The sequence below is a fragment of the Chenopodium album genome, chromosome 10 (genome assembly GCF_948465745.1).
Source record: "Chenopodium album chromosome 10, dcCheAlbu1.1, whole genome shotgun sequence".
Taxonomy (NCBI): Eukaryota; Viridiplantae; Streptophyta; class Magnoliopsida; order Caryophyllales; family Amaranthaceae; genus Chenopodium; species Chenopodium album.
In genome coordinates, this window is record NC_137843.1 from 14,646,522 (window position 1) to 14,790,700 (window position 144,179).

Genomic DNA, 144,179 nt, shown 5'->3' on the forward strand with positions numbered 1-144,179 from the left:
GTGAATGATAGAATGTTGGAAAGCATTTTGATGTTAAGAAAAATTGCTAAAATTATTGATGGTTGTATATGAAAATCAAATGAATGTTTTTCTTTTAAAATAACTTTAAGAGCATATTGTGAAAACTTGGATTTAATTGATACAAATATACACTAGTTAGTGATCACTTATAATAATTAAAATGGATAGATTCAATTCATTTAATAATAATTATGTTTATCACAAGGAAATATAAGATTATGGGAATCGAAAAAAGAGGAAAAAATCAAGAATATTTATCCCAAAAGATCCTCAAGCCAATTATGTGGAGACAAGTAAGAAGCTAATTAAAGCAAAGAAAATAATGGTGGATATTATTGTATAGCTTAACTTATTTTTGTTGAATTGTAAGTGTTTGGAGTGAAACAATGTGGTTCTGTCTGTATGAGACTAGGCCGAAGGTCACCTACACAAGAGACCACGTTAACTGACCTCAGAAGTGTGTCCGAGGAAACTCATCTGATGCCTAAGTCAGTACGTGTGATTGAAGCTCAAGGAGAGAATTCAATGCATGCAAGTGTAATAAATGTGAGATTGTTTTGTAATCCCTTTGTGTTTTAATATGTGTTACATTCTGATCTGACCTGTACATAATTTTAGGCAATTTAATTGATTTAAATAATATAAGAGGCTAGTGGGGTAATTAGAGTATTAAAAAATTGTAAAACAAAGATAGTGGGGTTATTAGTTTATTAAAAAGTAATGAATGTGAGAGGAAATAAATTATAAAAAATAGTAGTAGTGGGCTTGGGTGAGACCATGGAAGGAGATAGATATACTACCTCCATTTCATATTTTTTTGCAAGTTTGAGGTATTATTTGTGAGATAAAATAATCCAAAGTTGCCAAAAATATGAAACAGATGTTGTAATGTTAAAACGTAGGTTTTTGCCAAAATAAAAGGAAATATAACGCTTATTAAAACACGATCGTATTAGTATAACACTTATTAAAACTAAGGGAGTAAATAGCTTATTTGGTATAAATTAGGTTAATTATACCTTATAGATGGGTAGGCTCTGGCCATGGGCTGATTTGGACCAAGTGGCAGTGGACTGCCTTTTGAACTTAGGCACGGAATTTGACTTTAGGCAAGGAAAGATCCTTTTGTGGACTTTTGGGCCAAAAATTTACTAGCTCAAATAAGGTTATTTGGACCCCAAACAATGAATATAATTCTTTTTTTTTTTAATTGACATGTTTATTTTATTACGCTTATTAATACAAAACTTTAACGATTAATAATTTCAATTCTTTATAGGTAAAAATTATAAAAGTTATATACTACCTCCGTTTTAAGTTAGTTGCAACTTTCACCTTAACACAATAGCACAGATTTTAAGACAAAATTTCATAATAGGTGATTAATGAATTAAAGGATAGATAATTAAGGGTAGGAGAGAGAAAGTGTAGGTACTCCCTCCGTCCCAAATCACTTGCAACGTCTTGACTTTTTACATTATTCACACACCTCACTTTGACCATCTTTTTTAGCTATTATGTGAAAGTCAATGTAATTATGTAAAATGTTGTTGGGTCTATTTTAATGTATAATTTCTCAATATAAACTTTTTATACCTTATATAAATATATAATAAAATATATAAACGGTCAAACATGTGCATTAAAATGCGTGAACAGTCAAAAGGTTGCAAGTAAAATGGGATAAAGGGAGTAATTAATAAATTGAATACCACCACGCTAGCACCACTAACAGCAGCCACCCTGCGACCGTTGCCCAACATCAGCCTTAAACCACCCTCTCTCTCAGCCCGAACCACCCATATCATTCTCACCCCGAACCAGCCAAAAATCACCCACACGTACCTCGAACAACCCCAAAACCAGCCTCTTAGCCCGAACAACCCCGAAATCTCAAACCACACCGAAACCACCTCCTCTCAACTCGAACCACACAGAAACCAAACCCCTCTCAGCCAAACCACCTCAAAACAAAACACCCCATAGACCACCCTAAAACAACCACCCTTACTCAGCCCCAAAACCACCCACACTCAACCAACCCAAAACTACCCTTTTTCACCTTAAACCACCCCAAACTAGTCCATTCACCCCTCAAACCATCAAATCTAAACAACTAAAATAAAAATAATAAAAAAGAGAAGAGAGAGAGAAAGGAACACTGAGGCAACGACTTTGAATATGGTGATGAGCAGCAAAGACATTGATGGTGGTGGTAGATGCAGCGACGATGTTGACGGTGGTGGTTAGTGCGACGGCGACGACGACGTTGGGAAAGCGGTGTTGGGTGTTCTTACAATTTCGTGGGATTGAAGGAATCTTTGAATTGAATTGTTTTAATTAGATGAGTTAAATTAGGTGAAATAATAAGTTAGATTAGGACTTTGATGAAATCTATCTGATTTAGGTAGTTATTTGTGTTTATGAGTTTTTTAGTAAGGATATTTTTGTTCATTTTAAAAAACTTACTAAAATAGGAAAGGAAAAAAAAAAGGAAAATATCAACTAATATGTAGCACCCCGTTTTGGCAAAAGTTGCAACTAATATGTAACAGAGGTAATATTATAATAGTACTTAAAGAGACGAATCCAAAAAGATTTAATATGAATATGTTATTCCTTACATATTATTCATAAAAGACGGTCAAAGGAGGGGTAGTGAATAGTGTAAAAGTCAAAGCGGGTCAAGTAAAAATAAACGGAGCAAGTATGTTTATTTTTCCTGTCAAAAATGCCTCTATGTAACAATATTGAAAAAAAAAAATAATGAAGTAATTAATAACTGAAATCATTGCATATGTATACGGCTAATTCATACTAAACAAGGCAATCAAACATGATGTCACGTTGAGAGTGAGGGATAGTTCAAGTGGTTAGAGCTTTCCTCCCGATTCCGGGAGATATTGGGATCGACTCTCACCTCGCTCTTTGTGGCTCTCTAAACACCAAAAAAAAAAAAAAAAAAAAAAAATTGACGTCACATTAAAATTTAGTTATGTTTAGCTAGGTTGATATATTACACATTCAATGTTCACCATAAAAAAATATTACATGTACTCTCTTCTCTTTCCTCTCTCTTAAACCCACTCCCATTATTGAGTTTTGAAGGGTTTTTTTTTATCGATTTTTACTAGTGAAAAACTCCAATATGTTTTACAACAAAGGATTTCAAAGAGATCAAAAGAAAGCTTTTAGATACTCCGATAATTGTTGTGTATATCTCCTTCAGATTATGCGGGGATTTATAGTACCCTTGCATGAACAGTGTTTACTCGCTATATTAAACATTCAGTGAAATGTCTAATCGAGCATGAGGTTTTGAACGGCAATATTTACTTTTGCATGGGAAGCTAAACGGTGATGTTTGGCGGTATCCTTAATCCATTCATATTACGCAATACGATGCGTATTACAACACTCCCCCTTGAACGGATTTCTATAGGATGACTCCTATCTAAAATTTACATTTATGTAAAAATAATAATAATAATAATAATAATAATAAATAATAAATAATAATAATAATAAATAAATAAATAAATAAATATTACAGCTATTGTACCTATATGTTTATCTGCCTCATTAAAACCTTGCCAAGAAAAACCCTGTGGGATAAAAACTTAGCCGAAGGGAAAAGAGTACAGCACATATAGGGCTCCTCCTAAGTTAGCACAGATCACAAAGACGACGCATGCCGGTCATATGCACGAGTTCTTGAAATTTGCTAGGTGGTAATGCCTTTGTGAATAGATCAGCTCAGTTGTTGCATGACTGGATCTGCTTGACATCGATCTTGCCTTCTTTTTCCAAATCATGAGTATAAAAGAACTTGGGGTCGATGTGTTTTGTTCTATCACCCTTGATGTAGCCTCCTTTAATTTGTGAGATGCAAGCAGTGTTGTCTTCAAAAATTATAGTTGGGTCTTCTTCGACTGTTTTGATTCCGCTTTCTTTTAGTATATGTTGGGTCACAGATCGCAACCATATACATTCCCTACCAGCTTCATAAAGGGCAATCAATTCAGCTTGGTTTGATGAAGTTGCTGTTAGTGTCTACTTGGTTGACTTCCAAGAGATCGTTGTATTTCCATAGTTGAAAAGATAACCAGTTTGTGATTTTGATTTTACTAGATCTGATAGGTAACCTGCATCAGCATATCCCATGAGAGTAGGATTTCCATTTCTTGGATAGAAGAGCCCTAAATCGATTGTTCCACGTATATAGCGAAGTAGGTGCTTCACTCCATTCCAGTGTCTGCTTGTAGGTTCAGAGCTATACCTTGCTAATAAGTTCACCGAAAATGCAATGTCTGGCCTAGTGTTGATGGCCAGGTACATCAAATCTTCTATTGCACTTAGGTATGGCACCTCTGGACCAAGTACTACTTCACCTTCTTCTCGGGGTCGAAAAGGATCATCTTTGATGTTTAGAGCACGAACAACCATTGGTGAATTTAATGGGTGTGCTTTGTCCATATAGAACCTTTTTAATACTTTCTCGGCATAATTGGATTGATGAATTAAGATACCATCTCTTAGATGTTCAATTTGTAATCCGAGACAAAATTTTGTTCTTCCAAGGTCTTTCATTTCAAATTCTTTCATCACACATTTTGCGGTTTCTTCGATTTTGTTATGTGTTTTGATGATGTTTAAATCATCAACATACACCGCTATTATGACAAAACCATTTTCGGACCTTTTGATGAATACACATGGACAAATTTGGTCGTTCTTATACCCTCCTTTGAGTAGGTACTCACTTAAACGGTTAAACCACATCCTCCCAGATTGCTTTAAACCGTAGAGTGATTTTTTCAATTTAATGGAATTTAGCTTTCGAGGTTGTGACCTCAAAGGTTCAGGTAGTTTAAGTCCTTCGGGGACTCTCATATAGATGTCGGTATCAAGTGACCCATAAAGGTATGTATTCACAACATCCATCAAACGCATTTGTAGTCCTTTGCATGCTGATACACTTATGAGGAACCTTAGTGTCGTGGCATCTACCACAGGTGAATATGTTTCCTCATAATCGATTCTCGGTCTTTGAGAGAAATCTTGGGCTACAAGTCTAGCCTTGTACCTTACAATTTCGTCCTTTTCATTTCTTTTTCGTATGAACACCTATCTATACCCGACGGGTTTCACTCCTTTTGGAGTCTGGACTGCAGGACTGAAAACTTTGCGTTTTGCGAGAGATTTTAATTCAATTTGAATGGCTTCTTTCCATTTTGGCCAATCACTCCTTCGTCGAAATTCATCTACAGATGATGGCTCGATGTCCTCAACATCAGTGATGATTTCTGTGGCAATTGAGTATGCGAATACATCATTGGCATAGGTTTTGACTCTATCCCACTGTTTTCTAGTGTGGACGTAATTTATTGAAATTTCATGATTGTCGACGATTTCGTTTTCGCGCTCCCCCTCAGATGTACCATCTGACTCTTTAGATTCATCTTGGGGGTTGATTATATTTTCATCATTTTGGATTTGATCCACTCTATTTGAGGAGTTTTCACTCTTTTTATTCCTCATTTCCACTCTTTTGGATTTTCTCGGCTTTAGATATTTAGCTTCGAGGGGTCTGCCACGTCTTTTGCGTGCTGCAATTTTATCTGAAAGTGGATTATCCATTTTCTTTGCTGGGATTTCAACCCTTGCAAGGCATTCACTGAAGGTATATGTGACTTTATCACTCCTTTTGTATCAGTGAATGCGTCTGGCAATTGATTTGCGATGTTTTGCAAATGTATTATCTTTTGCACTTCTTGTTCGCACGCATTTGTCCTTGGATCAAGGTATGATAGATTTTGGGCATTCCATGATATTTCTTTCCAGCATGGGCCCTCTTTATCTCCCCCTAAGGTTGGGAAGAATGTCTCATTAAAGTGACAATCTGCGAACCGAGTTGTGAAAAGATCACCAGTCAATGGTTCGAGATATCTTGTGATGGAAGGTGATTCATAGCCAACATAGATTCCCAACCTTCTTTGTGGGCCCATTTTAGTACGTTGGGGCGGTGCTATGGGAACATAGGCTACACATCCGAATGTTTTTAGATGTGCCAAGCTAGGTTCCTTTCCAACTACTAGTTGCATTGGAGATAACTTATGTGTCACGCTCGGTCTTCATCGTAGCAGGGCAGCGGCATGTATTATTGCATGTCCCCATGCAGAAGATGGGAGTCTTGAATTCATGAGCAATGGCCTAGCGACTAATTGTAATCGCTTTATTAATGATTCTGCAAGGCCATTTTGTGTATGAACATGGGCTACTGGGTGTTCCACGTCTATCCCAATTGACATACAATAGTCATTAAATGTTCGGGATGTAAGTTCTTCGGCATTATCTAGCCTAATCCTTTTGATTGGATAATCCGGGAATTGAGCCCTTAGACATGTGATTTGCGCAAGAAGTTTTGCAAATGCAACATTCCTGGTGGAGAGAAGACCAACATGTGACCAACGTGTTGAGGCATCAATTAACACGAGGAAATATCTTAACGGTCCACATGTCAGGTGTATTGTCCCGCAAATGTCTCCTTGTATTCTTTCTAGGAATGCAAGATTTTCACCTTCAAGTTTACCTTTTGAAGGTCAAATGATCAGTTTGCCAAGTGAACAAGCTTTACAATGAAGTTCATTTGATTGCGGGATCCGTATATTATTTAACGGATGTCCATTTGAAATTTTAATGATTTTTATAATCATGCTTGTTCCAGGATGACCTAAGCGGTCATGCCATATATTAAACATTTCCTGGTTGTCTACCTTGTGGTTAGACACCAAATATGTTTCAATTGGGCTGATATAAGTAAAGTACAATCCTGAGGAGTATGCTTCTAATTTTTCAAGAGTCTCGTTATTGCCAGATTTTCTTTTGACGAGGTACATATACTCCCTTTTATTTTCATTAACGGTTTCCATGTGATAACCATTCAGACGTAAATCTTTGAAGCTCAATAGATTACGTCGTGTTTTGCTAGAATATAATGCGTTTTTATTGTTACTTTTGTACCTTTTGGTAATATTACGCAAGCTTTTCCTGAGCCCTCAACCATATTGACGGTGCCGGAAATTGTGTTGAGATTGGTATTTATTGGCTTGATATGAGTAAAGTATGACTTGTTGCTCAAAATGTTGTGTGTGGTTGCGCTATCAATCAGGCATTTTTCAGCATTTGTGTTGTTATTTTCCATTGTCTTCACATGAATAAAGAAAGGATTAGTAAAACTATCATCTATAAAAACACGTATGAGAAAAACACATCTTTATTATAGCATATTTTAAAATATTAAAACACACTTGATACTAGGAAAAACATGCTTAAAGAAAACTTAGGATTCTGGATGAAAAGGAAAAACAAATACAACGGACAAACAACTCAAAAAATATATGACAATGTCGATGAAGCAAACACCACAGGACAAGCACATGATTAATGTAGTCTAGATATTTTCTATGTCATCAACAAGATAATCGGCTACATCGAGTTCTGGGTTAGGGGAACTTTGTGTGACAAAATTAGTTTCTGCTTGTTTCCCTTGGCCTCCTCTTGAGGCAACATATAGGTCCACAAGGTGTTTTGCCGTACGGCAATCCTTAGCCCAATGGCCTTGTATTCCGCATTTAAAACACTTTTCTTGTGGGCCTTCCTTGGTTTTGAAAATTTCCCCTTCCTCTACTGCCTCTTCCTCTACCTCTACCTCTTAGGGTGGGAGTATTGGAAGTATTTTGACGCCAGTTTTGACGTCCTCTACCCCTATTGTGGTACTGACCTCTCCTCGTACAATATTGTTGTTCCAGCGCCTGCCTGTTTTTGTGGCATTTATTTCTGGTATTGCACTGGTACCTGCTGGTCTCTGATTATGATTAGACAGCAGGATTTGAGTGTTTTGTTCTGCGACTAACAGTATGGAAATTAAGTCACAAAACCTTTCACAACTCCGTTCTCGGTACTGTTCTTGTTGTACCATATTATGTGCGTGCATTGTAGTGAGAGTTTTCTCGATTATGGCTCTTTCAGAGATTGTTTCTCCACATAATCTCAATTGTGAAGTTATGCGGAGTACAGCAGAGTTATATTCACGTACTGAGCTGAAATCTTGAAGTCTCAAGGTAGACCATTCATGCTGAGCCCTTGGCCCAATTATTCTCTGTAAGTGTTCGAATCTATCTTGGAGGCAAACCCAAAGTTCTCTGGGATCCTCAATGAGAATATACTCAGTTTTTAATTCGTCATGAATGTGGTGTTTGATATACACCAAAGTTTTAGCTTGTTCTAGAGGAGTAGGGTTTCCCTCTTCAACGATAGCGTGTTCTAGGCTTTGTGCCCTTAGGTAGGCTTTTGCGTCCACCCGCCATTTCAGGTATCTTCCTCTGGAAATGTCTAAAATTTCAAAGTCCCGGTTTGCAATTCGAGCCATTTCTGATTACACGAAAATTTTTAGAGATTAGTAAAAGGGAAGTCAAATATTTTTGTATTTCATATATAAGGTTTTAAAGATTAGAAAATATCACTATGGAATGCAAGCCGTGGTGGTCCGAGTACCCAACTTACAAATAAGAGGTTGGGGGTTCGAAACTTGGTAAAAGCATAAACCCCGCAAAATTAATAAAGGTTGCATATTTTTTATTAACTTTAATAAATGTGGTACTTATTATTTTTATACAAAATCAGTTATCCGAACAATGAACAAGAATAATACTCGAAACATAAAATGACTAAAATAAATTTCAAAACCCAAATAACTAAAGTTTAATTAATATTTTACTTATCAAATCATTCCCCATAAACCTGATTACTACTTTTATTAAAAACAAAAACCCCAATAACTAAGATAACTGTTGGCATGCAGCCAACCAAATTCTCCAACATCAAAAACTTGATAATCCCATTTACATGCATTTCAATAGTTCTTTATTGGTCTTTGGTTTTTTTTTTTTTGTCAGATTTGCATGTACATGCAAAATCCGAAAGGCTTGTAACATGTATCAGCTATTTATTTCTTGTCTTCTAATATATTTGCCACATGTAGATGAGTATGCATGTAAATTCATCCTTATCTCTTAACTGTGAACTCTAAAGGTAGGTATCATTCATTCATGCGTCTATAGTCATCCTATTCTTTTTCTTCCTTCTTACTAATATCTTAATTCTCTTTCTTCCTCCTTAAAAAAAAATATTCATACAAAATAATTAGGAGAAGAAAATTGCATATAGTCAAAAATAAATTTGCTTCATGAAATAATAGGCAAAATTAAATTCATGTAATAAACAGAAATTTGTCTTCGTACTTCCGGCCATAAATTGCCTACCATTTTAGGTGGCCTTGTTCTCAAAATAAAACGTAAGCCGACCATCAAGGCGACATTTTGAGAGTTTGGCCCGTCCATATAGGCGGCTTAAAATGCAAATCTTGCCCTCCATAAAGGTGGCTAATTTGCTTAAAGTGGCTAATTAGTCGCCTTGGCGACGTTTACTACGAGTAGTAGCGGTGGTGGCGGTATCTGTTTCATCTCTTCCTCTTTTATTAGTATTTGGAGGAGGGGGTTCGGTTTCGGTTGGTGGTACTGGGGGATTTTCATTGAGGTTAGGGACAACTTGTGGAATTTCGACGGCTTCGGCGGCGTTAGTGTTTCGGGCTTGATTTGTACTTCCTCGGGCTGGTGGTATTGTACCGCCAAGGTATGGCATTACGCTCTACTACGAAATATATATGTGAAAGTGATATATTATTCAAAAATGTATTAACGCCATTATATTGGTGTTCCATTTTTGAGTAATGAATAATTTTGGTAGTTAAATTTAAAATTTGAAAAAGCAAAACTACCTTTTAAGTAATTTGAGCAAATTGGTGCTGATAACGTGTTTTACAACAAAGGATTTCAAAGAGATCAAAAGAAAGCTTTTATATACTCCGATAATTGTTGTGTATATTTCCTTCATATTATGCGGGGATTTATAGTACCCTTGCATGAACAGTGTTTACTCGATATATTAAACATTCAGTGAAATGTCTAATCGAGCATGAGGTTTTGAGCGGCAATATTTACTTTTGCATGGGAAGCTGAACGGTGATGTTTGGCGGTGTCCTTAATCCGTTCATATTACGCAATACGATGCGTATTACAACACAATATTTGTTTCTAAAGAGTTTTTTGGGGATTTCTTTTTGCTTTTCTAGGTGAATAATAATAGTTCTTAAAGAAAATTTTCTACCTCAAAAGAAAGGGTTTTCAATCTATTTTGAAAAACAATTTGTCTCCACCTCTTTTCGAGGAAAACTTTTCTTACTTTGAAATCCGGGATAATAGTTGTAATGGATTGCTATGAAATTGATGCGTTGGTGAAAAATTATGCGGAGTTAAAAAAGTTATCAATTTTATGAATACAATAATTAAGATGAATGATTAGATTAGATAAAAATCATCACGACTACAAACAATCGTTGGATTGTCTCTCCAACCAACAAGGATGCATTATATTACGATAAAGTCATTGATAATATAATCAGATGTTTATTTTTCAAAGCTTGGTTCGTGGAGGCGGATGCACGATCCGCATGGTGCATCCGCTCCAAAGTACAAAAAGGCGGAATGAACATGCAGGTATATACTAATGTACATGGGCATATAAAAGAACATAGTGTTCATTTATAATGTACATGGGCATATACATAAAAAGAACATAGTGTTCATTTATAATGTACATCAGATTTTTGTGCAACTATTTTGTATATTATTTTTGTATAATAATATAATTATTTTTTTTTTGTATAATGAAATAGATAAATAGTACTATAATTATTTTTTTTACTATACGTTAATTACAAATCATTTCAAATTTTTTTACCAAAAGTTCACTTTCTCTCTCCAAACAAAACTTCAAACCCGTTTAAAATTCCTCAAACCTCAAGCAAAATTTCAAGAAATTCGAAATTTTGTTCAAGATGACAAATAAAAACGAAAGGTAAGACCAAATTCGACTTGTTTATTTGACATTCATACTTGTTTATTTTAAGTTTGAGTGTTTGTTTTTTATAAATTTGATTGAAAATTGTAATATTTGATTTTATTGGGAATTAGTTGCGATTTTGATGTTATTTTGTTGTTGCAATGAGAAATAAAATGAAGTTCTTGAAGAAGATCGACCGATTAGTACATTTTGGAAGAAGAAAGCAAGCAAATAGACAATTTTAGAAAAAGTTGTAGATTCAAATAATACAGTGTACATTAAAATACAGTAAATTCTCTTTTTTCATATACTCACATGATGCAAATAATACAATGTACATTAAACATGTAACCAACATTATAACATATATGTTCATTAGAATATAATACAATGTACATTATAATACAGTAAAATGTACTTTTTTATATACATACATGATCATTTATACCAAATGTACATTTACTATATGAATAATGTTCTTTAATATTATCATGTTCTTTACTAATATTACAAATGTTCTTTAGATTTACAAAAAAAAACATATAAAACTAGATGTTCTTTATAAAATAGTTATATGTTCTTTACAAAACAACAATATGTTCTTTACTGAACAACTAAATGTTCATTCCGCCTTTTTTTTAAAGAAAACCGGATGCACCAAGCATGGTGCATCCGCCTCCACAGAAAAGTTTCATTTATTTTTGCAGTGACAGTGCAACATCCACCCAACAATAGTATTTTTTTAATGAAGATATTTTTTATTTTATTCGATATGTTATGTATCTACTCGTACATTTTTTTCATATTTTTTTATGGATGTGATATGTCTTTTTACTAATGACTTAATTTTATCATAATGATAATTTTTCAGAATTGAGCCAAAACACTCAAGTATTATTAACAAACCAAAGTATATATTGTTGATTTGTTGTTGCCCATTGTTCTCCATATATAATTTACCCTCCTCAATCTCATCAAAACCATTCTGAAATTCGAGTCCAGTTATAGGCTTCCCTTCAAAGAATACAAATCTAATTACTAATGTCATAACAAATTTCGAATTGCTTGAACTTGGTTGGAAGACCATGTAACTGCACCATCTTATTCTTCATGGCAACGTAAGCTTCCGAGGTTAAGTAAATTATGGTGCTACCTAAATTTTTCTGATGGGTATGAAGACACTAAGCACATATTATGAAACCTAATAGTGTATCCACAGTGATGCCGCACACGTCAAGGTAATAATATTCAGTGTGGGAGCTGTGGCGACTGGCGAATCCAAGAAATTTTTATTATGGGTTTGGAGACATTAAGCTTATATAATGAAACCGAATAGTATACTTTGAAACATTGTTACAACTAATAATTTAGGTGTACACATTCAAAATTACAATTAAACTTGATAAATTTCAAAAATTATTAAAAGTACTCCCTTCGTATCTTTAAATGTTACCCTTTGACCAAAACATAGCTCTAGGGGTGGTTTCATGCATTTTGCAGGGGTAGTTTTTGTGGGCTTCTGGGTTTATGGCAATGGTTTTAATTTTGCGGGTTTCTGAGTGTGAATTTCGTCGTGGAATCTGGGTTCGTGGTGGTGGGATGGGTGTTGGAGGCGAGTAAGGCGGTTGTAATGGTGGGTGGGTCGCAAATGGCTTGTAAATCATTGAAAAATAATGAAGAATAATATTTTAATTTAAATTTTTTTTAATTTATTATTTTTCTACCTTATTAAAAAGTGACTTTGTGGGGGATTTCTTGGGTTATGTGGGTTTGTGAGGGTTGTGTTCATGGCAGGATCTGACTTTCTGGGTTTATAGGGTGGGTGTCGGTGCATCGAAACAGTTTTTGAAGAGCGTTGGGGTGGTTTCATGGGTTTAGCGCGGGTACTTTTTGTGGGTTTCTAGGTATATGGCGATGGTTTTAATTTTGTGGGTTTCTAAGATTGAATTTTTTTCGTGGAATACGGGTTTGTGGTGGTGGGATGGCCGTTGGAGGTGAGTACGGCGGTGGTGATGGTGGGTGGATTGCAGATGGTTTTAAATCATTGAAGAATAATGAAGAACAATATTTTGATTTTAAATTTCAATTCTTTATATTTGGAATGGGAGATTTTCGGTTCAATTCTAAACAAACTTAATTTTAATAATGTTTATCAATACGATAAAATTAAGTTATTAGTGAGAAGTCATACGACATCTACAAAAAAAAATTGAATAAAATTATAGATACATGACATATCAAATAAAAAAAAAATCTTCATTAAAAAAAATTGTTGTTTGTTGGATATTGCATCATCACTACAAAATAAACATCTAATTATCAATGACTTTATTGTAGCATAATGCATCCTTATTGTTGGTAGGAGAGACAATCCAACGATTCTTAATAGTTGTGATGATCTTACTTGTCTCCACATAAATGGCTTGATGATTTTTTGAAATAAATATTCTTGATTTCTTTCCTCTTTTTTCGATTCCCATAATTTCATATATTCTTGTGAGAGAAACATAATTATTAAATGAATTGAATCTATCCATTTTAATTATTACTATAAGTGGGTAAAGGGTAGGGGTACACATGGTGTACAAAATGCTTTTGTACACCACCAATCAAAAATCGCCAAGTCAGCATTGAAGTTAGGAAAACTAAAAAAAGAAGAGGGAAAAGAAAAAAAGAAGAGGGAAAAACGAGTGGCTATATTTTCAGGTTGGGCGCCATTGTGATGTAGTTGAGCGGCAAAAATTTCAATGGGCGGCAACAATTAATGCAGCAATACACAATTAATTTCCCAATTAAGGTTCGAATATACCATATTCTCCCCCAAAATTCCATCTTTTTCCCCCAAAATTCCTTGACGAAGAACATACCAATTTGAATAAGGAATGAATTGTGACAAAATTATTCAAGTGGATGTTAATTTCATCAATCATTTACAAGTATTCGGAGGTAATCTTGTTTGTTGAATTATTTCGATTCAATTTCCTAATTTGATGACTTTGATAATTTAGGGTTTTCATTGTTTGATTTTGAAGAAATTGATTTTGGGTCAAAATTAGAATTGTTATAAAGATTGATTTGAAAGGGTAAATCGTGTAGATTAATAGATTGAATTGTATGTTGGGTTTGGGATTTGTTTATGGTATAATTGTTTATTGTTGAAATGTTATGTAAGTGTAGGAGTATTTCTGGGTTCCGTTGCACTGGTATCAATTGTTAAATTGAATCGATGTTTATTTGCTGTCAATAATAAATTATTTTATAGGATTTGTTTGTTGTATGCAGTATCATTTTGTCAGTATTAAATTAAAATATTATTTCATAGTATCTTTTTTTATTTTTTAACATCTAAAATTAAATACAGTACTGTGTTTGACATTTTGGTAGTGAAATGGAAAGCAAAAACCAGTCCTCTCATTTGAACATTGATCTTAATGAAGTGATGAACGATGTGGTTAACTCAATCGGAGATACAGAATCAAACGATGTAACAGAAGAAGCAGCAATGCTATTCGATCTCAATGAAGAGGCTGAGTTTAATAACATTGATAACAAAGAGGTTGAGTTTAATAACAATATAAATGAACATAATTCTCCGAATCGGTCAAACGGAGAAGAACAATGCAGCCGTACTCCAGCTGTGGGTATGTATTTTGCAAGCGGTGAAGAATTTACAAAGTTTTGCCATATGTATGCCTTTGAGAAAGGGTTTCAATTTTTTGTTCGAACAAGTTTAATAATGAACGAGTATCGTGAAAAAGGAGTAAATCGTCTAGGTGTTAGGGAGATGGAGCCTAAAGGTCACATGATGCCCCGTATTAGATTGGTCTGTAAGATGGGTATAAAAGACAGGAGGAAATAGAAATCGGGAAGGAAGATATCATGTCCTCCAACAAACTGCAAGGTGTGTGTTGAGGCATGATTCTCAAATTCTTGGTTTTACATTAAGAATTGTGTGTTGTCCCACGATCATGAACTAATTCCAAATGATAGCCGGCAGATGGTGAATTATCGGGGCATTGATGATGGTGCTTATAAGAATATGGTCTTAAACGACTGGTATACATCCAATGTTTCTGAGTTGAATGACTAAGTAATATGTTAGATATGAATCAGCAATCAAATATTTACACTACTCCTGTAAATACCTTTTTGATGCTATAAATACAATTTTGATGCTGTTGAAACTTGGAAAAACCTTGTTTTATATCAGACTGGTATACATTAGTTTTATTCATAATTACTAACATTATTGGTTTTTAAAAGTTAGACTGGGAATTAGTGTTTATAATAAAACCAAAAAAAAAATGGTGTAATATGGAATCGAACACGGATAACTTACGAATAGTAAGAAAGCATTAACCAACTACACCAGGGGGTATCAGCACATAGTAATGTCATTATTTATTTACTTGTACCGTTTATATTTATATAAAAATAAGTTGGTGATGCTATTAAAGACAATATGACTCCTTAAATGTTAATTGGATGTTTTGTTATTGTAAGTATCATGTCCATAAATTTGGGTAAAATCTTATTTTTGAATATTAAAATATTACATTTTTGTTTTTTTAAAGGTAAATTGAAAACTTATTGATCATAAAATAAATGGAGTTTTATTTCGCATATTTGATGTTGCTGTCATATGAATTTTATTTTGGTAAAGGTGAATATGATATTGTATATATTAAAATGATGCTTAATAATACATAATGATCATTATTGCTTCATATTATTAGGGTTTAGGGGATAGGGTTTAGGGTTTAGGATTTAGGGTTATAAAACTAATAATATGAATGTACTTCATTTTGAAAGTTTGATATGTATTTACAACAATACGTAACCATATTTTTTGTACTTTTCTAGTGTTGTGATGTGCATCACTTTCTAAATAGATTAGTTTACATATGTGTTATTTGCTTTTATAACTTGTAGTGATTTCATCTATTTGATATGTATTTACTAATAATAAACTAGTGTAATGTTTGCATTATGAAAAATAAAATTATTTATATTATGAAACCAAACCTCGAATAGTTGTATTGATAATTACTAACATTAGTATTTATGGCTATTATGTGAATGAAACCTAAAAATAAAACCCAAAAAAAATGGTGTAGTATTGAATCGAACACGAAACACTTATGAATAACAAGGAAGTTTTCACCAACTACACTAGGGGGTATCAGCACATATATTTTAGAATTTTTTATTTATTTGTACCATATATGTTTATGTCAAAATAATTAAAGGATTCTATTAAAGACAATATGATGCCTTAAATGTTAATTGGATGCTTTTTCATTGTAAGTACCATGTCCATAAATTTGGTTAAATTTAGTGTAAGTTATGTCCCTCTTATATTTTAATATTAAAATTTCACGTTTTTCTTTTTCTTTTTCGGAGGTAAATTAAATTGAAAAGTTATTGATCATAAAAGAAATGGAGTTTTATTATGTACATTTTTTTTTATTTATTTATTTTGGTAAAGGAAAATATGATATCAATAACTAATACTAAAACAGACAACGGAAGTGACACGTGTCACATCTTGGTGCTGTTTTTTCCCTCCAAAACTCCCCTTTTTCTTTTGACTTTTTATTTTTTGTTAATATTTGATTCCATAATAATATCATTTTAAATCTTTTATATTATATTTATGACAAATACATTTACCTAAATAATTATTTCAACTTCTTTAAAAAGAAAATATATATATATATATATATATATATATATATATATATATATATATATATATATATATATATATATATATATATATATATATATAGAGGTTAAAGAAATTATTTGGTGTCCATAATCTTTTAAATAGAGTATTATTAGATTTTTCCAAAAAAGTTATAATAAATTGATTCATATAATAGAGGTTAAAGAAATTACTTTAAAATATCACTTAATTTTATTTTTTTTTCAAATACCTTTAGCTAATATTTTATTTCAATTTCAATTCAATATAACTATATATTAAAGTTAATTATAATTTTGTATACGAAATTTTACTACTGTACGTACATATTATCACAAATTGATTTATAGAGTATAGTATAGCTATAAAATAAATGTTGTGTTTAACAAATGATTTTTTAGATATAAAGGTGACATATTATTTGTAATTTTGTGTATGTTTGCACTTTTCCTAATAATTTTTTTGGAGATTTTAGTTTGTTGTTCGATTGATTTTTTATGTTTATTAAAAATGCATTTATAATTAATTATTCACTAATATGGCCGCTAGACCTGATCAAGCCCCGCCTGAAAAATTCTCGAGTGCGGACAGACTAAAAAAATTCAATTTTTAGATAATTTGTTGCTTGCCTATTAATATAGATTATTATGACATTATAATTTCTATATATTTGATTTGTATGCTTTATCAAATTTAATTTGTTGGATATAATTAATTTTCTTAAAAAATTAGACTTACCGTGCACGGCACGGCCCTTAAGCTAGTTGTTTATACTAAAATGATGCTTAGTAATACATAATGATCATTATTGATTCATATTATTAGGGTTTAGAGTTATAAAACTAATAATATGCATGTGCTTCATTTTGAAAGTTTGATATGTATTAAAAACAATACGTAACCATAATCTATGTACATTTCTTGTGTTGTGATGTGCATCACTATGTAAATGGATTAGTTTACAGATGTGTCAGTTGTTTTTATAGCTTGTAATAATTTCATCTATTTGATATGTGTATAGTAGTGTAATGTTTATATTATGAAAAATAAAAATGTTTGTCATTCGTTTTGTAACTTTAAATTGTACGTTTTATGTATTACCACGGGAGTTCAAAATTGTAATTACTTTATTTAAGTTTTATTTGAAATTCAAAACATGTATTATAGTCAATATTAATAATTCCATAATCTTTTGGTTTTTTAAAACATCATATCAATAAACATGGATTACATTTATTGTAAGTAGGGGTACATCGTACTTGTACATGGATAAGTTTAAAAAAATCAAACCTCGAATAGTGTTATTGATAATTACTAACATTAGTATTTATGACTATTGTGTGAATGAAACCTAAAAATAAAACCCCCAAAAAAAAAAAAAAAAAAAAAAAAAAAAAAAAAAAAACGGTGTAGTATGGAATTGAAAACGGAACACTTATGAATAATAAGGAAGTATTCACCAACTATACCAGGGGGTATCAGCACATATGTTATATTATTATTTATTTATTTATTTGTACCATATATGTTTATATCAAAAGAATTTGATGATTCTATCAAAGACAATATGCCTCCTTAAATTTTAATTGAATGCTTTTGCATTGTAAGTATCATGTCCATAAAATTGGTTAAATTTAATGTAATTTGTGTCCCTCTTATTTTCGAATAATAAAATTTCACGTTTTTCTTTTTTGGAGGTAAATTAAATTGGAAACTTATTGATCATAAAAGAAATGGTGTTTTATTTTGTACATTTGATATTGATGTAATTTGAATTTTTTATTTTTGTAAAGGAGAATATGATATTGTATTTATGCAAAAGGATGCCTAATAATACATAATGATCATTATTGCTCCATATCATTTTATTTAGGGTTTAGGGTTTAGGATTTAGGGTTATAAAAATAAAAAATATGCATGTACTTCATTTTTAAAGTTTGATATTTATTAAAAACAATACGTAACTATAATTTGTTTACATTTCTTGTGTTGTGATGTGCATCACTTTCTAAATGGATTAGTTTACAGATGTGTCAGTTGCTTATAGCTAGCTTGTAATGATTCATCTATTTGATATGTATATATTGTTGTAATGTTTATATTTTGAAAAATAAAAATGTTTGTCATTCGTTTTGTAACTTTAAATTATAGGTTTTATGTATTACCACGGGAGTTCAAAATTGTAAGTAGATTTAAGTTTTATTATTTGAAATACAAAACATGTATTATAGTCAATATTAATACTTCCAAAATCTTTTGGTTTTTTAAAATATCATATCAATAAACATGGATTACATTTATTGTACATTGTAAGTGGGGTACATCATACTTGTACATGGATAAGTATAAAATTTTTGTTTTTTTTGAGGGAAATAAGTATTCATGTTTTGTATCTTTTGGTTTTTTATAACTATAGTGTGTACTAGAGTTTAAAACAATGTTTATGCTTATTCAGATAAAAAAAAAAAAAAAAACATTGTTCATGCACATCTGAAAGTATTACTTTTATTAATTTAGATTTTATAAACATAAGAATAATTCTTTAAAATAAATACATTGTTTATGCAGATCTAAAAGTATTACTTTTATTAATTTAGATTTTATAAACAGAAGAATGATTCTTTAAAATAAATAAATGTTTGAAAGGAAATTTATTTTTATTTTTTTTAAAAAAAAGGTTTTTTTAAGGTCGCAAGGTTTGAACACTGAATGACTTTGCATAATACACAATTTCGATAATGTCTAGACCATTGGAGTAAGGGGGTATCAGCACATTCATTGGATTAAATATTAATATATTTTATTAAATCTAGTGGTATTAAATGAAGATGTTCTCTTTTTACATTTCTTAAATTTGAAAAATTTTTACTTAAGAAAATATTTTTTAAATTGGTTTTAGAAAAATAAAATAGTTATTAAACATTAGTTATTAAATATAAAAAAGTATAAATATTTAAAGGTATAAGTTTGTTGCCTTCAAAGAAATAAAAAAAAAAGTATGTTTTTGTTATTTTGATATATTGTTTTTGTTATTTTGATATTTTAAAATTAAATATGATTCTGTAAAAATGAAAAGTTATAAGACAAAAAAAAATAATAAATAAATAAAAATATATGTACTGTCACAGATTTCGAACTGTAGTATCCTGTAGACATTAACACACGAAGCTTGTATTCTAGACCATTGGACTAAGGAGTATCAGCACGTTCATTATGTGAAAAGAAATTTATTTATTAAAATGTATCTATGGCAATTCCAGCAAAACTTTGGTGTCTCCCACCACAATTCCGGCAACAGTTTGATGTCAATTACAATTCCGGAAAAAAATTTTGTGTCCAATTTCAATTTCCGGCAGCAAACATTACACCAATTTCCAGCTACCATTTCTACGAAAATTTTACAACATCAACATTAACCAAATTAATTTACTTACAGCATATAGTTCCAAATCTTTGTTTTTTTTTTTTTTTGTGAAACATCAACCAAACTTTTATTCAAATAAGTTTATTCTTCATAAGTATTATCATTAAAATTCATTTTAATAATTGTAACCCACCGCGAGTACGGCCGGAAACAACAGGAATAAATTACATAATTGTTTAAATTTTCACCGAAGAAATCTGTAGAAATCGCAGCGAGGTCAAATTTTTCCATGAAGAAACTAAGAATGTAAGATTTCTTCAGTATTCTTCATTCGTTATGGAGAGAGTAAAAAATGGACAGAGGAAAAAAATTAGGAGACTATTTTTTTGGGAGAAATCTGTAAAAATTGGACAGAGGAAAAAAATTAGGAGACAAAAAAATTAGGAGAGAGAAAAAAAATGAGGAGAAAAAATTAGAGACTATTTTTTTTGGGGATTATATACTATATTAATGTGGGTAGTTGAAAGGTTAGATAAATTTGAAATTCAAAATTGAAAATTTAAAAAATATGGTTTAAAATTCAAATGAAAATGAGGGTGACTCAGAAATTAAAAAGATTCGTTTTCAACCAATAAGGTGCTTGTGTACAAGATTATTTTGTACACCATGTGTACCCCTACTCCCTCCCCTATAAGTGATCACTAACTAGTGTATATATGTATCAATAAAAGCCAAGTTTTCACAATATGTTCTTAAAGTTTTTTTTTATTTATTTGATTTTCATATGCAACTAGCAATTTTTCTTAACATCAAAATGCTTTCCAACATTCTATCTTTCACCATTTATCAATCATCTATTTAGCTTCCTTTCCCCCTTTTACTAAAGGCTTAATTGCACCATTAATCCCACCCTTATCTCCCGAATCACCACTCTACACTCAAGTACTTGAAGCAAACAACTTCACCATCCCATCAACTAAAACGAACATAACCTTAGATCGAAACCATTACATGACATGGTATCTTTCGAAACTATCATCATCTTCCCCAAACGAAGTGAATGAGGTAGATTATATACAAGAATTACGTGTACATGTGGTACAAATTTTTATGGGTAATCCACTGCAAATTGTGTATGGCTTCTTCGACACAGGAAGTAGTTTGTCATGGTTCAAATGCAATCAACCTATAGAAAAAGCGGGATTCTATTACTTTAACCAAACACAATCAGCTAGCTATCGTATTGTAAGATGTAGTGACCAGCAAAAGTGTAACACTAACAAACGGTATATCAAAGGTTGCGATAAAACAGAAGGGTGTATATTTGATATTACGTATGCAGGTGGAGATTGGGCTATCAGATATCTTTCTATGGATGACACCACATTTAGAATCGGTTATGTTCAGACATTGGTACAATTCAGGTTTGGATGTAGTTATACTGACAGCAACAAATTCCCCGGGATTATAGGTACGTGCTCTCTAATTCTTATTTATGTAAATTGTAAATAATGAACCATAAAGGCATTACAAATGTCAGATTTTTTGTAAGTGTGTCTGGTTTTGAGCCTCAAACCAATTATTAAGTCCTATTTCTGCTCATCTGATCTGGTTTTTTTCGATCAGAACAAATCTGAACTTATTTTTTCTGACATATACTTTGAAATCAGATATATAAGATGGAGTGGAAGCTCAAAGAGTTGCGGTCTTTTTCCTCGTCTTTTGTTCTCTTCTCTGTGGCACTCATCGTAGCTTGTACTATAACTAATCATCTCAAAGTCAAGACCATCTACATTTTCCTTAATCTGAGATTCTGAGTCAATTCTTTGCCATTCATATCCTGAACGTCTAATAAACTATGGAAGCCCAAAACAGAGAAAGATACAACAAACATAAATTTAGTTTACCATATCATATGATCAAAATCATATTCCAAAGTATGCATGCTCCACAATTAGAAAAATTAAGACACCATAAAATCAGTTACTTATAATGTGTATAAATATACAGCTTAATAAAGTCAGGTGAAGAGATAACGTCGTAGAAGTAAGAGTGCAATTAAAATACTAACCTGTGATGTTGCGGCATCAAATTCAGCCAAATAGGAGCACAATGTCTTGGTAGCTCTGAGCGGAACAATTTCTTACTCAAAGCACCCTCATTCAGGCTGTAACAATAATATATAGTATTATCAAAATACTCTCTTTTTGGAACAGGAAAGTAAATGCAATCCCCACGGACACATCCACTGCCCTCACCTGAGTTACTTCCCCAGCACCAGGTGCTACAATCTTGGCCTAAGAAAAAGGTGCGGCCATACAAAGACTTCACCTCCACCCATTTATTTCCCACCAAATCCAACTCATAAATCTTCACCATCCTGATACGACAATCCATACACCGGCAGACAAGATACCAGATATAGTATACATGACCACAAGATTCAACCCAATAGTCCACAAGTTTATCAAACTAACTAAGCCATTTGCTTATTTGTGTAAGTATTCAGCCCGCTAAACACAAGTGACCCTCATCCGAGGTAATTGTTTTTACACAAAGACGCATTTATTAGTTTATTGCAAGGCATGAGAATTTGACAGTGAAGGCAAGAAACAGAATTTTAAGGGAGGACCTCGTTTGCTTTCTCAAGGAGCTTTGTCAAACTAAGTAAAACAGCCAAACAATGGTTACTCTACTAAAAAATAATCAAAAATTTTTTGAAAATGTTATAATAAATACAGCAAGTAGAGAGATAAATCCAGGAATATCAACTGTCAAGACTCAAAACTATAACAAAGGGTTAGAAATTTAGAACTTATTATCACTGTGTTGTTTGAATAGATGGACTTATGCGAGGTATGAACAAGGCACTTATAATCAATGTTTTTTTTCTTTTTTTTTTATTAACAGTAGCATTAACAAGCACAATAAACTCTCAAGTTCTATTCAAGCACAAACATTAAAAGTACTGCAGCATTAACAGTACATAGACATTAGACAGCTGTCTGGCATTCCAAGCTCTACTCTCTGCCATCACTCTACTCTCTTTCCTTTCTTCTTCCTCATGTCTTAGACGATTTTTCCATCATAGGTATTGGGCGTTCAATTTTCTACGCTACTTTTCCCTAGCCTCAGCCGCTTCCTGATACTTTCTCGCAGCCTTTTTAAGGTAAGGAGCTTGTTCTTCCCCAGATTATCTTGTTTGTTTCAGCAATATCAGTCTTCCAATTCAAAGCGTGTTTGGGAGCAATAGGCATCGAAGCCTTGGATCTGGATCTTGTCATCACCATACTTTCAGCAACAGCTATCAGACCTTGACGATGAAGAATTCTAGGGACAAATGCTACTCCTTGTGATCGCTTCGTAGCAGAGAACACCGATCTACAAACCCTTTTCACAAAAATCCGCTCAATAAACCAGGTTTGTGCCTCAAAAACTTAGGGTTTTCTTTTGAAAACAAGAGAGAAAACAAATGAGAGCAATTTTTCTTTGTTCTTTTTTCGTTTTGTTTTTGTTTTAGTTTGTTTATTTTCTTGTTCTGGGTTGGGTCCTCTTTCTCACAAAAAAAAAAAAAAAAAAAAAAAAATGTTAAACTAAATTTCAAAAAATATTAATAAAACAATTATACTTATAATATAATAAAGGTTCAATGTTTATCTTTTAATCTTTGTCAATAAAATAAATAAATTATCTTTTAAACATTTTAAACAAACTAAGCTTAAGGCTAGTTTTAGCTAAGATTGTTTCTAAACTTGATTTTAGTTTTCCTCAAAAAAAAAAAAAACTTGATTTTAGTTCTTTCATGTTAGAATATAAAAGTTTTTAATTGGGTTTGAAAGGTTAGATTATTAAAGGGTCATTTAGAAAAGAGAAAATACAAGTTTCTCAACATGAGAAACTTGTATGTTTCTCAAAAGGACACTTTCGTCATTTTCTGTGAAAAAAGTAGGGGGTTGTTTGTCCATTCACAACTTTGGATTGAAACGGTGAAATTGAGACAGTAGACAGTGTTAAGTCACTGTAGGGAATTCTGTTAGCGCCATCTTTACTAACGAGGAGTACTGTACATGACAGATGTCGCAACAAAATCGGACCTACTTACCCTTAAGAGAAAGAAAGAAAAAAAAAAAAAAAAAACCCGAGCTTCTTCCTAACTTTCTAAATTCAGAGTATACCTTCACCAATGTTTGGGCTTTTCCGGTGAGGGTTTAGGATCGGCTACGACCGAACGACTACTAAGCAAGCAACTGGCTTGTCCTCCGTCGTCCACCGTCGTCAATGAGCTAATAGTCTAGGGTTGCGAACTTGCGATTTGTGAATGAATTGAAGGTAAACCAGTTACTATGGATCCACTCTTCAAATAGATTATAGGGCTTTGGGCTTTAATTGACTTTTGTGCTCCATATTAATACTAATGGCCTAGCTACTTCACTAATAGCCTAGCTATATAATAATACGAATTAATAGGTGTTTAGCATAACTAATACTCCCTCCGTTCCACAATGATGTTCTTGTTTTGACTTTTTGACTTTTTTAAGAAAGAGAGAATCTTCTAAATTTCTCTTAATCTATAAGAATAAATATAGTCATGTGGGATCTAGTTTGATTCGTCTTAGTGAGTAGATTATTAATATCTAACTTTTATAATTTTTGCTAGTGTGAGATTAAAGATATTTGCGGTCAAAGTTGGGTCAAAATTTGCATCGATTTACGAAACAGGAACATCATTATGAAACGGAGGGAGTACAGTAGTAAACTAGAACGTAGTAAATATAATTTATTATTATTTTTTTTAAACTTAGTAAGAATAATTAGTAAATGTTCCCAGGTACTTTCTTTTTTTAAATTTTATTTTTTATAATAAATATGTTCCCAGGTGCCTTATCATAACTAATATTTGACAAAAAGAAAAAAAGGATTTCGTAACTAATAGATTATAACATAGCAAGACTAATTTTTAATTCATATAGGTTTGGGCTTCAGGTACTTGTTTAGCATAACAAGTCAAGTTACAATACATAATAATACTAATTAATCGCAAATTCTAGTGCTGCATTCTATTGCTAATCAATATATGAATGGGCTTTCAATACTTGTTTAGCATAACTTATAAATTAGAGTACATTAAGACTAATTAATACTTCGTATATGTTTGGGCTTGTAGGCCTTAATTACAAAATCACAAAAGGCACTCAGTATCAACACAGAAGGCTCCACCAACTGGTCAAAATTCTTAGCAGGGCGCAATAGCCTACAACGTATCAGGACTCAGGAGGACCCGAACAATAGCCAATGCTGTTCCTAACAAGCAGGTCGTCCTCTTCAACAAAATCCAGACATTCTTCTGCAACGATTGATCTAGCTTCTTCACTAAGACCATCAAGATCACACACATGTTTCCTATTAGCCTGTTTATAGACAATGTAACCACAAAACATTTAACATTCTGAACTGATGTAAATTTGTACATATAACTGAATAAAAACAGTACAGGGATTTACTGGGATTATTAAGCTTGCACAATGTGGCTCCTCTCTCAAATCAACATTCACCTCAGCCTCCTCAACCTGATAATTACCCAAAAAAGAATATGAAATTACCAGCAAATTAAAGCAAGCGATTATAACTTCTAAAACCAAGTACAACATACCTGCTTTTGTTTAGGTTTCTTGAAACCAATCTCTGCTAATGATTTGTTTCTTGAACCTTTAGGTCGACCACGACCCTTCTTCTTTGGTGGCGGGTCTTTTACACATACTTCATAGACATCATTAGGGACCGAAGAAACCAGTAGACTAGGCTTTTTCACTAAAGAGGTAGTAACCGCACCACTATTAGACCCATTAGCATCCTCAGGGAAACTCAATGCAATAGTTTGTTCCAACTTCTGCAGCCTGCGAGTATTCACTTCCGAACGCAAGCTTTTAATGCCATTCAAAACCAACTCAACCGTTTCATCATTCACCATAGCTGCCTCGTCCAAAAGTGGCTCACATGCATCCATTAATATATTAAACCTCTTCACAGTAGCAGATTCTTCGGGATCAACATCCGCTACCCTAATACGCGTGTGCTTGCGCATTATATCCTTCCGCCACCGGCTGACAATGTACATCTCAGGTATGTCGAAAACAAGGTTACGATCCAAAATTCTAATCATGTGTTTGCACAAAATACCATGTGTTTCAAACCTCCGACAATCACAACAAACAGCCTTAGTCTCCGTGTTAAAGGTTATGGAGTACAACCTTCGTCGGTCTGTAATAATCTCTTCACTCCTACCATTGGGAACTATCCAAACACGATCCTCCAAGATGTACTCAATGACGTTGTCAGCAATCATATGCTCACCTCTGTCATAAACATACATCATCCTCGAGCATTCAGTCTGCACTACTTGAAATTTAGTGTCCGTGTACAACTTTTGAAAGATCCTCTCTGCCTTGAAACCGCTTATCAGCCTTCGAATGTACTTAGAACAACGAGCATCTGCATCGGTCTCATCTCATATTCGCCTATCCATGGCCCTGCGATATTTGTCTGGAAATTCAAATAACTTGGTATTACGAGTAAGAAAGCCATCAAAAAAGCTGTTGATGCTCTCGACCCTTTGTGTCGTCTTCATGCCGGCCCAAAAATATTCCTTATTATAAGCCGGTATCCACATATGTCTCTCTTTGTAAAGCCCTTGAAGCCAATCATTAGATTCAAGCTTATACGTGGTCATAAGCGTACACCAGCGATTTTCAAACTCATCTGGTGTAAAACTTTCATAAATAACCTCTTTCAGCTTGTTTTTGAATTTACTGTACCTATGAAATACAAAGTCACAGATAAAACTTTAGATATAATAACCCAACCTTTGTAACTAATGTAATTGCACTACACATAGAATTCATGGCTCACATTTTACTTACAATATCAACAAGCAGTTCATAAGACACTCAATATTTTAATACCAAACATATAGAACATTAGAACCTGCTTAAACATTTTCAGAACTTACAGCATGCAAAATCAGCACTTACAGTATGCAAAATCAGCAATCATGACTTTACAGTAGACACTCAATGTGTTTGTAAAATATGCACTTATAGTATGTAAAATCAGCATTGACAGTAAACACTCAATGTGTTTGTTTTTCAGATACAAAAATACTTCCATTAGTCAACCAAACATGCACAATTAAAAAATTATTAAGACACTCAGTTAAAACGCTAAATTTGAATTTAAAAAAAATCAGCAGGAACTCACTTAGAACATTTGCCAAGTTTCTCGGGAAACTTCCTCATTATATGCCAAATACACCATCGATGGCGGGTGGAAGGCATCACCTCAGCCAACGGCTTGCACATTGCAGCAGCTTGGTCAGTCAAAATGGCCTTAGGTGGCCGATCATTCATAGCTGCCAACCATTGTCTGAATATCCAAGTAAATGTGTCCGAGTCTTCATGAGATACCAACGCACAACCAAGCAAAATTGACTGGCCATGGTGGTTAACACCAACAAAATTCACAAAAGGGAGGTCATACTCATTTGTCAAATACGTGGCATCAAAACAAACAACATCCCCAAAATCTATGTACGCGGCTTGGCTCCTCGCGTCAACCCACAAGACATCTTTCAAGCGACCTTCTACATCCAACCGTTGCGCATGAAAGAAATTTTGGTTTCCGGCTTGCATTTTTGCAAAGTAGTCCATCATTGCTACTGCGTCCCCACCAACCATCTTCAAGCGCCTAGCTTTGTAAACCTCATGTTGAAGATCTTTCATGGTCAACGACATGTTCTCCATACCATTTCTCTCCGTAGCCATGCACCCATGGATTTGCCTAATAGGTACACCCTCCTCAAAGAAGTTCAACAATTTCTTGCGGATCGACTTGGTCAAGTGTTTCATGCGATACTCCTTCACAAGGTTTGATTTGCTTGGACTGGGTTTGTGATTGGCATGTTGCAACTCCACCGATCGCACCACCCACTCTCCATCGTCATTAACACTTGCATATAACATGGCAGTGCATTCACACTTCTTTGATGTTCTCTTTCCACGGCGTAATTCATCCTTACCAACTACTCCATCAATGACTCCACCCGTTCCAGCCACATCCATCAATGGCTTCCCTCCTAGCCCTCATGTCCGGAACACCCCAACACTCACACTTCCAAGTTGTTGCTATTCTCTTTGTTTTGTCCAACTTATGATTCACACCTTGCACCCTGCTAACACCAAAACCTTGCTGCTCAGCATAATCCTTATAATAGGATTCAACGTCTTGCCAAGTCTTAAAAACCATCCCAACTTGCGGAGGCTCAATCAGAGTGACAACAGTAACACTATTGCTAGCAACTATGGTATGTGTGGTCTCAATTGTCTTCATTGGAGATATGTAATTGACAACACTTTGTGCTGGCTCCTCAACTGCTTCACCATTACCACAAGAATTCTCAACAACAATGTCATCAAGTCCACCGTCAAAAATGCCAAGATCATCATCCGTTCGAATACCACCACCTAAGACATTAACCCCACTACCCCCGTCTGCCACACCAATCTGACTAACCCTAATAACAAAGGGTAGTTCATTTTCCGCATCAAAAGTATCCAAAGTATTACCTACAAAAATTGTAAGCAGTACATGTAATCATGAACCAGTCCAACATCACAAAATTCTACCAAACCATCAACAAGTACTTCTATTGATACATGCAACCAAGCCAATAAATTACTTCTACCAAGACAAAGTACAAGCAACCAACCGATACAAGCAACTCAGACATATCAAGGTCCCTACTCCCCTTTGTTCGAGAACTAATAAAGACTTAGCTTTTGCTATTTTAAGTGACAAATACAACAAAATTTCCATAGTCTGATATGTTCAAGGAACACCAACAACAAAATAGATCATAACAAAACAAATTAATCAATCGCAATAGGCCATATCAGAATATTCAAGCAGTTGTTCAAACAAGACTCTAACAATCCATAGCTATTGAAAATTACCCACACTACGATGAAGATTTAAAATAGCAGGAAAACAATCTTACATCACATTAAAGCAAATTCTTATTACATCACATTAAAGCAAATTCTTATTCAAACCCATCAGGCTCAACACCTAACAAGTTCATCTGCCTAAATGTTCAAAACTTCATTTCTAACCAGCATTTTGTCAAACACCTTGTATGCACTATCAGGATAAACCCATTTTGCACAACAACCAAGTTTTAATTGCAACACAATTACATAATTCATAAACAAAAACTAATCAACTAATCAATTGACACAATTATAAGAATCAAATAACTAAAATTACTGTAAATTTAAGATAATTATACAAATACATGAAATTTTTCACATACCTTCCATCATAGATCTACACTCAAGTGACCATGTACTATTTTACAATTTCAGCAAAAACCTTCCACCATAGTCTCCTTGTTGGGAAACACCTTCAAATGTCACGCTCGAGCTCGAACTGGAACACCCACCGTAAGACGACTGTCAGCCTTCGCCAAACACCAGGTCTTAGAGTAAATAGTAGAGTAGAGTGTTTTTTTTTTTTTAAGAGCTAAGTGTCGAATGAATGAAACGTTTACTAACAAGAATTTGCCGTTAGTCACGCCGTTAACACAATAAAAGCTACTTTCTCATCAAGTCAGCAAAGGGGCCCACGCACATGGTAAATTAATTGCCAAAAAGGCATTTGAGACACAACCCGGTATCTCAATTGAGAAACCGGGGCTTCCTCTTTAGAAAAAGCTTAATTTCCGCTTCTTATTGAGATAATACAAATACTCACTTGTTTCCTTAATACGGAGTATTAAAGGTGATTTACTTACTTGCTTCTCCTAGAAATGTGAACTATGAGAGATCCATCAATTTTAGGGAATATGTATTGGATTGTGAAGAGCAGATACAGTCTAGGGGTGAACAACTGTCCAAACCCGGACCGGACCTGAACCGGTTTGGACTTGGACCGGTATGGACCAGATTACATGAACCGGCAATGAACCTGAACCTGCCGGTCCGGTTCCGGTCCGGTTTTGGACCTGTTTGCAAATTTTGAGTTGAATAAACTGATCAGCTGAATTTCTGTATGAATTATGGAGCATCTTTCTTTCACTAACCAGGTCCAAATATTTCTAAAATTCCAGTATTTCATGAGGTAATGTCAAGTCAATCGGGATGAAATGCCTTATAACAAGGATAGTTTGAGTTACCACAAACTTTAAAACTCTCACATGTAAATCAATCACATCTAAAGTTAATATTGATGATTGCCATATATGAATATCTAACAAAGCAAAGTAAACCAGCATCAACACCAAATACAGGACACACCAATTATATAAACATGGTTAAAAAAAAATTAAAAATTATAAATAAAAAAAAATAAAAAAAAGGCAAAAATAACCCAATTAATTATTTAAACATAGACACATAGTAACTGGTAACTTGGTAAGTGCGGAGTATAGCACTATAATGCCATTGACAAATTACACCTTATTAAAGAATTGAAATAATTATCAAACATTAGCCATTCTTGTATTCTAAAATAGGCCTAAATATTGATCATGTGGTGCGGCATCCCAACAGTAGCATCAAACCTTTTGCTAATATGTTCAAACTACCATAACTTCCTGATAATTTATTACCAATACTTACAAAAAAAATCCCAACTTTGTGCTAAAAACAGCGACCCAATCCCAGATTGAAATCAGAGTCAAATCAACAAATAACTTCACAATTACTAACTACCAAATTATTTCAGAGCTTAGTAGAAAATGTGATTATTTCGCCGAACAGGTGGTGGGCATTGAAAAAACAAAAACCCATAATCAAAGTAATTGAAAAATCATAAACCCACAGTTCAAAGAAACCCTAAAATCCATACAAATGCACTCAAAACATGTAAATAATCATCAACAATTCAAAAAATCAACATGCAAACATCAACCAAGTAAATAATCATCAATAATTGAGAAAAAATACACTAACCATGAATGAGGAGTCGCCGCTGAGAGAGAACTGATTCCGGTGATAGAGAATCTCCAGTGTGAGAGAGAATCGCCGGGGAAAGAGAATCGAACTTAGGGCTTTTGACGTGAGAGAATCAGAGAATTGAACTGAACGTTGGTGAGAGTGAGAATGAATTGTTTCCTGATTATACCCTAAAAAAAAAAAACAAACAAACAAATAAATAAATAAATAAAAGAGGTTTTCGGTCTGGACCGGAAAAATCTGGTTTAAACCTGAACCGGACCGAAAATGGATCAGACCATTTTAAAGGACCGGACCAGACCTGAATATTCTGTTCCGGGTCCGGTCTAGTTCAGGTCCGGACATTTTATGTACACCCTAGATACACATACAACCATTGTATGTTGCCCCTACATACAATACCATTAAAAATTGGGCACATCATTTTTGCACCAAAAAAAAAAAAAAAATTAGACACATCATCAAAAGAGGGGAGAAAATTAGGAGTCAAATATAAATTGAATTTAATGAAACTTGACTCCTTATTCTAGCCAATAAAAACATGACAAATTAAAATTGTATGTAGGTACCATATACAACAATTATATGTGTAGCCTTTACCTGGATTGTGAAGTTGCACCCAAAATTTCAACTGACAACAACACCCAACCGTACCCCATGAATCAAGATTGGTTGCAACGATATAGCATATAGGGAAGGATCATCATGGGCCGAGTCATTAGTTTGTTGTATTGGGTCATAATACTTTTCAATCTATATTCTAATTGAGACGAGTATCAGATTGAGTCTGATTGATTGTCGAGTCAAGTCAAACCGGTTGTTGGTTCAATTCAAATGAAATGTAGGTTCAAATCATATATTATCAATTCAAGTTAGTTAATTGTTATTTAACATCCAGTTGAGTTCGATTTGTATTAGAGATCACATATTTTGCCCATTATTCGAGTACATATTGAATATTGTATGATGTATCATCAACTCAAACTAAGTTCACTAGTCAAATCCATTTTTGAGAAATCTATCTATACAAAATTATTTTGCGCATCAAAAATTGATTTTGGCTACTCCCATAGTTCTATGTAAGGGGGGCATTCAAGAGTGAATATTGCGCTTTTTTTTTAAAGAGAAGGGCAAAGCCTTAACAGAGGAAAAGAAAAATAAAAAGCAAAATAAAAAACAACACCTAAGCTAGAAGCAAAAGCAAAACAAAACAATTACTAATGCCACAAGGCTTATTCGAAGCAAGGGAAATAAACTATTAAGGGACCAATCTTGGCCATACAATACCACTTAGGTCTTTCAATAAAACGACATAAAGGTTGTTCGTGACCATTTTATAAGTCAACCTCTTATTCGTAGTCACATCATAAAAATGCTAATTGTCCAATTCCTGACAATAGGTGTGTCAAAGACTTGTATGTGGCTAGCCACACGATGTGGCCACATTAGTTTATAAGTTTAATCTTCATTTTTTAGTATGAGTAACCTCAATTTTTCATAAGAATATTGTCCATAAAAGTAACTCAAATTCATTATACAAGTGAATTCAAGTAATTTAAAAATAAGTAACTCCATTTGTTCATTCGAGTAACCCCTATTCTTTTGATTTAAAAAATGAAATAATAATTCCACTTATTTAAGATAGTAACCCCTATTTCTCATTTAAGTAATCTACATACGCGTTAAGGTAATCCCATTTGCTCATCACCATAATCCTCTATTACTTAATTAATTGTCTTGTATGTGATTATATAAAGTGGCCATACCATGTGACTAGCCACGTATAAGACTTTGCCATCAATTTGTATTATGCTTAAATCACCTTCTTTTCTACTCATAACAACGAAACATAATTTCATTTTCGGATATAGAATAGACACCCTCCCATGTCTCATCCTGGCATCTCCATCCCTAGTAGTAGTCCCTACCACATGTCCACAAGTCTTCCAAAATGCCATCTTCCAATCACAAAACTTTAAACAAAACCATTGCATGATTTGCAATCTTCCTTGTTTAATTCTCCTCGTATATTCTCTTCCACTTCTGCTAGCTGTTGATGCAAATACATCTAACTAATCATCATCATCAATTCATCAACTCCACATTCACAAACAAAATTGGCAGTTAAGCCCAATAAACTAACAGCTCATATTACCCAAATCCATTTCCCAAAAAAATTCCCAAAATTTCCCCCTATTTATAGATGATTATGATGAAATCTAAACCCCCGATTCTTCCTATAACCAATAATCACAATAACAATAATCATATTCACTCATCTTCACCATTTCTGGGTTCTTCAACAATGTTTGTTCAAAGATCTAATTATGAATTACCCACTTCCCATCTTCTAATTTCTCAAATTGATGATGATTATAATTCTAATTCCATTGAAAAAAAACCCCTTCTTTCTAGAGCTTTTAGCTTTGCCGGAGGATCACCCCCTTCAACCACCCGGCAACAGAGCCGCCGCCGAAGCGCTAGCGATGATAATCTGCATTTGATTTCAAATGGGGAGGAGAATGAGGGTGAATCTGTTGCTACCAGTGTTGAACATGCTGCTGCTGAGACTTTTTTGATTACTCGTCTCAGTTTTAAGCTTCTTGGTTATCTGGGGTACTTTCCTTAATTTTTCTATCTTTTCTTCGAATTTTATAATTTCTATATTTGGGTAATGTTGATTTTAGTTGATAGTTTTATGGGTTTCTCTTTGTTGAAGTGATTGTAAGTTCTTAAGGATTAATTATTCAAAATTTTAAGTATCACTTGGATGATTAATATGTTTAGGATTTTTAAAATTTCTTTCAATTGGTTTTGTTTCTAGTTTTGGGTAATGTTGATATTAGTTGATAGTTTTATGTGGTGCTTTTTGTTGAATAGTAAGTTTATTTCATCTATGATTGTTGGTTGGTTATTGAATTATTGAGTGTTTTAGGAATTAATTATTCAAATGTTTTGAGTAGAAGTTGGATGATTTGTTAGTCAAGGAATTTGCTTGAAGTATATGATGTTTTGTTTTGACACTTTGAGATGTATATGATGCTTTGGAATTTGGATTTTACTTGAAGTATATGATGTTTTGGAATTTGGATAGATGGCAATTTTAGAAATGCACATCTATTTGTGTGAGTTGCTTGTACTCGAGTCTAAGTAACATATGGTGTTTAGCGAATACATAGTGTGTAGGATTCTTTGGTCTCTAGAGAGGTGGCCTTTAAGCAACAATAATTAGAAAGCAAAGAGGAATTTTAATGACCTAGCATAATGTACCTTTTGGTTCATGTAGCCAATCCCACTTATGGGATTGAGGCTTTGATTGATTATTGATTGATAGCATAATGTACCTTTTGACACTGTTGAGAGCTTGAATCACACACTGTTAGGTGGTTTAAAGGATGGCAATAAAACACGTCTCTTCTGTGGATTTATTTATATCCAAACTAAGGTGAACTATTAGTGAATCATTTTTTTTTTTTTTTTTTTTTTGCATTTTTGTTCAATTACCTCATCTTCTTTGGAATATAACATATGCCCTTAGTCCTGTTTTAGAGGATATTTTGTCTGTTTTTGCTTGTCCTACATTTTCTGAGCTGTTAGTATAATCCTTTTTTCTTTTAGTTAAATATAGAAAAAAATCTTCTTATTGAGATGGAATTTTCAGTAATCTGTATAATGGGTATAAAGCTTCTTCCTAGTTTCTAACCATAATTAATAGCCTTATCTTTATTATACTTGAAATAGAGATTCATGCAATCCATGAGCAAATCTAACAAAGTCCTCAACTCCCAATGTGCAAGGCACTAATTTTGCCACTGATGTTAATTAGTGGTTGTATGATGAACGAGGATAGCTATGTTTTTTAGGTCCTGTTTGGTAGTAGCGTTTGAGGTAGCGGTTAGCATTTTGACCAATCAAAACACTATCAGAAAGAGTGTTTGGTAAGGTAGCGATTCTAGTAGCGGTTAGCGATAGAGGTAGCGTTTAGGTAGCTTTTCTCAAACGTTAAAAATAGTAGCGTTTAGAAGTAGCGGGTAGCGTTTGACAATTTTTTTATCACTTTAAAACAATAATTAATATCAATTTTGATATATTTTGGTATTGCAACCGCTACTTTTGCCAAACACTCATACTATCGACCGTTACCTTAATAGCTAACCTCTACCAACTACTAATTGACCGCTACTCGCTACCTTAATAGCTACCTGCTACTCGACTGCTAAAAGCCTCTCGCTACCGCTACTTTTGCCAAACAGGACCTTAGATGATATAGCTATGATTGTTTGCATTTTGTTATATGGTACAGCGACGTCCCTTATATAATGCTGTCAATGAATTTATGCAGTGGTGTTGGATGTAAAGATTTGTCGACTTAAGCTACATATATGTGGTTGTCGATAAAACTAGCTTGTTTGTCTCTGAAAAACTTTTCCAGAGCTGCCATGTCACCTGAAACTGAAGCTTTCTTTTTTTTTTTTTCTTGGCTTTGATGGAGGGGTAATTTAATTTCAATGGGAACAGATTGTTACACTTGAAATGCTGTCATAAGGTTTAATGGTATCTGAAATATGAGGTGGCATGCCTTTTGGGCGTGGTGTATTGAACTATTGATTAGATGATTACACCATGGCTTCGAGATGGCCTGTGAACATTAGAGATGATGTATGCATAATAAGCTAATAACCTGTAAATACACTGGAACTTCTAGATTGATGATGCATGTTGGGCTTCTGGGGTTGATGTTTTTTCACTCTCTGTTTGCAAACTGATGCTAAATATGATTGTAATCATTTCTGTTTCTATTCCATGCTTATTTTTACTTTTTCCAGGGTAGGTTACAGATGGATCATAAGATTCTTCGCTCTTGGTTGTTATGCCATTTTCTTGATGCCTGGTTTTATTCAAGGTTTGTCCATGAAAGATAGGGTTTATGTAATTGTTTATACTTATGAAGTATGTTGGATTTATTATATGTGTATTGTTTGCTTTCTGAACCATGGTAATCACCCTCATACAGTTGGCTATAAGTATTTTTGTTCAAGTCGTATCCGCAGAGGTATAGTCTATGGTGATCAACCTAGAAACAGGTATGTAAACATTTATTACTAATTTTGCTTGACTTTCTACTGGTTCAGAACATTTTCTTTATTTGTTGATTTTTGAAATGAAGCTAATGCTGAGAATTTGGCAGTCTTGATCTATACTTGCCCAAGAATAACAATGGGCCAAAGCCAGTTGTTGCATTTGTAACAGGTGGAGCCTGGATAATTGGGTGAGCTTTCTAAGAATCTCTATGATACCCGGCTATACCTTTGCATATGAGATACTCTGTATATAAAAGAGGCTTGCGCTAGTTATTACTGTTTTGTCCCCTGTTTTAAATTCTTGCTCAGTTGTTCTCCCCAAGTTAGCATTTCTAATGTATATAGGGTGACATTTCATTTTTTATATGTGCCGTGGCCTAAAATAAAATTATTTGTAGTACTGCTGTTTCATGTTGGAAGTCAGGATTTTTCACCATGGACAAATGATTATTATTGTCAAACTTTACATAGTTTTAGGCATTGTAAATGTGCACCAGTTTTGTTTTTTTCTTTTTTTTTTTTTTTTTTCTCCTATTACTGTCAGGTTCTTTTTAAAATAAGTATTTACCCTTAAAGTCTTTCCTTGTTTTTAATCACAAAATTTACTGCCTTTGTCCCAAATAGTTTGTGTCCTTTCCTTTCTCCATCCCATATCTGTAATGACCTCAAATCCACTAGACCTTTTAGGGGTAGGGACTCCCTTATCTTTCTCCCACTCTTAAGGGATCAGGGGGATGAGAGGAACTGTGGACTAAATGTAACCACATTCAATTTTTAGCACAAAACAACCCCATTAATACCAGTACAGTAATTCTTCGAGTATGAATTTTGAAGTAGAAGACTTAAGATAGTAAGATGCTAATGGTGAAAGATAAGCTGTGATTTAGACTCTGTTGTTGATTTAAATGCCTAAGTTTTTTTTGTGTTTTGAAGTTAATTTCACTGTTAATGCAGTTACAAAGCATGGGGTTCTCTTCTGGGGCAACAATTATCTGATAGAGACATCATTGTTGCATGCATTGATTATAGGTATGTGATTTCAAGAATACTTATTGCTCCTTGAATTGATGCTGCTGGAAATGGTTTTTCATACACTTGCTGCAATTTGTTTATGTAATTTATAGATTTAAATTATTTTCTGTTGCATAATTTGCTTCACACATTCATTCATCTGGATGTACTATTTATAGAAGAAAAATAGAAAGGAAATAAAAATTAAAAAATCATATGAACCATAGTAATAAAAGGTCATCATTACTAAGAGAAACAAAAAAAAAAAATAATAATAATAAAATAAAGGATATCAAAGTGGAAAAGGAATTTATGCATTGTGGTAGTAAAACTTGGCGATAATGTTTTGAATTTTCTGTGTTTACTGAGTATTGCTTGAATTTCATAATGATTGTGCTGCTGTAAACACATGCATCCAGGAATTTTCCTCAGGGTACAATGAGTGATATGATAGAAGATGCTTCCCGTGGAATATCATTCGTCTGCAACAATATCGAAGAATATGGAGGTGATCCTAACAGGTAATATGGTCAACATAAATCATTGTAGTAGGCAGTAGACTGCTGGTTAAATTTTCAAATTTCCTCTTTTTTTTAACCCTGAAAGATTTCTACTTTATTTGGACTTGTGATTTACTGATTTATTTTTCTCCTCCACATTGCAGGATATATTTGATGGGGCAGTCAGCTGGTGCTCATATTTCTGCTTGCACTCTTGTTGAGCAAGCTATCAAAGAGGCAGGTGGTGAAGGAGAAAGTGTTTCTTGGAGTGTTTCACAGATAAGAGCTTATTTTGGATTATCAGGAGGGTATGTATGCGCTTGCATTTGATTGTGCAGATTAATAACCGAATTCGTTGAACTTTATACTAATGTAAAATAATTGATAACTGGTATAGAATCATAAATCCTTCCATTTATTTGATAAACTTATATTCAAGTAATTGACTGATGTTTTCCTCATAATTTTTTGATTGGTTTGGCATCTTTCTATGATAATTAAAATCCTTTCGTTTCCCCAGTCAAAATCCAATGCATAAATTCAAACATGATTCATGAGCTAATGAATGCCTGTCTGTGCTGCAAATTGGATTGCAAGTAAAGTTGCCTGGCTGACATGCCTTTATTAGAGTGTATGGCAGAGGCCTGATGTCAATATTGATCACTTATATATCACTTAGGGCCTGAAACAAAGTAACTAATCTTCCAACGTCAAGTGTTATCCCTAAAACATTAGCTGGGAACTACTTGAGATCTGAAAGACATTTCAAAATTTTATTGTCATTTTTAACTTCAAAGGATATGTATTTGATCTAAATCAAACTTATTCTTGTTTTATGCAGTATACTGATTACCGTCATGTATAACCAGTAAAGGAAGTTCAGTTAAATCTTTCTGTTGCATCAGCTGTTAATTTTTCTCCTGTCTAATATTTAAAATTAGTCTATCCTATGGAAGCATATGCACACATAATTTAAAAAGCTAAAAGTTAGTGCCCCCATTGTTTTTCCTTCAAAATCTTCAAAATGAATTGATGATCTTTGTTGATGGTCATTAGTCTCATTACATTGCATGTTCTTAATTTTTTCTGTCACAGCTTCATGGTTATATAATGTTTATTCCATTCTTTTTGGCCCTGAGTTACAAGACTCTAATTGTGCCTTCAGATACTGTATTTTGTGAATGCTTCTTTCTAGATCCATCGGGTGAAACATTCTTTGTTTAAACTGTGTTTTGGAGCAAACTCATTATTCATTTTGTTTGGAAGAAAGCTTGTCTGATTTTGATTGTATCAACCTACTTTATTCGATTCTTATGATTTCAATCACTATTCAGGTATAATTTGCTAAACCTAGTTGATCACTTCCACAGTAGGGGTTTATACCGTTCCATATTTTTGAGGTTAGGCGCATGTCTCTCCTTAAATTTGTTATAATGCTTACATGGAGCCTTATCTAACCTCTGGTTTAGTATTATGGGTGGGGAGCATTCGTTGCGGCATTACTCGCCTGAAGTCGTGGTGCAGGATCCAAATGTTAGAAGTGCAGTTTCAATATTACCTCCAATGACCCTATTCCATGGGACTGGTGACTATTCCATTCCATCAGACACTAGGTATCTCTCTCCCTCATCTCACCACTCACCTAATTTTTCAAAATTGTGTATACAGTAAAGTGCTGGCTTTTCGTGGCTATTATGCTAACTCTAACTCTTGCACAGTCATTTTTAACTAACTTCAAAAGATGAGATTAGCGATTAGGATAATAATAATAACACTATTGTTACTTTCAATTCAAACTACCTTCCCATCAACCTCCATATGTACTCATTATCGCTCCTCTAATAAATAATTTTCCAGTCAGTCTACCATTTTCAATGTAACAATCTGTTCATAATTTTTCTTATTAAAAAGCTACCGGTCCATCTCTTTTGCTTTATTTGTACTATTTATTTCCCTGGTTCTCTGGGTTGATAATCTCAACTTGGCATATTTCAGCGTAAAATTTGCTGAAACACTGCAAGGACTTGGTGTAGAAGCTCAAGCGATATTGTATGAAGGAAAGACTCATACTGATGTTTTTCTCCAGGTAAATTTTGACTGTTAGCAGTCTTCTTAGTTCTTAGTGATAGTATCCTACCCTGGTGCTAAATTGTAAGTCCCTTCGCATTTTCTGTACATATTTCCATCATCCGTTTTATTTTAGGTCTCAATATTAGGATCTTTTACTGAATTAGCTACTTTAGCAAACTAGCCATACTAATATTGACATGGAAAGGTTTTTTATTATTTATTTTTTGGGTTAAATTTTTAAGTCATAATTTTCATTTATAGCTGCCCTACACTAACAGTAGGCCTATTGAACCATTCCCATCACTCCCATTACACCTTTGCATCTAATCTTCTATGATTCCATTCAATTTTATATTTTTTGTTTGTATTGTTTAGATCATTGAATGATTATAGGTTTGTTTTCATCTTAACCCCAATTTTTATTAGAATTGTTCTATCCAAGCAACATCGAAATTATACGACAATAACAGAATCATAGTTTTTCTTTGTCTTATATGGTATTATTTATATCATCCAACTATGTATGTTATATTGCATTTTTATGTAATTTTGCTAGAAATTAGAGAGATTTGAATCTTTTGGTAATTAAAAGTTTGGAACATTGTCTCCTTGCATCTGGTTGTATTTTGTGACTCATTTTCAGAGTGACAATGTAATTAGAAAAACATTTTTTTTTCCCAAATAACTTGGCATAAAAAAAAAAAAAAGAAAAAAAAAAAAAAAAACTTAATATTTTGTTAATAATATAGCTAGTTTTGGAATTAGAATTTATAAATAGCCATTTTGGTAAATAGTTTTGCTGAAGTAGCTAATCTGGTAAAACATCCATATTATCACCTTTATTTGAGGCTTGGTAGTGCTCTATATCTGGTAATATTCCCTCTGCCCTCACTCATGATACGCATATTCCACAAACAAATTACTTCTTACCATTAATATTTGACTGTTATACTTGTTTTTAGTCATCATGGTTAATATCAGACCATATATGCTGTACATAAGGTAGTAACTAAATCATTTAAGGTGCATTTCTTAAATCCTTATAAGGAAAAATACATGATGTTTTTAGTAAGTTTCAAAGCAACCCTTGCTTTCCATTAGGCTTTTTCCCTGTAGTTTAATAATAGACTCAGATAATAATGATATTTGTCGCACATTGAAAGCCTTTCTATTACGAGTTGGCATGCAACAACATTGAGCGTCCACTAACTATAGAAACCACGATTCTCTGTACTTCCTGTACATACTCTCTGGATCTTGTTATCTCTTCTACTCCCCCTCCCCTCCTCTTATGTATTGGAAGTACTATAGGACTAGAGTATGAGGTTGGGCTGATTGTATATCAACTTGTGTCATGTCTCTGCTGCAATATTTTAATTTCTGCACTCTGCTTATTAGGATCCAATGAGGGGTGGTAATGACCCAATGTTTGAAGATTTAGTTGCTATAATTCATGCCGAAGATGAAGAAGCACTTGCCAATGATGCAATGGCACCTCAAAGGAAACGCCTTGTGCCAGAGTTTATGTTGAAATTGGCTCGTGCTGTTAGTCCCTTCTAATTGTTTTAGAAATTTATTTTACAATTTGAAGAAACCAGATGTCATACCATTAGTTCAGCTGTTTTTTTATCAGCCATTCTTTGTATATAGTTATCTGTAATTTGAACTCTATGTAGACTACCGAATTAGGCCCTAACCTTGTATTAGATCTGATAAGAATCAGTGATCTAATGTAATCAGTTTTTTTTGGAAATATTCAACTCTAGACTCAATTTACTGGTTAGCCGTCATCACCAGATCACTTGTTAATGCATCTTGATATACCAGTAGTTTTTTCTTCCTTTTGCTGAAGGTGTAAAATGACTATATTCACTTGAAAAGCGTCACATTGTTTTTGTGTTTGTTAGGCTGACACTAATGTTTGCAAGTTAAAGCAGAGAATAACACATTACACAACCTCGGCGGGTGGGGAGGTGTTGTTCTTAAGTACTAGGTGTAATTGGGTCATTCTGCAAGTTCAAAATTGGCAAAGTTGAAGCCATTTTGGGCTTTTTAATAGCTAAAACGAGCGTAATATGCGAAGTGTATAAAAAGGAGGTTAAAATACATACTTTGTATATGAATTGTCATTGATATTTATTGGAGTATTTTTTATTAAACTCATGGTTGCAAAACTAATACGAAGTACTCCCTTTGAAAGGGGGTTAAGTTTGCTCATTTAGGAGATCCCTTTTGATGGTTAGTTTCAATTATTTTTTTACACATTTTCCTCCATACATAATTTCCATGCAAGATGCAACTATTCCATTTATCAAAAATTTAATATTCTTATTTTCAAAGTTAATTTGATGACTTAATACTTTATATATGTGATATCTAATCAATTTTCCACTATCTTATTTTCTCTATTAACGGTATAAAACGACCAAACGTAATCTTTTTTCGAGAACGGATGGAGTATTTGACGTAGGGAAAAGTAGGTCATTGACTAATTCTCCCTAGAGCCAAACAAAATTTATAATCATTTAACAAGTCTAAATACAAGTATAGAGGTAAGTCAAGGGTCGAACCAATAAGAACGATTATGCTCAAGTACTTTCCATCTACACCTAAGTTAGGTCGAAATCGAAGGTGAAGGATAAAGTAAACAAACATCAATCAATTACCAAAACAAAGAAATCAAACAAATGAAAAACTAGGGAATGGGGATCAATATGTAATCATGACAATTGCAACAATTTGGGAAGATTAAGTCAATCAATGATGTGAAGACTAATGGTAAGAGCTATCAATTGGAATTAATGAGCTATCACCTAATCCTCAAGCTAGGTCTCCACTATGAATGACAAACTATGAGAATCACAATTCAAACCAATCAACAATTGTAAATCCTAAATCGAGTGGTCATGTCATTAGGATCTGCATTGCAATCTAGCATAGTTCTTAAGGCATAATCAAACTAAGCACATGCAAACTTCCATTAATCATTTAATCTTAACAATCAATCAACATGATTCCCAAATTAATCACAATAAATCAATCATACAAGTTTGACCCAAACCCTAGCAAGCAACTACTCACTAACAATCATCATTACATCAAAGCAAGTAAATGAGATCAAGATTCAATCAAACACGGACTACAACTAATCTAATCAAGAATCAAGCAACAAAACTAAATCAAACAAACATGAAATTAAAGAAAGTAATAAGATGAGATAGAGTAAGAAATGCTCATTGATATTTGAGAAGATCTTCAATACAATTGTCACCCTTACATCTTCAATCTCTCAAATCACCATTGAAATCCCTCACTTTTTCTCTCTAAAACCACTCCTAAAACTAAGCCTAAAAGTAGAGAGAGAAACTCTCAACCGAAGCTGAAAATGAAGTCTAATTCAAATCTTAAATTAATTATTAATGAAGAATTAAGGCGACAAGCTATTTATAGTATAACCAACTACAAAGGAAATAAGGCAAATATCTTGAAATAGACCCAGTCGGGCGCGGCCTCGCAGCCACCGCCACGCCTGCGAAAATCTGGGTACGGAACAGAGGTCGGTGTTAGGTGGCGCGCCTGCGCATGACATCTGCGTGGCCTTGATGCGCGACCGCGCAAAGGTCACGCTACCCTTGGGGCGCTGAGTTCCTACTCAATTTATGATTTTCTGCAACGCGGGCACCTGTCGTGGTGCTGCGCTGCTTGCCTTTGCTCGTCATTTCCTGACGTGCAGCCCGCACGTCTGTCATGCCCGTCCCCGCAGCCTAGAGCAGAACACTTATTTGATGCGTGCGTAATGTGAATGGTGCGCTCCTCATGATCGTCACTAGGTATGGCTGTTTTGAAATGAAGTTTACTGTAGATTCAACACCATGATTTTTTAAGAGCGTAGGCCCAAGTCTTGTAGTAAACCATCTCTTGCCTTGTGAGCTATACATAAGCTTCCACCTTGCACCATAGGCCTCTTCCAACCCGAAAAATCATTGTGACGGGTCTCGAGCCTCACCTTACTCCTACAAACAAAGAGAAAAGAACAAATAAAAGGGAAAAACACGAGAAAATCCACAAAAGTGGAAGAAAACAAAAAAATTAGCAAGAATAGGGAAACTAAAGATCAAATGAATAAAACTAAGCTTTTAATTAGGAAAAAAAATCTATAACAATAAGGTAAAAACAACATAAAATACTACCATATGAGCGTCATAAATGACATTCATCAGTATTTGATAAAAAATGAAAGATAGTTAAATTAATTAAGAAATTTAAAAGATACTCAGAATTTAATTCAAAAAGTACTAAAAGAAAGGTAATTCAAAATCAAATTTGCCTTATTTAAAAATAAAAAAAAAAACTCCAAACCAATGCATATTTGCATTTCTAGACAATTTTTTATTTATAATTTATTCCCTCCGTTTCTAAAAGAGAGTTACGTTTGTCGTCATTTTAGCATTCCCCTAAATGGCAAATTTTCAATTATTTCTTGAATTAAAATAAATGTTCCGTATTTTCACATTGAATCCAAAATTTCCCATTATTTTCATATCTGTAATAGTGCACATTTCCCTTATACATACTCCGTACATATTTTCCATGCAATTATCCCCATTTTTCAAAATACTTGTATACATCTAATGCACTTATTTCTATTTACAAAGATAATTACATATTCCCAATGTAAATATTTAATGTTAAAAATAGAAATATTCCCGATGCAAATATTTGTATCTAATCATACTTAACTTGAAGGATGAAGCACACCACATATATAATTAACGTTCCATAAATGTGGCATCTAATAATTTCTTTCCACTATCTTTTTTATTTTTATTTTTTTATTTTTATTAAATGTATAGAACCACTAGATATGACTTTCTTTAAGTAACGGAGGAGTAGCTTTTTTAAGGAAGATAACTGAGTATATAATTTTCTTAACCTATGTGTCAAAAAAAAAAAAAAAAAAAAAAAAATCTGAACCTTTTCAAGATAATACAACATCCATTATGTTAGAGATGTCATGCCTTAACTTGAAGGCTGAAGCACACCAATTATATAATTTATCTAGAACAATTAGAATATATACTAGTGAAAAAGATCGTCATAACTATTTTTTAATACCTGTAGTTTAATTAATTTTTCACCTTTTGAAAATTCTTCATTATGAAGTGACACTTTAATTTATAATTCCTTTTAAATGGTTAAAAGCAAAACTATGCAAAATTGTTGTTAATTAATCATATTCATTTTCGAGTTTATTAAAAATCATGTAACAAAATCGTCCAAAATCTATGTACAAAATTTCATCTCATAATGATTTATACAATGAAAATTGTACGTCATCATATATAGATCGAAATTGATGGGTGAAAAAACATCAATTACGAAAATATGTCCATTGTTAAAATCCCACTATTTGATGTTAACCAACTAAAATGGAAAAGCGTACACATGTACCACGTTACTAGATTGTGCATCAGAAAATAAGTTGTAATAACTTGTACGACAATTTGTATGTATGCATGCAACTAGCTAAGTGTTGTACTAAAAAGGACTAAGGTAGTGCTATATTGCATGTAAAATCAGTAACTTGTCGAGCATATATATAATTTCATTTAATTTGCTTACTTCCACTTAAATATGACAATTTCTATCTATTATGTCTGCCAATTTTATGCAAAGTGGTGTCTTTGTCAATGAGGTAATATGTAACAAAAACTATAGTTTTGGAGAGATCAATAATTGGCATATTTGAAGATTTTGTTATTTTGTTTGTCGTGTATGAACTTGTATGTAATCGACTCATCTTATACACATTTCTATTTATAGTTATCACTTTGGCTCGATCTTTGCTCGAATTTAAGGCTTGTTCAATGTAACTGAAGTTGGTGAGTTGAGGTCAGAGTTAGGAGTTCGATTCTTCATCCTTTCAAGACTTGGTGACTGACTAACTAGTCCAAATTCCTAGTGACTGATTATATATATAATCTATACATGACCTCAAACTTTAATTTAAATAAATTGCTTAGCTTAATTTTTGAAATAGATGCAAAGGAGAAAATTGAAGCAACTTTTCATATCAATTCAATCTCCATCACATAGGCCCTAACAAAACTCATATTTATAATTTTAGTTACTTATTATTAAAATCTTCTATAGTTTAGTTATACAAATTTATAACTTATTAATACTTATTGATGGAATGTTCCCCAAATTTTTAAGGATGTATTTTAACTTTAATAAAATTACGCAATTAAACTCCGTTCCTTATTAGAGATCGACTATTAAGGGTATGAGAGAATGAGTGATAGTGTGTTTGCATAAAAGTAGATAATATTGTAAGTGAGGTTTTGGTAATAAAAGTTTATACGGGTTTAAAAAATATAACAAAAACTAAAGTGCAACCAACTAAAATAAAAGAACGAAAAAAGAAAGCATAACTAACAAAAGGGATAAAAGTAGAACAATTTTGTAGAATATCACTAGATGCCAATTGAGATTACTTATGCACACCGGTAAGAGTTGGATTTCATAATCAACAATTTTCCAATTAAATGATAATAATAGACTAATGATCTTCATGTCAACTATAAGATGTGGATGTAATTGTTTTCTTGCACCATGCAATTAGAAGTTTTTCATGATTGGAGGAATTGAGGCTATCATATATTTGTCCTTTAACAATTTATGATACCTTTGGAAATTTAAGTCCCCAACACTTTTAAATTATGATTATATTAGGCGAATGACGAGTATTATTCACCAAATTCCCACATTTATGTGTCTTCAACCCCTTAAAAAGAGATAGACATTAAAATTGGCGTTTCTGATGAGACAAGTCTATAATTGAAAAGGTGCCAAAAAATAGTCTACATTTAAAAAGAAGTAGACAAGAATTTCATGCAAATTCCCCAACCTTTTTCTTAAACACTTATAGGCTATAATGGCCCAAAAAAAAAATAAGAAAAGATAAAAATTTCCTTCTAAAGCTCCAAGTATCACTCAATAGTTATTATTATTATTATTATTATTATTATTATTATTATTATTATTATTATTATTATTATTATTATTATTATTATTATTATTATTATTATTATTATTATTATTATATGTTGGGATTTTATGATTAGTAATTAGTACCCATAAAATAGAAAATTATACAATAAAATAAAAAAGAACATACATATTCATAATTAACTATTTTCACATTACAATGTTTTTTTAAAAAGTGAAAATTAGTTCATTAGTATTATTAAAAGTCATACGACATTTACAAAAGAAAAATATGAATCTAATAAATGTACTCAATCTCAGCTCCTACATATAAATATACTTCCTCCGTTTTTTAATACTTACAACACACTATTTTTCACGGTATTTAAGAAAAGTGGGTCTCGTGTGATTTAAAACAATTAAAATGGAGGAGAGAGATAGTTAAGAGTATAGTTTAGTGGGCCATGAGATTATAATAAGGATAATAATACAACTTTTGACATAAAATACTTTCCAATTATAGTGTGTTGCAACTATTGTGACATTTCATTTTAGGGAAGTGTTGCAACTATAAAGAAACGGAGAAAGTATGCTATAATTGATCATCAAGTAAATCTTGTTATAAACTGTGAAAGACCTCCCACTCATATCGCAAAAAATATTGCTTTTTGAATAAATAATCTAATGATTTGTTGGAGAGGTGTGCACAGTTTTCATCAGATTCATATATATGATTGAATTAAAATTATTGATGAATTTTGATGATATTTTCATAGTAATGCATTAGATCTATCTCTCAATAAGAAGAGAAGAAAGATTCTGTTTTTCAAATTAAATGAGGAAAATTCTCATTACAATAGAGGTGAATAAAACCCATATCCTTTGAGGGAGAAATGTTCATTTTAGAAGAGGAAGCATTATCAAACCTAAAAAATAAACAAATGCAAAGAAAAAAAATCACAAAAGAAAAAATGACTAAGGTTTTTCACATGTAAAATCTAATAGAATTTCCACCATAACTCAACAATTTAATGGAAACTAGTTATGATATTATAGAGAGGAGAAAAGTTAAGGTTTTTCTTCTTTTTTATTTTATTTTATTTTATTTTTATTTTTTATTTTTTTTTTTGGATTCACCACTTATCTTATGCATTAACTTTTATATTTTTAATTTGAAGTCAAGATTAATAACAACTAATGCATATGAGTACGTACTTGTCAGATATTCGATTTTGATCTAATAATGCCTTTTGTTATTCCTACTTTAACTCTATTTTTTTTTTCTTTGTCTCACTAAAAGATTCTAAAAATAACAAAAAGGATAAAGAGATAAATTATAAACGTTTATATCGCTAGAAAATGTGAATTTTGCAGAACCAAACGAAGCATTATATTAAGAATAGGGCATCGAGTCCATCAAAACATACAAGTTATCTCACACGAATAATAAATATTTTTTTTCCATTTTGCAAATCAAATGTAATTATCATAAAACAACAATGACACGTGCATATATAGCACAAATAAGCAACACATTTCAAAAAATATACCTAAATAACAACTTATGCATTAAACGGGCCAGATACTAGATGAAATTCATTTTTATTACCAAACAAGTCACTCATCATAAAGACACTTTCCATCTGTTACTAGAATTTTCTTAAGCTTGGAACATCAAAGCCAAGTGCTATGGTAAAAAGGTAATTTGTGAGAGCTGTTATAAAAGTTTAAAGGTCGTAATTTCCTTATGACCGACTTTTCATAAACCTTGCAAGATATATGCTGATATGCATGCTCAAAAATTCAAAAACTTAAAAGCCTAGATAACTTTAAAATCCATCTTTGTATGTCTCAAAAAACAAAAAAAAAAAAAAAAAAAAAAAAAAAAAAAATTCCATCTTTGTGAAAAAATGAGACTTTAAACTTTTAGTTGATGTCGATAATGGAGAAATCATACGAAATATTGGATTTTATTGTAATTAAACAGTGAACCTACATGCACGTTTGATATAGAATAAAACATGAAACATGATATAGTCTTCTTAATAGTTTATAGTTGAAAAATTATATAGTTATCTGTCTAGTCCAATCAAAAAAAGATAAGTAATCTTTTGAATTGGAGTTAATACTATTTGAGAGTACCAATTTTGCAAAAAGTTTCACCGAAGGTATTGAAGTTACAAAAGTTTCAAATAGAGTACTCAACCATAAATGACCTACTACAACAAGTAAACATTAAATAAATAAATAACAATGCTGACATAAATGCAGAAGGTACAAATGTAATGCTGACATAAATGCAGAAGGTACAAATGTTTGGTGTTATTCAATAATTCTGGTAGATAATTAAGGGTAGGAGAGAGAAAGTGAATTTAATTAAACAGTTGAACACCACCACTCTGGCACCACCAATAGCAGCCATCCTGCAACCGTCGCCCAACATCATCCACACCAAAATCGCCCAACGACTGCCTAAAACCACCTCCTCTCAGCCCAAACCACCTAGAAACCACCCACACGCACCTCGAACAACCCTAAAACCACCCCCTCTTAGCCCAAACAGCCCCAAAATCACCCCCTCTCAACCCCAACGACATTGAAACCACCTCCTCTCAACTCGACCCACACCGAAACCAAACCTCTCTCAGCCGAACCACCCAAAACCACCAACACTCACCATAAACCACCCCAAAACAACCACCCTCACTCAGCCCCCAAAACCACCGACACTCACCCTAAACCAACCCAAAACTGCTCGTACTCACCTTGAATCACAGTACACCGAAACCACCCCAAACTAGCCCATTCACCCCTCAAACCATCAGATCTAAACAATTTTAAAAAAAAAAAAGAAGAGAGAGAGAAAGGAACACTCAAGCGACGACATTTAATATGGTGATGAGCAGCGGGTGACGATGTTGATGGTGGTGGTAGATGCAGCGGCAACATTGATGGTGGTGGTTAGATGCGGCGGTGACGGCGACACAGTGGCGAAGGCGACGGTAATAATGTGGTGTTCGTGCCTTCGTGGGGTTATATCCAGTTGAATGAATTTTTTGGATTGAATTGTTTTAATTAATCTGTTTAGATATGAGTTAACTAGGTGAAAATAAATGTTATAGGTTAGATTAAGAGTTTATGTCATTTTCTTTTTTTTTTTCTTTTTTTTTTAAAGAAATGTTTACCTATTGTAGTAGGTCACTTATGGTTGAGCACTCTATTTAAAATTTTTGTAACTTCAATACCTTTAGCGAAACTATTTGCAAAATTTAGTACTCTCAAGTGGTATTATCTCTTTTGAATTTTATATATACTTTGTGTTTTGGGTGTTTTTGTCCCTTGGGAGAGTTACAACTCGAAGACTGGTCCTGCTGACTCTGTACCTGCAAAAACAACGGAGACACCGGTTGGGTGGTGCTCCGCCTCCAACGCTCAAGTTAGTAACTTGAAGGAGAATAAAAAGTGCGGAAATTTAGGTGGGGATCTGCTTGGGTTCCAAGCTCAGGTGTTCTCTGATGAGAGAGAGTAGGAAGTAATAATTGATAGTAAATTTCTGAATTGTTTTTATTGTCCCCCATTTTGGGGAAATATCTCCCTATTTATAGGGTCCTTGGGAAAGGTGCCCCTTCCTAGGTTATTTTAACCTAGGACTGATGGGCTGCGCCGCCAAATAGCGGATTTTTGGGGAATTGGGCCCTTGAAGGCCGCAACTCTAAGGGAATATCTGGAGAGGCCACGTGTCAGCTGGGGATTGGTCAAGGGTGACCTGCCAGCTTCTGACACGTGGCACCTCCTCATTGCTCCACTTGTCAAGGGTAAAAATACCCCAAACACTTTGTATATGCTTATTGAAATAGAACAATTTTACTTTCATTACACTTTCTCGAACATCTAAAGTAGTGAACTACTTCGTATGATGTAGCTAGTAAGTTGTACTCCCCTCGTCTCTTAATTTTTGTCCCAATTTTTTTTTTTGGAAAATTGGCCGCAACAACACCAATATGACGAAGGATTGTGTAGCAGCAAAACCTTTTAAGGGTGCACTCAACATTATAAACTATGCACTTGGGTGCACATAACAATATAAATGACATTGGCATATCTTAGATTTCTTCATAAAGTGAAATCTTAAATATTTTTAATGCTTTTTATTTATATATATACTAGTTTAAGTCCCGTGTCATGCACGATTTTACTAAATTTTATAATTAATGAATTATATTGCAACAATTATGAACCACAAAAATATTACAAAGAATATTTTTAAAGGAAACAAAATATCTAGAATTTTAATTTATACAGTTATACCCATGCCAAAGATGTCAATATTATTGATGCAAAGACTTGATAAATAATAAAAAAAATGATAGAAATTTATGGACTATGAGGTTTTATATTAACCCTTATGAAAAATGAAAATTTTAGATTACTACCTATACGATACACACACATGGATATACCCTTCGTCCCTAATTTGTTAAGTTACTTTGTTCAACACAATATATTATGCAAATTTTTTCAATTTTATTTTACTTTGTGATAATTAATTAACGATATGATTGATATTTTTACTGTGTATATATTTTCTTATATTAGTTTATTTAATAATAATATTAGCGTAAAAAGCATAATTGACATGTTAGAACTTTAAAGGGGCGGAAGAGGGTAAAATGATGACATTTTGATCTCTCTTAATTATAAATAATACTTTAATAATAATAATAATATGGGTTTACCCCAAATAATGTGGAGTATCTAGTAATTGAGACATTATAGCTTAATTATTGACATATGCTCATAATGAATCACTCAATTGTTTTAACTAAATAAGATTATGGGTCCCTTCAAAAAAAACAAGTACTGCCGGAGATTTATGGGTATATGTTAGATTATCATTCTTTGATTTTATGGGTACATTTTAGATCATCATGCATCAATCATAAGATTTAATGATTTATATCCATAGTTAATCACGCATATAAGTAAGTAGAATCTTATGATTGATAATATTATGTAATAGAATAAATTACACTAAGAAATAATTTAAGCAACACATTATACACTAACCAAAATATTGTGTCAGTCCTTTCTCAAAAAAAAAAAAAAAAAAAAAAAAGCGTTTATCAAAAATTATATCCATAGTTAATTACGCATATTGTGTAATAGAATCTTATGATTGATAATATCATGTAATAAAATCATACATATATGATATAAGAATATAATACAATATAATAATTAATTAAGGAAATAATGAAAGTGGCGGGAAAATAATTAATGACATTGTGACAAGTGTTATTTAAGGTTTGCTTTTAGTATAGGTTAATTAGAAATAGATAGATATATAGATTTTTGTTTAATTCCATTCTACTTAATTTTCAATTTCACGTAACTAAGTAGTCTGATCTTCTCTTCCTTTAGGTTTTTTTTTTTTTTTTTTTTTTTTTTTTTTTTTTTTTTGACGAACTCTTCCTTTAGTTGTTTTTACTTTTAACACTATTCAATTTCCTCCATTAAATTGAATTATTTTAAAAGTTTTCACCATTATTTTCTATCGTTTGTTTCTTCAATTACTTTTTTTTTACATCTCATGTGATTGACTTAGTTTTCTCTTCCATTATAACTAATTTTTTCCCTTTAAATTATTCTCTCTCAACCTCCACAATTAAAATCTAGTACATCAAAAACCAGAAAATCAATTTGGCATATCCTAAAACCCAATTCTAAAATTTTTGTTCGAATTAAGTATTTTGAATTATTTTGTGGGGCTTGGTATTAGAAGGTTACTTATGTATCTCGAACTCTAGTAGAATAAAGGTTTTTGAATGATTTTTATTTATTTATCAATTTAGTATATGACTAAGTGGAGAGGGAAAGGAAACTAAGTCAATCATGCATCATGTGAGATCGATATTAGAAAAAAGTAATTGAAGAATTGAACGAAGGAAAATAATAGCACAATTTTTTTGAAGGAATACTCTTAAATGGTGGAGGATAAGAAATGTTTAAATGAAAAAAAAAAAAAGGAAAGGCTAATTTAGTCACGCATGATGGAAAATCGTGTAAGTTTAAAAAATGTTTAAACAATTATAAAATAATGAAGATTCCACTTTTTTCCATGGAACCTTAGTTCATTAGTGTCATTTATGCTAATATGTGCACCAAATTACATAATTTGTGTTGTGGACGGCACCCTTAAAAGGATGTGATGCTACACGTACCTTTATTATAGTTGGTGTTGTTGCGACCAATTTTTCCTTTTCTTTTTAGCCTGTTCTTTTAATTTCGTCTCATTCTATTTTTGGGCATTAATCCTACTACTTTTCTCTCTCATTTTTTTTTTCAAACCAAAAATTAATAAAGCAATATTCCTCTATGGGGCAAAAAATAAGAGACGGAGGAAGTATGTATATGGTGTGTATGTAGATGTATATATCGTATGTAAGCTCAATATATATTATACTCAAATATGTATGATATGATTGTTGGCATGCATCCACCCAGTTTAGTTGCATGCTTTGCTAACTAATTTTACTTATCTTAGTGAAGGTGTTTCTTCTTGCTTCCCACCATTTCCATTTATGGCCAATCGGCCAATCCGTCTCATTAAAGTTGGCATCAAGTGCTGCTTAGTACTATACTACTAGAGACAACGATCACGCTATCTTTTTAATAGTGCATTACTATATCGTACACTTGGACGTATGTACATCATGGATAGGTGTGGGCATGTCATGTGTTTGGGAAAATGTCATGCATGCAACTTAAAAAAAAAAAAAAAAAAAAAAAAAAAAAAAAAAAAAAAAAAAAAAAAAAAAAAAAAAACCGTACTTGTATGATGTACCCTAAAGCAAGCAAGCACAATGAGTTCGAATAAGTTTAGGATCTAACACTATTACATATAGGTGGCCGTGTGGGTTTGGTTGTGGCAAAGAACAATTTGAGGTGGTTTGCTTTTTATGGTGAGTGTAATGTTGGTAGTGGTGATGTTTGCCAAAAATTATGGTATTGATGGTCGTGCTACAATGTGGTAGTGTTATATTTGGGTATGAGTGAGGGCAACATAACACGAGGATTGGTACGACATAACACGAAAATGGCTCGATCCTCACGAGCCCGTCCCAAACCTGATAGAGCATGAGAGGTATGTCGGTGGGTCATGAGTCGTACAAGAACATCAATTTCAATTTCAAATTTATACAATTAAAAAGGTGGCCGGGCACGAGCATGACAAGCCAGTCTCGTCCGCAAGTCAATCCACTTATTATTATTATTACCAGGCCAATTTATCAGAAAATTAAAACTGTTTATGAAAGATTGACACAACCCCAGCATGACATGATTATATCTTAGCCGGTTCTAGACAAGGCTCGCTTGAGCAAGAGACATGTTAGCATGGCCGCATGGAATAGTATGTCCCCACCTTTAATTTTCCCGTGGGGGTTGTGATTTGATTTGATAATGTCTTACCGGAGAGGAAGGGGGAAGAGGAGAAAAGATCAGTCCTTAATCGACCCCTTAACCAATCATAGCCGGATTAGTATGTCTGATTAATTAGTTGTAATAACCCTAATTTAGACCTATTTCGCACGGTCACATGCATATAATATCAGCCTGAAATTGACCACACAGTATATCTTAGTCCGCTACAACATTGAACTAAATTGATAGGTTAGGTATATATCTTACTCCAATCGATCACTCTATCTTTACTTCTTTAGCCTTGGATGTTACTCCGTATTGCGTAAATTATAGTCGTCCCATGTTCCTAGCTAGTTAGATGTCATTTTCATTCTCTTGTTGTGTGTATTTTCTTTTTCCTTTTTTTTATTAGTTCCTCATATTAAAGGAACAAATGGTTTCTTACTAAATATGATTTTTTTTTGATAGATCTTGTACAGATGTTATGACATTGAGACCTGAGTTAGTTACACATTAGAAAATAATAAGAAAAACAAGTTAAAACGTGTCCTAATTTAATTACCTGTTTCCTTTTCAAATGCAAAGTTCGATTATTGATATTTCATCCGTTTCTTATTAGTTTAGTATTTAGGGATTGTAAATTTTATAAATTGATGAGAACTGAGATAAAAAGATGGTCTCATGTGATACAAAAGAAAGAAGTGTTTTGAATAATTAATTACTACATCCTCCACTTCTTTATAGTTGCAACACACACTTTATTACGGTATTTAAGAAAATAGACCTCACATGATATAATACACTTAAAATGGGGTTAAGAGGTTGTTAGGAGTATAATCAAATGGATCATGAGTTTTAAATAAAGATAATAGTATAATTTTCACCATAAAAACCTTCCTTTTTATAGTGTGTTACAATTATTATGACATTTCCATTTCAGGGAACTCTTGCAATTATAAAGAAATGGAAGAAGTATAAGGTATGATAATGACAACTATCTTAATTAGGTTATGTCTAATTAAACTAATAAAAGCAAATATTTTGTCAATGGATACTTCGTCAAGCAAAGTTGATTAAAGCAAATATGAGAATGACAATTTTTTTTTTTTTTAATCATGGGAATGACAACTATCTTAATTAAGCTATATCTAATTCAATGCATAAATAAGATCAAATTTCAATCAAATTATGAAATTAGACCAGACCACATTCATTTAAATGTGATGAATGAGATTTGATGAAATGAAAATAATCTTGGTTAATTAAAGTATTGGGGGTATTAAACAAAACTCGAAGACCCTTATTAATCAATACTCTTTTAATTAATATAAACATATCAATAATGAAGAGCGCACTAGACTGACTAATCTGAAATAGAGTCAGGTTAATTAAGCCCTAATTGAAGGGAAAGCTCTCCTAACATGATGTTAATAAATCTCGAACTTAATACCTTGATTACGCTAGAACAACTCCATTATCAGCTGATCGAATCACTTATTATTGTGTATTGTTATTATTAACCATTACTTGCATTTGTGATTTTCTCTACAATAAGGGGTTGTCGGTAGTTACCCTGTTGATTAGGAAGAATGACCCTTAATTAAGATGATGCTAATATACTTTTTCAAGTATTAATGATAATGAATGAGAAACCGACACATATAAAGGTGTAAATCTAAAAGGTAGAGAAAATCCGACATTCCAACTTTAATTTTGGAAGCCATCAACCAAAAAATTAAATAAAGGAAGATACCATAACCTCTGGCAAATGATCATACGATTGATAAAGAAGTAAAGATAAAAGGATAATATGCCTTTCTCTTCGTATATTATGCTACAGCTGTAATTTATCCACAGGGAACAACATTTGCATGACCGATTTATAGACCAACGTTATTTTCCATAGTACAAAGTTTTAATTTTACATGTCTTTTTTTTCATAAAGTGTTAAGTCGATTAGGGCTCAAAGCTCCGAGACCCTCATTCATTTATTCATCATATATAATACATAGTTTCCTAAGGAATATCAAAAGTTATCTCTAGACAATTATGCCTATTAACTAGGAAACTAAATATACGATAAATATGTAAAAGATATGAGATAAATCTTTTCCTAATATTCCTAACACCCCCCCTCAAGTTGGAGCGGATGGATTGAAGATGCCCAACTTGCTAAGCAAAAGATCAAACTGGGATTTGCCGAGAGCTTTTGTGAAAATGTCGGCCAATTTCTCATAGGTAGGAACATAGGATGGATCAATTAACCCGTCTGTAATAGCATCTCGAACGAAGTGACAGTCGATTTCAATATGCTTCGTTCGTTCATGGAAAACCGGATTCTTTGCAATGTGCAAAGCAGACTGACTATCACAAAATAGTTTGATAGCCTTAGGATGTTGCACACCCAAGCTTTTAAGGAGACCTTTTAACCATTTCAACTCTTGAGTAATAATGGCCATAGAGCGATACTCCGCATCTGCAGAGCTAGTAGCTACAGTTTTCTGCTTTTTGGTTTTCCAAGAAATAGGTGACTTACCGAGAAAGACCAACCACCCTGTCAAGGATCTACGTGTCAAGGGACACGCGGCCCAATCAGAATCACACCATCCCTGCAAGGTTAATTCACTGTCTGATCTGAGTAGAATACCTTGCCCGGGAGTTCCCTTCAAATATTTGACAACTCGCAAAGCTGCCTCCCAATGTTCAGTTCTTGGTTCCTGCATGAACTGCGACAAAATATGAACCGAATAGGCTAAATCTGGCCTAGTGACTGCAAGATATATCAACCGTCCAACAAGTCTGCGGTATGACCCCGGATCGGTAAGAAGAGGTCCATTAGCTAGACCAAGTTTGTGATTCTGCTCCATAGGAAAGCCAACTGGCTTTGATCCCAATAACCCTGCTTCGGAAATAATGTCAAGAGTATATTTTCTTTGACATAAGAACAAGCCCGAAGAACTACGAGCGACCTCAATTCCCAAAAAATATTTCAGAGTACCAAGATCTTTCATATGAAAACAATCACTTAGATATGCCTTGAAAGCCCTTAAAGCAGCGGAATTGTTGCCAGAAATAATCAGATCATCAACATACACAAGGACATTGATTTGGACTTTACCCTTTGTATAGGTAAACAGGGAATAATCAGAGTACGACTGTCGAAAACCGTATGCTTTCAAAGATGATGTTAGTTTGGCAAACCAACATCGAGGAGCCTGCTTTAGACCATACAAGGATTTTCGAAGGCGACATACCTTATTCGGATTAGATGATTCAAAACCTGGAGGAAGTTTCATGTAAACTTCCTCTGCAAGATCACCATGAAGAAAGGCATTATGGACATCCATTTGATGTAGCTCCCAATTTTTAGAAGCTGCAATAGCAAGAAAAGCTCTAACTGTTACCATTTTAGCGACCGGAGCGAATGTTTCGGTGTAATCAATACCCTCCTTTTGATGATTGCCGAAGACGACCAATCTGGATTTTAGTCGTTCAATACTCCCATCAGAGTTATATTTGATTTTATACACCCACTGACTGCCAAGAGGTCGTTTGCCGGGAGGAAGGTCTTCCATTGTCCATGTGCCATTTTTTTCTAGAGCTTGAATTTCATTTTGCATTGATTGTCTCCAACCTGCATCTTTCATGGCCTCCTTAAAAGACCGTGGCTCTTTTCCAGAAGTAATAGCTGCAATAAAATTTCGGTAATGTGGAGAAAAACTGTCACAATTAATATAATGCGCTATAGGGTAAGGAGTACCTGAGGGATGCTTTGGAGACGAAGTGTTAGAAGATGTAGAGGGAGATGGACTATTCGTGATGACTGTATGCGTAACAAAATCCCGCAATTTGACAGAAGCATATTTCTGCCTCAAACCACGGCCCAATTCTGCCTGAGCTTGGTGGTCAGTGTTTGTAGCCTGCTGTGTGGCATTCAAGGACTGCTCAGTGGCATTCGAAGGCTGCCTTAAGACCTCCGCTTGCTGCTGTATCCCGGCAGAGTGCTGCTGGCTGCCAGGAGCTTGCTGCCGCAATTCTGCAGTAGAGACCGCAGCCTCCCCGCGGCCAGCCAGCTCCTGCCGCAGGCTGCCTGCGGACTGGTCTGAATGAGGCAGTTCGTAGGTGCCTGCAGCTTGCTGTTGCTGCGTGGACTGCTCACGCATTTGCTGCTGCTGCGTGGGTTGCTCACACACTTGCTGCTGGTTTTGTGTCACATTACCTTGACCAATTTCAACCTCTTGAAATCCCATTGTCACATCATCAAAATCATACGGCACATCAACATTCATTGGCACAATATTTTCCGGAATTATATTTGATGAAACAGGATCAAGAAAAGGGAAGACATCTTCAAAAAATTTCACATCACGTGACACAAAAAATTCTCTTGAATCAAGATCAAATAAATTCCAACCTTTCTTCCCAAAAGGATACCCAACAAAAACACATTTCCGACTCCGACTTGCAAATTTATCTCCCTTAGCTTTTTGATTGTGAGCAAAGCATAAACACCCAAAGGTCCGAATAGTTGCATAAGAAGGTTGAGTGCCAAACAACATTTCATAGGGTGTTTTATTTTGTAAAAGAGGAGAGGGAGTCCGGTTTATTAAATGGGCTGCAGCAAGAACGCTTTCACCCCAAAAATAAATTGGCAGATTAGCCTGAAATCTCAACGCCCTCCCTACATTTAAAATGTGTTTGTGTTTTCTCTCAACTCTACCATTCTGTTGCGGGGTTCCAACACAAGAAGTTTGAAATAATATGCCAGTTGCATTAAAGAAATCGCGCAAACAGTTAAACTCTGTGCCATTGTCACTTTGAACAATTTTTATTGTTTGAGAGAATTGTCTATCAACCATTGCCACAAACGACATGAACATACGAAACACTTCCTTTTTATCAACAAGCAAATAAATCCAAACCGCACGGGAAAAATCATCAACTATAGTCAAAAAATAACGTGCACCACAAGACGATGCATGTTTATATGAACCCCATAAATCACAATGAATTTTTTCAAAAAATCTAGAAGTTTTATTCTCACTCAAAGAAAAGCTATTTCTAGGGTGTTTAGCACGAAAACAAATTTCACATGCTTTATTTAAACTACCCTTACAATTATAAACGGGAGGAAGGAGTTTCACTACTTTTTCCGAAGGATGACCCATACGTTTGTGCCACAATTCCAACACTGTCGAAGATTCAGAAGTAGTCACATGCTGCACCGATGCTCGCCCCTCAAAGTAGAATAGTCCATCCCGTCTAACACTCGTTCCAATCAGCTCCCTCGATCGGTCCTGTATAGCACACATATTAGAGTTAAATTGGACAGTATAATTTGCATCATCAATCAATTGTGACACCGAAATTAAATTACAACGTAAGTCAGGGACAAATAACACATTGTGAAGAACAATTTTGGAAGATAATCGAACCGAGCCTTCCTTTGTGGCATTTATTGTTTTGCCATTCGGAAGACCAACCGGGCAATGTGAGATGGGTCGGCTATCGAATAACCATTTGTCACTACTTGTGACATGTCGAGAAGCCCCTGTATCAACAATCCACAAATCCTTGTCAAACTCACCATTCAAACGATCATCCGGGATTTTTGTGTTACCGATAAAGCCAGCGATTGCCTTCCACTGTTCTGCCGTGAATGCTTGAGTAGAACCACCTACAGCCTCGGTATTTGGACCAGCAGCAGACCCGACTGAGGTTGCATTTGCGCGTGGTTGATTCTTCCCCTTTGCACCAGATTTGCCACGTTTAGAAGGATTGGTCCACCAGTCCGGAAAGCCCTTTAATTCAAAACACCCAGAAATCAGATGTCCAGTCTTCTTGCAATACGTGCAGTGCATACTTGATTTATCCGGCTTGTCCTCCGATTGCTCTGTTTTCCCTTGTCTTGTGCTAGTGCGGAGTGCAAACCCCACACTCATTGAAGCATCAGAAGGTTGTTCATCCGAGTTTTGTTTGGCAAGCCTCACACGTTCGTCTTGCACTGCCAATTGATAAGCACGATCCAGAGAGGGCAACGGATCTTGGGACAAGATATTGGTACGAGTCTGACCAAACTTATCAGAGTATAGTCCCATAAGAAATTCATGGAGCCGAGTATTCTCACGTCGTTTTTCATGCTCCGATCCGGCAGTGCATTTATCACAGCAAGAACAGGTGATTAAAGGCTCATGGTTGTTCAATTCTTCCCAAAGAGCAGTGAGTTTACCGAAGTATGAAGCCACGGACATGGCGTGCGACTGTTCACATTTTGCGATTGCCGATTTCAATTGTTGAATTCTCGGACCGTTCACCGTTGCAAAACGCATCTTGAGAGTGTCCCATAAACGTTTAGCGTCTCTGTATTTCGAGAGGGTGCTTTTAACCTCGGGATCGATTGTATTCATTAGCCATGAAATTAGCATAGCGTGAATCGTATTCCAATCGGTCTGAGTACACGGAAGAGAAGGTGAGGTGAGTGTTCCATCAAGAAACACGAACTTCCTACGCGCCTCCAATGCGGTCTGTATATCCCCTGCCCATTCGTCATAATTTTCTCCACGAAGGCGAGTTGGGGTAATGAAATCTCCGGGACGGTCATGAGGACCAAGATAGTATGGAGAAGTGATGTCAATTCTTGGTGGAGGCGGCGGTATATCATCACCAGCCATGGTGATCTGTGTGTTTGAGGTTTTTTTTTTTTTTTTTTTTTTTTTTTTTTAAATTTCCTGAGCGACTGATACCATGTTAAGTCGATTAGGGCTCAAAGCTCCGAGACCCTCATTCATTTATTCATCATATATAATACATAGTTTCCTAAGGAATATCAAAAGTTATCTCTAGACAATTATGCCTATTAACTAGGAAACTAAATATACGATAAATATGTAAAAGATATGAGATAAATCTTTTCCTAATATTCCTAACATAAAGGTATAAATGTGTATCATACAAGTATATAACAAAAAGATGGAAAAAAAAAATTAATCTCAATTGAGCATGCATGACACCTAGTTAAAAATTACTCCGTAAGTGAATAGGGATTATGATTATACGAGTAATGTTAATGGGAATGATTTTTTAATATTTTCAATTGACAATTCATAAAAAGAGAGATTAGAGAAAGCGTTTTATATTTGTGACAATTTTTTCTTTCTAAATTATTGTATTTGTATAACGTAACTCTTTCATTCTAGTGAGCTCAATTACATATTGTAGAAGGTAGGTCAACCTTATTTGTGTATTCAATATGAAACTTATTAGACTTTGTCAAAAATCACAACTCTTTTTTCATACCTAAGACGGTGTTTCTTTGAGATTGCTCAGTCAAAAAGTTAATTACTTCATTCACTTTTCAAATTTGTGTTTAATGTGCATTAGTACCCTTAAACTAGGAGTCATCAATTTGTAATAATTATTTACTATAATAAGATATCTTTTTTATAAACTATGTGGCTTTGGCGGGTGAAGAAATCCAATGCATGTATAAATTATAAAGTGAGATCTTCATCGATCTTTCGATGTGAGACAATCATTAAACGTAGACAACATCAATCTTTCGATGTGAGACAATCATTCAACGTAGACAATATACTCACAGTTGTATCAACATTCAATAACTTAATTAATTTCGAATTTAAACTGCTAGTACAATATAACAATCCGTTTAATATAACATAACCCGAAGTTATTAATTAACTTCTTTCATCCATTGTACTTGATTGTACAATTTATTTCTAACTTAAATGTTACAATTAAAGTGAAGGTTTAAGACTCCAAATAATATCTAAGAGTACTTTATATATATATAAAATAAAATAGTGGCATAATCTACAAGTTGTGATTGTAATAAAGCAACATTATTCACCATAATAATTAGCTAGTCAATTATTGAGCTAATTAATTTAAGTTAGTCGACATTCCCTTATATTATCTGCATGGTTGTATATATGTTTGGTAAGTAGGGTAATTGCATGATACAGTTTGTTGGTGTGGTTTAACTTTACTATTTATAGAATAATTATAATTTGCATGGAAATGGGTGCATGTTGATAAGAAGAGGCCCTTAATTAAGTATAATTAATTAGGCGATATGTTTCGAATATGAGTCATAATATATCTTTCACTTTCATTAAAAAAGTTATATTATTGTGCCATTTTAGTAGAGTGCCATGTGGCATAAGAACCAACATAAAATGCAAAATTGGTAAAAGCTAAAGATATTGGCTCATTGACCCTCAATCAAAGACATAAACTTTGATAATGACATCGTTGAACTTCAAAATTCTAATTAGCCTTATAGGATTCGATCCGATTTCTATTTTAAACATAATATTAGGTAATCATCTTTATATTTAATTTAGGAAAAATATCAAATTAGTGTTTATAATATATACATACTTTTAAAAAAAAAATCAAATAATCACCTCAATAATTATATTAATTTGAAAGTCTGATTCTTTTTAGTGTTTTAACATTATTCGCCACTCAGTCCTACGCTACCATATTTCCTTGAAAATCAACAAAAACATTTACTTGTTGTTATAAATCTCAAAAATTAATTAAATAGTCTAATTTTTATCTGTGTTTTATCATTTTTATATCACTCGAACCTACTTACAATACTTCTTTGAATATCGAAAATACTTTATGGTACATTGGTACACTATTAATGGACTTTCACCCACTATAAAGTATAAACTAACTGTTGCTAGGTTCTCGTTATTTTCTACACTCCATTAGGCTGAGGTAGCTCGCACTTTATTATATAAAGGCCAACATCATGCTAACTCATACAACAAGCTCTACCTTTCATTTCTTATTCTTAGCTTCAATCTATCCCATCTTCTTCACCTTTATTTTTTATTTTTTTCTCTCCTATATTTGCATGTGACACATTTTCTACATTAAATTGTTCATACATCACCCTCATCTTTTTCTCTTATATAATGAAATTCTAAGAAAATTAGATCTTATCTTTTTTACGTACGTTTTGCTATTACAGCCTAAAGAAGCCCTTACAAATGATGCCTATAGAGCAAGATCCAACGTCTAATACGGGAAGTCCAACCATAAACAATCATCATCATGCTGCTAATTGGAATAATCCTGAAGATTTCTCGGTTTATATCGAGCCCTTGGCCTCGAACCCGGCTGTTAGTCCTTGTTTAGAGGATTTGGAACCCTTCAATCATCAACAATCATCAGTTCCTTCTCATTTCTCCACTTTGCATGGATCCCTCCGACCTATCACACTCAAGGTTTCATACTTATGCTCTATTATATACTTTATACTTATAATTATAATAGTTATGCCGTTATTTTACTTATATATTTCTAATCTTATTGCTACATACACTAGTATAAGCTTAATCAACTATTTTTCATAATTTAATTTATTTACAGATTCATCTTAGAGTTGAACATCTTAGGAGAGCTCATCATAAAATTAAGGAGAAAAGTGTCATTAAGATTCAACTTCATCTATGTCATAATTATACTTTATATTGTATTTAATAACCATACCTAAAATAATGTGTACATGCTAAATTCCTAGTACGCTAAAAATTTACTAAAAGTCATTTTTATAGCTAGGAGCAAGCAAGTATTTGCACACTATTTAAAGAAAATATAGACGTACGATTTAACTATGGAGTTCAAATTTTAAGCTATTTACATATCTACATGGTTATTGTGGAAAAATATTACAAACCATTACTATTTCAAGGAATGTAACAATATTTGTTTGGTAAACGAAAATAAAAGTATGCTCATATGAGACTATTATCTTCGAACAAAGGAGAAAAACATACTATTACTAGTTTACTACTTATGTCTAAACATGTTTCCCATCTAAATGAAACCAATAATGTAATATAACTATTTTTTTTTTTTTTTTTTTTTACCACATTTCCTAGTAAAGAGTTGAACCATATTTGTGCTATTAAGCTAATGACTATTGTTTGCAATATTGCAGTTCCAAGATGTTACTTATAATATTCCATTGCCACCAGCAAAAGACTCCCCTTACTGTCTCGGGCCATCGGGTCCAAAGCTGACCCGGGTGATACTCAATGGTGTGACGGGGATTGTACGCCCTGGCGAGCTCCTAGCAATGCTAGGACCGTCAGGTAGTGGCAAGACAACCCTCCTCACGGCCCTAGGAGGCCGACTCCCGGTCAAAATAACTAGCGGGTCAATCACCTATAACGGGCACCCGTATTCAGGATCCATCAAACGTAAAATCGGGTTTGTAACCCAAGATGATGTGCTCTACCCACACTTGACCGTGACAGAAACATTAACGTACACGGCCCTTTTAAGGTTACATAATAAATTGACCAAACAAGATAAAATAGACCAAGTAGAGATGGTTATTAACGAATTAGGCCTAACCAGGTGTCGAAACACTATGATTGGAGGGGCCCTCTTTCGGGGGGTCTCGGGCGGGGAAAGAAAGAGGGTTAGTATAGGTCAAGAGATGCTAGTGAACCCGAGTTTATTATTGTTGGATGAACCCACATCGGGGTTGGACTCAACCACGGCTCAACGGATCATGGACACCCTTAAGAGTCTAGCCCGTGGTGGACGGACCGTTTTGACTACGATCCATCAACCATCAAGTAGACTATACCAAATGTTTGATAAGGTTGTTGTGTTATCCGAAGGGTGCCCTATTTATTATGGGAGTGCTAGCCGTGTTATGGACTATTTTTGTTCAATTGGGCTAATGCCCGGGTGCAACTTTGTTAATCCGGCTGATTTTCTGCTTGATCTTGCCAATGGTACGTACACTTTGCTTGCTTTATTTTTCTAATCTTCGTTCTTTTATTAATAGTGTTTTCGGTTAATAATTATGTTTATATCTCTTGACATGTCGACAAAATAGTCACATATATTATTGAAAATTGATGTGCGGATCGGAAAAAAGTTAATAGTTTTATTTGTTCCCCTAGTATGTTACTCTATATTGAAAATACATGACGAACTATAATATAATTGGTCTAGATAGTATCGAGAGACTTTTTTTGTTGAAACTATATGTTTCATACATAACTAGTCTTATGAAACGTGCAACCAAATTTGTATAATAAAAAGAAGGGGGAATGACGATAAACAAAATGAACAATTGTCTTTTCTTTTTGGGTAGAAAAATGAACAATTATCAATGGTCTCTATATTTTATTTTTCTAGAAAATTATGGGACAGTTCTTAAAAAATTAAAAAAAAATTATGGGACAGTCACAAAAAGTAATAGAAATGACATGTCCCTATGGTTATGTGCTTTTACATACTTCTTTCGTCTATCATTGAAGATCTCTACTTTCCATTAAATCCCATGAGATCTTCATACCCATACATTTTTTCTATTTCAATTTTAGCAATGGAGAATTTCCTTTTTCACCAACATTAACAATAAGTCCACTACTCTCATCTTTTCTTGGTTTTTGATGGTACACGACTTAGAAAGACATATGCATAAATTAGTGAGAGGTCGAGATGATGATACATATGATGACAGCTAATTAATTCCGAACAGAATAAGTATATAATAAATAGATATGACCTTTTTGGTCAATAATGATGAAAATGAGGCATTGCAAGTGATTAGTGTTAACATTACATGAAGGTAAAAAGGCCTTAATTAATTATAGAAAGTCTCACGGGTGTGCTACAGTTGTAACCTTTACTTTAATTTATAAGTAACTGGCTTATATATATGGAACTGATACTCGTGAAGTTGTATGTGTTATGGTTGTTGGAGACGTGGAATAATATAGCTATCTATACAGTGCACACATTTCTCCCTTACTACCTCCCATTTAACCCATGACATTATTGCTTAAATGCCTAAAAGTGATCATTTACAGTTATAAAGTGTCAATTTACTTATGTAGTAAATTGTACAAACAAGCAAGTTGTCTTACCACATAAAAAGATACATTTATTAAGTCTATTTAATGTTATCACAACACTGTTATCTATTTACGGAGTGTATATACTTCATACGAAGTACTTTCTATTTATTATTCAAAATTAAAATTCTATATTAGAGAATAAAATGTATACTTTTAATTATTTTATTACTCGGCATTGGATAGTCCTATCTAATAATTTCTTTTTGAGATAAATTACTTTTATGATATGACCACTAAATAGAGCCACACTAAAAAAAAAGGTTAAAAGACTTCAAGATAACCAATTGTATACCTTGAAGATTTTTATGGTATGGAAAATTTGTTCATTTGTTAGAGATTCTAATTATTCCACTTTGATTGTAGCCGGCCTTATCATAATTTGTGGTAAAGAGATGCTACAATTATATGTAAAAGCGCAATAGGATAATATAGGTTGTTGCAACTTTATCATCTTTATTTATGTATTGTTAATTTTAATCTTTTATTGTGGTATTTAAGTTGATGTAGTAACTTACATGCAACATGAATAACATGAAAGATATTCCTTATAATCACAAGGGTTGTTGGTAGAGACTGATCAATAATGCATTATATATGCATGCATGTCTTCCTTGAGTTGAAGAATGCTTAAAGTTGAAGAAATTTTCAAATATTTACTTTTTGATTTATCTAACTTGCAAAAGATCCAATAGAATTGGTACAACATATGCTAATAAGCTTAATTTTGTGATAGAAAAATATGCACAACTGTAAAGTTGTTGAGAGTATGATTTGGTTCTCCTTGTCACTTTCCATGAATTGCCTAGCTTTTTCCTATTGAATTATGTCAGCTTCTTCTCACATTTACCGTTGTTGATCAAAATATCCTTCGAGTTTTAATTCGGAGTGTAGAGCGAGTAGATATTATAATATCATCACCCCAATACTTTAATCAAATAAGTTAGTTGTCGATCATCTACCGAACAATTTAGGGTGTATTACATACTAATTTATGTTATGCTATAGCATCTTCTCTTACCTATAGGCAAGATCATTGACTGCCGTAGTTGAAATTTGATTATGCATAGGTTACATAAAATTTCACCTTTTATAAGTTGGTCAAACTCTTAAAAAAAATCAAATAATAAATAAGGAAAACCTCTACCTCGAATATAATGGAGATTTAATCCCATTATGAATACAGAGAGTACTTGTATATAGAAAAAATTTTATTCTATATATATATAAATTTTAAGGACCAAGTCATTAAAGAGAAAGTGGGAAAAGAATTGAAATCAATGATAATGGAAAGGAAAGCAATGTTGTGAATAATGAAAAGAGAAGGCATACGTGCTAAAATTCTATATGCTATTTTAAGTAAAGTTGTACGTCTTTTGTTGAATTTTCATTATATTGATTAAAATTCTCTTCTTTGCTTTTATGATTGAAAATTGAGAATTACAAATTAGAAAAAAAGTGAGAATTATCAATTATGTCTATTCTTTGCATAATGAAATCTTACCTAGCTCCTTACGTAGTTTTATTCGTGACATTAATATAGAAGACTAAATTTGATTCCAAATAAAAATAGATGCATTTTTCATTTTTTTGCATTATTATATGAGGAAGGTCCTGTTCACTTCACCTTATTTTTGCTGAACTGAAATTATGTTTACTGAAACAAAATTATATTTGTTGAACTTAAATTATTTTTATAGAACTTAAATTAATTTTACTGAACTGAAATTATTTTTGCTAAACTGAAATTATTTTTACTACTTTTATATTATAATTCTTCTTTAAGATAACTGAATTTTACTGAACTGAAATTATTGTTACTGAACTAAAATTAATTTTACTAAACTGAACTTATTTTTACTGAACTGAAATTATTTTTACTTAATATTATTTTTTTAAGGTGAAGTAAACAGGGCCGAATTTGTAGTGAAGACATTATTTTTGTAAATATTTAAGGCATGCAAATATTCCCCTGAGCTTTTTAAGTTTATATTGAGATTAATGTAATTAGCAAAGATTTGACTTAATTATTACTCTTGTTACAACTTTTAAAATGAATAGTCCTTTTTCTACATTAATTATATACGGAGTATATGTTATTCTTATGAATATGGTTTTATAAGCACAACTTTAGTGGGAAGAATATATGACAATTTAATTATATGCTTGTTAAGTCGTAATTGAAATTGGAATATTATTATATGTGTGATTCTATTTTTTCTTTATTATTATGAATTAAATAGATGTACATGGACATAGTTTTATACCAGTACAAATTTGTGTATAGGTTGATACTTTATAGTTCAAATCAAGAGTTTGGATCGAGTTAAGTTGGTTGGAATAATAATGTCAAAATAATTAACAAATGTCGTGTCATATATAACTCATGATGTTCCGTATCATCTATGTTTAGGTATTGTCCCGGAGACAAGGCATGATGATCAACTCGAGCACCATAACAGGTTGGAGCATCACGACAATGCAAGTTTAACCAAACAATTTCTAACATCTGCATATAAGAAGAACATTTATCCTGGATTGAAGGCTGAAAATAAGCAAAGATCAGGAGATCATTCACATTCCAATTTGAAACCATCATATAAAAGTAAGCATAATTATTTTATTATAAAAATTAAAGGCGGTCCAACGACATCATTTAAAATAATTATGTATCTTCATAAAGTATAAAGTTTAATTAAATTTGGAAACTAATTAATGTACACATACAGGTAGTGAAGAAAAGCAATGGAGCACAACATGGTGGGAACAATTCAAAATATTGTTACAAAGAGGGTTGAAAGAGAGAAGACATGAGTCTTATTCTGGTCTAAGAATCTTCCAAGTTTTGTCAGTTTCAATCATCTCTGGTCTTTTGTGGTGGCACTCTGATATCACTCATATACAAGATCAGGTTACTTCATATAATCTATTCGTTTTTTCCAGAATAAATATAGTCTAAAAAGATAATTGGTCGCCTTTATTTTGAATTATAGCAACATTTGAAAATTTAGTACTCCGTATATTATATTATCTTATTATGTGAATTAAAGTATTAATTTTAAGGAAAATAATGAAGCTAAAAAGAGAAATACTCCGTATTAAGGATTTTTAATTAACATTTATTACACCGATTTGCGAGTGATTTTGTTATGAAATTTCAACTTAATTCTATTTTTAAAAGTATATTTATTACTTATATATAGCCTTAAGAGCTAAATGTGTCATTACCCTAATTTTAAATTAAAGTAATTTTTAATAAGCATAGATTTGGTAGACTACAAAGTAATAAATGATGATAGTAGTAATAAATGGGTTGATTATGTGTAATTTCAGAAAAAACTAAAATCAAGTCAGTGTTTTTGGTACATGAGCTTCAGTCACAATTTTTTTCTTTCTTCTTTATTATCCATAGATTATAAATTTACAACTATTTTCATTTTAATTAGAGTAGTTCATAAATAATAAAGTAACTCATCATTTGAAGACAAGATTGTACTCCGTATTAATTACCTTAGACTTTGGTTGTGGTTACACCAATTAATATCGTGCACAAATGAGTAATTATATTTACAAGTTTCAACAAACTAACAAGTTTAATGAAAATTTGCATTTATTTGTTTGGTTAAGATGTACAATTTGAAAAGTTGCATAGCCATTGCATTTTAGTTACATTTGTTTAACATGAGATCAAGTCAAGTACATGTGAACTGTTATTTAGAAACGAAAGGAATAAAATATAGCAAACTTATACATAATGTTTATTACTCGTACTTGTATTTCATTTGATATTAGAAAACGACCTAAATTTGATGAATTGAACTAAGTCCATTATGTTTCAATTTGGCAGGTTGGTCTACTCTTCTTCTTCTCTATATTTTGGGGATTTTTCCCTTTATTCAACGCCATTTTCGCCTTCCCACAAGAACGACCAATGCTCTCAAGAGAACGAGCCTCGGGCATGTACAACATCTCAGCATACTACCTAGCACGTATGGTTGGAGACTTACCAATGGAACTCGTACTCCCTACCATTTTTGTGAGCATTACATACTACATGGGTGGACTTAAGCCGTCCCCCTTCACCTTTCTCCTCACCCTCTTAGTTGTCCTCTACAACGTGCTCGTTTCTCAAGGCCTTGGACTAGCCCTAGGCGCGTTGTTAATGGACGTGAAGCAAGCCACAACCTTAGCCTCGGTGACAATGCTCGTGTTTTTACTAGCCGGGGGGTATTACATTCAGCACATACCGCCTTTTATAGCATGGTTGAAGTATATTTCCTTTAGTCATTATTGTTACAAGCTTCTTGTTGGGGTGCAATACTCAGGGTACGAGTTTTACGAGTGTGGGTTCGAGGTGCGGTGTAAGGTGGCTGATTATCCAACGATTAAGCAGCTTGGTATTCACAATTTGTGGTTTGATGTTGTTGCCTTAACTATGATGTTGGTGGGTTATAGGCTTTTGGCTTATGCTGCATTAAGGATGAACCTGCCTCACTAGCTAACCATTGCGCAATATTTGTAAGAAATGTTTTAAGTCATTAAGATGATTTTGAAGGATATATAACAATGTATTATGTTTCTTGTTTAAGAAAGTGGAATTGTGAAATAATTTCACAATAATTAACAAGATGTTTGGTATCCATAAACTCGTTTTTTTACCAAAGAAATCCAATTACAAGTAATCAACTTGGTATTATTGCAGTAATCTTGAATTAGTTTATTATATTTGGCTTGCTCAATTTTGTATGGATTGATTATTTGATTATATGAATTTAATTTCACATATTCTTTTTCTATCAAAATTTTAGATAATGTATTGTGTTACAGATGTGTGAAGGTAGGATCAAGTGTCCATTTTGCTTGTAAAAATTGTTCGGTTAGTCTGGCCCAAATTCCATAGCCCAACTCATTAAGGTTTCCAGAAAACTCTTCACTTACCAAGTTCGAGATTGATAAGTTCTATAACAAGATTAGTTTCAACATTTGGAATATTCTTATGAAGGCCGTTCTTGATTGGAGCAGATTGGACGCTTGATAGAGTATGTGAAGCCATACACGGTGGATTTATCATTCAACCTCGATTGGCGTTGCGTCCTCATCAAACGAGTTCAAACATGTCACATTCCTCTTTACCCTAGATGTTGAATGGGTTATCAAGTGACCTATTACATACCCTTTTGGGTTCATGCAACGAGAACATGCATATGGAATTTGTTCCAAGATGGAGCTGAGAGATTGTTAGGTTAGTGTGGCCCAAATTCCATAGCCCAACTCATTATATCTCAAGGTCTCTAGAAAACTCTAATATGTTGAAAAATTGATGGAGAATTGTGGAATAATCTATAATTGGTTAATGCTTATGAAGCTTCTAGATTTATATGGAGAATTTAAAGAGCATGTAAGTAGAATTTTTCACACACCTCTTCCACCTCCATACATCACCTATAAATAGTGGTACTGGGCATCATTTGGAAATATGTATCAACCTACATATCCTCCAATACTTCAATACCATACGCTCTATGAGTGTCCAGGCCCGTAGCAAGGGCAGTGTTGCCCTGAGCCCTTGTTTAAAAAGTTCAGTTTCAATATAATACAAGGCCCAAAATATATATATTAAAAAAAGTGTGTATTGTACAACACTATAATTGTACAGAATACTATCTAATTCCAGAATATCAAACAGTATTTTCGGTAAATGCCTCCCTAATTTTTCGCCCAAAATTATTTTTCCTAAATGAACTTTTATTAACCCAAAAAAAGGTCATTAATTTCAATGTATCCCCTTCTTTGGATAATTTTATTTTTTAAAATTTATCTCTTTTGGATTTTCAGTCAGATTAATTTCTTCTCTTTCACGATTTAATTGAATATGAAAACTGTAATAAATGGTCTTTTTACTCTTCAATTTTCAACGGGAATTTTTCTAATTATATAATCCTCTTTGCATACCCTACTTTATTCATCCTGCTCTCTTCTTTCTATTAAATTTTTCTTATTAATCTGTACAATTACTTTCATTCAAGAATTACAAATTTGAATAAAAATATCTAATTCATTAATAGGATACTTTGCTTGAATGTATTGACTGGTTGACTTGCTTCAACGAGAGTTACAGGAGATTATTAATCATAATAAATATCTTGTCAAAAAAAGGTCATAATAAAATATGTTTTTTTCTTTTTGCATACCTACTTTTTTTTTTTAATTTTATATTCTACAGGATTCTGTATGTGAATTAGGGTCTAATTTAGGTTTTTGCCCAGGCCACTGATTATATAACATTCAAACATAGGGCTCAATCGGCTCACTGCCATTTGTCTATATAACACGCTAATGACTCCCAAAAGCTCATATCAATTAAGTCATTTTTGCACCTGGAATATTGTGAAGAATTCAATCGTATCTATTGTTAATTGAGCTTCTATTTTTTGCTAATTCTAGTGTTTCAAACATGAGTTTGATAAAGAATATTGTGAAGAATTCAATCCTATCTATTGTTAATTGAGCTATAAGCTTAGTAGCCTAGTAGGTTTAAGTTCGTCCAACCAACAATGTAACAACGTATTTCAAAAAAAAAAAAAATAAGCAAACAACGGACAACTAAATTAAATGCACGGTAAAAAAAATTAGTTTATGAAGCATCGCAAGAAATCCTTGTCTGCGGACACAAGCAAGAACTCCTTGTGATCAATTTCACATATGTGGATTGATTGAAAAGAATTCACATAGGGCGTACGTGTTCAGCAAAATGTAATTGTAGCTGTTAGCGGTGATAGTAGTTGTTTACTGTATCTGTAGCTGTTAGCTGTAGACTAGTTGTTAGCTGTGAAAATAAATAATTAGGTATAAAATTAGGGCCTATTCACTTTAGCTTAATTTCAGTTCAGTTTAGTTCAGCTCCAATCAGTTCAGTTCAGTTTAGCTCCTAATTTCCTTCTCTTATAAAATATTCATTTCAGCTCAGCTCAGTTCAGTTCAGTTCAGCTCCAATCAGTCAAACTACTAATGATGTGTTCTATTCACCTGATTTTTATTTCTCTGATCTTATCTGAACTTAATCACTTATTAAACTTATTTTAGTTATAAATTGAACTTGGGTAGCCCCGATTAATCCTTATCACAACTTATCTGGATTTATCTTATTTGAACTTTTCTGAACTTATTAACTCTGATTTGAACTTATTTTTCCTGAAATAAGTGAAAATAGAGTGAACAGAACAAGACCTAAAAGTTATGGAATTACCTAAAAGCTCTCAAAAGCTACTGTCAAACACGCCCCTATAACCTATGTGTTTTTTTTACCCTTTTAGAATTTACTTTTTTTTTTTTTTTTTTTTTTTTTTTTTTTTTTGAAGGAACCCTATTAAACTTAATTAAATGAGAAGGTTAAAATTTCCTGTAAAAAAAAAAAAAAAAAAAAAAAAAGAAGAAGAAAAAAAATTAACATTGGGAGATTAAACGGCGCACGTATTATAATTAATCTCAGTTAACATTTTAACCCCATTCTGGCACTCTCTCCTCAAAACAAAAAAAACTACCCTCGAAACCAGAGAAAGAGGTTATGGCGGAAAATTCTGCAGGAAGCTCCAAAACGCTCAAAAATGGCGAACATTTATTACCTTCCGAATTGAAAGAAGAAATCTTCGCAAAACTCCCAGTAAAAGACATACTACGTTCTCGATGTGTGTGCAAACCTTGGAAAACGCTGATCGACAACCAAGAATTTAAGAAAAAGCTCTTTGAAGAAGCAAAACGCTCACATTCAAAACTCATTATTTGGCGTAAGAGCTTTTCTTCTCTTGAACCCACTCTCCAAATCATCTCTCCTCCTTTTTACAGCGTTTCACCTCCTATTGAAATTAATCTTAGTCAATTTCTTGATGATTCTGTTTTTGATGATTCTGATATTATGATTGTTTCATCTGGGGTTGTTGTTGATAATCTTGATTTTAAGAAATTTGGGGTTGTTAATGGGATTGTTTGTTTGGGTTGGAATTCATTTGTTGTTGTTTGGAATCCTTATACTAGGGAATTTAAGAGGTTTAATGCTCCTAAAAAGGATTGGGTTTTTGATTTACTTGAAGATTCTGGGATTAATTATGATGTTTTTCTTAATGATCAAGTTTGTGCATTTGGGTTTGATCCAATTGAGCAAGATTACAAGTTTTTGATTGCTCATTTTACTTCTGCTTTGATAAATGATGGGAATTGTAAGAATAAGGTGTTGTTTCAGTTGTATTCTGTGAGGAATAATGCTTGGAGAGGGGCCGTTTTCGACTTCCCGTTCATTAATGGGATTGTTACTGGTGATGGGTTTATGAATGATGGGAAGTTCTATTGGTTTGTTAGGAAATGTGGTGAGAAAATGGAGAATGGTAGGTTTAGTCCTGCTATTATTGCTTTCGATTTTTGTAACGAGGTTTTCGAAGTGATCAAATTGCCTGTCGAATTAGCTCGTGGAGGTGACAAGATTGCTGTGGCTAATCGCGGGGTTTTGGAGATAATCATGAGTTACGACGATGATAGGAAAGAGGAGGGTTCACGCAGTGAGGTGTGGGTTATGGGAGACGGTGGATCATGGAGCAGAATATTGAGTGTTGATCTGCCTTGTATGGTTGATAGACCTATTGGAGTATTGAAGGATGGCAAGATCATGTTTGAAAAACCGAGTAAGGTAGATGGAGTTAAGGAGCTTGTGTTGATCCTGCTACTGATTCGTGTAAGAAACTTGGCCTTGATGGAACAGAACTTTGGATGTTCAACTATGTTCAAAGCTTATTCTCAATCAAGCAATGAATGTGATGATGCAGTAGATGGCGAATATCTTTTGTCAGTTGGTTTTCGCGGTTGGCTACTTGTGTTGTTTCAAACTCTATGTTTTTTGCTATCACCAGGATATTTTCTGCTATGCTGAAAATTGTTTAGAATGTGCCTGCTATATTCAGGTTATTGTAGTACGGAGTAAATTTAGTTGTGGTTTGAAAAAATCCTTTTGATCTTGGTTAAACAATGCAGGTCTTTCTTTCTTTATAGTTAAACAATGCAGGTCTTTCTTTATATCATGTTATATTCTGATATATTATGATTTCGCAGTAGTTTACTGCTGATTGCAAATGATAATTCCATCTTTGTTTCTCATATGCTACTGAATTTCAATTTGGTAGATTCAATGATGATGCAATGTCATTAGCATAAATGTCAGGATTTGATTTGCAGTTGATAGTTCACGGCATACCTTTTAGATGTGAAATGTCACCAGCTTAAATTCAATCACTTAATATGCTATTGGTATATGTTGATGGTGTGCCATAACAAGAGATAATGCGATCTAAGATGAGATAGATAGAGGATTCCTAGCAACGCGGGAGTGATGACTTACAGGCTCTTTGGAGCATGTGTGTTCATAAGACAAAAGCAAGGATTAGCCTTGGGTGAAATCAGTTGAATTCGTTGAAAACTATCAGCTTGTACCTTAGAGATCATGGCATGCAATATTATCATTATTATTGTAGAAAAGTAGGAACTGTAATCATAATTGTCTCACAATTTTACTAGACATCATAAGTATGATGCAATAACAAACTATGGAATACGTAAACATTAAACACATGTATACGTACTTAAACATAACAAAATTTATTTTCTTAGAGCTTGTAAATGTTGGTCCAAGTAAACTTGATGAGTTGATGGTCATCCAAAGCCAACTTGAAAACTATGAAAAGGGCATGAAATTACTAAAATTATTTCTTGCGCATGATGTCTCATCACAGTAAAACTGAACTGAGATCTCGTCATCTCATGCAGCCTTATGCTAAGATAAAGATTTGATTTTTACAAAACCTACATTCTCTATTGATCTATGCAGTATCCTGTCCTCGAGAGTTAAGACAGAGTCACAGAGATACTTTATGAGTTTACGAGTACTTAACAAAGCTGGTCATAGTGTATCAAACATAGCAAATTACCGAGTTTCATCTAGTTCATCAGAGATGTTGATAGCATTAACCAGTGTTCCTCATCCCAGCAGCAATTCCATTTATGGTAATGAGCAACGCATCTCTGAGTTTATGGTTATCCTGATCACGCCTCAGCCTCTTTAGTACCTCCACCTGTAGCATATTTATCGGATTAAGATAAGGAAGTCTGCTATCTATGAGCCTCCTCAGTGTTCGATTCCCCTCCAACGGTTTCTCATGCCCACTGACAACCAGCACATAAGTCTCAGTAGTCATTAACTCATTCCTTAACTGCCCACCAAGCTCTCTCCTACACTCAGATACTAGCACATCGTTATAAAGCTTGGCGATGGGAATATCAGCCTTCCCCAAAACCATTTCTATAAGATCTATGGTGCTCTGGAAAAATGGCCATTCTTGATACATTGCCCGTAAATCATCTGCATGCCCATTTTCGCAGGAACTTTTCAAGCCCGCTCCTACACCAAGCCAGGCAGGAAGGACAAATCTAGTCTGTGTCCATGCAAAAACCCAAGGAATTGCACGAAGGTGCCCAATTGCAGTCGAGCTCTTTCTTCTAGTTGGCCGGCTTCCAATGTTAAGGTGTCCGAGCTCAGCTTGGGGAGTAGCTTCATGGAAATAAGCCAAGAATTCAGGGTTTTCATATACTGTGTTACGATAATTATCGCAACTAACCTTTGATATCTCCTCCATAAGGTTACGCCATTTTTCTTCTCTGGGTGGGAGAGGAGGACGCACAGTTGCAAGTAGTACAGCTGTGGTATAGATTTCCAGTTGCCGAACTGCAATTTGTGGACGTCCAAATTTTGCTTGCACCATTTCTCCTTGCTCAGTGGACCTGAGAGTACCCTGCAAGTTCCAAAAACAATGTCAGCCACTCGATTAGCAGCTTAATGAAAATAGGTTCACTTAAATGATGCATTCTTTCTGCCAGGTAACCGGCCATTTTAGGAGTATTACTAGGTACATAAATACATTAGATTTTGGGACTTTCTAGCATTCCAACAAACAGCATAAAACTTATGCAGAGCACTGCAGATACAAACATTGAAATTTATGGGATACTTAAAAGCTGAAAGCTAGGATGAAAATATGTTACAGAAGTTTACGCAGATAAATTATGTCATTGAAATACTGCATATCCGCCAACTCAATGGATAAACTAATCCAAGAAGAGCTCAGTTTAGGTTTAAGCTTTAAAGACAATCTAAGAAGGTCCAGCTACATGTACACCGCTAACCCTAAGTGTGCAAATACTATTAGAAAGCCTAATTACGAAGACTCAGATAAACCGGCATGAATTTGAAAAGTTAGCCATTGGTATTCTACCTATTTTTTTCTTTTCTTTTCTTTTTTTTTTTTTTTTTTTTTTTTGTGCAAGGAATTCTACCTAATATCTATAGCAACAGCTGATAGTGCCCCCCCCCACCCCCCCCCCCCACCCCCCCCCCCCCCCCCCCAAACAACCACCCTGAAAAAGTAAAATGTACCTGGTATATATTTACTATAAGTGATGTAGCAAGATTTTCGTATGGAAGGAGAACAGGAAGCTAAATGTAAATCCATTGAAAAAATTCATACCATGACAGAACCAGGAGGCTGTGATTGTATGGCAAGATACGTTGGACCACCACCCCTACCAATACTCCCTCCACGGCCATGGAAGAGAGTAACTTTAATATTATATTCCTTGCATGCAGCCACAACATCCTCTTGGGCTTTATAAAGCTCCCATGCAGCTGTAAAACGCCCAGCATCCTTGCCAGAGTCAGAGTATCCAACCATGACCTATTCATGAAATTTAATAAGCTCTGGATATATAGTCAGACTCCAATATAATTTAAATAATATTTGACAATATTTTTACCTCCTGGTGTCCATTGTGATTCTTTATGACATGCTCCCGATACCAGTCAATAGATAATAACTTCCGGATAACTGATCCAGCTCCTCTCAAATCCTGTACAGTCTCAAATAAGGGAACCACCCGCAACCTATTCCAACAATTAAGGTCTTTTTAAGTTTTGAAGTTACATACTTAATGATGACAAACCCCATCCAGCTTTCACCTAAATTATTATCTATTTTCAAATTATAAAGAGATAATCCCAATTTGTAGCAAGTTAAGCAAGAGAACGAAATATGCATGCAAAACTTACGTTCCACCAATGCATGGCTTGCCTTGCTCCCCACTATGAGTTAGTCGGGCATCTTTCTGTAGAAGCTCAACAGCAAGTACATCACTTGCCTAAAATATAACAACAGCAAACTCTTGTTAGCAATTTATGTAAACATTACACAGGGGGAGGTTAACATCTAAATAACTGAGATAAATCTAGCAAAATAATCATAATTTTTCAGGGCCAGACATACATTGGATGCCATTGAAATAACATAAGCTCCGAGTGAATCACTCCCTAGTTCAGCTGCAACACGGAATGTGTCTAAGACCTCTTTCACATCAGGAGCAACCTGACAACGTGACAATAGCAAAGACATGATAGCCCAATTGCAGAATCAAAGTATTAACAACTTAACAGCTAGTACACCATAAATATTTAGAACCAAGAAAACACAGCATTTGACCATCAATTAAGATTGACATAGTTTTCTACATTATGATTTTCTTCTCATAACATACTCTGTTATCAGGAACGAGATCAACTTGCATTAGGTGGACAGTATCAAGTAATTAACTAGAGCTAGTCTTTTTTCTTGTTGAAAGATATCTACCAAAATGTTTTCAACCAATTAGCTTAAATTCACATAGCACTGCAACAAGATACAATTACAGCACCTCAATACTTGATGGAACCAGAGGCCTCTTTCCTTTCAGCTCTTTTGTTAGGAATTCCAGTTTTTTCTCTTCATCCCACCCACTGTATGTACCCATATCCAAGAAATTTGTGACTGCATCCAGTGCATCAGAATGTCGGCTAGATTCCTAGAAAGTATTCATGAGAAATATACACTAGTTAACGTAAGGTAGGCTAAATTATAAAGTTGAAGCTGCTCAAATTTACCTGTCGTAGATCTAGTTTCATAAGCACCATGCCAAATGTACTGACTCTTCGTATCAAGTCAGCTAGCCGACCATCAGCAAGCACTCCAGATCCACATGATTGCTGCAAAAGTGACATTAAAAAAACTAGAGAAGCATATAAAATAACCAGTAAGTGGGAAAATTATCATAACAAATCACAGAGGAAAGGTGGACTAAGCTATACTTTACCAGGGAATCATAGCATAAAAGCAAGGGTTCCAAAAGTTGTTGACATGTTTCATAGTAATCAGAAGGATCTGCATCACAAGGAAGCTCTTCCAAAAGATGCTCCAAATGCTTCTGGGTCTTCATAAGCTGGATTACAACAACAATACAATGCAACCTTTAAAAGCCAAGTATATATATAATGGACAAGAAAGTTGAAACTTCAAACAGAAAAACACATCACTATGGTCAATATTATAGTGTTCCATTCCAGCTTAAAGCAGAATCAGTCCGCACATCCTAATCCTATCTTCAGCTCAAGATCTCCATTTAATTTCTTAACTTTGACCTTTTATTTCCATGATGGTGATTCTATAACCAACATTAGATGGTGTCATGGCCATCCAGCAAAATTGAGACTTTTTATTGAGGATATAGAGTTTTTTATTTCATTTTCTAAGTATACAACATTCAAAGCAAGGCTCAAATCATCAAAGATGATTGCTAAACGTTCTGAGTGACGGCCAGAAAGATCCAGCAGGAACAATTAGTGCACAATCATTGATATGGAAGTTACATATATTTCTCGCATCGATACTTTTAATATCTACAATTTCTATTAGTTGTTAACCAGAAAACATTGCTATTACCTTGTCCTTCACATTTCCCAGAACAATCCTATAGGGAGAATTTCCAGGTTGTTGTGGCGGACTAGGCTCCAGAAGTTTCTGGAAACTTGCTCTTCCTACAGTAGACTCCGCAAATAACTTTCTCTGAGCTAGCAGCTGACTTGAAGTATTACGAAATTTTGGTGATGACTGAGCACTTGCAGATCCATTTTCCTCCTCAGAAGGCTTCTGGGCCTTTCTTGCACTGTCCTGTAGATTTTTTTTACTATAAGATTAAAACACTATGATGGGAAACATTGGGAGAAAATATATGCAATATCTTGACATTAGAAGGTATCTAGAGCTTTGCCTTTTGAAACAATTTTGAAAACTGCATTTCACATATCAAATCAAATACCTGGCGATTCAGTGGCATGTAATCAGTACCAGGAAGTTCCAGTTTGGGATGCTGAGAATCACCATTACTGCAATCTACATTTTAAGCCAAATATTTATATTAAAATAAAAAATAAAATAAAACCAAACGAGCAGCAGCTCCCTTTTTTTTCACTTTGTATTCAAGAATGGAACAAACGGAGGGTAGGAAACAAATGTGTTGAAAAAAGCAGGAGAAAATCATCCAAAAATAATAATAAGAAAACAAAAGCAGCTTCCTATATTTCACTGCTAATAGAAATAGATTAACCAATACAAAATAGAACAGAAAAGGTTGCCGCATGATTCTACTTTTGTGAATGCAAAACCACCCTCAGCTGATAAATGTGAGGGGGAAAAAAGTCCTCAGAAACCAAAAACTATCTCTCAAGTTCCAATTTGACTACCAAAAAATTGACTTTGATAATGATGTATATACAATGTATAAAGTATTAACAAAACCGTATCCAACAACTACAATTCTTTCATGCTTGCTCTTTCTACAATTTGAATGGCTACCTGTGATCAAAACTTCCTGTCTATCCTGAATGCCTTTCTTACTGCGTTTTTCAGTACGCATACAGTTCTCAATATAACCAAGTCATCTACTTTGTTGCACTTTATTGTAGTATTCACATAATAGTTGCTCATGCTGACTACATCCCCGTTACCAAAAAGAAGAACATACATATAGTCCCCTAAAAAACCACAATAAATAGAAGTAGCATACAAAAGCTATGCAGTATTGCCGAAGAAAAGTCATAACAATAATAAAATAAAATTGGTGAATCAAATTGTAAATCTGATTCTACCTGTGGAAGGAAGATTAACTCTAGTGGGAAGTTTCGACTGGAATTTTGACTGACTCCTCTGCAAAGGTTGATTCCAGCTGTCATACTTATCCTTCTCTGCATTTTCTGTGATGAAATCAAAGCAGCAAACACATTCTCCGATTATAGCAATACCAAGAAAATATATCACTAGTAAAAGTAGCATTTAAAATTAAACCTTAGGTGTTATACGTAAGCAACTAACGAAAGTTTCATAATTTTTGTGTCATAACAGAGCCACCAACCTAACTTTTCAGATGACTTGTAAATCTAAATCTTCCAAATTTTACATTCCAATGCAGTAGAGCAATCAGTGATCATATGTATAACATTGTCATTCATAGTTACATTACTTACATGAATATAAAGTTTGCATCAGCCCAAATGCCTGTATAAACAAAATAATGAAGTATGGAAAGCCAGACCTTTTTCTAGAATGTCATGTGTAAGTTTTAGTAATGCGTCACTGCAACGGTTCATGGAAAGTTCAAATCTAAGATTATCAACTTCTCGGATGTAAAGGTCCACAGCCATCCATCTGGACAACAAAGACACATCTCTTGTGACCTGAGATAACAGAAATCATTTCAATTAGTGCATACACTATAACAAGTTTACAACCAAAGAACCTACACAGACTCTGCAATAATGTTTTCATAAAGTATAGATCAGACCAAATCAAGAGCACAATTTGATATAGTTTCTTTTGAATATGTAGATAATACTATATAAACATAGGCCATAGAGCAATATAGAGGGTAAAAGCGGGCTAGCAGCAAATGAAAGTTAATTGACTAGAAACCTTACATGTTCAGTAGTTGAAAATACAATAAGTAGCTCTAATCTCTATAAAAATTTCAAAGTTGAAATAGTGTTGCAGATATACATTAATCCTTTTTGCCACAATATGGTAATTGATACACATATGAAACCATATCAAAAGCACATAACCGGATGGAAAGACAAATAATATTCTAGAGCTGGTGACAGTTCTTCATACAACTGAACACGTTAGTGTTAGTATTACTGTCTAGATAACGTAACCTTACCTTGGCAGTCACATTAGGATTACCATCTCGATCACCTCCCATCCATGAACCAAACTTTACGGGCGTACATGTCAAGGGAAGTGCCTTACCAGTGTGCTACAGAAGCATTACATATAAAATCACAAACGTAAGAAACAGTTAGACATCTTCTATACGGAAAAGGTAGAGATAATTTACATGGAAACCAACCTTCTTTAAGGCATTACTAACACGACGCAGATAGTGAGGAATGGCTCTCCAAAGCGATTGCTCAACAATATGTAAACCTGCAGAATAAACCAGTCTTGAGAAAAGGAAATTCTGAAATGTGTGCTTACATCAGTTACATGTATCAAAAGGTCAAGCAAGATTACCAGCCCTGGCTTCATCTACTGGAGTAGGTTTATGCCTTCTAAGCTCATCTGTTTGCCAAACGGAAGTTATCTCTCTTACCTGAAAAAAGGATCATTATACAAATCAATTAATCAGTATAGAAAATGAAATTGTGAAAGGATCATTATGCAGTACCAGATCTTCAATCAGCATCTCTCTATCTTCATGACCAAGGTCAGGTCTATCATTATACTCTAGAAGATGCTGCAAGCAACATTCAGAGTTGTACATTTATTAGCTACTCAAAGACAGCCAACATCCAAAAGTTCAGCCAAGATATCAGATCATTTGTAGAGCTTACAGCGATTCTAATATGCTTATATTGTAAGGTGCGCCTATTTATCTGTGTGGGATGCGCCGTTAAAACAATTTCTACCTCCTACAAACAGTGGCACCAATGAAGTTTGTCAAGAACTCACATCTTAGAAGAGATAATTTTGCAAAGGCAATCAAACTTCCAAATACTGCATGTATAATTTGTTGAAAACAGACCTGCTGAGAAACATGGTTGTATAGGTCTTCTGGGGATACTCCTTCCTGAATCAGCTGACCAAAGATATCATCACATGATTTTGAAAGTTGTGGAACATTTCGCTGTTTACGCAACCTACATTGGATAAACTTATGTAAATTTGGATGGAACATTGTTATAAGATTGCCCACAAAGTTAATATCATAAAGTTTAATATAATCATTTATCGGCAACTGCTCAAACTAAATTTTAAATCACATCATAAAACAGGGTAAATACTTGTAACTTTTCAAAAGATGCATGTCTTTAAATAGCCAAAATTATCAACATTATCAAGACAACAAGAACATCTGCTCTAACCATAATGAATTTCATGGCATTTAGTCTTCAACCACAAGGATTCCAAGTCAATCTGCAGAAGCATTTCATACCTGTGATGAGTTTCAGCAATTCCCATCAAATTCAGATAATGACTGAATGCTCGACCAAGCATCAAAGCTTCCTCTAAATCCATTTCAGACAACTCTGATATAAGCTGCTTCTCAAGCAACTCAGCTGTGTCTTCAATCCCCGTACTTCTCATATTACATGCACTCTATAACCAATCAAAAACACAACATAAGTACACACAAAACAATCACATTGACAGTTTAGAAGATCAACAGCATGCATTAAAACAGATTGCGCGATAACAGCTCTACAAGGGTAGCCATCTTAGGTATCCTCATGTTATACAAACCTTATACAGGCACCATATTGTATACTCCTTTCTATGTTATTCTCTTTTCTTGTTTTTTTATGAGTTTTGGTTTTATTCGAGTTCCCCAAAAGGCAACAACACCACAGATTCCTTAAAAGGTGACAGTATCTAATAATAAACACCATATGGTCCATATAATCTCTATTATAGTCCAAAATTTTCAACATGTACATGCCCTTGGTGGTCCCATTGGTGAAAGATCTAATAAATTGTCTATACAAACATGCATGCAAACAAGAGCAACAAACTAACAAAGTACATTAGCCTTTAATCTTCGTATAATCACAGATAATCGAAATTTATTTCTCCCTCCAATCCTAAATGTTCTTCCCGTTTTGATTGTGCACGTTTGCTAACTTTGATCATAAATATCGAAATGCATTGAATCCAAGATAAATAGAGAAATTATAATATACGCGTTGGATACTAATCATCGAGATGAATTAAATAAGATTCAACGACATGAGACTATGTTATGGATTATATATTGAGAGTAATTTAGAAGATTCTCTCAAATGGTACCAAGATTCCAAATGAGAAAAACAAAAAAATCAACAATTTAATTTGACTGAGTATCATAAATTCTAGATTTCAAAATCCGATCATGTTCAACAATTTTACAATGAACTTCCATTAAAAACCATGTTGTCCATACATCAAATAAACAGGAATATAAAATTATACAATACTCAAGTATGATAATGACAATATTAAATGCATGACGACTTCAAATTACCATAATTTTTCCAAATTCATCATTTATCAAACTTCCATAAATCATTTTTCTGGTAATAATAACCAGAATCAGCTAATTTTCTGAATTCTTGAAATAATACAAACATTAATTCAAGAGTACAAATCGAAAAAAAAAAAAAAAAAAAAACTGAGTAAAATTTCACCTCAGCAAGAACACGAACACGTTCAAGTTTATGAACAAAATCAGGACCAACTTCTCGAAGAAGAACATCGCTGAAAAGACTACGAAGAATTCTGCAATCATCTTCAAAGCTCTGAAACGAAATATCTTCAGCTATGTCATCAGTAGTATCCATTTTCGATAATCAACGAAACCAAAAGGAAAAACAGAGGAATAAAAAGGAGAGAGAAGATGAAAAATGGAGGAGAGAGAAAATGAGAATTCACGGGTTGAAGAAGAAGGAGAGAGTGGAGAGTGAGGAGTGAAAGGAGGAGGAGAGAGAAAGAGTCAAAAAGGTAGGGAGAAATAAAAGGAGGATCACTTATTACTTCTGTGCCTGTGTTAAAGGAGGAGGAGGAGTAAGGAAGAGGGTGCATGTGTCATGTGTGTTTTTGCCATTGGTGTAAAACTTCAACTTTACTTTTTGGATTTGCTTGGAAATTGAACTTTTTTGGTATATTCATGAATATGCTTTCTAATCGGATGGAATCCGTTGTAGGGTTCGGGTAAAGATCCCATTGGACTTAGTCGATTTGAGATAGTATGTATGATGAATATTATTGTGTTTGTGTGTATGAATTGGGTTAGAAACTTAAAACTCGTTTGGTTGCAATGGGAATTAATTTCTTATGGTAATTTATAATTTATGGAAAATTATTTCATTCCTCAAATTTCTAGGAAATTGCTTTATTTTGTTTGGTTGGCATTAAGAAAATTACAATTTCTAGGAAATTTGAATGACCTAGGGAGGGTGGGTAAGTGAATTCCCACATTAAGTAAATTGAAATTCCTAAGAATTTCTATTTCCTCCATTTTGCACCTTTTTGGTTAACCAAACAACACATCAATAATGCATTTCCTAGGAATTTTGAGTGCCTGCATAAAATTATTGCAACCAAACAAGGTCTTAGAATATGTGATTGGGAAATTTTTATACTAAGTTCGATTTTTTTTAATTGCAACTTTGAAATATTTTATCTGTATTAAATAATACCTTAAAGTTGCAACTAAAAAAAAATAAGAGATAGTATTAAAATTTTAGAACGCATGATATGTATTAATGTATGTATGTTTGAGTCATGTTATTTTGGATGTTTATAAATATGAAAGTTGATTAGCCATTTTGATGGCAAAACTATTGAGGATTTTATATGGCATTCCTACATTTTTGTAATGTTGCGAGACCAAAACTATTTGAAATTTATGGATGTATATTACTTAAACCATATTCATAATAGACAAAATTTATAAGTAACGTTAAATTTTAAAAATGAGAGAAAAGGTTTAAGAACTCCTCTTCCTTCCCTTTTTTAGTAGCCACCATGGACATTAAATGTTTCCCAGTCCCTACCTCAGCCCCACAGGTCTCTTGATTGTTGTCCCTGCCCGATGAACCACAAATTCACAATCAATCAAGTTTCACACTCTTGTCGTCTAGTAGGGGCTCTCTTTTTTGCCAAACATCTCTAGATTTTTGGAAGATTATTAGAACCAAAGTACGTACAATTAGGATATTAATGCCGTATAATAAGGGTATCTAGTCAATGTTCGGTTTGAAATATGATTAAATACAATTTGATTCAAATTTTTATCAGCAACCTTTGTGTGTGGTCAGCTAACACACGAGTAATTCCTAACCAGGTAATTCCTGATCGATCGAGTAACCCCTGATCAAGTAACCTCTGACGGGGTAATCACTGACCGAGTAACCCCTGATCGATTGAGCAGCCCTGACCAAGTAACCCCGACTCACCGAGTGAGTAAACCCTAACCAAGTAATCCCTGACTAATCGAATAATCTTTGATTGACCAAGTGAAAACCCTTGACCAAGTAAGCCCGACCATTCTTCCAAAAAAAAAAAAAAGTGTGGCCATACGGTGTAGCCAACTACATATTAAAGTTTGATAATTTTTATTTAGTTTTGAAAAGTCCAATCCAATTCTATTTTAGGAAAAATTGTCTGAAACTACTCGCTTAACATGTTAATTTATAACAAATACTCACTAAAAAGTTTTATAAAAAAATAATACCCTCCAAATCTAAAAATTTTGGGTAACACTACCCTTTTCATTTTCCGACAAATTATTCCGATGAGTGGGGCCCATTTGTTTTTTTTTTCCTCCAAAAAAAACATCCCCACCCTCGTGTATATATATTAACCAACCTCATCTTCTTTGCAAAAACTCAATCCAAAAAACCAAATCTTTGTGAAAATCGCCAATTAAAGAAGAAAAAACGATTTGATTTTCACAAAGATTTGGTTTTTTAGATTGAGTTTTTGCAAAGAAGATGAAGTTGGTTAATATATATACGAGGGTGATGTTTTTTTGGTGGAATTTGTTATATACACCTGAGTGTACCGTACACTCAACTAACCAACTAACCTAAGGATAGTTTTTACTCTTTATTTGATGATTAAATGAAAAAAATTATCAAAATAAGAATAAAATACTTATGGGTATACGGTGCACTTGAGTGTATATAACAATTTCTCATTTTTTTTGGAGGAAAAATAACAAATGGACCCTACTCACCAAAATTTGTTTAATGAATTGCTACCCAAACTTTTTTAAATTTAGGAGCTAGTTTTTTTAATAAAATTTTTTATCAAGTAGTTGTTCACAAATTGACCTACTTCCTCCGTTCTATTAATATTGCAACAAGGATGAAATTACGCATTCCAAAAGCACATTTTATATTCTAAATATATATAATTGTGTAAGAGTAAAAATTATAAAAAGTTGATATTGTGAGAGTATTTTATGAGACGAATCTAACAAGATTCCACATTACTATATTTTACTTAACGTACAAATCATATTATATGGTTAAACAAGAGTAATGAATAGTGTAAAAAGTCCATTGTTGCAATATTAATAGAATGGATGAAGTATTTAGCAAGTAGTTTTGACAAATTTTCATCCAAAATCCAATCCACAATACGATTAAAATAAGCTATCATTATTTCCCACTTTAGTTAGATCGGAGTAAAAAAAATACAAGGTCAAACCATTAATGCCTTGTCAAACAAGTACTTAAAAAAAAAAAAAAAAAAAAAACAAACAAAAGTGAGTTTCAAGTTTAAAAATACAAGTACTCTGTACTCATCAACACAGAACATCTTTCCCCAAATTTACACTCCAAAAACCAAGAGTGGCCGTGAAAGATCAAGACAAATCGGAAAAAGAATGAGCAAAGCGAGTAGCAACGTTGCAACAACCGATAAAGAGGCGGCGAAACCAAAAGTGGCGGTGGTTGTATTCCTACTAAATGGAAAGAAGGTGCTGCTGGGACGCCGTCGCTCTGCCGTTGGCAACTCCACTTTTGCTCTTCCCGGCGGTAATCTTGAGTTTGGTCTGTCTCTATTTCTCCCTCTTCTTCTCTCTCTTACATATTGCATTTCTGCTTTTTTGTTTTTCACTTTTTAAATTTTATTATATAGTCGTTGTTCGTCAATGTTGTCCTACCAGAATTGATTCATTACTATGTGATTTTATTGTCATTAGAAATTTCAAATTATCAAATGTGGAGAGATCTTGTCAACTGTTAATTTATACTTTTATGTACTTAATTATGTAATAACGAGTACGCTTGTCATTTTAATTTTCAATTGGTTTGATTCATGTACGATTAGGTATTCAATCCATTTCAAATTAATTACGATATTAAGATTGAAATTTATGAGATTGGAGTGAAATGTTGCATAAATTTTAGGAAAATTTGACATTTGCTATCACTAAAAACACCGTATTTTACATTTGCTACTTTCTCCGTCCCTTTTTTACATTCCTGATTTCCTTTTTGGGTATTCCAAATTACATTCCTCCTTTCCATTTTTATAAGTATTTTTTTTTCAAATATCCCAAATTATCCCTCTTTTTCTGTTTTGTAATTAATGCTCACTCTTATTTTCACACTCTTATTTTCTCACTCTTAGTTTCCTATTCTCACTCCTAAATTTAGATGAATATGATTGATTCTTAATTTTCAAATAGGGGCATGTTATTGGTCCTTTATTTTTTGCAAAAGATTGATGACATGACATCATTAAATATTAATCTATTTTTGTTTTACTCAAAGACATCATTTAATGTTTTGTACTTCGCATTGTGTTTTGTTTTATTGTTATTTGTTTTATTCTTTCCTCCGTAATTCCCGTGTAATTTTACAAACAGGAATGTAAAAAAGGGACGGAGGGAGTACCTGTTAAATTTTTTTTTTATTTTACTACCACCTAAATCAGACTTTGCTAAATCACTACCACATGCCTTATTCTATTACTGTTTCCGTTAGTGGGGTCCACTCCACCGTTCAACTACCCCCCAACCCACTGCCACACTTCTAGCCACCTTCAAGCCACCGGAGTCGGCCCCTTCCCCGTTTCCCCCACCGAAATCGGCCTCCCTCCACCAAAATCGATCCTCCTCCCCTTCCCCTACCCAACTTGTCTCTTTCTCTCTCCTCTAAATCTCCATTTATCGCAACATCCATTTGATTTCGCCTCTAGAAGCACTATTATCAGCAACGTCGTCGCTGTCGTCGTGGCTAAGGTGGTTTTGCGGCAAGAAGGGAAAGTGGTTTTGGTGATTTTCCAGGTTTGTGGCTGGTTTGGGTGATTATTGTGGTTTGTGGGTGGTTTTGATGGTGTCGGTGTTGGTAAGTGGGTGGTCTAGGTTTAGGTGGTGTCAGGGGGTTCAGTGGTGGCCTCGGTGGTGTTGATCGGTGATCTGGGTGTCGTTGGTGTCGATTGGTGGTCTGGGTATAGGGGGTTTCAGTGGTGGTTGTTTGGGTTTGAGACGTGGTGTCGATTGGTGGTCTGGGTATTGGGGGTTTCAGTGGTGGTGTCGGTGTTAGTGGTCTGGGGCGTCGCGTCAGATTCGCCGGCATCAGGGGAACGTTTAGAGCCGGCAAGGGGAGGGGGAAGGTGGTTGACGAGGAGGGGAAGGTGGTTGGGAATTTTTTTATTTAAAAGTTTTTGTTTTGTTTTTTTTTTTTTTTAATAAATTATTGTTTTTTAATGAAATATTGTGCCCCACTTAACGGAACCTTAACGGATTCTGTTAAGTGGTAGTTATTTTTAACAAACTCTAATTTAGGTGGTAGCAAATTTAAAAAAAAAATTAAACCGATAGTAAATGTGAACCGAGGTGTTTTCCCTGGTAGCAAATGTCAAATTTTCCTAAATTTTACGAGAGACTATAAATTTTTGGGATTACATTGAAAAATTATTTGGTTAAAGCACATAAGTATGATATTTATTTTTTCCATCTTACAATAAGAACATTTTATCAACAACTACCAATTAATTAAATCACGTGTTTTGAAAGAACAATTTGCCAATGTGGTGTTGAAAAATAAAGAAATTACTAGAATAATATTCACCTAAAAATATTTCTTAATTTAGTGTCCATATAGGTTTGGAAATTACGAATCTAGGTTATGGTTAAAAAATCATTGAGAGAACTTTTTTCTAATAAAATCCTAATAAATATGTATACCATCAAATTATTTTTATTTATTTATTTATTTTTTTTACCCGAAGAGGGTTTTTTTCTAATAGTTACTCAAACCTTAATCAAGGAGAACATCAAATATCACAGTAGGTAGGATTTCTTCAAACCAAACTTTCATTTATGCATATAAGATATATCTTTATCAAGTCAAACATCAAATTGTTTATCTTAAGTAATGCTTACGATATTTTAATTTTATTTAGCATTGAGCCTCATCATTAATACTTTTGTATTTTATTAATTGTAAAAATGGATATAAGCACTATAGAGTATGGATATGATGTAGTAATATAAATGTTTAAAAATTTTCTAGCATTTTTTTTTCTTAGACAACAAGTAACCTTGAATATTATTAAGCTAAGGTAGAAATATCTAGCAAAATAGCAGAGCTAGTAACCAAGAATTTTATTAAGCTAAACTAGAAATATCTAGCAAAATAGCAGAGCTAATACAAGAAGGATAATCTTCCACCCAAACTCTCAAATCCTCATAGTTTCTACTATTTTGAGCAAGTTTGTGGTAGCCACATTCTCACATTGCTGACTTGCGAGTAATCAATAAAGGAGCACAAAGCAGCTAGTTTAAGGATGTCCCTAACAATAATATGACCAAAGTTAGACATTTTATGCTTCCCCTACTTCAAATAAGTGAATTGATTGCTGCAATCCATTTGTAGCATATTTGTTATGGACATAAATTCTCAAAAAAAAAAATATTTAACATGAAACATCAATGTTTGGAACAATGGTGAATTAAAGTTTGTGAAAAAAATGGTGAATTAAAACCCTTAGAGAATAGTATTGAGACTCCTATGATTTTTTTTTTTTATTTAGACTTTAAATACAAAGCGATAAAAATTAGGTTTAGAGTTTTCCAAATCCTACGTGAACACTAATTTGAGAAATATTTTAAAGTAAACACTATTTTAGTAATTTCTTTATTTTTTAGCACCAATTTGACAAATTATTCGTTTTGAAAACAGTTACCTATTTAAATTTTTTTTTTAAGAACTATTACAAAGTTGTAAAAATTTTAATAAACACTATCACTCTAACAATTTCGGCTAGATTCTCTGGCATTTGATTCTCACTTTTTACTTTTATGAAGGATAATTTAGTCAATTTAGATGGTGATTTTATGAGATAAAGGTAAAAAAGTGGAACTTACATGCCGAACATTCTAGCCGGAATTGTTAGAGTGTTAGTACTAATTAAACGTTTTACAACTTTGTGGTAATTCTTTTAAAATTAATTTTAATAGGTACTTATTTCCAAAACACGTGCTTTAATTGGTAATTGTTGACAAAATTTCCTTTATTCTGTCTTACTTATATTAATCCATATTTCTACTTTAGATGTCTCATTGATTTGGTCTTAGTTTTGTGTGAATCTGATTACTCAAAAGAAAATTATTACTCGTAGTCTTACTAGTATTAGTTAGTGAAATTTGATGTGGTGCCTAATATGTAATATGCCTTTCATTGTAAAATTTGTACCTAGTATTTTGTAATACATGATCATCAAATTAAAATTGAGTACCACGGATTATTATCTACGTAGTATTTAAATTGAGCAACAAATTATCTTCATCAAAATGAAATTTTAATGTAATAATTTACCCAATAATTTCAGGGGAAAACTTTGAGGAATGTGCAGCAAGAGAAGTGAAGGAAGAAACAGGGTTAGAAATAGGAGCAACAGAGTTACTAACTGTGACCAACAACCTCTTTGTTGAAGGGCCTAAGCCTTTACATTATGTCACCATCTTCCTCCGTTCGTCCCTAACAAATACAGATCAAGTTCCACAAAATTTAGAGCCTGAGAAATGTGATGGTTGGGATTGGTATGATTGGGATAATCTTCCTCAGCCACTCTTTTGGCCTCTTGAGAAAATGGTCAATAGCGGGTTCAATCCCTTCCCTGCCTAGTGTAGCGATGATCTTATTCACTACCTACTTTGTAAGTGCTAGCGATTTGAATTGGACTCACGAGTGGTGTTCGTGTTTGACATGGGTATCAACCATTTTTCATCATGCTAAACTTATATGGAAAATTGATGAAAGTAGATTGAATAATACTCTTTGTGGCATGTTCGGATAACAATGTATGCAGTTATGCACATATTTGTGGGTTATGTTTTGATGTTATTGCTTTGGCACTACTTTATTAGTGCTTTTGTCTGAATTCAATTTCTTCATTTCTTGACAAGGTCACAACTTTTGATGATTTATTATGTAGACACCTCCTTTTTGATGGTATAACTATTGAATATAGACATATGTTTATTACTCCTTGAGTTAATATATACGTAATACTTGTAAATGCATTGATAGTTCACTTTGTAACATCATAAAAGAAAAGGTCCAAATCAAGTAAAACAAAGATTAATTAAAGCATATATATCATTGAAAAAGCTTATAATAATAAGAGCCTTTTGAAATTAGTTATTTGGTTATTATAAACACTGAAGCAGTTACTAATTAGCAACTATTTACCTAACTTTTTTACACAACCTGCTAGCCAAACCAGCTAATACAACTAGCAACTCAAATTAGTTCGTTAATACAATTGGTTGCCAACAAATTACCAAACAAGGCCCGATGGATATAAGGATTAAAACAAAATAACATGAACCCTAAAATAACATAAAAATTAAAACGAAATAGCATGAACCCTAAAATAACATAAAGTTGTTGGTTTATGTTACTCATTGTTAATGAGAAGTGAATCGCACTGCAAATTGGTTAGCTAACTTTAATTTGGAGTTGCTTTTTAAGAACAAAAGCTTACAATCTTTGAGGAGATTTTGAAGGATCTTCATGTTATTTTATTGGAGGACATGAGTGGTGTGGCATCATCAAGACTTATACCGAACCAAAGACCAGTTTTCTTAAATTACTCGCCCTGGAGATTATCGAACGGGTTTCTTTGGCCTTGTGCGCTCCATTTTTTCTGTCCAAATCGGTTTTGAACAACTCTAAAAGTCAGTTTAATCAGCACACTTGTCAACGCAAAGTGCAGAACTATGATCTATAATAAAAAAATATATATAAAATATACTCCATACTAAAAAAAAAAAAAAAACGTTGTGATAATTCTAACAACGCCATTCACAAGTATGTTTATCATACACAAATTCTCCAAAAAGGTGGGTGTACGTTAATTTATTGTAACACGGGTTAAAGTTATCTTAAAAGTATTTAAAGTTACTCTTTATACTACAAAAGTTATTATTTTTCTAATGATAACTTTTAACTTACAAAAAATTATAATGTATTAGATTAATCATATTAGTCTTTATCGTACTCCCTCCGTTTTTAAATACTTGCTCCGCTTTTTATTTTCGGCCCTTTTTAAATACTTGCTTCATTTTCTTATTGGTAAAGCTTTTTCAATATTTAATTCATTTTCTCTCAACTAGTGGACCTAATATAAATAATATTTTATTAATTTCATATTTTCTCTCCTTTTTAATTCTCTCTATTGCTTTTGCTTTTTTACAATTTTTTATTTTTCCACCTACCTCACTACATATGGAGAGTTGGAGCAAATATTTAAAAACGGTGGAAGTATGTAATCATGAATCTATAATAAATTACACATTAAAATAAAATTCAAACCAACAACAAATTAAAAGTGACCTTTAAAGGGGTTTAAGTTACCATAAAAATAGTTAAAGTTACTCTCAAACCAACCGTCTTACAATAAAATAAACTTATACTCGTCTTGCATAAGACTTATTGTTAATCATATGTTTAAACACAAAAGACAAAAGTTAAAGGCTTGTTTAACATTTTTTTTTGTTTTTAGTTTTCATTTTTTTAAAAAAACAAAAAAACCAAAAACAGAAAACAAGAAAAAGATGTTTCCACTTTTCTGTCGTCAGTTTTCAAAATTGTCTTGATTTTAATATGTTTGACTAATTTCTTATTCAATATAGACATATATCATATGATTTTAAAAAGCAAAAAACCAAAAAACAGAAAACTAGAGTGATGTCAAACAAACCCTAAACTGATATATATATATATTGAAAAAAGATTGATTTATAAATAAAAATTCATACGACATCTATAAAAAGACTTAAACATAAGGATTTTTTGACAATTACCACCTACAATTGTTGCTATTTTAGGAATTACCACCTACAGTTTTTTTTTTTATTGAAAATTCTAAATATAATAAATACATGACAATTGAATCAAATAAACACATCCTTTCAACAGAGCTACGATCGTTGTTGCAAATCGTACATTCTTTATACCCTCTTTAATATCGTTGTGATTTACAGTCTTTTTCGATGAGAGGGTCTATCGATCTGTTGTAGTCGTGAAGAAAATTTCCGTCTGATTCTTCATCTGATTGTAATTGAAGGATTAACCTCTTTCTCGATCCCGCACAAATCTTTACCCATGAAACAACTTATACCATACTAAACTCAAAAAACTAAAACAAAACTAGAACAAAACCCACCATAGAGGCACTTGCTACACTCAAACTACATACTACCTTTAAAGAGTGTAGATTTTTTGAATGCAATCACAAAAGCATAAATAAACTAAAGGAAAAAGATCAAAAATAGCCAAATTCCCGGAGAAATTTGATTATTTCCAGCCTATATAACACTTTTTTTGAAGAATTTTAGAAAGAAAAAAAATAAAGAGAAAACGGATACGGTTTTAGTTAAGTGATACTCTAAGGCCCCGTTCTTTAGAGCTGCTCTGCTCTGCTATGCTAAAATCTGCTCTGCTTGGCTTCGGACGGTCCTTATTTCAGGATTGGGTGAGATGATGAACGCCAAGACTTATTGATGTGTGCTGTGCTACCGGTTGGGTGTTCCATTGTTCTCTATCACGATGCCGTGCTCTGCCTATTCAAGGGTTTTTGTTGGGGATATTTTCGATGATCATGCGGTGTCTTGTGCTGGTATTGTGGGTATTAAACATCGGCATAATGTTGTTCGGGATACCCTTGTTGATATTTGCTACAGATCTGGGATTTTAGCAAGAAAGGAGGTTGACATAGGTTTGTTTGGAGGGAATGACGGGGCCCTCAGACCTGCCGATGTGTTACTTTATTCATGGGATCATGTCGTGATGTATGTGTCGACTTAAACCTTTGACACAGACAGGGCTATCTGACTTTGTTCCTGGACGAGTTGTGGTTGATGCGGCTCATCGGAAGCGGGTTAAGTATGAAGCTTGTTGTCAGGCGATTGGATACGGTTTCATTCCCTTTTCCTTTTCTTCAATTAAGGAATTAGAGAAGGAGGCTGTTACGTTGCTGAAGCAGATTCAGAGGTTCCCGGCGACGCAAGACATTGGGGCTCGTGCTGCAGCTCATATCTTCATTAGGATCAGCTTTGCTATAGCTAGAGGAGTAGGGCCCAAATTGTATCTCGGCTTCCCACTAATTTATTGTGGGTTGTATGACTTTTGTAATAATAATCATATAACTAATATATAAAGCTAAACTTTTAGCCAAGTAACGGGACAATGACACTTGGCGTTCCAATTTTCGCCAAGTGTCGCGCCACGTTGGATAGATTTAAATAGACTTCATAAGATAAAAAAGTTAATTTAAAATTCTATTTGGATAGAATTTTAGGATAAAATTTTTAATTTAGAGTTTTATTTTCGATAAAATACCAATATTATTATTAGAGTATAATTCTAAAAATTTATCATATAAATTTATTTTTTATATCATGATATTTTTTGGAGCGAAGGAAGTAGTTCAAAGCATAAAACATCCATTTATAATATATATACTAATCGGTTAAAATAATATACGGAGTACTTTATAATCTAATACGTAGTAGAATTTTATTAATATGTAGACCTGTCAATTAGGATCGGGTCATGAGTCATTTCGGATTGGATCACTTCAGGTTACGAGTAAAAAAATGTTGAACCTTTACCTAAAGTTTTGGGTTCGGGTCAACCCAATGGGATTTAAACATTTATTTTATTTAATTTATTTTTTGCTAATTTTATTTCTTTAATGTATTAAATCAAACATTTCCACCAACATTATTATTAATAATAGTCATTACATGCCTACTAGATATCAAATCGTAACAAAAACACATCAATTTCTAACTAATTTTGTATCAATGATATATTTTAAAATTTGATACATAGATATCTTAAAATGCAATAAACAACCCGGGCATCACACGGGCACAAAACTAGTAATAATAATAATAATAATGAAATTTGCTCCGCTCTGCTCTGCTTCAATCTGCTTTGTTGAAATATTCTCTGCTTTGTCCAGAAGCTCAAAAGAACATGACTTAATTCGTATTAGAAGATTCGGAACCATTAGGAATCAAGGAGCACGTGACGGGACCCAAGTCTACCCATAAAAATATCGAATCCGTTCGTCTTCCTTAAAAACAGATTTCTGAAAATTTATTAAGGGCGGGCGAAGCCAAAGCTTTTCACCACTCTCTCTCTCCTCCTCTGCTACTCAACTCCCTTCACTCTCAGGTTAATTCTTTACTTATTCTCTCTTCCTTTCACTGCTTCTGGTTGCAATGCTTCTAATTTTTCTTAATTTTATCTCCATTAGAAAGGATTAATTTCACCGAATTTGTCGTTTTTTTTTTTTTGAAAATTTATGCTTCGATATGCTTTTTCTTGCATTTTTTTTGTATGTTATTAATGATTTTTATCAGATCAATTGAGAGATTTTGCTCGTAAATTGCTCTAATTTTCGAGAAAAAATTAATGCAATTTTTGAAGAATTATGTGGTGAAGTAAGGAATATTGTCTTTGTGCCATTGGATTTTAGAATTTAGGAAAAAGGGCAATGCTTTTAGTAAGTAAAAATTTAGGCCTGAAGTTGATCAATTTAGGCTTAATCCGCAATTTTTTTTTTTTGGTTGATTTGTTTTTTAAGTATTGATGTTATGCAATAGGGAATGGAAGATCAATACCGGAAGAACAATTGATGGCTAGGGTTTTGTTAATATAGGGTAGTGTAAATTGATGCACGTGGTATGTCCCGGAAGATGCGGAGGGTACCAATTGATCTGCATTTAGGGGTTCCAGTTGATTTGCATGTTGACATTGAAAAATAAACTTTATGGTGTTTAGGAGCAGATCTATGTGTTTTTTTTTTGAGTATGTGGAAAGAGGGTTATGTAGGGTGCTGTGTTCGTAATAGTAGTGTTGAATGTCGGTGTTTTTAAGGAGTAGAAGTAGAAGACTTGATTTTAGGGTTGTATTTCCTAGGACCCTTGTGTGTTGGAAGTGTTGGACTTGAAAAGCTTAAAATTTGTGTAGAAAGTAAGGATATAAATACTATCAAGCTGAAATATTAGCTGATAGTAAGCTGAAATATGGAATTACGGGGCGAATGTATATACTTTATCTTTGTTCAAGGTTTCTTGTGGTTTAACGCAATACTTGTACAGTAAATTATTTGTTTACCTGTAAGCTTTATAATATGAATTTTAGTATAAGAAGGAAATCATCTTAGTTTGTGACAAGATTTTTTTACCCAGGATGGTGTACATTCTGTAAAATATTGGGTCAAGCTAGACGATTTGTCTCTTCACGTGCCTTGTTTACTGGAATCAGGAATCCAACTATAAGGCACCCTGTAATTGATCCAGTTCAAATATTTTATTTTACCTTTTTAAACTGAAGTAGATGATAGACTGCAATAGGTCATTCCCTCTTGTTTAATTTGCAAAACTATACTAAGTGGATGACAGTCATGGCACCGCTTCCTAGTTTAGTTTAAAAATTCAAGAGAAACTGATTTTATGAGGGTTCTAATATTAAACTTATGTAGAGATATTCAACTTAGTGTATTAATTTATTAGGTCCTTGCTTGGTTTTAAAAAGCGCGCCTCGCTCCCAGGGAAATGGGCTTTGGCTAGGCGAGGCTTAGTCACCTACGGAAGGCACGCGCCTCGTGCGCCTCAAAGCGCCTTTGCGCCTCAAGGAAAATAACTAAGATTTAAGTTATAAATTGAAGAATTTTTTCAAATTTAGACTTCCTTAGCTTTACATATATCATTGTTTAATTTATTATGAATCTTATTAATTGGTATTAAGTACAATCAAAGTAAAAAATAATTTGAAATAAATATATAAATACATGCGCCTCGCATACAAAAGGCGCGCGCCTTCGCCTTGCACCTAGGCTGCAAGGACCATTTGCGCCTTGGTGCGCCTTTTAAAACTAAGGGTCCTTGAGTAGAATAATATCACTCCCTTTGTCCCAAATGAGCTAAAACACTTTGACTAGGCATCCTTATACAGGGGAAGGGAATGAAGTCGTACTGAGTATGAACACACCATAAATGAACGCACACAAAATTTGGAAGAATTTGTTTTAAGCATTTTGAAATGTACGAAAAAGCTAGGTTTCTTTTATTTGGGGCAAAGGGAGTAGTTCATATTGTACACTGTTCCCGATGAATGGTGTACTTTTTTTTAAATAAAATATTTTTATCGTTGTCAATTGACAATTCATGGGCTTTAAATGCTAACTGATAGCACTCATAGAAGTGATGTATGTGCAGATTAGTTTAAGTAATTACTGCTTTCACTAAAGCTCCGAAATATAGCTACATTCCGAGAAAAAGGGTTGGTCCACAAAGCATGGTTGGGGAGGACGTCCTACAACGCTGTACCTCAAGTGAATCAGATGATATGAAAAGTTTGGATTCTATTTCCATTATCAAAAATAATGCTGATGGATCTCAGACAACTGTCAATAATGTTGAAAATGGCGTCTTTAGCATTGACGATTTAGGACAGGCAAAGGAAGAAATTCAGGGCACTCAAACCATGGCTGAAGGCTTCAACAAAGATCTAACTTTGCAGCCACCAATAAAGAGCTCTGAAGTGGTTGAAACATTGTCAGTTGGTCAGTTTTCAAAGGTGAATGTTATTCAACCCGACAATAATGGTGGAATTGGTTCCTTAGTTGATCAGAATGAGGAACTTGGAACTGACAAAATCAATGGTAAGTACATTTAGAACATCTAGTATTATAGCTTGAAACAATTGGATCTGTTTGAAATGTTATGATACAGTAAGGTCTCCTTGCCTCCTGGATTAGTCTCACTTTGTTTTGCGTTAATGTATCAAGCCATGACTCTTAAGTGTTATTGATTTCTGGGTGTTGCCGAGACATTATTGTGGGAAGCTGATATGATATTCGTAGATTCTCATGTGAATGTTGGGTCTATGTTCTTTTTGCTTTTTTTTTTTTTTTTTTTTTTTTTTTTACACCAAGTTGTTGTTCTTAGTAAAAAAATTCCATTTTTTGGTAATCATTTTTATTTATTACATTGCTTCATATTTTTTTGGTAATCATTATTTCTTATTACATTGCTTCATATCTTCAGCACATTAAATCAAAGTAAGCTTGAATAAATCTTAGGTTCATGCTTGGCAATGTGTTTTGACCAATTTTCTTTATTAATGGTTTTTGGATTATATGAAATCTTTGTTATTTTGTAGTACTTCGTATATTATTTTGCTGTTGACCCATGATATTCATTAGTATGACTTATATTGTTTTACAGTAGTCTTATATCATAATATTTCTTTAATGTGGGTTTGTCACCATTAATAGGTTCTAAAACACCTGAAGATGAATGCAATAACAAAGAGTCCTCAGTTCGTGTAGTTTATAGTTCTTTACCAAGGTTGGTATAAGTGCCTATGATTTTGTTGGAACAATATTTCTTACTTCTGACATACTTTTTCCTTCAAACTTTGATCTATTATCTTGCAGCCACAGCAAAAGAAAGCTTGAGGAATTCTTACATCAGTGGTCTGAGTGGCACACTCAACATTTAATGTCGGCTGAGGTGAGCTTTTTTCTTCAAACTATCAGACCTGTATGATCAAATCAAACTAATTTATTTACTTGGGAGTTTACTTTCACTTGTCATCTGAGATCTGACACCAGGCTCTTGAATGTATGACCATTTCAGGATCCAGCTTACTGTTTAGAGTCCGGTGAGGAAACTTACTTTCCTGCATTACGTGTTGGTTCGGAGAAGCCTTTGGCATTGGTATGTTCTCGTTCTCTCATCCAAGTAGTTTAAAACCTTAAACCTAGGTGCTTTGGTGTAGGACTTCTAAAGTCTTGCCACTTACGTTAAAGGAAAAGACTTATTTGTTATTTCAATTACTATAAAATGCTTGAACAATCATTTAGCTGGATGCATATGATGACCCCCCACCCCCCCCCCCCCCCCCCCCTCTTTTTTTTGGAGAAATTTATGTAAAGGTGAAGAGGTCTTAGTGGATTGTCTTTTTGGCTGCTTTTCTGGTCATTATTACTTGCTAGTTAAAGATTGACTGACAACCATTGGTAAACTTATTCATTATCCATATGACATTTAAATCAATTACTTTGTATGTAATCTAGAAACTTCCATGTCATGTATGTTCAAAGAACTTTATGTTCTGTAAAAGCATCTTGCTGGAGTTTCAGCCTATATTAGGCAGACACTTACAAACCCAATCTTGCACAGGAATTAGTGGCATCCCCACTCACTAAAATTTACTGTTTATATAAGGTTTCACCTAACACATATTTTCTTTTGGATGCTAGTCATTTACGATGGATGGCCATGTCCAGAAAAGGCAACGGAAAGAGTCATTATCTGTGAATAATGATTGCTCGCCATTGTATGATCGAGGATATGCTGCTGGTTTGGCATCTGATGGGGGGAATGTTGAAGATAGGTAAGAATTCAGTGAGGCCTTTATGTCCAAAGTAGGATGTTATGACAAATACTTTACTTATTCTTGCTTTTTGTGAGTAGAAAAGTGAGAAAAGAAATTGATCTAAAAATTCGGTTTGGATTTGGTTCTATAGATATGCTTTATGCTTGATGTTGCTGCTGAAGTATGGCATACCCTTGGATTATATGTTATGTGTGTCTGAAGTAGGATCTTATGATAAATGCTCTACTATTTCCAGTGTCTAATGTGGTAAGAGAAGGGAACTAGGGACTAAAGAATTTGAGCTAAAATTGAATGTGAAAATAGTTCTGTAGACAAGCTTGGTGCTTGACAAGGCTGCTGCTGAAGTATTGCTTTGGCAACCCTTGAATACATGAAGTCATGAAGTATATATGTTATGATAGAATTTTTCTATATCTGAAGTCATATCTTATTTAAAGGTGGCTATTGGTATGTACTCTTAGTGACGTGATACGTAGTACATTGGATTGCGTTGTTGAATTTAGACTATTTAGTCAGTCGTCTTCTGTGAACCTCTGGAGGCAAAACAGCTGAATATTGTGCTTACTGTTGACAGCATTCCTTTTCACAAGTTTGGGAAATAAAATGTATGATTAAGATTGTTTGACTTGTAACATCTGACTAGGAAACCAGTTTGTTTAGCAGATTGGACTCATTGCAGTACTCAATGTGTGTTAGTGAAAAGCTACACATATTTTAGAATATTATTTGATGGCTATGGCTTGTGATATATATATATATATATATATATATATATATATATATGATTTAAATAAGGAAAATAATGTTTGTCCCTGTGGTTTCAGCATCGTAGATATGCGTGAAGCTCCTCGCTGCTTCAATTGTGGTTCATATAATCATCCTCTCACTGAGTGTAAGAAGCCTCGTGATAATGCTGCTGTAAACAGTGCCCGCAAGCAATTTTTAAACAAAAAGAACCAGAATGGTCGTCCCCGTGTCCAAACTCGGTATTACCAGGAATCTGCTGGTGGCAAGTTTGAGGGGCTTAAACCAGGTGCTCTTTCAGCTGAAACAAGGAAGTTGCTGGGTTTAGGGGTGAGAGCTCACTCTTTCTTTGTAATAAGTTTTATATAATATACAAAGTAGTAATCTATTACTGAACTATGGAATGTTCGTATAAGGCCTTTTGCGATATTCTTTTACTGATTAAGTATGCTTCAGGTCAATAAGCTACTCTGTAAATTTTTTGATGTGTTACAGGAGCTTGATCCACCTCCGTGGCTTAATAGGATGTGTGAAATTGGATATCCGCCAGGGTACATAGGTAAACAGTTATTTATGCCTATTTGAATTAGATATTTTTATTGATGTCCATATGCTAGGATTAGATTATATACTTTCTACATGCGACTAAATGACCACTTAGATTAAAGAAAGTAAAAGATTATATCAAACTTGGTCCATGCCAATTCACCCGAAGACTACTGTATGTAATTTTATTTTAAAGATCCTTTTGCAACTATTTTACATCAGATGAAGATGAAGAGGACCAGCCTTCAGGAATTTCAATCTTTGGTGATGAAGAAACGCAGAATCTTGATGGGAAAAATGACCTTCAATTAGATGTTGGAAAATCCCAAAAGAAATTTACTGTAGATTTTCCTGGTATTAATGCCCTTATACCAGAGAATGCAGATCAAATGAAGTGGGCAGCACCTGTAATTCCAGCACCTGAGCATGCCTGGAACCAATCAAACAACAGATGGAATCATGCTCGAGAATCTCTGAATAATGGGTTTTTCCGTGGTGGGTATGGGCTGACAGGGCCGCGGAATCACGTAGAGCCCCCATATTCTCACATTGGTCTCGGATTAAGTCCACCACTACCTCATAATCCACATCATTATTGTCCTAGAGAACCATTCAGCCCGAGAGGTCTCTCAGTTCCTGGAGGCCCACGTTATGGGAGTCCAGGTGATGCATCGAGGCCTTTTCTGCATTATAACTACGGTAGTATCTGACCTCATTCTCACATGTCCTGCTTAGTTATGGTAGCATAGTTAGATGGAAGAAGGAATCAAGTGGTCTGCGAATGTGATTTAATTTATCTTAGATGTATAATAATTAGTTGTCATCATTGTCAATGATAATTAACCTTGCTCACTGAGACCGACGGACAGATCCATCAATTATTAAGTGATGCTATTTTTCTGAGTAAGTTCCGATCCATAGACAGTTCTACCCAAAGTAGGATATCCCATTTTACCTGTTGTGTATAATATGAAATTATGAATGTAGTTAAACCTTTGTTGGTTCATTCATGTTATGTCATCAAATATTTTAACTTATTTTACGGTACAACTTGGTTTGGTATAGTCATGTATGCTCAACGGTAAGTGGGTTCACCCAGAAGTGCTTAGAAGTAACTGCTCTTATGGTGGTTGGTTCTTTTGATCTACAGTTAGGTCATCTGTGAACTTGTTCTGGCCCCATAATTTTGTGCATCTTACGCATGACCGTTGTTTTCTTAGTTTCTCATTTTCAATTTTTAAAAAATTTTGTACTTGTTTTTAGTGTTAGTTTATTGTATTATATGGTCATCAAACTATTCACAATTATATTAATAATTATCATGACCATTAAAATCAACGAAAATTGACCATTGTTACGTATGAATATCTAGCACATGTGGGGTGCATTTGATGGTCGTCACCGCCATATGATCACCTTGGATCCTTCATTCGTAATTTATTATATATATTTCATGTTTTATTAAAGAGGGTAAACAACTTTTTTTTTTATTTTTTATTTTTTTATTTTTATAATGCTCATTTATAGTATTCTTTTTGTTAGTGTTTTTGTATAAAACTCCTTTCAAAATGTGCATAATGTATTTTGTGGATTTCTTTTAGTAAATTCTCTACTGGACCATTCGATTTACTAGTGTATTATAAGTTTGCCAAATTAGGTGTTATTAATCTTGGCTATGCAAGTTTTTGTTATAATTTGTCATGGGTGAGTCTAATGAGCGACTTTTGGTTGATCTTGCGTAATAAATCTTTGATGATGATAGGGTTATTTATATACGGAGTACAAAGTATAAGAAGCTTAATTAAAAAAAAAAACGATAAGATTTATTAAGTATAATAATACTGATTGATGCATGATTTTGTCAAATTTTCTACATTATATTGTTTTAGGATATTCAGTAAGTTTCTGATTTACCTCTAACCATTGTATATTTTCTCAATTTCAAAATATTGCAACACTTAAATCTAAAAGCTCTCAAATTTTTGGCTCAAGTGTTGAAAGTTATTTTTTTTTTTTAAATAAATTGGAAGAAGTACATTGTAACAATATAAAAAAGTATCCTTAATGAAAAGTACAGTAATGACTTTAATCTCTTCACATAGTGAAAACATGTTGAAGATGAATGATAAATTTATTCATAAAGGTCCAAAATGTGTAATTATAAAATGGGTAAATTCTGATTTGGTGTTCGAAAAGCTATGATCCTTTAGTAAAAAGCTTCAAGAAACGCCGACCTAGGAGAGAGAAAAAGACATAGCTTGTGGCTCAAAGAATAGCATATACTCCTAGTGCATGATTAAGTTACATCAAGTTAATAATAACACAAGAAGAAAAAAGATAGAGGAAAACAAGGAAAAGAGGAGACAACAATTGAGTGGGTTAGTCATTATTGATATACGTGCATTAGTGCTTCATGTTTCTTGTTTGTGGACCTTTTTTTTGGTATCATTAGAGGTTAATTATACTGTAATATTACTGCTAATTAATAATTAATGTTGGGATTAATTTTGGGATGATCAAAATTTGGGAGTCCTAAGCTAAGTAGCTAGTCTTTGGGTTCTGTTATTGATGGTGGGTATGGTTTTGGTGTGTATTTACCTGCTTTTTTTTTTGTAGGTTTTAGCCCTTTCCAATGTAAGTCAAGTATCTTTAGTCAATTTTATTTTTCTGTCTTTTATTATCTTTTTCTTCATCAAAATTTTGCTTGTGAGTTGTGGCTGGCATAGGGTGCTAATTTTTCAAACTTGATTGAGTATGATTGTGGGAGTGATAGTGAATTGAGGCAAATAAAATAAGAATCAACTTGCCGAGAGATTATTATACGCTATAAGTATTTTGTTCTCATTTTGATGATTATTTTTCATTTAATCATCAAATGAAGAATAAAAATTAACTTTGTATAAGCTGGGTATACGGTATACCCGGGTGTATATAAAATATTCTACAACTTGTATGCTGCTTGAACTCTATATTGCTCTTTCAAAAAAAAAAAAAAAAAAAAAAGCCTCTATATTGAATTTGAATGAAATTAACCCGAGCTTAAACTTGATTCGAAATGTTAATTAGTCCAATTGATTTTACACGACTCAAAAGCATTACATAATACACAACTTTCCTAAAAACAAGGCTATTTCATACTAATTGAAAATAATTTTAAAGTGCGACATATTTCTTATAAGGTAAAACTATTTCATACTAATTGAAAATAAGTCCTAAAAAACAAGGCTAAATACATACGAGTACTCCGTAATATGTTTTGGTGTGTATGATTGCCTTTACAAGTATCAATCTTGAGTTGGTCTAGTGAGATGACTGAGATCAAACCCTACCCGAGACACCGTAGGATGAGAATTGCCTTATCCTTTCCCCGAACTCCCAAAATACCTAGCCCACTAACCCGGGGAGAGAGTTCCTATAAGAGATTCTATCCTGCCTTCTCCTTACCCGCCAAGAAAAAAAAAAAAATCTATTCCGAGATATAAAGAATCATACTGACATTTTAGATAAGAACAAAAAAAACCACTAAACATTTTTCATTTCTTCAACACCTAATCAGACTGACATAATAGATCTTCTCATAGACAAAAGCTTAAACATGTTTCTTTTTATGACTTTTATTTTTGTAAGGTCTACCATATATTTTTCTTAAAAAAAAAAAGCTATATAAAACAGGCTAATACTATGATACCAAGTATACAACAGTACTGTAGTAGAAACATTAGACTTTTTTCCTTTTGTTGGGTCCCTTTAACCGAAATCATAACCCAAATGCGACACTTCCTTTGTCTCCTTCAATCTTACTATTTCCTGAATTTCAACTCTTTTTTTTTCTTTTTATTTATTTTCTCTCTCTTCTATAAAAGTCCACTGTTTTTCTAAAAAAATGTCCTCTTTTTTCTAATTGTCTGCTCTTCTCTCTTCTGTTAGGTGGTGGTTGCTCACCTTCATTCACTCCTTTTTTTTCACTTACATTTTTATTTTCCTTATAAACTACCTAAGTAACACCTACAAATTCTCCACTTCCATTGTAATTTCTCGTAATAGTGCAATATATTCGTCTTGTTATTCAATTCTAAGCAAATTTACAAAGATGAGGACGATAATGTCGTCGAAAGCTCCTGGAGAAGCATCCTTCTCCTTCTCAAGAAGGTACTTCAATTGGCGGAAGAAACCCGAAGATCTTCTCAATGAAGAAGATTGTAATGATGAAGAAGGAATTCTTCGTTCTTTTTCGAGTCTTCCGTCTGAAGGTGCTTTAAAAATTTTATCGAGTGATACAAATGATAACGAGGTTGAGACGACGATTAAGTCTTGTGTCTTAGTCCCCAAGAAGACTAAGAACAAGAATAAGATTTCCGTTTCTAAGTTGACGTCTTTTTTTACTAGGACGTTAAGTAATAATAAGTCCGGAGATAATAGTAATAATAATAGTAATCGTTCTGCCACGACTCTTGGGTCGAAGGTTGTTGGTACGTTGTTTGGCTTTAGACGTGGTCATGTTCACATTGCGTTTCAAGAAGATCCGAAGACAACACCGGCTTTTCTTATCGAGCTTTCGACTCCGACTAGCGTTCTAGTGAGGGAGATGGCTTCAGGGTTGGTGAGGGTAGCATTGGAATGTGACAAGAAGTTGGATAAAAAAGGGGTGAAGTTGTTAGAGGAGCCACTTTGGAGGGCTTATTGTAATGGGAAAAAGTGTGGTTATGCTATGAGGAGGGAGTGTGGACCGCACGAGTGGCGCGTGTTGCGGTCCGTTGGACCGATTACGATGGGCGCTGGTGTTTTGCCTAGGGAAGGCGGTAGCGAGGATGATGGGGGTAGTAGTGATGCTAGTGGAGGAGGTGGTCAACACGGCCTTGCAAAGGCGGAGGGGGAGCTTATGTATATGAGGGCTAAGTTTGAGAGGATTGTTGGGTCTAAGGATTCTGAGGCATTTTATATGATGAACCCTGATGGAAATGGGGGTCCTGAGTTAAGTGTTTATTTGCTCCGAGTTTGAGGTTTTTTTGGTCATGCATGAATTTGGTATTAAAAGTAGGGATAATATATTCGGATTAATAATGTTTTTGGAGATATGAAATGAAAAGAAATGTTCTTATTATATGTATAACCTGAGGTTTTAAAAAAATGGACTTGGATCATCAAGTTAATTTCATTTTGGGTTTTGTTATATGCTAAATTCATATCATTGGCCATCTTGTTGGGATCTTGTTACTTTAAGTATGTATAGCTTCATTTTGTAGTCCCTCCCCTTTTCAATGAAATCTATGGTAGCTCTGCTATTACAATGATTATTCTATTTTCGTGTTTTTATTTTTAATTAATTTCAGTCCACGTATCATTTTTAGTAATTTGTTCGAATCAAATACACTCGTTACATACAACATCAATAATGACTTGTTTAGTTCGCCTTATGTTTGCTTATTTGATCTAGTCTAATCTGATATGAATGACAAATTTGACCAAACTTTGACCTTAAATATACGATAATGTATACGGAAAAATATATCAAGTGGGGTCTTGTTAGAGTCGTAATAATGTGTATTTTATTAATACGTGATTTTCATAATTTTTTTCATTACGAAATTAAAGATATTTAGCGATAAAAAACAACACATAAAATGATGATCTGATCTGAATTTATTTTTTCTAACCTAAACTTATTTTTTCTGATCTGAACTTATTTTTTCTGAAATAAGTAAAAATAAGGTGAACTAAATAAGGCCTAAGTGTAAGGATAGTGGAATATATTGAATTATATTCACTTTTTTGGTGTAAAAGAAGCTTTTTTTAGTTTTTACTTGATGTGCAATTGACCAATTGTGCATTGAAGTTGTCTTTTTTTTTTTTTACAGAATTTTTTTCGTGGGATGTTAAAGTGGAGTTAAGTTATAAAACTAAGTAACAAATCAAAGTGAGAAAGTAAGGGAATCTTTTAAAAATATCCACCTAGTTTGGTGAGTGACATTGAAGGAATTTTCGAGAGAGATTTGAAATGAATCTTGGGGGTTGGTGGCAGACCAATTTTATCGTAAATTGCTTCATATCTTTGACAAGGGTGATCCGCGTGCAACTTAATTTTGAGTTTAGTGGTATTAGTACTCCACTTCATTACATTTTTTTTTGTTTAAAAGAGCATATTTTAAAGCTTTGGTGAAGATGGTTCTAGATGAATATAACTTAAACACTCAAAAGTTCTTCTAGAGGTTGATTTTGGATAATACTCTATTCATATCTTAAATATTGTTCCATTTTTGTAAAATTATTTTTTATTAAAGATTCAAACGAATCATATTCATCACTATATATCTGAATTTAGAAGTGTCAACTAGGTTATTGGTTCTGGTCAGTGAGGTTAGGTCTATTTCAAATTCGAGTTATGTTAATTGATTGTATCTATACAAGTTGAAATATGAATTGTTTTTTTTTTTTTTTGGTTAGTCATTCGGATCTATGTTTTGACACCTCTTTCTAAATTAACCATTGTCATATATAAATATTTAATTATGTAATATGTTGTTGGATATGTCACAAAGTCTACTTTTAAAAATTAACTAGGTTAGGGGTTACTTGAGGGGTTCAGACATGGGTTATTCGAGGGGCTTACTCGGTCAAGGGTTACTTGAGGGGTTACTCGAGTTTTTCGGTCAAGGGTTACTTGACTTACTCGGTTAGGGGTTACTCGATCACGAGTTACTCGGGCAAGGTTACTCAATTATGGGTTATTTGAGGAGTTTGGTAAGGGTTTACTCGAGTAATTCGTTCAGGGGTTACTTAAAGAGTTCGGTCAGTGATTACTCGGTCAGGAGTTATTTGAAGGTTTAGTCAGGGGTTACTCGATTTGGGGTTACTCGAGGGGTTCGATCATGGATTACTCGAGGGTTTAATCGGTCAGGTTACTTAATGGATTACTCAATTTGGAGTAACTCAAGTAACCCCTAACCGAGTAACTCGAGTAACCCAAGCAACTCGAGTAACCCCTAATCAAGAAACTCGAGTAACCCCTAACTGTGAGATTTAATAGTTGAACTTTATAAACAGTGCAATTGCACACGGGTACTATACTAGTTTTTAGCTATACAAGAATGTTGTGCTCATATAATTCAATGACCTTGTTATATGCAGCAGGAAAACCCACCGGTAGACGAAGACCAAGACACATGTTTTGGTACAAGAAAGCTAGAAATGTTGTTGCAATATTGGTGTTATATGCGGAGATGATTCTAATGTAGTCTTATTACTCTTGACTACCATACTTTTTTAAAATAGATGGATGAGATTATTTGTTTTTTTTATTATTTACTAGATAAAAGCCCGTGCGATGCACGGTATTCCATATATTAATTTCAAGAAAAGATATTTTCATATTTGATTTTTTTTTCTATTTAATAATTTCAGACAAAAAAAAACATAATAATTTAATCTAAAGTGTTATTGCCTATTACAAAAGTATTATTTTTTTAATGTAATTTATAATGCGACTTTATTTATTGTTGTTATGTATTTTATTTGTGGTTGTTAGTTATATGACAATTGAATTTAAAAATATAAATAAATTGTAAATATGATATCTTTCAAAAAAAAAATATTGTAAATATGATAATTTATCGGTTATATAAGGATAAAATCTTTAATGTGAAAAGATATTTTTTTTTACATATTTAAATCCTAAATCATTATTCGTTGATTTTTTTTAAATAGAAATATTAAAAAATAATAAAAACATGTATACTATTTATCTTCTATTTCTTCATCTAATAAAACTGGATAAATAAAACATGTTAGCAAAAATAAAATTTATATAAAATTAATCTTTATAGTCTTATAAAATAAATTAATAAAATTTTTGTAAAATTGGTCTAAAAATTGTAATTGTACAAAATTAAATCTATGCATTGGAATTTTTTAATAGTCCCCAGTCGCCGCTTCTTATTTGTAATGATTGAAAAGTAACTAATGGAGTAAACTTTTCTTTCAATTAATTTTGGACGAAACTGTACAAAGTTGGCTTTAAATGAGGCATGAACGTTAATTTGTTCAATTAAGTTAATTTGATGACTTGATTAAGCTACCTAAATCACAAAAGAATTGTTTTAATCATAAAATTAATTAATAAAAACTAAAAAGGTTTATAAAAAAATTTAATAAATGTAAACGATTTATATAGATATAATACCTTATCATACTTTGTTTTTTCAATCATTTTTGCTCGAATTTAATTCGTTGATTAATTAAATTAGGTCTACATATAAAAATAAAATTCAGTAAACAAAACATAAACATATAATCATTAAGCATTCCAAATAAATACAATGTAAGCAATAATCACAAATATACATTTAAACATGGATTTTAAAAATAAAACTAAGAATTACGCAGCCACTGATGACCTAAAACTGACACAACATAATGACACAAAATTTGCTTTATTTGGTTTTGTATTGATATGAAATTTTATTGGTGTTGTAGGATGTGTCAATTTATAGTGGTAGGCATCAAAATTTTTAATATAATTATTATTAAGGAATAATTTTTATTTCTTATCAAGATTATCTTAGATATATAAATCCTATATCTAAAGATAATTGTTTTCTTAAAAGATAATTTTTAGTTTTTTAAATAAGTTAAATCCTTATAAATCACTATTCGTTATTTTTAACTACGTGGCAAAATTCTTAAATATCATTCGTCACTTTTGTTTAGGTGGCAAGTGAATTTTTTAATTCTAAAATAAAATAGAAATCTAATTTTTAATTGGTCAAAAATATACCTTTGCTTATGTGGCGTGTCAAATGCTCTCCAAAGATGCCTACTTTATTTATATATATTAGATTTTTCAAATAATTTTTAATTTTCTCTAATTAAAAATAATGATGGTCAAAGTTGTGCCTTGACAAATTGGCAAATATGCAAAGATTGCAAACCCAAGTATAGCATTTAAAATAATACAAACTATTGGGTGCGACAGTCCGCATCCAATAGTTCGTGCGGCGAGAAGGTGCTAATGGCAGCGGCACTCCACCCTTCCACCACCTGCAAAATCCCAATACTAAGAAAAAACGAAATCCCCAAAATAAAAACAAATCAAAAATTAAAACAAATAAATAACCTACATTGAAAAAAAAGCAAAAAAAAAAAACACCATACAATTGGAAGTGCTAATGGCGCTACGTTAGCTTAAGGTAGAGGTGGTGGTGGGTGGGTTTAGTGGTTAGTGATTTATAGCTGGTGATGCGGTGGTTTGTGGTTTGGTGGTTGGCGATTTGCGGCTGGTGATGTCGTGGTTGGTGGGTTTAGCTGGTGATGTAGTGGTTGGTGGGTGTAGTGGTGGCGAAGTGGGTGATAGGGGTGGTGAAGAGTGGGCTCACAGTTTGGAGCTATTGAGTTTGAGTAAGGGAGTGAGTTGCAGATTTAATCTTAAAAAATTGTTGTTAAGAGATCTTTGGGGAAGTGAGTTGTTAAGAGATTTTTTGGGTAGAACTATTTGATCCAATTTTGTTGAGGCATGCATTAGTTTTGGAAGAATTGGTCATACTTGAGTGATGAGTTGTAGCGCTAAAGGGGGAAAGAGGAGAGAGAAGAAAGAGAGGAAAAGGGGGAAAAAGGAGAGAGAAGTAAATAAAAATACATTATATGTTGTTGTAGACACCTAAAAATGTCTCCTCAAAACCAAACCCGATGATGAACAACCTTTCACCGCCATTATTGGTCGGGTTGAGTATTTAATCTTTGGAGTGCTTAAATCCATGTTTCCATTCAATACATTTCATAAACCAATCCAATTCCTAGCTCATTTCCCTACACCATAACTTATTTTCCTCTTTTCCAATTATTATTTGGTTGGATAGGTCTTAAAATAAGCTTTCCAACAATATATCATAAGCCCAATTCCGATTTAAAACGAAGAAGATATGAGCAAAATACTAAACTTGGCCCAAAACCGAAACCCTTTCACTAAAATGGACATATCTTAAAATCTACAAATTATTTTGACCTGATTCTAATTGGGTTTGAAAGTATACTTGATAAGATTTCCAATGATACATTATATGCCTTATTCCGAGTTACGGATCAAAAGTTATCGTAGTTTTAAAAACGCGTAAAAAACTGGAATTACCGCGCAGCAGCTAAAATGCAGCGACACGACAAGAACTGATGTGGCACGGTGCATAATGCCGTGACACGGTACTCTACACCGTGTCACGGTTCCTTTTTTGTGTATTTTCCGTATTTTCTCACGCATTTCGAAAAAAAGTACACCGTGACACGATACCACATGCCGCGCCACGGTGGACTTTGCCGCGTCACGACATTTTCTACCGTGTCATGGTACATGTGTCGTGTCACGGGATTTTCTAGTGTTTTCTCCGCGTAGAACCTGCACACGTTTAAGCATTTTAGGGCAGCTATTGCACCGCGACACGACATTTTCTGCCGTGTCGCGGCAACCTCTGCCGTGTCACGGCACCCCAAAACTAGGGTTTTATCTTTTTAGGGTTCCGTGTGTTCCCTCTACTCATTTTCTCTATAAATACCCCCCTCCTTTCTACAGTTCGGGGCACAAATCATTCTCTCTTCCTCTCTTCTGCACCAAAAATCATTCTCTTTTCTCTCTCATATTCTAAACCTTAAACCTGTATTTCTAATTACATTATTCCTTCCCTAATCACTCCAAGGAGTCCATACTTAATCCGAGGTTCATTCCATAAATCGAGGCGTGAAAGGTATAATTAACTGAGGGTTTGGATCAAATCAACTCTTCTTTTAATTTAATTTAATTCCAATTTGATTTATATTTTATTGAAGTTACTAACAATTTATTTATGATGTAGCAATTTTAAGGAACGTGCGTAATGTGAATAATTAATTAACTTAATTACTTATTTTATTTTTGTATTGCTAGTATCATGATTAGGTTAATTATATTTGATTTGACTAACAATTTATTGTTAAATTGCTTCAAATATTAATGTTTATTCTATTATATATTTATTGATCACCGTATTGCATGTTTAAAGGGAATATGTAATTGAAAACACGCCTAATAAGATAATTTGGACGACCGGTTTAAGTTCCTTTTTAATCTTTTTATTTAATTAAAGTGATCACTAATATTTTAGAATTATGTGTGCATTAATATTCAACCAATTTAGCTTAATATTAGTTTGGAGCAAATTAAATCTTTGTTTGCATGCCTTTGAGATCGCAGGAATGCTTTTCACTATAAGAATCGAGTAGAGACCAATACGGGCGAATGTGACTCCATGACTCACTTCGTACCATTATCCCCGATCCTCCTTTCGTGGTTCCGAACTATATGGAGTTTGTAATATCATGGATTATGAATGGGGTGTAACTTTCACGGGTCAATCGTTGCTGCCTATCATTGTCCCTTTATCGTGGTTGCCTTAAATGATCCGTGAACGTTTTACAAGTTCCTTAAAAACTTGTTGGCGACTCCCTACTTTCTTTGTCCCTAATTGTATATGTCAATTTCCACTTCCTAAGAGTGCCAAGCATATTCACAACATGCTTAACGTAGGCGCGCCTACAAACATGAATAAGATCACTTACATCGGGCATTTGCCAAGCTTGTCGGGGAATTTCGACATGATATGCCAGATGCACCATCTGTGTCTAGTGTTTGGCATAATTTCTTCCAATGGCTTACACATCATAGCAGCTTGATCTGTAAGGATACCGACCGGGGCTTTATTCCCCATGCAACACAACCACTACTGAAAAATCCATCTGAACGTATCTGAGTCCTCATGAGACACCAATGCACACCCCAACAGAATAGACTGTCCATGGTGATTGACCCTAACAAAATTCACAAATGGCAATTCATGCTCATTAGTCAAGTATGTAGCATCAAAACACACTACATCCCCAAAGTATTCATAAGCAGCTCGACTACGAGCATCAACCCACAACATATCTTTTAACCGACCTTCTTCATCTAAACGATTAGTATGAAAAAAAATTCTGACTATCGGCCATCATATACTCAAAGTATGACATCATAGCAACCGCATCCCCACCTTCCATCCTAAGGCGGCGCTCCTTGTAAACCTCATGTTGGAAATCCTTCACCGTCATCGACACGTTCTCAATCCCTCCCATTTCAATAGCAGTGCAGCCATGTATACGAGACACGGGTACCCCCTCATCATAATAATTCACCAACCTCCTCCTAACAGTGGATGTCATCTACTTCATTCTATACTCTTTCACCAACTTCGCTCCGTTTGGGATTAAGTCATGGTTATCGTGCTTTAAAATAACAGTTCTCAACTCCCACTCACCATCGTCGTTAACACTAGCATAAATCTTAGCACCACACTCACACTTTTTGGACTTTCTTTTGCAACGATTCAACTCAGGCTCCGCAATAACCCCTCCAACTAAATTACTGCAGCCAGCAACTTCCATTGATTTAGCCCTCTTCTTCGCCGCTCTCACTGCTCTCATGTCTGGTCTCCCCCAACATTCACACCTCTATGTAGTCCCCCTCCTCTCCTTATCCTTCTTAGAGAATGAACCTTGAACCCTGCTGACACCAAACCCAAGCTATTCAGCATATTCCTTAATATAGGCTTCAACATCCTGCCAAGTTTTAAAAATCATGCCCTCCTTAGGAGCCTCGACTACACTAACAACACTGATTTTGTTACTAGATACAATAGTGTGCACAGTCTGTATTGTACGGGTGGGGGTCCTATAATATGTTTCACCACCTTGAACATAACCATCAGGTCCATCATCAATTATAGTTGGTTGAGATGCATGTGCAATTAGGTCCATACATTGCATGTCAAGAGAGTTCCCAACTTCAATGTCAACTACTTCTTTATGTGGCATTACTTCGACACCTATACCACTGCACAAACATCCACTCCACTTCCCCTATCAAGGTTCTCCATCATATCTGAACATTATAAGAGGTCTCATTAATAATCACCCTTCAATAAAAATAGAATGCAATTGAGAATGCAATTATACAATTATTCATAATGCAGTTGTACAGTTATTCATAATGCAATTGTACAATTATTCATCTCTAATAGCAACATTTACTTGTACATTTAAATATACATTAATGCATCACTCAGAATGCAACACTAAAAATAGAACACTAACAAAAACAGAAGCACATATTTGTTTAACTGTACACTAATTCATCACTCAGAAAAGAAAAAAAAAACAAATCAATTGAGAAATACAACAATCGAGAAAGAACTAGGAAACACATTTCTCCTTATTTCAAATTTAAAGGTCGAACTCCATCAATTTTGTATGAAAAGGGTTCTCATAATTCAAGTTAAATTACTGATTTACAAGTCCAATTTTGTATGAAAAGGGTTCTCATAATTGATGGATATTCACTATGTATTGGCATCTTTTACTGTTCAAAATCACTTGATTGAATCCTTCATTTTTATAATTGCAGTAAGTGACATTTAAGTTTATATATTGTAAATAAATTGTGTGAAAAGAAAATTATTTCAATTAGTTTGAAATTGAGAAATACAACAATCAAGAAAGAACTAGGAAACACATTTCTCCTTATTTCAAATTTAAAGGTCGAACTCCACCAATGTGAACAACAAATAAATAAGAAGCTTCTAACTCCCCAACACTAGCAAAGCCATTTAACACTACCCTTTAATTCCTAAAATCTGAAATACTCGAACATCTATATTACATAAGACCTAACAAAAGATCCAAATAATTCATATACGATTACATTGTATATTGTAATTACATACCTTTTTTTATTAAGCGAACTTCAAGCGCTTCGGTAAATTGACATCTTCGAGCTTCAATCGACTATCGAGCAGCTGCAATTTACAATGAAGATTGCACAGATTTGGGGAAATAAAAATTAGGTTTTTGACTTCACTTGTTTCTACAGTTCAATCTCTGATTTGGGGAAAAAAGAAACAAATACTTCAATTAACCATGGTTAGAATAAGAAAACGTTGGTAAAAAAAGAACAAACGGCCGTTTGTAATCAAAGCTCACGAGTATTTCTGACACTTTATTTACTTTTTACACGTGTAGCAAATCTAGCCAATTTGAAGTGATCTGGCCCATTTTGATTTCGAAATATTTACAACCTTGCCATGCGATTTACAACTTATGTTTATCGTTGAGATAAACTGGGCACCCCTCAAATTATTACATGTAACTGAGTATGAATTTACGTAAAACTATTTATAAATTAACCATGTACATAAAACGATCTACGAATAATGGATTATCATATAAAATTATATAATAATAAAAAAAATTAAACAATTTTTTCTACAAAAATATTATTATAATGTCATAAACCTCTAAAATGTCAATAAAAATTTAACTTTTACGTTTATCAATGCATAATTACAAAAATTTTACACTAGTACAAAAAAAAAAAACAAAAAAAAAAAGATCAAATGAGCTTAGGTTCAAAATAGGCTTTGCACACCAATTTTGAACCAGTGCTTATTTTAGGGGTGCGGGTAACTGAAACTATTCATATCAGTTCAAAACCAGTGAGAATAATGCATAAGAGCACCGATTTGATTAAAAAAACCAATGACAGTATCTTAATAAGAGCAAATAACACACAAATTTGAAAAAAATTACATGATTATGCCATAATTAATGCATGAACACTTAATTGAAACAAATTACTTTTGAAAACACTAAATAAGTAAGTTAATAGCATAATTTTAGCAATGAAAACCCCTAAACTGACTATACTAACCCAATTTTATTAGCGATAAACCCTAGATTATGAAATTGATATTCAATGATTTGGAAACATTACCTCTCAAGCTGCTTCAAAAGAAGAGAAAGTTCAGAGAATGGAAAATTCTGCGTATGAACAATACCATGGAAAAATATGAGGTACAAGGAAGAAAAGTGATTGTGAGCTTAAATGGAGTCTAAACCCTGACTTGAATAAAATGACATGATTAATTAGCGATAAACCCTAGATTATGAAACTGATATTCAATGATTTGAAAACATTACCTCTCAAGGTGCTTCAAAAGAAGAGAAAGCTCAGAGAATGGAAAATTGGCATATGAACAATACCATGGAAAAATATGAGATTCAAGGAAGGAAAGAGAGTGTGAGCTTAAATGGAGTTGTAGGGAATATTTCAAGCATCCCACACTTGAGCCCACTGTGATCATACACTTAAGCATGGTGGCATCCAAAGGGAAGGAAGCTAGAGTAAAAGAGTCGCCAACAAGTTTTAGGAACTTGTAAACCGTTCACAGGGTGAAGGTTACACCCCTTAATGATCCAGGAGATCGTTAACTCCAATAGGTCTGGAACCATGACTGGAAGTTCGGGGATGAAGGTACAAATCCAACCTAAAAGAGATTGAACCTGCCCTAAATAGGCCTCTACTTTATTCTTCTCGTATTCATGTGTGCTTTCTGACTAACATACAATCATTAGGTTAACCCTAAACCTGTTTAATCTATGTTGGTTGAATTTAATGCACAAGCATAACTATTATTGTCGATCACTTGAATTATAATCATATTAACCTAAACAAGATTATTAATTATCTTATTAAGCGTGATTACAAGTACAAATTCCCTTTAAACCTGCAAGAGAGGGCGTGATCAAGCAATAACAATAACAAATATCAAGCAACATAAATAACAAATCATCATAATCTCAATAAAGCGTAATAATATATTAGCAAGATCCTAGGCATGATACTAACAAGATTAATAACAAATCCTAGCATGTCACTAAACAATAAAGACCAAAGCTTTATTCCTAGCATGATACTAACATGATATTAGAAAGAATAGGAAGCATCATAATAATATCAGAAATATTAGCTAACCCTAAACATGATACTAGGAATTAAAAATAATCAAAGCATGATTTCTATATCAAAATAACAACAATTAAAGCAATTACTTACTTCGATGCCTCGTATCTCTTTCTAATAACAAAATACACGCGTTAGTAACTTCAAGGAAAATAATAAGTCAAACAATTAATTTAAATAATTGAAAATAGAGATTTGGGACCAAATCCTCAGAAATTATAAACCTTTCACGTCTAGGGCGAAGGCAACTTCAAACTTGGCTAAGTGTGTCTAGAACTAATGAATGTGGAATTTTGTGAAAGGGGAAGTTTAAAAAAAGAATAGAGAGAGAGAAAACTTCTAGCTTTAGTGAGAAAGAAGAGAGAGATGATTCTGAATTCTTGATTGTTGATTGAAAAACGGAGGTCTAGGACCCTATTTATAGAAAAATAGTCCGGAAAAAAATTTAGTCATATTCGGAATAAAACCGGCATCTGTCGCCAGGCGACAGACGTCAGCGTCAGGCGACAGGATTAGCGCCAGGCGATAGCCATTAGCGCCTGGCGACAGACATTGTTGTTTGACGCTAATTAAAAGATAAAACGCGCTTTTGTACGGAATCCTCTTCTTAATATGATTAAGCAGCAAATTCCGCGTTTATCAAATTAAAATCAGGTTTATCATAAAACACTTATTTTATTCCAAATAAAACTCTTTAAAATATAATTATTAATCCTAATTCCATTAGAATTTAAAAGAACCTTCTAGATAATCTAGAATATTAAAATCAATCCTAATAACTTTAGGAATAATAATTAATAGGCCTTCCTCTAAATCATTGGGCCGCATATAAAATCATTTCGGGCCAAATTTAGTTTAAGCCATAACTTCCTCATTATTCATCGGAATTAGGCTTATAATATATCGTTGAAAAGCTCTTTTCAAGCCCAACTCAACTACACTATTATTGGACCCTACATCATGGACCAAACTAAATTGGATTGACTATTTTCATAAACAGAGTATAAGAAAAGAAATGTTTTCAAAAACAGAAAGAGAGATATTTTAATAAAAACATCCACATCACTAGACTTTTCATACTTTCACTTCGTTCGATAATCAAATGACGTGAAAAAATATTCATCACTGGGTTTGGTTTTTGGGGGAGACACATTTGGGTGTCTACAGAAGTCTAAACCATGACTTGAATAAAATGACATGATTAATTAGCAATAAACTCTAGATTATGAAAGAAAGCTCAGAGGATGCTTTAATAGAAAATTCAAAGTGTGAGGTTTTATGGAGAATTACGGCGAGGTAATTTTCCCCTCCCTTGCTTCTTTTGTGAGATAGAGAGATCTGTGAGAAAGAGAAGGCAAGAATAAAAGAGAGATATAAGGATCTGTGGGAAAGAGATCAGAGGAAGTGATTTGACGCAAAAGATGTGGGAAATGATATGAGGGGAGAGAGAGAATAAAGGGCTAAAATTAAATTTAAAAAAAAAACATAAAGGGCATCGGTTATGTTAACCGCTGCCATTTTAATTAGCAACATCTTTTAGAAAATTAAAAAATAAATAAAAATGTAAAGGGCACTAGTGCTATTTTTATTTGCGGGCACTGATTTTAAAAAATCGTGCTCATTGTTCGATGCACATTTATGTTATTCTACCAGTGATATCTTTAACTATGATTAACAAAAAAATATAAAAAATTTGATATTATGAAATAGGCAATTAACATTAATGAGGGCAAATAAGTAAATAAACGAAAATTTTGTGTATAAATACCTTAAAGATATGTTGTTTTGTAAACAACTACCTTTTTTTTTATTTCATTTTTTTTTATTTTGTTTAGAACTACCCATAAAATGGAAAATGTTTGTCCAGCACTACCTATAAACAATTTTCGCGCGTCCAATTGAGCCGTTTGTGGGGCCTACTCCTAGGATTTCCCACTTAATTCTCTTCTCCTTCATTTACTGTCCCTCTAAACTCATCCAAAAATCTAAGAGAAAAATTTCGCATAATACAACACAAAATTTCACTAAATCGAGTAATGTTTTTAGCTACTATTTAATTCTTGGTCTGTTTAGTTGGTTTAGGGTTTTTAATTTACTTCAATTAACATAATTAGGGATTCAATTTAGGGTCAATTCAGTTTGGGGATTTTAATTTCTAGGGTTGAGGCTTTAATGAATTAGGGATTTTGCTTATTTCGTCGATTAAAAAATTAAGGTTCTAATTTGAGCAATTAAAATTAGGGTTTCAATTCCCACGTGTTCAACAATTTATAATTTGTACCTTAGCTTGTTCATCCTTATTCCCCACTGCCAACCACCCCCTCCTCCACCTCTCCGGCCACCACTCCCCCTCCCCCTCCCCCTTCACAGCTTTACCTCCAATTTTCGACCATCCCCTTTCTGGCCACCACTCCCCTCCCCCTCCCCCTTCACAGCTTTACCTCCAATTTTCGACCATCCCCTTTCTGGCCACCACTCCCCTCCCCCTTCCACTGCATTTTTCGACCACACCTCGCTCCCCATGAAACCCCCAAACTGACAATCCCTAAATCGAAAAAGTGAGAAACTGATGTAAAAAGAAAAAAGAATTGGAAGACTGAAATATTAAGGATTTCGGTGAGGTGGGTTTCGGATCTTGGTGCAGTGATGGTGAGAGGATGGTTATGGCAGGTTTCAAGTAGTGGGTTTTTGGATCTTGGTATTAGTGGGGTGGGTTGGCATGATGGTTTGGTGGTTAGTATGGTGTTTTCGATGGGTTGATATGGTGGTTTCAGTATTTTTGGTGGTTGGCATGGTTTTTTTGCTGGGTTGGTATGGTGGTTTCGGTATTTTTGGTGGGTTGGTAGGTGGTTTCGGTGGGTTGGTATGGTGGTTTCATTGGTTGGTATAGTGATTTCGGTGGTTTGGTGGTTGGTATGTTGGTTTCTATTGTGGTTGTTGCTGGTAGTGTACATAGGTGGTGGTGTAGTGGGTGAAAGTGATGGTAGTGAAGGTTAAGGGGGTGGTTGGTTGGGAAAGGGGTTGGCAATGGTGGTTAAGGGTGGTTTTTTTTTTTTTTTTTTTTTTTTTTTTGTAAAAATCATCAAATATTTTGTTTAAAAAAACTTGACCAATGATTTAATGACAAGTGGATTTTTACCTGGTATAACAGGTAGGGTGACCTGCTTGCCGAGGAGAGAGTGGTCTTTTTTTTTATTTGTATTTTTTTCATTATTTATTAATTTGTAAAAAATAATTAAAGGTTTTTTATTAAAGGAAAATAAAAATAAAAAAAAATGACCGATTATTCAGATTACTGGTCATTTGGGTTCATTTTGGGAGAAAAAAAAAATGCAAACTTCTGTTTATTTTGAGAAGATTTAAAGGTTGGTCTATTTTGAGAGAATTGGGCAAAGGTTGGTTTGTTGTTGTTAAACATTCCTAAATTAAATTGAATGTAATTTAATTTTTCACATTACCTCCTTTTTTAATATTTATTTTTTGCAAGAGGCCAGTAGTAGCTTGTCATTGTAGAGCTTGTAGTTTAATTGATTTTGTTTTAAACATAATAATGTGACAACCCAAAGCTATAAGGAGATGTAGTAGTCTATTGTAGATGTTCTTATAAAATTAAGTATTCCCTCCGTCCTTTTATAATATGCCTGCATTCCTTTTTAGGGTAATCAAAATTAAATGCTTGTTTCTATTTATAGGTTGTACCTTTTGTCAATATTATTCTCTTTTTGATGATTTGTCATTATTTTTCTTTTTCTTTTTTGTATTTTAACATCAATTCCCAATGCTTTCTGTCTCTTAATTCTCAACCACCTTTTCTTTCTCTCTATCTCTCTCTAACCCCACATGCATATTTATACTCTTAATTATTAGTTTTAAGGAATCATTAACTTTCTTAATTCCAGTACAAAATGAGAAATAGACATGTAATAAAAGGACGGAGGGAGTACTAATTAGTGTTTCTATATACTAATTAATCATGTTGGCCGGGCTGGCAGAAGTAGTGGCTTGGCACTAATTTTGCACTATGTAACAATAGCTGGACTCATTTTGCCAACGAGGTTAACGAGCCAACGACCTTACACCAAAAGAAAACCTGTCAAGTGTTAGTTTAATTCTTCACTAATCAATGCCGCAAATTATCTTCACGTATAAAACCCCTTAATCTTATTACTCGTACTAGTTAGAAAGGTAACAAGCAATAACATCATCTTTCTCTCCATTCTTACCCTCAAACTATCGATCACCAAGATTAATCTTAAATCATTTTCTAAATTAATGGCGGCCACCGGGACTGTGAGGTGGTTCAATGAAACAAAGGGTTTCGGATTCATAACCCCTGACGATGGCGGTCCTGATCTCTTCTTTCATTATACATCCATTCAAGATGATGGGTTTAAAAGCGTCAACGACGGTGAAAGGGTCCGCTTCGATGTCCAGCAAGGGCATAGGGGCCGTGCGGCCACTAACGTTGTACGTATCTGAGTCTGATGATTATTATTTGGTTGTTGTATGTTCAAGTGTCTTCAGGTTTCGTCCATCCCTTAGCTTGTTACATTCTGTACTGATAAAAAATATTCTGCCAATATACTACCTCTAATTTTTTTTAGTTATAACTTAGGAATATTTTATATCTTTCAAATAATACCACAAAGTTACATCTAATAAAAATTGGAAGTAGTATATATTTATGTACCTTTTCTTACCCTAGCTTTACAAAACCCTACGAAGACAAAGTAATGTAAAAGGGGTATGCCGTGGAGAACTCAAAGTCACAGCTACGTTGATAGATCAAGAGAATATATATAACCAAAAAATAAGGTTGAGCATTTTTTTAATACTTTGCCTTAGACTTAATTAAAACCTTTTCATTTGCATCCTTCTCAATTTAACAAACTTCTCATTTACTGTAAATCATATAACTAATACATAAAGATAAACCTTATCCAGAGTACGAGACAACAACACTTGACATTCCAAATTTTCGCCAACTGTCGTGCCATATTGATGACAATTAATTATTAATATGACACGTAAGATTTATTGGAATATATTTATTTTTATTTTGTAGAATAGGATAAAAAAGCTTATTTTAAAGTTTAATTTTCAATAAAATTTGAATAGATTTAGTAGGATAAAAAAATTATTTTAGAGTTATATTTTCAATAAACCATTGACTTTGAATTTTTTTTTTAATAAAATACTAATAATTTTATACAAAATGGTGGATCTAAAGAGGTACAGAAGGAAAAATAAAAAAAAATCAAAAATCAAAAATCAAAAAGACCTATTATTATATATAACCGTTCTCTTGAGTCTTAACATACAACTAGCTTTTCCCTAGATGCTTAGAGAAAATAAAAAGAGATCACAACTTTGGACAACCGTTCTTTCTAGTTGTACATTATTACTTTTAAATTTTTACCCATAAACGGAAAAGTATGATATTCAAGGTAAGCGATTATTAATCCATGAGTAGAAAATTCAAATAAATATATATTTTTTGATAAAAAATTTTATTTTAAAATTCAATAAATAACCCAAGTTTCAATTCGCACGGAACACAGAATTAGACTATATATATTTCTTTTGTTGAAACAACCCTGATGTGGTTGTTGACCCACTATTCCGGTGTCGACCCTACCCCAGCTGTCATAGGCAACACCTTGTCACCCTGACCAAGCTTCTTTTCATTATTTTTATTGAAAAGGGTAATGATGGAATTTTCAAGGTCATATAAATATGCTTAAGTAACAATAATACTATAGATCTATAAATAAGCTCATAAGTCATAAGAATGCTTTTAAAATTACAAGTACTAATTTAGTGTTTCTATATAATATTAGCCGTGTTAGTCTAGCATAAACCGTGTTAGGGGTTAGTTTCTTCAATTCCTAAAGAAAATATGTCAAGTGTTAGTTTATTCAATTCTTTTGCATATTATTACCGCTAAGTATCCTCACCTATGAAACCCCTTAATCTCATTACTTGTAAATTAATACATACTTACAAAGACAATAACATCATCTTCTTGCCATTCCTACCAATCTTTTCCTTAATTAATGGCGGAAACCGGGATCGTGAAGTGGTTCAATGCTAACAAGGGTTACGGATTCATAACCCCCGCCGATGGTGGTCCTGATCTCTTCTTTCACGTCCAATATGTTGGGGTTGAAAGCTTCAAACAGGGTGAAATTGTCAGGTTCGAAGTCGAGCAAACGGCTAAGGGCCCTATGGCCTCTAAGGTTCAAAAGACCTGGGTCTGATGAGTATTAGACTCTCTCCAATAGTGAAACTCAAGTGAGTATTTTCAGGAGAGAGAGTATTTTTTACAGTGTATACCAATAAGTTGGTATCTAAACTTAACAACTTCAAAAGAAAATTGCTAAGTTTAGATTTTCAATTTTGAGTCTCATTTGACAAAAAGTGTGAGTCTCTTGTCAATATTCTAATATATTTTGTAATTTATTTAAGTTTTACCTTTTTTATTTTTTAATCTTACATTATTTGATGGGCCATATATTGAAAATGACATTTGTATATTTTAGAAAGTCTCACCATTAGAAAATTAGACTTCACATAAGTTGCTAAATTGAGAAATGTGTATGGTATCACCATTGAAAGTAAAAAACAACTCATTTTGTATTTTAATACTAAAACTTGAGTCTCACCATTGAAGATGGTCTTATTTGATTGTTTTTTTTGTTTCTTCCATTTCTTTTAACATTTTTGATATCATCAAAAATATTCTGCCAATATACATATTTGTGTACTTTGTCATATATGTAGTCCGTACTCCGTAGTATGTTATGGGTCCAGCGGCTTCAGCCTAAGTGGTACTAAAATGAATATTACTTTGGTCCAATTATTTGGTCCATTTCAAGTCATTTTACTACATTTTGTAAGTCTTCTTTGAGGCTTATTTTTTGTAGCTTCTTTTAGAAGCTTTTGGAGTAATATTATGTGGTGTAAAAACAAGTCAGTAAGGGGGCAATTAGCTAAGTATACACACACAAAAATAGGGAGAGAGAGAGAGTTGGGGTTTAAAGTGCTCCCAACTTCCTCTAGGCAGCCTTTACAAAAATGGTCGTTGGATATTTCACCGTTGGGTTATATTCAAATTTTGACAACTTATTTCACATCAAAGACTTCATTTTTGAAAGTTGGATCGTCAGTTTGAGTTCTGATTTCACTCTCTACATAATTTGATCTCTTATTCTTTGTTGTTGTTGGTGGGTTGTAAACCTTGTGTAGACTGATTCGGATTTATTATACCCTCAATTATCAATAAGAGAATTTAGGTTGGACTTCTTAAACAGTCATGTGGTTTTATCCTTCATATCGAAGGAGTTTTCACATATAATCCTCGTGTGTTGATGGTTGTCGATTCTTCCTTGTATTATTGGTATTATTGTTGTTTTGCTACTGTTTTATTGCTGATTTGGTTGTGCTTTTTTTTTTTTTTTTTTTTTTTTCGAGAGCCACGAAAGCGGGTGATGATAATCCATCTCAAGATAATCTCGATTCGGGATAGGAGCTCTAACCACTTGAACTATCTCTCACTCTCAACCATCGTTAGTGGCTGGGTTAACATTAATAATATATATTTCCTAAAAAAAATATAAGTATATTAATTTTATTTTGGCAAAAATTAACCGGGCATTATATTAGAGAATTAAATTAAAGTGGAAATATTAATATAAAATTAATATTAATTAGGGTCTGTTCTGATTGACTGAACTGAACTGAATATTTTATGAGACAAGAAAACTAAGAACTGAACTTATTGGAGGTGAACTAAACTGAACTGAAAATAATTTGAAGAGAACAGACCCTTACACAGCTTGACGTGTAATTTCATCATGTATCTCTAACTTAATAATATATTAGGGGCCTGTTCACTTCAGCTTAATTTCAATTCAGTTTAGCTCAACTCAGCTTAGCTCCAATTAGTTCAGTTTAGCACCTAATTTCCTTCTCTCATAAAATATTCATTTCAGCTTAGTTCACTCCGATTCAGCTCTAATTAATTCAGTTTAGTTCAGTAAATGTGAACAGACCTTAAGTAATATATTAATTAGTTATCAAACATTGGAGGGCGCTTAGCTTGTTAGCAAGATACTTTTTTTTTTTTTGTAACTATCACTCGGCATAACCACCCTTTCAACTTGAAACCCCCTTCTCACCGGCCCAAAACCCTACTTACCCTTTGTTTATAAGCGACGATCGACCTCGACTAGATGTCCCCTGGCCCGGCCCTCTGCATCATGCATACGTTGTATTAAGAATTAGGGACAACCTTTTCTAAAAGATGCTCAATATTAGAGATGAATCAATTTCATACAATTTATACTCCCTCGTTCCTAAATTACATTCCTACTTCTCTTTATTATGTGAGGAATAAATGCTAGAAGTAGGAATGTAATTTATGGACGGAGAAAATTCTATATACTACCTCCGTTAACAGTTATTTGCAACATTTACCCAAAATGGGTGCTAACTATTATTTGCAACAATTTTATTTTTTTCCTTTTTTGGTAACTTTTTGGCTGACAAAATGACCAATCTGCCCTTATTAAAAACTGATTAATTCCTAACTTTCTTTCTTATACTAATTAATTATCTCTCTTATCTACATATCTAATCTAATGACTCCCACCAAAATTAAAGATCTACATCCCTACTCTCATCAATTCATCAGAGCACTCGTCTCCTCACCTACCCTCATCAATACACCTTCAACCAATTCCATTAATATGGTTGTTGAAGCCTTTAAATCTGGAAAACGTTCCAGATTTTATCTCTCTCTCTCTCTCTCTCCTCCTCTTATAATCTGGTAAACCTCTCTCTCTCTCTCTCTCTCTCTCCTGTTTTTCCAAACCCTAATTTCCTTGTGTTCAGATCTACTCTACTCTTTCATCAATTTACCAAAAATGAATCCCTTAAACGAGAACAAACCTAATCATGATGTTATTGCGACCTACAAATGTCAGCGTCGAACTGGGAAGATGAAGTTGGTTCGAACAGAAATATACATGGAGAAGAAACGAAAGTTCGGTGGTGGTGCGAAGCTTGAACCTCTACCTTCCGATGAAGACGGTGAGGACTCGAATGTGCCAGATCTGGGCAAAACCAAGGTTGGTTCGACTGTAAAAGGAACTGTTGCTGATGTTGTGAAGAACGAAGATGCTGACTCCCCTGTTCCGGTTGAACATTCTGAAAGGGTTGAAGAGGAGGCTGGAGATAAGAACTTAGTCCCTCAAAAGGCCGCCGATGCTGTTTCCGGCAAGAAAATGGGTAGATCTGGCTCCTTTGAGGATGACGATGATGCTGTTGAGGGGGAATACAACCCTTCTAACTTTGGCTCTAACTAAAGCCGCAGCGTAACGCATTTCTGACCCTTCATTGTTTAAATTAATTGCTTGCAATTACTCAGCGTTCTAGATCTGTTTGATGTTTGATGCTTCATGTTTTTGAAATTTATTGGGCTACTGTTGGTAATTCGTTGGATATGTGTGTTAATTTATGTTGCTTATTCTCAAATTAAGAATTATGTGAACTTTTTTTGTTGTTGTTGTGAGAATATTGGCTGATTTTTGTGAATTTGTTGGCTATTTATGAATTTTTGTGAATTTGTTGGCTATTTTGAGAATATTGGCTGGTTTTTGTGAATTTATGAGAATATTGGCTGGTTTTTGTGAATTTTTTAGGAATTTCTTGGCTGTTGTTGCTGACTTGTGATTCAATTGGACATTGTTGGTAATTTAAGATGAAATTTGGTAATTTATGATTACATTTGGTTGTTTATGATGATCTTTGGCTATTTATGATAATTTGTGGCTTTTTATGTAAGCTATGGCTATTTATGATATACTTTTGGCATATGTATGCTGTTATGTCTTGCTTCTGCTGTAAGTTTGCAGATAATGGTTGTTTAATTATTGCTAACTTGTGATTCAATTGGATATTGTTGGTAATTTCAGATGAGATTTGGTTATTTATGATAAAATTTGGTTGTCTATGTTGATCTTTGGCTATTTATGATAATCTGTGGCTTTTTATGATAATCTTTGGCTATTTATGTAAGCTATGGCTATTTATGATATAGTTGGGGCATATGATTTGCTATTATGTCTGGCTTCTGTTGTCTACTTCTATGGGTTCTACTTCTGTTGTGGGAGTTGAATGTGTGGGTTCTACTTCTGTTGTGGTAATTGGTTGTGTCTTTCTGGCTACTGTCTGTCCTTTAGTGTCAATGGCTGGTGGGAATTGTGAAATGATGAATGATGATGAATTTATAGGCTGTGGTTAATGTTGTTAGATGTTCCTGCAGTTCAGTCCCTTATTGTTGGAGTCCCTTTTCTGTTGTTCTCAATGACTATGCTAAGAGAGAACATTATTTTTGCCTACCTATGTGTGTCCCTACATGAGTCCCTTCATGAGTTTTGTGGTCCTAGCTGATGTATGAGTCCCTTAATGGAATGTAATTGTGTGTGACATCCAAATGATGAAGGGACTCATTTGACACAAGTAAATGGATAAGTTGGAATTGCTCCAATAACTTCAAGTGTAAGTTGTTGTTGAGGGAACCACTTATTCAATTAATGTGATATAGAATAACCTTCTGATGGATTGATATTTGTGTGTGTTTGTGTATCACAATGGCAACATAATGTAATAAGCACATGTACATAAAACAACCATACTTGATATCATTAACTTGTTCAAAAGGTTTAACATGTTCAAAATAAGCTAGCTAAGATTGCCTTACAATATATGGCCTAGAGTTTAACAAAATACACATAACCAATTAGTGTCAAACAATGGTAAAACCAAAAACTTGGAAAAGACAACCTACTATTTTACCATTTACTTCAATGCTCTTCATTGGTTATGTGTGGCAGTCTCACTGTCACTCTGTTTGTGTTTCTGAGATGTGGTCAGTCTGCATCAACTTGCATGTCTTCATCCTCTGCATTCCCTTCACCAGTTGAAATAAATAAAGTGTTGAGATAATCAACAGCTTGTTGAACCAAATTTGCTTCCACCTCTAGTTGTTCTGGCAGCAAGCCAAGTCTTTCCAGCCTCTTCTTTCCTTTATGTGGTGGGGTGAAATTATTCCCACCTAGATGCCTGAGGATTTCTTCCATGCAACATTGTAGTGTTATCCAACAGTACTTGTTCAACACTGGATTAAACAAGTTATAAGCCTCTTTCACCTTATCTATGAGTTCCCCCAAGTTCTTTGGAAATGATTGGTATTGTATGGACTGTATGACATTGAATAACCCCAATTCTAGCACATTCAAGTCAGGTGACTGTGCTGGCTGGTAGATGAACTGAATGTTGAACCCATCTAACTGACATGCAGAAATGAATTCCTCATCCTTGGGAATCTGATGAGGTCTGACATTATCCCACTGAATCCATATGTCCTTTGGCTTATGTGGTGACCATTTCTCTTTGATTGCTGGAATGACATTGTTGATAAGCATTGCCCTGATTGCCTCCTTATTTACATTTTCAGTTGCCTTAATTTCAACAGCCCCTGCTTCTCTATTCTTACTTTTTTTCTTTGCAATGTTCTCATAAATAAATGGAAAGATTCCATACTTTCCATCATGTAGCACATGTCCATGGCTGTCAAAAATAGGCTTGCCAATGATTGCCATGAACATTCCTTTAACCTTGAATCTTTTGGACTGTTGGCACCTATATGGGTTTGGTTCATTAGGCAGCAGGTAAAACCTTCTTGTTTCTGGGTTCAAGTAGAACCACTTTTCATCTATGTGTATGCCTTCTTGCATGTCTTCAAACTTTGGGTTACCATTCTGCTCAGCAGGAAGCAGATGACTTAAAACCCATTTCAGTCTTGCTATTTTGTGGTTGGATGTCAGAGCTGGGTGATTGGTACTTGTATGTAGAGGTGTCCACCGTGCGAGTCGTGCGAGCTGGGTTAGGGTTAGGTGGGTCGCGGGTTGGGGTTTCATGACACACGACACGACACACGTTAGGTAGGGTGGGCCGGGTCGTGGGTTGGGTCGGAGAAGTTGGACACACTAGGGTTAGGTTCGTGGGTTAGATGGGTCGTGGGTGGGTCGAGCTGGGTTCGTGGGTTAGACGGGTCGTGGGTGGGTCGAGGTGGGTTCGTGGGTTAGGGTGGGTCAAAGGGTGGGTCGAGGTGGGTTAGGGTGGGTCGAGGTGGGTTCATGGGTTAGGGTGGGTCAAAGGGTGGGTTTGGGTTGAGTTGGGTTAGTGTGTTAGGGTCGGGTGGGTTCGTGTGTTAGGGTCGGGTGGGTGAAACGGCTAAATGGGGTGTGTGATGTTTTAATTTTTACAAAATTAACAATTTGATGGCTTGCTCTTAATTAAGATGCCTACGTATCCTTATATCACAAAATAAGGAATCAAAGCCAACGTAGTTCTTATATTGTACTTATTTTGGAATTTGGGGGAGGAAGGGGGGCTTGGACCTATCTTTAGAAAATTAAAATTTAATTTTTCAATTAAATTCTAATTTTCGAAAAATAAGTTGCCTACGTATCCCGAAAGAATCAAAGCCCACGTAGTTCTTAGCGTACCTGATTAAGACTTTTCTAGCCACCCATGTTTGTTGCATCATCATCCCCGGAAGCTGCATCATCCGTTGACGACTCCAATATCATCACAGGATCATCTTCATCGTCTTCGTCTTGCTTTAAACCTTGAGTTCTTCTTTCAGCTTGATCCCAATCTTTCTTACAAACACAAATTTGAATGCTTTCCGGAGTTAAGCGAGATCTTTTTTCATCTAACACTCTTCTACCTGCACTAAAAGCAGACTCGGAAGCAACTGATGAAGCGGGAACTGCAAGTATATCTTTTGCAATTCTCGCTAATATAGGAAAACTTTTTTGATGTTCTTGCCACCATTTTATAATTTGAAAGCTGTTGTTGGTCTCATGTTGATATGACAAATAATCATTAATAGCAAGTGTTGAAGAAGATGATGATGAGAATGATGTAGATGCTTTGTGTTTTTTTTTCATAACTTTATCAAGAAAACCAAATCTAGAATCGGAAGTACTAGTATTAGTTGGTGTAGCTAAATCAAAACCATAAATAGATGCATAATGATCATAAAGGTCTCCCAAAACAGATTTGCATTTGTTAATATATTCACTAACATCATAATCGATTCCTAAACTTGTATAATAAAATTCTAAAAGATTTTCCAAACCTTCAGCTTTGACACCGGGGTCAAGAATAGCAGCAATTCCATAAATAATTGGAAATTCACTAAAATAAGTATGCCACTTACGTTTCATGCTATCAAGAACGGGACGAAGTTCATCAATCTTCATATGCTCTTCGATGGTGTGAACAACTTTAACACACTCAATTACTACTAAATGAATGTTAGGCTCGTATATATAAGAGAAAATATGAGTTGCACTATCAAAAGCATTTAAAACATCACGAACAAAAGAAGCATTAGTCCATTGACTTTCGGTTAATAACTCAGTAGGATCAACACGAGTCTCGTTGTAAAGTTGGGTCAAAATATCACGATACTTTATAGCATCATTCAACAAATTGAAAGTAGAATTCCAACGGGTAGGGGTATCAATAGACCATTGTCTTTTCTTAAGACCTCTTTCTTTACACATAGCTATGTACTTTCGTCTAACTGACTGAGTTATCCTAATCCATTTTATAACTGTTCTAATTGGGTTTAGCAATGGTTGCAACTCAGCGAGACCCTCTTGAACAGACAAATTCAAAATATGAGCACAACATCTAACATGCAAGAGACTACCACCCAACAACAAATGCAACTCGGAGTCATTTTTCAAATAGTCAATACACTTTGTGTTTGCAGTTGCATTATCAAGAGACAAAGAAAAAACTTTATTATTCAAGTGAAATTCTTTTAAACAATCCAAAATACGAACTTTGATGTTAAAACCGGTATGCCTTTCTTCCATAGCTTGAAAACATAGTATACGTTTTTGAATAAACCAATCATCATCCACCCAATGAGCAGTAATGCAAAGAAAAGGTTCGCCCATACTAGAAGTCCATGTATCACTTGTAAAACTAACACGACCATCAAAAGTACGAAATAATTCAATCAAACCACTCCTATATTTATAATAAGAAGTTTGTGTATAACGTCTTAGGGTGTTTCGGGGGACACGAGTAAATGCAGGTTGTAATGCAACTTTATTAAAATGCTCAACATTTGCATTTTCACCATAACTAAAAGGGTATTCATTAGCAATAACTAAAGTACTCATTTCATCAATCATTCTATCTTTATTATAATGGAAAGGTGTACCTCCGCCTGGTAGATGGCTCATGTATCCACCCAATTGTGTTTGGACGGGCAACTTACCCCCCGAAGGACGGGGGCCATTTTCGAACAAGTCGTGTTTATTTTGCAAATGCCGACTAAAGGTTCCGGTTCCATCTCCCGTTTTCCAACTATATGACTTGTCATTTGCACCTAGCGCCTTGCAAACTAGGCATGTATACGTGAACCTCTTTGGTTGACCGGGTTGCCATCCCGGGGGTGTGACGTCAACACCGTCAAAATGTTTCCACACCCAAGAAGTGTGTCCTCGACCTCTACTTTCACCGCCACCACCTTTCATAAATCAAATTATTGAAATTAATTTTTAAACGCTATTCATGAAAATAAGCTTTTAAATTTTAAATATTTTAATTATAATTATTTAAACGCATTTTTCATGGTAATTATAAATCATAGAAAATTGGAACTAAACGAACTTTATAATCATTAATAATAGTTTTTTTCAAATATTCATAACAATAAAAATTAAATTAGAAATTACCTTGAGATGAAGGTTGAGATGTTGGTTGTGATGGAGGTGGCATAGTTGAACTCGATGATTGGTGGGAGAAATGTTGTGGTGGAGACGTTTGAATATTTTGCCCATCTCCTAAACCATAATCTCCATATTCATTGACAAATTGGTTTAAATTTTCCGTATTAATTTCATACGAAAAATTTGCACCACCACTCCTTTGGCCACCACTTCGACCACCACTTTGACTCCTTCCCATTCCTCCTCTTGAGCCCATTTTTTTTTTTTATGATTACTAATTATAATATGGAGAAGAACTTTTTTTTTTTTTTTTTTTTTTTAGAATCTTAAGAATACTAATAATAATAGTAAGGAGATTTTTTTTTAACAAAAATAAAACTCTATATAACACTAAATAACACTTGAGAATTTGAGAACAATTAAGAATTTTTGAGTAAGAGAGAAAGAAAGCTTGAGTTGTGTGGAAATTTCAATGAAATGGAATTGGTATTTATAGGAAAAATTGAGGGGATGATCATACAATACAAAAAAACTAGCCGTTAACATTCTTCATCAAATTCAAAAAAAAAGTAGCCGTTAGTTTTGAAAATTATTTGGAATATGGCTGTTAGGCTAGGCGGGTTGTGCGGGTTGTGCGGGTTGGCGGGTTGGGCGGGTTGTGCGGGTTGTGCGGGTTGGCGGGTTGGGCGGGTTGGTGGGTTGTGCGGGTTGGCGGGTTGGGTGGGCTGGCGGGTTGTGCGGGTTGGTGGGTTGGGTGGGCCGTGCGTGATGGGTCGGGTTGGGTGGGTTCGTGGGTTGGGTGGGTCGAATCACGTGGGTCGAAATGGGTTGAACGAGTTGGGCCGAATCATGTGGGTCAAAATGGGCTGGGTCGAAATGGGCTGGCCTAGAATTTTTGGACCCATGACGCACCCACCTTTTCAAACGGGTTGTGCCGGGTTGTGCCGAGTCGGATCCGGGCTGGACCCATTTGACCCACCAGCCGTGCGGGTCAGGGTGGGCTGGGTCCAACCCGGCCCACTGGCCACCTCTACTTGTATGTGTTCTCAGCCTTCCTTTTTTCTTCAACTTGTGAATGGTAACATGTGAGATATTCAGAGCAGCTCCATAGCTTCTCTTAGTTGTCCTTTTGTACAAAGGGACTGACTGCAGAAATTCATCAGTGTACTCAGTGGGTCTTGGTCCAGTTTTGCCAAGCTTCTTGCTTCTGACATCTATCACATTCCCTTGAGCCATTTGTTTCTTAATTTATGTGAATAATCTTTGTGTTGTTGATCTGTGAACATTGAACTTTCTTGCTTGTTGTGATAAAAAGCCTCGTGGCAAATTCTCTCCATCTAACTTCAAAAGAATAGCATCAACAATCTCCCTTTTTTGCATAACAGTTAATTACTTTCTGCCTTTGGGTTGTTGTTGTGGTTCTTCATGAATCTGATTTTCATTAATCTCATAACTTTCTTCGCTTGTGCTTGATTGACTGTCTTCCATATTTGCTTCATCATTTAACAATGCATCTATGCTGAAAAAGTCCTCATCGAATAATTCTGCCATACTTATAAATGTTTGAGCTGTTGTTGTTACAGATTTGAGGATTGGTGATGAAGTGGGGGTTGCTGTTTTTTTTAAAGTGCTCAAGCTGAACCAGACTTAGCTTTGAAGAAGAAGGATGCTGCTACTAACCTTGCATTAATTACTAATTAAAGGGTAGCTTAGTGTTGACTTTTGTAATGAACACATGGTGTTATTTGCTTAGGTTTGAACTATTGGGTTGTATGAATATTTTGAACTTGAAAGACTGTCTGCAGGTTTATATACTCTCCCTTGAATGAGAAATTCAAGTGGAGGGAAAAATTTGGTGTGAAAAAGTGCAAACTTTTGAAAGTGGCTGAAATTTTAGGTGGGAAAAATGAAACCCACAAAATTTCAATTTCTCTCTCCTGTTTTTTATACTCCGGGTCCCCCTTTCCCTCCATTTTTATCAATTAATCACATGCCTTCTTTTCAATTATTCTCTTCTAAACACTCCTTAAAAGTTTTGCCTAGGAGTCCGCGCGTAGTGCCTTTTTTGCAAATAACTGTTAACGGAGGTAGTAGTAGCTATTTTCAATTTTAAAATATTTCTCCGATCCATTTAAAATTTATGATTAGTCCAAAATTAAACTTTGACTAATTCTAAGATTCCTAACGTATTACTCTGTACTTTATACTACGGAGTATAATTTTCAAAATACATGACATACATTAAACTCTACTCAAATATGTATTGAAATTATCATTATTATATGGAACGAAGAAAGTAATTAATTTAGGATAAGAAAATGGAGGAAATTCTTAAATTTTCGATAGGAGAAAAGAGGATAATATAAGCCACCTAGGTAGTCCTCAAAACACAACTGGATTTCGAATTGTCTGAGTGAATAAGGTGATACTGTTAGCTAAGGTTGACAAGCTAGGCCAAAATTTAGTTATTTCTCTCATTTGTTGGATTCCCCTCTAATTTTGCGTTATTGCAGGTATAAACAATAAATAAGAATTTGCGAGCAAAAAAATATTTAAAAACCCTCTTCCATAAACTATCAATTATCTTACAAGAATATGTTTTTTTAATTAAGGTGTTATGGTCTTAATTTTGCAAAATATTAAGTCTGATTTAATCTAATATTTCGTACTCCTTTATATAATCTACTAATTTGACTGTATTTGTAAGCTAATGTACAACAGGGAAAAAAAGAAAAAAAAAAAAAAAAAAAAGCACTGTCAACTGTCAAGTGAAAATGTGTGGGATTGAAATTCGGAACTTGAAGCTATTTGACTGTGTAATGTTGTTGGACTCTGGTAATTAATGGGTTATCATAACTTTAACGGAGCACATATTTCTTTGGTCCACCAAACTTGGTTTTCTACATTAGGCCATCAGCCCATCTTGGTGTCAATTTTTTTTCCCCCTTTATTATTATGATGTACTTCTTTCGTTGCTATTTAGTTGATGAGTTTAATTTAGACACATATATTAAGAAGAGGAGAGATAATGAAAGTGAATAATAAAGGAAGTGGAGTATACTAGTAAACGCAAGATATAAAACTTACCCAAAAAGGAAACGTGTCAACTAAAAACAAATTTCCTAAAAAGAATTACATATCAACTAAAAAAACGGAGGTATTATTATTATTATTATTATTATTATTATTATTATTATTATTATTATATCTCAAAAAACATACAAAGTTATACAATCTATAGAAAATTAGTGAGAAGCCGAGATACAATCTGGGCTCCTACTTCTCTAGCTATAGAAAAGCCGATCCTAATAAAGATATGAAATTTTTTCCATAGAGGTGGATGCACAATGCTCCGTGCATCCGTTTTCTTTTTAAAAAGGCGGAATGAACATTTAGTTGTTCAGTAAAGAACATTGTAGACACCCAAATGTGTCTCCCCAAAACCAAACCCAGTTATGAATACCTTTTGCGTCGAATGATTATCGAACAAGGTGAAAGTGTGAAAGGTTAAGTGTTGCGGTTGGTTTTTATTAAAATTCTTTCTGTTTTCGAAAAACAACTCTATTTTATGAAAACAGCTAATCCAGTTTAGTTTGGTTCACGACAAGGGTCCAATAATAATGTATTTGGATGGGGCTTGCAAAGATCTTTTCAACGATATATTATAAGCCCAATTCCGATGAATAATGAGGAAGTTGTGACCAAAATACTAAACTGGGCCCGGTTTGATCTTTACATGCGGCCCAATGATCTAGAGGAGGGCCTAATGATAATTATTATTTCTAAAGTTATTAGAATTAATTATAGTTTTCTAGAATTCTTTAGAAGGTTCTCTTTAATCTTAATAGAATTAGAATTAATAATTATATTTTGATAAGTTTTATTTGGAATAAAATATTATTTTACGGAAAATACGATTTCGGTTTTCGTACGGACTTTACAAATCAATTTTGATTCATATGTGGACTCCGTGTTTGAAAGCGCGTAAAAATCCATGCTGTCGCCTGGCGACAAGGTCGGTTTTGCAGCGACAGAGTGGAGTTTTATTCCTTATCAAATTCTACCTATTTCCGGACTGTTTTCTTATAAATAGGGTCTTGAACCTCCGTTTTCAATAATTTCAATCAATCATCAACAATTTCTACAATCATCTCTCTCTAAAGCTAGAAGCTTTCTCTCTCTCTATTCTTTTTCTAAACCTTCCCTCTAACAAAATTCCGCATTCACGAGATCTAGAAACACCTTGCCAAGTTCGAAGTTGCCTTCGCTCTAGACGTGAAAGGTTATAATTTCTGAGGGTTTGGTCCCAAATCTCTATTTCAATTATTTGATTTGATTGTTTGATTTTATATTTTCCTTGAACTTACTAACGCGTGTATTTTGTTATTAGAAAGAGGTACGAGGCATCAAAGTATGTAATCTTATTGCTCCATTCTTGTAGAAAGCATATTTAAATTTGTTTAATTCCTAGTATCATGTTAGGATGTTATTATTGCTTTCTAGTATCATGTTTAGGGTGTCTTTTACTCTTTTCTAATATCATGTTAGTACCATGTTAGGTTTAAAGTTTTGATTTTTATTGCTTAGTGACATGCTAGGATTTGTTATTAATCTTGTTAGTATCATGCCTACGATCTTGCTATTATATTTAAGCTTTATTATTAACATGATTATAATTGTTATGATTATTTCAATTATGATTATGATTATGATGATTATTGTTATGTTGCTTGGTATTTATTATTATTGTTATTGCTTGATCACGCCTTTTATGCATGTTTAAAGGGAATTTGTACTTGTAATCACGCTTAATAAGATAATTAATAATCTTGTTTAGGGCTAATTTGATTATAATTCAAGTGATCGCCAATAATAGTTTACTTGTGCATTAAGTTCAACCAACATATACTAAACAGGTTTAGGGTAAATCTATTGATTGCATGTTAGTCAGAAAGCGCATATGAATACGAGAAGACTAAAGTAGAGGCCTATTATTAGGGCAGGTTCAACCTCTTTTAGGTTGGATTTGTACCTTCATCCCCGAACCCTATTTGGTTCAAGACCTTTTGGAGTTGACGATCTCCTGGATCGTTAAGGGGTGTAATCTTCACCTTGTGAACGGTTTACAAGTTCCTAAAACTTGTTGGCGACTCTTTTGCTCTAGCTTCCTTCCCTTTGGACGCCACCATGCTTAAGTGTATGATCACAGTGGGGTTCAAGTTTGGGTTAATGGCTTGAAATATTCCCTACAAACATACGGGTGAAGACGATGATGATGCACGCATTGAACTCGCCCTTGTAGGTAATATCTGGATTAGCTGTAACATTAATGTTAATGTTTCATTGCAACCATTAAAGGAGTTTGGCAGCCTAAACATGGAGTGGATATCTCGAACATTGGCAAAAATCGTTTCTTATTCCAATTCTACCATTGGAGGGATAAACAACGTGTTCTTGATGAGCAGCCTTGGCACTTTGACCGTCACGCTTTAATCCTTGGAGAAACTACTGACTCTGTAAAGCCTTCGGATATCGAGATTTTCCATCTGCCCATGTGGATTAGAGTGTATAATCTTCCCCTTAAAGAGAGATTGAATCTTGCGAATGTTGAAAAAATTGGCAATAAGATTGGAGTGTTTGTTAAATTAGACGCGGCAACAAAGGTTGGGATTGATAAATCCATCAGAATTCGTGTTCTTGTGGATGTCCGCAAGCCTTTATTCAAGCAGGTTTGGCTGAAATTGAGAGGTGGTATTGAAGAAGCTTTTGAGGTAAAATATGAAAAACCTCCTCTTTTTTTTTTCTGTGGAATGATGGGACATGGGGTGAAAGATTGTGAGGAGCATAAAGAACATGATGAATCTATCCTACCGTATGGCTCGTGGTTAAAAGCTTCACCATGGAAGTATAATCTTGGAGCTAAGGATGAGTTAGAGGGGAAAGACAGTAGGTGTGCAAAAGCCCTCTTTGTCACAAAATTGAAACATATTGATGCTCAGAAAGCTGTTGTGTCAACTCGAGTGGTTGAGGTTCTTGACAAATTAGGAGAGGTTGATTTGAATGCTATAGAGGGTAATAAAAAAAACTAACGAGGGGTGAGCAGGGAGGGGAAGTTTTTGTGTTAAAAAATGTAGAGGAGGTGGGAGAGAAAAATAAGCAGGTGGAGGGAGCACAAATAAATAGTACTGATGTGACTACCTATAAGCGTCATGTGAGGGATGTTGACCTTAGCATGGAAGGAAGTGTGTACTTAGCAGGGGAGAAAAAAAAAATTAGTTGATGGCCAGGGTATTGAAAGCAGTAATATGATGACTGAGAATGTTGAAAGCAATAAGAGAAGAGCAACTACATTAGTGTGGCGGGCCCCACCCAAAGGGCTCTTGGTGATCAATGAGTTATATAATATCCTGGAACTGTAGGGGTTTAGGGGGTAACCCTGCAGTTAATGCTTTGAAAAGGATCATTTTCCTTGAATGCCCCCAAATGGTTTTTATTTTGAAAACTCGTCTAAAAGCTTTTGAGTTTGAAAAAATAAAATAAAAAACAAAATTTGATTGTGCTCTAGTTGTAAAATGTGAGGGAGAAAAGGGGGTTTGGCGTTGATGTGGAAGAGTTCTCTGGATGTGTTGGTGAAGTCTTACTCTCATAACCATATTGATGTGGAAGTGAATTCAATCAGTATGGCAGATGAAGGTTCTCTGGTATTTACAGGTACCCTGAAGAAGAAAATAAATTGAAAACCGGGCTGCTTTTGAAAAGCTTATGGGATCCTCGCGAAGGGCTATGGATTTGTGGTGGTGATCTTAATCTCATGATGCAATCAATCGAGAAGCTTGGGGGCCGGGATTTTTGTGTTGAGGAAGCTGACATTCTAAGGGAGGCTACCACCCACTGTAATCTTGAGGACCTTGGATATATTGGGCATGACTACACTTGGTCGAATAATAGAGGGGGAGCGGAGAATATCCAAGAACGTCTTGACCGTTTTCTTGCAAATAAGGCATGGAGAGAGGCTTTCCCGGGCTCTTTTGTTTCGCTCCTATCGAAGAGAAAATTGACCGTCTTCCAATACTCTATGCATAAAGGAGGCATTGAATACTCCGAAAAAAAAGAAGAAGAAAAAAACTTTATCGGTTTGAAGAAATGTGGCTCCGTGATGAGAATTGAGTTGACATTGTTTCGGATGCGTGGGAAAGAGGTGGTGATCTCTGTTCAAAAATTGCTTTTACCTCGACAAGGTTGAGTGCGTGGAGTAGAGAAAAATTTGGGGATTTCATCAAAGAATTACAGGTGTGTAGGGGACAAATGGAGAAGCTTATGGAAGAAACTCACACTAAAGAAGTCATAGCCCAAATGAAAGCCATCGATGATAGAATAGACGAACTTGAGAGAAGGGAGGAGATGTACTGGAAGCAAAGGAGCAGGCAAGATTGATTGCAACATGGAGATAAAAACATCACTTTCTTTCATACAAAGACCAAGCACGAGCTGAAAGGAATAATATAAAAAATATTAAAGATGAGGCAGGGAACGAAATTACAGATGAAGAGCAAATTACAGAAGTTTTTGTGAACTATTTTAGCAACCTTTTTGCCGGGAATAGTAACATTGAGCTTGAACCTGTCCTTGAGAAGGTGGAGAAAATTGTCTCTGATCGACATTATAGCAGCTTGGCAACCCCTTTTACTGCTGAGGAAATGCGAACCGCTCTCTTTCAAATGCATCTGACGAAGGCTCCTGACCCCGATGGTATGTCTGCAATTTTCTTTCAAAAATTTTGGGATATTGTAGGCTCTGATGTTGTGGAAAAAGTGTTGCATATTTTGAATAATGATGGTGATATAGGTTCTATTAATCAGACTCATATTGTATTAATTCCGAAAAAAAAAAGATTGTGAGTCTCCTGTTGATTATTGGCCTATTAGTTTGTGTAATGTGTTGTACAAGATTGTCACCAAAGTACTAGCTAATCGTCTTAAGTTAGTACTACCTTTCATTATTCATAAGTCGCAAAGTGGTTTTGTTCCTAGGAGATTGATCACAGACAATGTTTTGGTTGCGTATGAGTGTTTTCATTATCTCAGGAAGAAGAAAAAAGGGAAGAAGGGTTTTCTCGGCTTCAAACTTGATATGAGCAAAGCTTATGACAGGGTAGAATGGGCTTTTCTTGAAAAAATGATGATAAAATTGGGTCTGCTGGATTCTTTTGTTTCGTTGATTATGAGATGTGTGAGCTCTGCTGACTTTGATGTACTAGTCAATGGGCAACCGTCGACAAGTTTTAAGCCGATTAAAGGAATAAGGCAAGGTGACCCTCTTTCACCTTTCCTTTTTATTATGTGTGCAGAGGACCTCTCGACACTTCTCAGAGATGCGGAAAAGAGAAATGTTATTCATGGGGTGGAAATAGGAAGACATGTTAATCCTATTTCTCACCTATTTTTTGCAGACGACAGTCTCCTGTTTGTCAAAGCGACAGAGGAAGAGGTTGATAGTGTGTTGGGGATTCTTTCCACTTATGAGGTGGCTTCTGGTCAGAAACTGAAAATGGAAAAATCAGAAGTGTCCTTTAGCCGAAACATTGAGCAAGAACGGAAGAACATGCTTCAGATGAAGTTATCTTTTAAGGTTGTCGAAGGACATGAAAAATATCTGGGGTTACCGACTTACATTGGTAGCTCTAAGAAACAGGTGTTCCATAACATTCAGGATCGTATCTGGAAGAAACTAAAAGGGTGGAAAGGTAACTTTCTGTCACAAGCTGGTCAAGAAGTGTTGCTTAAGTCCATTTCTCAGGCAATTCCTACATATACAATGCAATGTTTCTCAATTCCGATGAGTATTCTTGCTGGGATTGAAAAATTGCGTCGTCAGTTTTTTTTGGGGTCAGAAAGGGGAAGAAAAGAAGCTATGCTGGATTGCTTGGAACAAGCTATATTTGCCTAAGAAGTAGGGGGTCTCGGCTTTCGTAACATGAGAAATTTTAATAGAGGTCTCCTTGGTAAGCAAGCGAGGCGCATCATGACAAATGAGGATTCTCTTGTGGCTCGTGTCCTTAAGGGGAAATATTTTCCCAACTCTTCTTTATTGGAGGCAAAAGTGTACTCGAATTCAAGTTACACTTGGAGGTCGATAATGGGAGTTAGAGATGTTCTTTGGAAGGGGGCTAGGAATGCAGTGGGAAATGGTTCTACAGTGCATATATGGAATGACCCATGGGTTCCTACTCTTCCGAATTTTATGGTGTCTTCAAGCCCGGGGGATAGTGATGGGGTGCCTATGTTTGTTCGTGATCTATGGGTTAATAATGTGTGGGATCCCACAGCCCTTAGTATGAATTTCTCCTCTATGGAGGTGAATGAGATTTGCAATATTCATGTACCCCTATATGACAGAAATGACGCTTGGGTGTGGCATCATTCAAAGGATGGCTGCTATTCGGTAAAAAGCGCTTATAACCTGTTGACAATTGAGGAAAAAAATGCTACTGCCACTTCCTCAATTGTTGGCTGCAAATTTGAGTGGCATGTTGTGTGGAGCGCTGACATCCCTCCCAAGCTGAAAATTTTTGTTCGGAGAGCCATTAAGAGAGCTATGGCTGCTCGACAAAGCCCAGTACAAAGAGGTATGACCCTCGATCCTATTTGTCCGATGTGTGGTGCTGAAAATGAATCTGTTTTACACATGCTTGTGTCTTGCTCTAATGTAAAAAGAATTTGGTACCTCTCTCCCTTACGGTTGGAGGTGGATAAATTTAAAGGACCGTCCTTCGGTGATTGGTGTGCTTCTGTCCGTGTGCATTACAAAGACCCTCAATGGTGGAATATCTTTTTTGCTATGTTATGGGGAATTTGGTTACGTAGAAACGCGTCGTGTTTTGAGAAGCGTAGGAAGGATGTGGCTGTTGTTATTCACAATGCAGTGAGTATGGTGGGTGATTATGAACAAGCTCAGGTGGCTGTGAACTCGCCTACCTGTAACCCGTAACAATTGGAGTCGATTTGGAAGCCTCCTGGATATGGGGTGATAAAAATAAATTCTGATGCAGTGATCTTTAGTGATAATTCTGTGGGTTTAGGTGGTGTGATGCGGGATTCAGTAGGGTCTATGGTGGTGTCTACTTTCCTTCGTCTTAGAGGCAAGTATGATGTTGATGTGGCTGAGGCTCTCGCGCTGAGACATTCATTGAGTATATCTCTTGAATCGGGCTTCAGGAACGTTTGTTTGGAAACTGATTGCCTTAAGGTGTTTAGCCATCTGTCGAAGGGTTGTGCTCCCCCTACCGTCTTTGGTCTGGTTATTAATGATATTATTCAGCTTGCTCTTGGTTGCCAATCGTGCTCTTTCTCCTTCGTCAATCGTAATGGTAATGGTGCTGCTCATGCTTTAGCCAAGCTTAGTTCTTCTTTTGGGGACCTTAGAGTGTGGATGGAGGAAGTTCCTTGTGAAGTTTTGAATATTGTAATGGCTGATTTAGCCTCTGCTTTTGAGTAATAAATTTGGTGTGATCGTTTCCTATCAAAAAAAAAACATGAAAATAAAGAACATTATTTAACATTCTATAACATGTTCTTTTCACTTTAACTGAATGCTCTTTACATTTCTATACAATGTTAAGTTCTTTACAATTTTGTAACATGTTCTTTTCATTTTAATTAAATGTTCTTTACATTTCCATACAATGTTCTTTCCGCTTTTTTTTTGAAGGGACGCACCATGCAGATCATGCATCCACCTGCAGGAACCACGCATTGGTAAAGATATGAGTTGCAGTACGCGCCCCAATGTCATGAGTCTTCGAGAACTTATGGATCCGCTTTAGCAATGCAGCAACCTCATTTTCTAACTCCGCAAGAGAAGAGAAAGAGAAAGGAAGGAAGTCATATCCAATTGCTCGACAACTAGATTCATACTTGACTCGCTTTCGATTGGCCACATCAGTCACTACCCGTCCAGGAACAAAGTCAGAAAGCCCAAACTGTATTATTATTATATTGATATTTGAATATTAATTGTTTGAACTCAAACTATACTGCCTTCTTGTTCATCCATCAGTAATACATTTCCACTTCAGAATAATTTACACATATTTCTTTTTTAGCCATTTTAAAATAACTGATATTATTATAATTAACAATATATAAATAAAGTCCACTTTACCTCATATATTAAACTCATTTTATAGTTTCTATCTATTACTTTTTTAAACTACGCGCCTAATGAAGTGTGTCGATTATTCCGTAACAGATAAAATAGAGTATATATATGATTTGAAAATAGACTATACCAACTCATATT

At 34.0% G+C, this 144,179-nt stretch overlaps 11 protein-coding genes and 1 pseudogene across 13 annotated transcripts; 6 read left to right on the forward strand and 6 right to left on the reverse strand.

Moving 5' to 3' along the window:
- Positions 1-25,003: 25,003 nt before the first annotated feature.
- LOC145562279 (protein FAR1-RELATED SEQUENCE 4-like) lies at positions 25,004-26,555 on the reverse strand. The gene is made up of 3 exons (XM_081622503.1): positions 25,705-26,555; positions 25,556-25,621; positions 25,004-25,462 (listed from the first exon to the last, which is right to left on the reverse strand). Exons 1-3 carry the CDS (start codon positions 26,425-26,427, stop codon positions 25,316-25,318), a joined length of 936 nt encoding a protein of 311 aa, XP_081478629.1. The 5' UTR covers positions 26,428-26,555; the 3' UTR covers positions 25,004-25,315.
- On the reverse strand, positions 26,426-31,409 carry LOC145562278 (protein FAR-RED IMPAIRED RESPONSE 1-like). 2 transcript variants are annotated; one of them, XM_081622502.1, is made up of 4 exons: positions 31,058-31,409; positions 29,419-29,534; positions 27,309-28,672; positions 26,426-26,866 (listed from the first exon to the last, which is right to left on the reverse strand). In XM_081622502.1, the coding sequence occupies exons 3-4, from the start codon at positions 28,166-28,168 to the stop codon at positions 26,560-26,562; spliced, it is 1,167 nt and encodes a 388-aa protein (XP_081478628.1). In that variant the 5' UTR covers positions 28,169-28,672; positions 29,419-29,534; positions 31,058-31,409; the 3' UTR covers positions 26,426-26,559. The 2 variants fall into 2 exon arrangements, with proteins under 2 accessions (XP_081478628.1, XP_081478627.1); XM_081622501.1 differs by having other exon boundaries at positions 29,419-29,565.
- A 1,554-nt stretch (positions 31,410-32,963) lies between these two features.
- LOC145563645 (putative isoprenylcysteine alpha-carbonyl methylesterase ICMEL2) lies at positions 32,964-41,523 on the forward strand. Its single transcript, XM_081624080.1, has 11 exons — positions 32,964-33,676; positions 35,887-35,963; positions 36,075-36,144; positions 36,249-36,329; positions 37,096-37,170; positions 37,572-37,673; positions 37,817-37,960; positions 38,987-39,052; positions 39,122-39,265; positions 39,648-39,738; positions 41,121-41,523. The coding sequence occupies exons 1-11, from the start codon at positions 33,264-33,266 to the stop codon at positions 41,280-41,282; spliced, it is 1,425 nt and encodes a 474-aa protein (XP_081480206.1). The 5' UTR covers positions 32,964-33,263; the 3' UTR covers positions 41,283-41,523.
- Positions 41,524-62,957: 21,434 nt separating this feature from the next.
- Positions 62,958-70,742, forward strand: LOC145563647 (ABC transporter G family member 21-like). The gene is made up of 5 exons (XM_081624081.1): positions 62,958-63,394; positions 64,111-64,918; positions 68,463-68,654; positions 68,779-68,960; positions 69,897-70,742. Exons 1-5 carry the CDS (start codon positions 63,158-63,160, stop codon positions 70,545-70,547), a joined length of 2,070 nt encoding a protein of 689 aa, XP_081480207.1. The 5' UTR covers positions 62,958-63,157; the 3' UTR covers positions 70,548-70,742.
- Positions 70,743-73,613: 2,871 nt separating this feature from the next.
- LOC145564909 (F-box/kelch-repeat protein At3g23880-like) lies at positions 73,614-74,966 on the forward strand. Its single transcript, XM_081625068.1, has one exon. The coding sequence runs from the start codon at positions 73,614-73,616 to the stop codon at positions 74,964-74,966; it is 1,353 nt and encodes a 450-aa protein (XP_081481194.1).
- Positions 74,967-75,672: 706 nt separating this feature from the next.
- Positions 75,673-84,967, reverse strand: LOC145563648 (phosphoenolpyruvate carboxylase 4-like). The gene is made up of 20 exons (XM_081624082.1): positions 84,663-84,967; positions 83,435-83,598; positions 83,024-83,138; positions 82,833-82,910; positions 82,667-82,735; positions 82,513-82,591; positions 82,349-82,425; positions 82,160-82,255; positions 81,536-81,677; positions 81,093-81,197; positions 80,264-80,337; positions 79,888-80,115; positions 79,262-79,387; positions 79,053-79,154; positions 78,827-78,973; positions 78,403-78,501; positions 78,189-78,277; positions 77,897-78,023; positions 77,611-77,817; positions 75,673-76,878 (listed from the first exon to the last, which is right to left on the reverse strand). The coding sequence occupies exons 1-20, from the start codon at positions 84,813-84,815 to the stop codon at positions 76,054-76,056; spliced, it is 3,102 nt and encodes a 1,033-aa protein (XP_081480208.1). The 5' UTR covers positions 84,816-84,967; the 3' UTR covers positions 75,673-76,053.
- A 2,886-nt stretch (positions 84,968-87,853) lies between these two features.
- LOC145563649 (nudix hydrolase 1-like) lies at positions 87,854-92,156 on the forward strand. The gene is made up of 2 exons (XM_081624083.1): positions 87,854-88,034; positions 91,825-92,156. The coding sequence occupies exons 1-2, from the start codon at positions 87,869-87,871 to the stop codon at positions 92,118-92,120; spliced, it is 462 nt and encodes a 153-aa protein (XP_081480209.1). The 5' UTR covers positions 87,854-87,868; the 3' UTR covers positions 92,121-92,156.
- A 4,410-nt stretch (positions 92,157-96,566) lies between these two features.
- On the forward strand, positions 96,567-103,428 carry LOC145563650 (uncharacterized). Its single transcript, XM_081624084.1, has 9 exons — positions 96,567-96,683; positions 98,732-99,177; positions 99,793-99,865; positions 99,955-100,030; positions 100,157-100,237; positions 100,783-100,916; positions 101,744-101,993; positions 102,159-102,222; positions 102,432-103,428. Exons 2-9 carry the CDS (start codon positions 98,811-98,813, stop codon positions 102,917-102,919), a joined length of 1,533 nt encoding a protein of 510 aa, XP_081480210.1. The 5' UTR covers positions 96,567-96,683; positions 98,732-98,810; the 3' UTR covers positions 102,920-103,428.
- Positions 103,429-105,933: 2,505 nt separating this feature from the next.
- On the forward strand, positions 105,934-107,435 carry LOC145563651 (protein MIZU-KUSSEI 1 pseudogene; annotated as a pseudogene).
- Positions 107,436-113,944: 6,509 nt separating this feature from the next.
- Positions 113,945-114,422, reverse strand: LOC145564910 (protein FAR1-RELATED SEQUENCE 8-like). Its single transcript, XM_081625069.1, has 2 exons — positions 114,254-114,422; positions 113,945-114,171 (listed from the first exon to the last, which is right to left on the reverse strand). Exons 1-2 carry the CDS (start codon positions 114,420-114,422, stop codon positions 113,945-113,947), a joined length of 396 nt encoding a protein of 131 aa, XP_081481195.1.
- Positions 114,423-128,990: 14,568 nt separating this feature from the next.
- LOC145564911 (uncharacterized) lies at positions 128,991-129,857 on the reverse strand. Its single transcript, XM_081625070.1, has one exon. It carries the CDS (start codon positions 129,855-129,857, stop codon positions 128,991-128,993), a length of 867 nt encoding a protein of 288 aa, XP_081481196.1.
- A 707-nt stretch (positions 129,858-130,564) lies between these two features.
- LOC145563652 (uncharacterized) lies at positions 130,565-133,477 on the reverse strand. 2 transcript variants are annotated; one of them, XM_081624085.1, is made up of 3 exons: positions 132,888-133,477; positions 132,371-132,679; positions 130,565-130,897 (listed from the first exon to the last, which is right to left on the reverse strand). In XM_081624085.1, exons 1-3 carry the CDS (start codon positions 133,135-133,137, stop codon positions 130,647-130,649), a joined length of 810 nt encoding a protein of 269 aa, XP_081480211.1. In that variant the 5' UTR covers positions 133,138-133,477; the 3' UTR covers positions 130,565-130,646. The 2 variants fall into 2 exon arrangements, with proteins under 2 accessions (XP_081480211.1, XP_081480212.1); XM_081624086.1 differs by having other exon boundaries at positions 130,565-130,855; positions 132,888-133,476.
- Positions 133,478-144,179: the final 10,702 nt, after the last annotated feature.

Excerpts from the sequence above, each read along its gene's own strand:
- LOC145562279 (XM_081622503.1), bottom strand. The coding sequence starts at position 26,427 with ATGATGTATGTTTATGACAGAGGTGAGCATATGATTGCTGACAACGTC. Across the intron at positions 25,622-25,704 it reads AGAAACCTAAACAAAAGCAG|GTTGAGGAGGCTGAGGTGAA; the intron begins GTATGTTGTACT and ends GGTAATTATCAG. Across the intron at positions 25,463-25,555 it reads GTGCAAGCTTAATAATCCCA|GCTAATAGGAAACATGTGTG; the intron begins GTAAATCCCTGT and ends GTCTATAAACAG.
- LOC145562278 (XM_081622502.1), bottom strand. The coding sequence starts at position 28,168 with ATGGATGTGGCTGGAACGGGTGGAGTCATTGATGGAGTAGTTGGTAAG. Across the intron at positions 26,867-27,308 it reads AAACTTGGCAAATGTTCTAA|GTACAGTAAATTCAAAAACA; the intron begins GTGAGTTCCTGC and ends TGTATTTCATAG.
- LOC145563645 (XM_081624080.1), top strand. The coding sequence starts at position 33,264 with ATGATTATGATGAAATCTAAACCCCCGATTCTTCCTATAACCAATAAT. Across the intron at positions 35,964-36,074 it reads GATGCCTGGTTTTATTCAAG|TTGGCTATAAGTATTTTTGT; the intron begins GTTTGTCCATGA and ends ACCCTCATACAG. Across the intron at positions 39,266-39,647 it reads TCCATTCCATCAGACACTAG|CGTAAAATTTGCTGAAACAC; the intron begins GTATCTCTCTCC and ends GGCATATTTCAG.
- LOC145563647 (XM_081624081.1), top strand. The coding sequence starts at position 63,158 with ATGATGCCTATAGAGCAAGATCCAACGTCTAATACGGGAAGTCCAACC. Across the intron at positions 63,395-64,110 it reads TCCGACCTATCACACTCAAG|TTCCAAGATGTTACTTATAA; the intron begins GTTTCATACTTA and ends GCAATATTGCAG. Across the intron at positions 68,961-69,896 it reads TCACTCATATACAAGATCAG|GTTGGTCTACTCTTCTTCTT; the intron begins GTTACTTCATAT and ends TCAATTTGGCAG.
- LOC145564909 (XM_081625068.1), top strand. The coding sequence starts at position 73,614 with ATGGCGGAAAATTCTGCAGGAAGCTCCAAAACGCTCAAAAATGGCGAA.
- LOC145563648 (XM_081624082.1), bottom strand. The coding sequence starts at position 84,815 with ATGGATACTACTGATGACATAGCTGAAGATATTTCGTTTCAGAGCTTT. Across the intron at positions 82,911-83,023 it reads ACAACCATGTTTCTCAGCAG|GAGGTAGAAATTGTTTTAAC; the intron begins GTCTGTTTTCAA and ends CACTGTTTGTAG. Across the intron at positions 81,678-82,159 it reads ATCCTAATGTGACTGCCAAG|GTCACAAGAGATGTGTCTTT; the intron begins GTAAGGTTACGT and ends CTGTTATCTCAG.
- LOC145563649 (XM_081624083.1), top strand. The coding sequence starts at position 87,869 with ATGAGCAAAGCGAGTAGCAACGTTGCAACAACCGATAAAGAGGCGGCG. Across the intron at positions 88,035-91,824 it reads CGGCGGTAATCTTGAGTTTG|GGGAAAACTTTGAGGAATGT; the intron begins GTCTGTCTCTAT and ends CAATAATTTCAG.
- LOC145563650 (XM_081624084.1), top strand. The coding sequence starts at position 98,811 with ATGGTTGGGGAGGACGTCCTACAACGCTGTACCTCAAGTGAATCAGAT. Across the intron at positions 99,178-99,792 it reads TGGAACTGACAAAATCAATG|GTTCTAAAACACCTGAAGAT; the intron begins GTAAGTACATTT and ends CACCATTAATAG. Across the intron at positions 100,031-100,156 it reads AACATTTAATGTCGGCTGAG|GATCCAGCTTACTGTTTAGA; the intron begins GTGAGCTTTTTT and ends TGACCATTTCAG.
- LOC145564910 (XM_081625069.1), bottom strand. The coding sequence starts at position 114,422 with ATGACATCCACTGTTAGGAGGAGGTTGGTGAATTATTATGATGAGGGG. Across the intron at positions 114,172-114,253 it reads GCGCCGCCTTAGGATGGAAG|ATGAAGAAGGTCGGTTAAAA; the intron begins GTGGGGATGCGG and ends CTAATCGTTTAG.
- LOC145564911 (XM_081625070.1), bottom strand. The coding sequence starts at position 129,857 with ATGCAAGAAGGCATACACATAGATGAAAAGTGGTTCTACTTGAACCCA.
- LOC145563652 (XM_081624085.1), bottom strand. The coding sequence starts at position 133,137 with ATGGGCTCAAGAGGAGGAATGGGAAGGAGTCAAAGTGGTGGTCGAAGT. Across the intron at positions 132,680-132,887 it reads ATCTCAACCTTCATCTCAAG|GTGGTGGCGGTGAAAGTAGA; the intron begins GTAATTTCTAAT and ends GATTTATGAAAG. Across the intron at positions 130,898-132,370 it reads GAGCCATCTACCAGGCGGAG|TTCCCGCTTCATCAGTTGCT; the intron begins GTACACCTTTCC and ends ATATACTTGCAG.